Here is a 144,179-nt window from a genome sequence, read left to right on the forward strand (position 1 = left end):
CTTCGCCCTGAATACTCACTCAGTACAGTGCTCCCTCGCCCTGAATACTCACTCAGTACAGTGCTCCCTCGCCCTGAATACTCACTCAGTACAGTGCTCCCTCGCCCTGAACACTCACTCAGTACAGTGCTCCCTCCCTCTGAATAGTCACTCAGTATAGTGCTCTCTCACCCTAAATATTCAATCAGTACAGTGCTCCCTCGCCCTGAATACTCACAAGTACAGTGCTCCCTCGCTCTCAATACTCACTCCGTACAGTGCTCCCTCGCTCTCAATACTTACTCGGTACGGTTCTCGCTCGCCCTGAATACTCACTCAGTACAGTGCTTCCTCCCCCTGAATACTCACTCAGTACAGTGGTCCCTCGCCCTGAACACTCACTCAGTACAGTGCTCCCTCGCTCTGAATACTCACTCAGTACATTCTCCCTCCGCCTGAATACTCACTCAGTACAGTGCTCCCTCGCCCTGAATACTCACTCAGTACAGTGCTCCTTCGCCCTGAATACTCACTCGCTATAGTGCTCGCTCGCCCTCAATACTCACTCAGTACAGTGCTCCCTCGCCCTGAATACTCACTCGCTATAGTGCTCGCTCGCCTTAATACTCACTCAGTATAGTGCTCCCTTGCCCTGAATACTCTCTCAGTACAGTGCTACCTCGCCCTGAATACTTACTCATTCCAGTGCTCCCTCCCCCTGAATACTCACTCAGTAGTGCTCCCTCGCCCTGAATACTCACTCAGCAGTGCTCCCTTGCCCTGAATATTCACTCAGTAGTGCTCCCACGCCCTGAAACTCACTCAGTACATTCTCCCTCCACCTGAATACTCACTCAGTACATTCTCCCTCCACCTGAATACTCACTCAGTACATGCTCCCTCCCCCTGAATACTCACTTAGTACAGTGCTCCCTCACTCTGAATACTCACTCAGTACATTCTCCCTCGCCCTCAATACTCACTCAGTACAGTGCTCCCTCGCTCTGAATACTCACTCGGTACAGTGCTCCCTCGCCCTCAATACTTACTCGGTACAGTTCTCGCTCGCCCTGAATACTCACTCAGTACAGTGCTTCCTCCCCCTGAATACTCACTCAGCAGTGCTCCCTCGCCCTGAATATTCACTCAGTGGTGCTCCCTCGCCCTGAAACTCAATCTGTTCAGTGCCCCCTCGCCCTGAAACTCGCTCAGTACATTCTCCCTCCCCTTGAATGCTCACTCAGTACATTCTCCCTCCACCTGAATACTCACTCAGTACATGCTCCCTCCCCTTGAATACTCACTCAGCACAGTGCTCCCTCGCTCTGAATACTCACTCAGTACAGTGCCCCCTCGCACTGAAACTCACTCAGTTCATTCTCCCTCCACCTGAATACTCACTCAGTACATGCTCCCTCCCCCTGAATACTCACTCAGTACATGCTCCCTCTAACTGAATACTCACTTAGTACAGTGCTCCCTCGCTCTGAATACTCACTCAGTACATTCTCCCTCCGCCTGAATACTTACTCAGTACAGTTCTCGCTCGCCCTGAATACTCACTCAGTACAGTGCTTCCTCCCCCTGAATACTCACTCAGCAGTGCTCCCTCGCCCTGAATATTCACTCAGTAGTGCTCCCTCGCCCTGAAACTCACTCTGTTCTGTGCCCCCTCGCCCTGAAACTCACTCAGTACATTCTCCCTCCCCTTGAATGCTCACTCAGTACATTCTCCCTCCACCTGAATACTCACTCAATACATGCTCCCTCCCCCTGAATACTCACTCAGTACAGTGCTCCCTCGCTCTGAATACTCACTCAGTACATTCTCCCTCCGCCTGAATACTCATTCAGTACAGTGCTCCCTCGCTGTGAATACTCACTCAGCAGTGCTCCGTCGCCCTGAATATTCTCTCAGTAGTGCTCCCTCGCCCTGAAACGCACTCAGTACATTCTCCCACCACCTGAATACTCACTCAGTACATTCTCCCACCACCTGAATACTCACTCAGTACATTCTCCCTAGCCCTGAATACTGACTCAGTACAGTGCTCCCTCGCCCTCAATATTCACTCAGTACAGTGCTCCCTTGCCCTGAATACTCACTCAGTACAGTGCACCTTCGCCCTGAATACTCACTCAGTACAGTGCTCCCTCGCCCTGAATACTCACTCAGTACAGTGCTCCCTCGCCCTGAATACTCACTCAGTACAGTGCTCCCTCGCCCTGAACACTCACTCAGTACAGTGCTCCCTCCCTCTGAATAGTCACTCAGTATAGTGCTCTCTCACCCTAAATATTCAATCAGTACAGTGCTCCCTCGCCCTGAATACTCACAAGTACAGTGCTCCCTCGCTCTCAATACTCACTCCGTACAGTGCTCCCTCGCTCTCAATACTTACTCGGTACGGTTCTCGCTCGCCCTGAATACTCACTCAGTACAGTGCTTCCTCCCCCTGAATACTCACTCAGTACAGTGGTCCCTCGCCCTGAACACTCACTCAGTACAGTGCTCCCTCGCTCTGAATACTCACTCAGTACATTCTCCCTCCGCCTGAATACTCACTCAGTACAGTGCTCCCTCGCCCTGAATACTCACTCAGTACAGTGCTCCTTCGCCCTGAATACTCACTCGCTATAGTGCTCGCTCGCCCTCAATACTCACTCAGTACAGTGCTCCCTCGCCCTGAATACTCACTCGCTATAGTGCTCGCTCGCCTTAATACTCACTCAGTATAGTGCTCCCTTGCCCTGAATACTCTCTCAGTACAGTGCTACCTCGCCCTGAATACTTACTCATTCCAGTGCTCCCTCCCCCTGAATACTCACTCAGTAGTGCTCCCTCGCCCTGAATACTCACTCAGCAGTGCTCCCTTGCCCTGAATATTCACTCAGTAGTGCTCCCACGCCCTGAAACTCACTCAGTACATTCTCCCTCCACCTGAATACTCACTCAGTACATTCTCCCTCCACCTGAATACTCACTCAGTACATGCTCCCTCCCCCTGAATACTCACTTAGTACAGTGCTCCCTCACTCTGAATACTCACTCAGTACATTCTCCCTCGCCCTCAATACTCACTCAGTACAGTGCTCCCTCGCTCTGAATACTCACTCGGTACAGTGCTCCCTCGCCCTCAATACTTACTCGGTACAGTTCTCGCTCGCCCTGAATACTCACTCAGTACAGTGCTTCCTCCCCCTGAATACTCACTCAGCAGTGCTCCCTCGCCCTGAATATTCACTCAGTGGTGCTCCCTCGCCCTGAAACTCAATCTGTTCAGTGCCCCCTCGCCCTGAAACTCGCTCAGTACATTCTCCCTCCCCTTGAATGCTCACTCAGTACATTCTCCCTCCACCTGAATACTCACTCAGTACATGCTCCCTCCCCCTGAATACTCACTCAGCACAGTGCTCCCTCGCTCTGAATACTCACTCAGTACAGTGCCCCCTCGCACTGAAACTCACTCAGTTCATTCTCCCTCCACCTGAATACTCACTCAGTACATGCTCCCTCCCCCTGAATACTCACTCAGTACATGCTCCCTCTAACTGAATACTCACTCAGTACATTCTCCCTCCGCCTGAATACTCACTCAGTATAGAGCTCCCTCGCTCTGAATACTCACTCTGCAGTGCTCCCTCGCCCTGAATATTCTCTCAGTAGTGCTCCCTCGCACTGAAACTCACTCAGTACAGTGCTCCCTCGCCCTGAAAGGCACTCAGTACATTCTCCCTCCGCCTGAATGCTCACTCAGTACATGCTCCCTCCCCCCTGAATACTCACTCAATACATGCTCCCTCGCCCTGAATACTCATTCAGTATAGTGCTCCCTCGCCCTCAATACTCACTCAGTACAGTGCTCCCTTGCCCTGAATACTCTCTCAGTACAGTGCTCTCTTGCCCTGAATACTCAGTACAGTTCCCGCTCGCCCTGAATACTCACTCAGTAGTGCTCCCTCGCCCTGAATACTCACTCAGCAGTGCTCCCTTGCCCTGAATATTCACTCAGTAGTGCTCCCACGCCCTGAAACTCACTCAGTACATTCTCCCTCCACCTGAATACTCACTCAGTACATTCTCCCTCCACCTGAATACTCACTCAGTACATGCTCCCTCCCCCTGAATACTCACTTAGTACAGTGCTCCCTCGCTCTGAATACTCACTCAGTACATTCTCCCTCCGCCTGAATACTTACTCAGTACAGTTCTCGCTCGCCCTGAATACTCACTCAGTACAGTGCTTCCTCCCCCTGAATACTCACTCAGCAGTGCTCCCTCGCCCTGAATATTCACTCAGTAGTGCTCCCTCGCCCTGAAACTCACTCTGTTCTGTGCCCCCTCGCCCTGAAACTCACTCAGTACATTCTCCCTCCCCTTGAATGCTCACTCAGTACATTCTCCCTCCACCTGAATACTCACTCAATACATGCTCCCTCCCCCTGAATACTCACTCAGTACAGTGCTCCCTCGCTCTGAATACTCACTCAGTACATTCTCCCTCCGCCTGAATACTCATTCAGTACAGTGCTCCCTCGCTGTGAATACTCACTCAGCAGTGCTCCGTCGCCCTGAATATTCTCTCAGTAGTGCTCCCTCGCCCTGAAACGCACTCAGTACATTCTCCCACCACCTGAATACTCACTCAGTACATTCTCCCACCACCTGAATACTCACTCAGTACATTCTCCCTAGCCCTGAATACTGACTCAGTACAGTGCTCCCTCGCCCTCAATATTCACTCAGTACAGTGCTCCCTTGCCCTGAATACTCACTCAGTACAGTGCACCTTCGCCCTGAATACTCACTCAGTACAGTGCTCCCTCGCCCTGAATACTCACTCAGTACAGTGCTCCCTCGCCCTGAATACTCACTCAGTACAGTGCTCCCTCGCCCTGAACACTCACTCAGTACAGTGCTCCCTCCCTCTGAATAGTCACTCAGTATAGTGCTCTCTCACCCTAAATATTCAATCAGTACAGTGCTCCCTCGCCCTGAATACTCACAAGTACAGTGCTCCCTCGCTCTCAATACTCACTCCGTACAGTGCTCCCTCGCTCTCAATACTTACTCGGTACGGTTCTCGCTCGCCCTGAATACTCACTCAGTACAGTGCTTCCTCCCCCTGAATACTCACTCAGTACAGTGGTCCCTCGCCCTGAACACTCACTCAGTACAGTGCTCCCTCGCTCTGAATACTCACTCAGTACATTCTCCCTCCGCCTGAATACTCACTCAGTACAGTGCTCCCTCGCCCTGAATACTCACTCAGTACAGTGCTCCTTCGCCCTGAATACTCACTCGCTATAGTGCTCGCTCGCCCTCAATACTCACTCAGTACAGTGCTCCCTCGCCCTGAATACTCACTCGCTATAGTGCTCGCTCGCCTTAATACTCACTCAGTATAGTGCTACCTCGCCCTGAATACTTACTCATTCCAGTGCTCCCTCCCCCTGAATACTCACTCAGTAGTGCTCCCTCGCCCTGAATACTCACTCAGCAGTGCTCCCTTGCCCTGAATATTCACTCAGTAGTGCTCCCACGCCCTGAAACTCACTCAGTACATTCTCCCTCCACCTGAATACTCACTCAGTACATTCTCCCTCCACCTGAATACTCACTCAGTACATGCTCCCTCCCCCTGAATACTCACTTAGTACAGTGCTCCCTCACTCTGAATACTCACTCAGTACATTCTCCCTCGCCCTCAATACTCACTCAGTACAGTGCTCCCTCGCTCTGAATACTCACTCGGTACAGTGCTCCCTCGCCCTCAATACTTACTCGGTACAGTTCTCGCTCGCCCTGAATACTCACTCAGTACAGTGCTTCCTCCCCCTGAATACTCACTCAGCAGTGCTCCCTCGCCCTGAATATTCACTCAGTGGTGCTCCCTCGCCCTGAAACTCAATCTGTTCAGTGCCCCCTCGCCCTGAAACTCGCTCAGTACATTCTCCCTCCCCTTGAATGCTCACTCAGTACATTCTCCCTCCACCTGAATACTCACTCAGTACATGCTCCCTCCCCCTGAATACTCACTCAGCACAGTGCTCCCTCGCTCTGAATACTCACTCAGTACAGTGCTCCCTCGCCCTGAAACTCACTCAGTTCATTCTCCCTCCACCTAAATACTCACTCAGTACATGCTCTCTCCCCTGAATACTCACTCAGTACATTCTCCCTCCGCCTGAATACTCACTCAGTACAGTGCTCCCTCGCTGTGAATACTCACTCAGCAGTGCTCCCTCGCCCTGAATATTCTCTCAGTAGTGCTCCCTCGCACTGAAACTCACTCAGTACAGTGCTCCCTCGCCCTGAAACGCACTCAGTACATTCTCCCACCGCCTGAATACTCACTCAGTACATTCTCCCTCCCCCTGAATACTCACTCAGTACATGCTCCCTAGCCCTGAATACTGACTCAGTATAGTGCTCCCTCGCCCTCAATACTCACTCAGTACAGTGCTCCCTCCCCTGAATAGTCACTCAGTACAGTGCTCTCTCACCCTAAATATTCAATCAGTACAGTGCTCCCTCGCCCTGAATACTCACTCAGTACAGTGCTCCCTCGCCCTCAATACTCACTCCGTACAGTGATCCCTCGCTCTGAATACTCACTCGGTACAGCGCTCCCTCGCTCTCAATACTTACTCGGTACAGTTCTCGCTCTCCCTGAATACTCACTCAGTACAGTGCTTCCTCCCCCTGAATACTCACTCAGTACAGTGGTCCCTCGCCCTGAATACTCACTCAGTACAGTGCTCCCTCACCCTGAAACTCACTCAGTACAGTGCTCCCTCGCCCTGAAACTCACTCAGTACATTCTCCCTCTACCTGAATACTCACTCAGTACAGTGCTCCCTCGCCCTGAATACTCACTCAGTACAGTTCTCCCTCGCCCTGAATACGCACTCAGTACAGTGCTCCCTCGCCCTCAATACTCACTCAGTACAGTGCTCCCTCGCTTTGAATACTCACTCGGAACAGCGCTCCCTCGCCCTCAATACTTACTCGGTACAGTTCTTGCTCGCCCTGAATACTCACTCAGTACAGTGCTCCCTCCCCCTGAATACTCACTCAGCAGTGCTCCCTCGCCCTGAAACTCACTCAGTACATTCTCCCTCCACCTGAATACTCACTCAATACATTCTCCCTCCACCTGAATATTCACTCAGTACATGCTCCCTCGCTCTGAATACTCACTCAGTACATTCTCCCTCCACCTGAATACTCACTCAGTACAGTGCTCCCTCGCTCTGAATACTCACTCAGTATAGTGCTCCCTCGTCTGGAAACTCACTCAGTACATTCTCCCCTCCACCTGAATACTCACTCAGTACATGCTCCCTCCCCCTGAATACTCACTCAGTACATGCTCCCTCGCCCTGAATACTCAGTCAGTATAGTGCTACCTCGCCCTCAATACTCACTCAGTACAGTGCTCCCTCGCTCTGAATACTCACTCGGTACAGTGCTCCCTTGCCCTCAATACTTACTCGGTACAGTTCTCGCTCGCACTCAATACTCACTCAGTACAGTTCTTCCTCGCCCTGAATATTCACTCAGCAGTGCTCCCTCGCCCTGAATATTCACTTAGTGGTGCTCCCTCGCCCTGAAACTCACTCAGTACAGTGCTCCCTCACCCTGAAACTCACTCAGTACATTCTCCCTCTCCCTGAATGCTCACTCAGTACATGCTCCCTCCCTCTGAATACTCACTCAGTACATGCTCCCTCCCCCCGAATACTCACTCAGTACAGTGCTCCCTCGCCCTGAAACGCACTCAGTACATTCTCCCTCCGCCTGAATACTCACTCAGTACATGCTCCCTCCCCCTGAATACTCACTCAGTACATGCTCCCTCGCCCTGAATACTCACTCAGTACAGTTCTCCCTCGCCCTGAATACGCACTCATTACAGTGCTCCCTCGCCCTGAATACTCACTCAGTACAGTGCTCCTTCGCCCTGAATACTCACTCGCTATAGTGCTCGCTCGCCCTCAATACTCACTCAGTACAGTGCTCCCTCGCCCTGAATACTCACTCGCTATAGTGCTCGCTCGCCCTCAATACTCACTCAGTACAGTGCTCCCTCGCCCTCAATACTCACTCGGTACAGTGCTCCCTTGCCCTGAATACTCACTCAGTACAGTGCTCCCTCCACTGAATACTCACTCAGTACTGTGCTCGCTCGCCCTCAATACTCACTCGGTACAGTGCTCCCTTGCCCTGAATACTCACTCAGTACAGTGCTCCCTCCACTGAATACTCACTCAGTACTGTGCTTGCTCGCCCTCAATATTCACTCAGTACAGTTCTCCCTCGCCCTGAATACTCAGTCAGTACAGTGCTCCCTCATCCTGAATACTCACTCAGTACAGTGCTCCCTCGCCCTGAATACTCACTCATTCCAGTGCTCCCTCGCCCTGAATACTCAATCATTATAGTGCTAACTCACCCTGAATACTCACTCAGTACAGTGCTCCCTTGCCCTGAATACTCTCTCAGTACAGTGCTACCTCGCCCTGAATACTCACTCATTCCAGTGCTCCCTTGCCCTGAATACTCAATCATTACAGTGCTCGCGCGCCCTCAATAGTCACTCGGTACAGTGCTCCCTCGCCCTCAATAATCACTCAGTTCAGTGCTGCCCCCCACACCCAAAATACTCACTCAGTAGTGCTCTCACCCCCTGAATACTCACCACAACAACTTTTATTTATATAGCAGCTTTAACATTGTAAAACGTCCCAAGCCGCTTCACAGGAGACAAAACAAATAAATTTGACACCGAGCCACATAAGAAGAATTATGGCAGATAATCAAAATCTTGTTGAAAAAGGTTGGTTTAAAAGAATGTCTTAAAGGAGGAAAGAGAAGTAGAGAGGCGGAGAGGTTTAGGGAGGGAGTTCCAGAGCTTAGGGCCCAGGCATCTAAAGGCACGGCCACCAATGGTTGAGCAGTTACAATCAGAGTTGTTCAAGAGGGCAGAATTTGAAGAGCACAGACGTCAAGGGGAGTTCTGAGGCTGAAGGAGATTACAGAGATAGGGAGGGGCAAAGCCATGGAGTGTTTTGTAAACATAGATGATAATTTTGAAATCAAATCATTGCTTAACCAGGTGCCAATGGAGGTCAACGAGCACAGGGGTAATGGGTGAATGGGGCTTGGTGCGACTTAGAATACGGGCTGCCGAGTTTTGGATGACCTCAGGTTTACATTGAGTAGAATGTGGGAGGCCAGCCAGGAGTGTGTTGGAGGAGTCTAGAGGTAACAAAGGCATGGATGAGGGTTTCAGCAGCAGAAGAGCTGAGGCAGGGGCTGAGGCGGGCAATATTACAGAAGGTGGAAATAGGCGTTCTTAGATATGCCGCGGATAAGTGGCCAGAAGCTCATTTTGTAAATACGGATTCTTTTCCTTCCCTCAATCTGGTTCAGCGAATTCACTGAGTTGAACACCGTTGTCGCTTATAACAAAGCAGACTTTATTAATTGTTTCACCGGCCGGGACTTATCAGAAAGAAGGAATGCTCTCCCTATAGAGTGCACCCACTCCCTACGGACAAATCCTGTTCCAATGTAAGGGTGCAACGGTTATACATTTTCAGTACATGATACAATTAGAGTGACATTCAGTTCAGCCTATCCCCTTATGATCCCTCCCTCCCTTTGTCCACTCATGAGCCGACATCTGTATGGGCTGTTTTTATACAAAGAGCCTTTCAGAGCCTTTCTCACCCTTTATTGTTTCAAGTTTACTGGTGTGACTTAGCAAGTCCTTGGAGCCAGTCTGTTATTTGTGCCAATGTTGTAACATTTGCAGTCTGACATTCTTAAGACTATTCCTCCATGAATCCTTTGTTCAATTTCACTGTCTCTATACATTTTTCCCATATTCTCAACTTCAATGTCTGTATACATTCTCATTCCCCCCTTTTATCATTCCATGATGACCCTTAGGATTATTCTAGGAGTATAGCATTCAGCCGTTCACACTCTCTTTCCTGATCCTCCTTATCGAGTAGGTCTTTAGTTTGCTGGATCATAACCCGGGAGCCCGTAACTACAAGAGGGTTTGCTAACCTTGCCATCATTACTTTACAACAAAGGTTAAAGCAACCAACAATCAAGCAACACGTAATTATTACTACGATGAGAATAATTGCCCCATGCGTTAGATAGGATCCCCAGGATCCACCTAATAGCCAATCAAACCAGCTAGATCCTCCTGCTGGCGTGGATAACTTCTTCACCTCCCTTCTTATGTGATCAGCGAGATTGGTTATGTTTTCTGAACTATCGGGAATGTAAGTGCAACATTCAGATCCTATCAGGACACACGTTCCCCCTTTCTCAGCTAACAGATAATCGAGGACCATTCGGTTTTGTAATGCTACGGTCCGCATTGCTACCATTTTGGCCGTGATGTCCTCCAGAGCTTCAGCAGTATAGTTAGCTATCTGTTCCAATACCCCCCTCTAGGTTCTGTACTTCATCCATGGTGCGTCCTATCACGAATGGGGACATCATGACCCCAAAGAACCTTTCGGCGGGGGTGAGGGCTCGCCTGTGTCGGCTGGAGGCATGTGCTTCCGCCAGGGTACGTATTTGCCGCACAAATGACACCACATATCCCAGATAGCAGGACCCTGTCCATTGCCTAGGCAACCAGGGATATGCCCTATGCCCGCACACAAAATACGTGCCATTATACGCTGCCTTCTGATATATTGTGTTGGGGTCCCAAGACGGGGCTCACAGACCTCCACCTGTTTTATGCGTAAGGTGAGAGAGGATAGTGACTCGTGCACCTGTTGTGATGTTGAGGCTGTGTGGGCAATTGCTGTACCCTGTGATATGTCCCTTGCTACTGATGTCATTTCGGGTTGGACATATGTTCCCGGTTGGCCTCCCGATCCCCGAGGTATTGGTCAGGGCTAAGAATGGGGGTTCCTTTTCACGGTCGTAGGTTGGTTGGTACCATCCCTGGAACGTTTGCCTAATGGGGTCTCCAGCACTCTCCCACTTAGTGACCTCCCCGTGGTTGTCCACACGGTAACGGTATGATGCTCCTCCTGCCCTCCGTGATCCCTCTGACGATACGTGTTAGATTGCAATCTTTGAAAGCAAGAGGGATACGTGAGAAGCAAGTATCGTTATTATCTCTTTCACAGTTGGGGGAAAGCTCCGAAGGGCAGGCCGCCTCGCAGCTGAAATTCTGGTTGCTCCCAGACCAACATCTTGACCCGCCTTTCCTCTTTCGTATTGGCCCCCCTCCTCTCATGCTAGTCTGGCTCAGAAGCCACTTGACAGTCTCAGTTAGGGTCAGTGGAACGGGGCGCAAAGGAATTCCCCCTTTGGAATGTATAGGGATATGTAGGCACACCCAGCATCTAGAAAAGTTCCCATTTCGTGCATAAACATAAGACATGTACAAAAAGGTGTTTACATGGAGCTCTCACTTAAGTGTCCCCTCCCATGTGCCGCACCTGTCGTACACCAACGCTACTATACAGACTGTGGCACACAGACATAGTTTCATCTTATCGCTCTAGGTTAACAATTACTCGGGAACAAAATGTTTCTTGTAGCGTCTCTATGGACCAGGATAAATAGTCCGAATATTTTGCTGATTCAAAGAGTTCGGTTTTCTCGCCTCTCTTCTCAGTTCGCCGTAAGTGTAGCTGGTTGTCTATCACTACGGGTAGGAGTTCAAACTGTTCTCCTCGGAACCCACTCGGTTAGTCAGGACGCTCCTAGGAAGAACCTTATTCAGCTATGGGGAAGAGGAAGTCTGGAACAGAAGCAGGAGTTAGAATAACCAGTAAAATAGGTTCGTTTGAGGGTGGTGAGCTTGCAGTGGTGCAGGTGAACTCAGGCACTTCTCCCCTCAACCTTAGCTGCAGTGGGGGTAGTAAGTAACACCTGAAAGGGCCCCTCCCATCGTGGCTCTAATCCCTTCCGAATCCATAGGAAGGAGTTTGAGCCAATTGAGTCCGGTTGATGCTACCAGTTTTGCAAGCTTGGTTTTAAGAGTTTGATTAGCACGTTCAACTAGTCCCGCAGCTTGGGGTCGGTAGGCACAATGCAGCTGCTGGTTAATGCACATCTGGGAACAGAATTCTTTGTTAACTTGGCCAATAAAGTGAGGGCCATTATCGAAACTCAGTCAAGCTGGGATACCATATCTAGGAACAATTTCCCTCATTAACACCTTAACAACAGTTTGAGCTTTATTGTCCAGGGTAGGGTAGGCTTCGATCCATTTGCTAAACACATCTACTATTACTAACACATATTTGTAACACTGAACTCTTTGCAACTCAATGTAGTCCAACTGCAATGTCTCAAAGGGACCTTCTGGTGGGGGCGTCTTACCCCAATCACAGGGGACTCCCTTCCCTGGATTATGCTGTTGGCAAACAAGGCAGCGACTACTGATGTTCTGGGCCAGCACCTGGAGTCTAGGGTGCCACCAAGTGGCCAAAAGCGTGTCATTTGTTGTCCTTGCTCCACAATGAGTAGCAAAGTACATACATTCAATAACCCATAGGGCCAACTCGTCAGACATGCAAGTCTGTCCCGCAGGAGTGGTCCAGAGTTTAGAGACATTGTCATAAGTACATCCATAATCTTTCCACAATAGTTTTTCTTTTTCAGGAGCGTCCTCCTGTGCTTTAATGACATCTTGGATGGTTGGCATTGGTTTTTCCGAGGCTAACTTATCCTTTGCAGGATTTTTAATCTGACTTATCTTTTATCCATGCATGTCGAGGTCACTCCGTGAAATCGGAGGTCAGGGTTAGGTTGGGTTTGTGGATCTCTTTCAGCTTATTTATCTTAGCCTTTTAACTCTTCAATTTGTTTTGTTTGAGTATCTATTTCTTTATTGTATCAGGCAAGTATTATTACATAAGCTAGTTCTGTTTTTATTCTGACTATCCCACCATTTCCTTTATCTGTTAGGTGAGTCTTTATTCTATTAAGAAATCCAAATTAATAATGTTCAGTATAAAACAGCTGTCAATGGAAAGGGTTAACTCCTTTACAGGTTTATAAGAAGACCTGATGTCATTACGTGACTTCACGTAATCATCTGAAAAAAAAGTGGTTGTACCTTCAAAACTTGCTTAGAAATTAGGAATCCGTTAAACAGCAGAAATCATTAGTAAAGCCGTCATAATAAAAGTCTTCTCATCAGGAAAGGCAGCATAAAAGTCTTCTCATCATGAAAGGCAGCATTTAGATTAAACTCCAATTTTTTAACTTCTAATTCAAGTACTTGCCAAAGATTTTTTTTAAATTGATTTAAAACGAGACCACACATTTTTAATAGCTATTTTGTTTACTGAAATTCAATTTCGTCATCAGCCTCGGTCAATGCAAAGCCAACCATTTGACTATGTAGTCTATCGATACCTTTCTCAGAGGTCCCAGTGGAACTCTTAGTACGTTTCTCGTGCGCACACTCTTTCTTTAAGACGTCTACGGTTTTAACATGTCCTCCTTCCATTAATGAGAGCCCTAATTTAGTGGCGTTCTCCTGCCAACTCGACAGAAGTGATACATCTTTTCAAACTGCAGTGGACCTTTCTCATAATTTAAAATCTCCGAACATTTTTTTTCCTTTCAGCACCTATTTAGTGCATTACGTTTTTTTCTTTAAGATCTCCTTTCTTCAAATTAGGTTTTGTATTTTACACAAAGGGCTCGGGTCTCGGTAAATTTGTTCATTTAAAATCTCAGACAATCGAAGACACTTTTTCTTTCAAATTCGTTCAATGTGTTTTCTTTCAAGGTTGCGTCTTTTTTTTGTCTTTTCCATAACTAGAGGGAAGTCTGGCACGTAGGCTGAGGGCTGCTTTTCATTATCTCAATTGTTCCAGCCTCAAGGTCGTGTTACACTGTCTCTTCTAAACTGCAGATTTAGTATAATAATAATTTTTTTTTAATCCACCTCAGTATTTTGCTGTGCCTTCTCTGAATATCTCAAAATCCCAATTCAAACTTTGTAATTTCAATCTTTAGTTAAAACTTTTTTGAGCTTAGAAGCTTTTTTTAAAAGGCATTCTTTATCTCATTCCGAGAATAAATTTATGTCTTTCAACCCAATGTAATCAATCATTGCATTTTCTTTCGACAAGTAAATGAGCGTGTCAAATAAATTCTTTTTTTTTTAACCACTGGGACCATGTATTTTTTATCTTTTACTCAACAAACCTATCCTTTGTGCATTTCCTAGCTCCGTAACTTATCATCCTGTTGATTCCTGGATTCTTTTCCTTCTATCTGTTTCAGCGAATACACTGAGGCGAACACCAAAGAAGCTTAAAACAAAGTAGTCTTTAATTTTTTAAGATTGCCCGGCCGGGACTCATCAGACAGAAGGAATGCTTTCTCGATAGAGGGCACTCACTTCCTACGGACAAGTGAAGTTACATTGTGAAGGCACAACAGTTATACATTTTCGGTACAAGATAACAAGATACAATTAGAGTGACATCCTAGTTCAGCCTATCCCTTTTGATCCCTCCTTTCCTTTGTCCACTCATGAGCCGACATCTATATGAGCTGTTTTTCCCAAAGAACCTTCTCACAGTTTGCTCAAAGAACTTTCTCACACTTTGCTCAAAGAACTTTCTCAGGCATTGCTTCTAAATGTTACAATTTTACTGGCGTGACTAGTAACTGAGACTGTGAGAAAGTCTGTTAATGGTGCTGATGTTGTAATATTTGCAGTCTGACATTCTTTTCGTTATTTTCCATGATTTCTTTGTTCAATTTCACTTTCTTTATACATTTTCCCACATTCTCAACTTCAATGTCTCTATACATTTTCAAACATTCATATTCTATACATTTTCAAACATTCACATTCCCTCCTTTTATTATTTCATGATAACCCTGGTGACTATTCCAGGAGTATCACATTCAGCTGTTCGCACTCTTTTTCCTGATCCTATTCGTCGAATAGGTCTTTAGTTTGCTGGATCATAACCTGGGAGCCCCTGGTCACGAGGGTTTGCTAACCTTGCCATCATGACTTTACAACAAAGGTTGAAGCAACCAATAATCAAGCAACAGGTAATTATTACTACAATGAGAATAATCGCTCCATGCATTATATACGATCCCCAAGATCCACCTAACAGCCAATCAAACCAGCCTACTCCTCCTGCAGGGGTGGATAACTTCTTTACCTCCCTTCTTATGTGATCAGCGAGATTGGTTATGTTTTCTGAATTATCGGGGATGTAAGTGCAACATTCAGATCCTATCAGGGCACACGTTGCCCCTTTCTCAGCTAACAGGTAATCGAGGGCCATTCTGTTTTGTAATGCTACGGTCCGCATTGCTACCATTTCAGCCGTGATGCCCTCCAGAGCTTCAGCAGTATGGTTAGCAATTTGTTCTAATATCGTCTCTAGGTTCTGTACTTCATCCATGAGACGTCCTATCCCGATTGGGAACATCATGACCCCAAAGAACTTGTCAGCAGGGGTGAGGGCTCGCTGTGTCGGCTGGAGACATGTGCTTCCGCCAGGGTACATACTTGCTGCACAAATGGCACCACATATCCCAGATAGCAGGACCCTGTCCATCGCTTAGGCAACCAGGGATATGCTTTATGACCGAACACGATCAAAGCTGCTTTCTGATATATTGCTTCCGGGTCCCAAGACTGGGCCCACAGACATCCACCTGTTTTATTCGGAAGGTGAGAGAGGATGGTGACCCGTGCACCTGTGGTGAGGTTGAGACTGTGTGGGCAATTGCTGTACCCTATAATATGTCCCTTGTTACTGGTGTCATTTTGGGTTAGACATATGTCCCCGGTTGGCCTCCCAATCCCCAAGGTATTGGTCAGAGCTAAGAATGAGGGTTCCTTTTCACGGTCGTAGGTTGGTTGGTACCATCCCTGGAACATCTGACTAATGGGATCCCCAGCACTCTCCCACTTGGTGACCTCCCCGTGGTCGTTCACGTGGTAACGGTATAATACTCCTCCTGGTCTCCGTGATCCCTCTTTTGACCCGCCTTTCATCTCTCATATTTGCATTGGCCCCCCCTCCTCTCGTGATAGTTTGGCTCTGAATCCATCTGACAGCCTCAGTTAGGGTTAGTGGAACGGGGCGCAAATGGATCGAAGCCTACCCTACCCTGGACAATAAGGCTCAAACTGTTGTTAAGGTGTTAATGAGGGAAATTGTTCCTAGATATGGTATCCCAGCTCGACTGAGTTCCGATAATGGCGCAAAGGAATTCCACCTTTGGAATGTATAGGGATATGTGAGCACACCCAGCAACTAGAAAAGTTCCCGTTTTAAGCATAAACATAAGACATATATAGGAACATGTTTACATGGAGTTCCCTTCATTGTCTTGCCCCCTGTATGTTATAAGCTGCCAACGCCATTATACTAAAAAGAATCCACCATCCCATAGCTATGGGTTAAGTGGATATCATCCAACGTCCTCTGGGCCCGTCAGATTCCAAGAGTCTCAAGGACCTGCTTTGTCCAATGGGGAATTAGAGGTACACAACCTTCAGCAATTCGTCTTTGCTCGCCCGAATGTTCCACTTATTCAGCTATGGGATAGAGGAAGTCTGTAATATAAATAAAGGATAGTTAAGGAGTGATAAGCTTGCAATGATGCAGGTGAACCCAGGCACTTCTCCCTTCAACCTTAGCTGCAGTGAGGGTGGTGAGTAACACCTGAAAAGGCCCCTCCCATCGTGGCTCTAATCCTTTTCGAATCCATTTCTTAATCAGGACATACTTCCCTGGTGCCACGAGGGACAATTCGGACGAAACTGGGAGGTCGAGGTGAGCGTCTCGAACCTGGTTGTGGGCTATTTGCAGAGCCTGAGTCAGGGAAAGAACATAGGTGGTCATTTCCTAGTCATGTGGTGGAACTGGACAGTGGAGGGGACATTCTGATTCCATGGGGTCCTAAGGGGCCTACCATAAATGACCTCAGCGGGGGTCAGTCTAGCCTTACCAGTGGGAGTAGTTCGGATCTGGAATAGGGCTATGGGAAGGAGTATAAGCCAATTGAGTCCGGTTGATGCTACTAGTTTTGCAAGCTTGGTTTTAAGAGTTTGCTTAGCACGTTCAACTAGTCCCGCAGCTTGGGGTCGGTAGGCACAATGCAGCTGCTGGTTAATGCGCATCTGGGAACAGAATTCTTTGTTAACTTGGCCAATAAAGTGAGAGCCATTATCGGAACTCAGTCGAGCTGGGATACCATATTTAGGAACAATTTCCCTCATTAACACCTTAACAACAGTTTGAGCCTTATTGTCCAGAGTAGGGTAGGCTTCGATCCATTTGCTAAACACATCTTCTATTACTAACACATATTTGTAACACTGAACTCTTTGCAACTCAATGTAGTCCAACTGCAATGTCTCAAAGGGACCTTCTGGTAGGGGCGTCTTACCCCAATCATCACAGGGGACTCCCTTCCCTGGATTATGCTGTTGGCAAACAAGGCAGCGACTACTGATGTTCTGGGCCAGCACCTGGAGTCTAGGGTGCCACCAAGTGGCCAAAAGCGTGTCACTTATTGTCCTTGCTCCACAATGAGTAGCAAAGTGCATACTTTCAATAACCCATAGGGCCAACTCGTCAGACATGCAAGTCTGTCCCGCAGGAGTGGTCCAGAGTTTAGAGACATTGTCATAAGTACATCCATAATCTTTCCACAATAGTTTTTCTTTTTCAGGAGTGTCCTCCTGTGCTTTAATTACATTTTGAATGGTTGGCATTGGTTTTTCCGAGGCTAACTTATCCTTTGTAGGATTTTTAGTTTGACTCATCATTCTGGGCACTACCATCTGTTGTCCACGAGAGGCCTGTTTGGCCTCTTCGTCAGCACAGCGGTTTCCTATATCAACCGGAGACTTTCCGGTAGTGTGGGCGGTACACTTGACAATGGCAACACGCTTGGGGAGCATGAGGGCCTGCAATAAGTCAGATACTAGCTGCTTATGTGATATCTCATTTCCATTTGAGGATAGGAATCTCCTATTTTTCCATAATTGTCCGAAATCATAGGCTACCCCAAATTAATACCCAGAGTCGGTATAGATATTGACTTTGAGGTCTTTGGCCAAGATACAGGCTCGGGTGAGGGCAAATAGTTCAGCTTGTTGGGCGGAATAGGCGGTCTCAAAGGTGGCAGATTCCAAGACCTGATTCTCCTGGTTTACTATGGCGTATCCTGAAATTCGTGCACCTTCTGGATCAATAGAAGAGCTTCCGTCAACATACATAATACCGTCTGGGTCCTCCATTGGTACATCAACTAAATCCTCCCTGACCGAGGTGGCCTCTTGAATTAAAGATAAACAATCATGACTCAGTTCTTCCTCACCTTGGGGTGGCTCGGTAAGAAAACAGGCCGGATTAATGGCAGTACAGTGCCGAAAGGTCAGCCTAGGGTTATTTAGTAGGTAGATCTCATATCTACTCTGCCTGGCCATGGTAAGATGTTGAGTCTGCAGTTGACCCAAGAGGGCAGCTACGAGTGAGAGGTATATACAACAATATCCTGCTGGAGGGCTATTGTAGATGGCAGTTAATATTTGAGTACATACAGGGTGCCCCAAGGCAACGGGGCCTATTTTAGAAGAGTGTTTCTGAGTTAAAACAGCGGTAGCACAATCTTTCAGGATTGTACAATACAGTTGAAAGGGCCGGTCATAGAGGGGCCGGCCCAAAGCCGGAGCTTGCAGCAGGGCTGTTTTTAGTTCTTTAAAGGCTTGGACATCTGCGGTTTTTATTTCAAAGCTGCCTTCCTTGGTAGTGTATGGTGTGAGTTGCTTGGTCATCAGGGCAGCATTAGGGATCCAGGATCTACAGTAATTGATCATCCCCAACCACTGCCGCATTTGTTTAGCCGTGCTAGGGACTGGAAACTGGCAGATGGGTTCGACTCAGCTAGCCTCCAAGGCTCGGTGGGTGCCTGATAAAATTATCCCAAGGAACTTGACTTGAGACTGGCCAATTTTGACCTTTGATGCGGAAACTATGTATCCCAGGGAGGACAAGTAATTCAGTAACTGATTAGCATCCTCCCGATTACTTGGTTCATCTGCGCTGGCTACCAGTAAATCGTCCACATACTGAATCAAAGTGGATCCCTTAGTCAGGTATGAGGGACTGTAACTGTTTCTGCAGGCATCTCAAGAACAAGGTCGGGGAGTGGATGAATCCTTGGGGAAGTCTAGTCCATGTATATTGCTGTCCCTGGTGAGTGAAGGCGAACAGATACTGACTCACCTGGGCTAGCGGCAAGGCGAAGAAGGCGTGCTGGAGGACTATTATTGCGAAGATCTTGGCGTTTGCTGGGATTAATGACAGTATCTGTGCTGGGTTGGGAACCAGAGCGTGTAGGTGCTGGATGATAGCATTGATGGCTCGAAGGTCCTGGACCAAACGGAACTGATTTGTTTTGCCTGGCTTAGGGACTGCCAGTATTGGTGTATTACACGGGGACTGACATTGAACCAAAATCCCCTGTTCCACTAGTCCCTTGATCAATCGGTGGATACTTGGTATTGCCTGTGGTTTCAGTGGGTACTGACGGATGGAGGGCCAGTCCACATTGTCCTGTACTAGGATCTCAATCGGATCAATTGGAGTATAGCCCACTTGGGAGGGGTCCTCTGCCCATATGTGAGGATCCACGTAATCGGGTGTATTGGTACCGATATGGTGGCATAGTACCGTCGGGATCCCTGTGAAATTGGACCACCTGGCCATATCCCACAATCTGCAAATCCAGGCTGGTAGGGTCAGCCTCGTCTATAGCTTGGCGCACCATAATTCCCAAATCTCTGGCATGGTGGGTAGGTAATACTTTGCGAGCGACGTGGGGTGCCACTGTTGGGGGCTGCCGCCACAACTTTCTATTTATTTCCACGAAATCTGCTTTCCCCTCCGGTCCCGACACTCTGGCTCTTAGTAGGATTTCCCATTCCTCCCCCACGTGATCCTGGTAGAGATTCTGGAGATCCTGATTCTTACCACTAGGATCATAGGCTAGGGTCACATGATAGGGCGCTTGGGGCAAATCCAGGTAAACCACCATTGAGGGGTCCGGGTAGTGTAGCACTGCCATTTAAAGGCTTCTTGCTTTACAACAATTCCATCATCCCCGCATTCCAGATGCAACTGAAATTTACAGAGTAGATCCCTAGCCATCAAGTTACAGTCCAAATTGGTGGTAATAACAAACCGATGTTTCACAGATTCTTCCTTGTAATTTACTTTGACTGGTTCTGACACTGCAAATGTTGAGACTTGTCCCAGGAACCCTGACAGTCCCTGTGTCTCGGTGGAGGCGGGGAGTTTAAGCTTCGATTACACAGAGGACATGGAAGCTCCCGTACCTATTAAGAAGGGTTGCCACTCATTTTGAATTTTTAGCGATATCATTGATTCCTCATCCAAGGAAAGTCCTTGTACAGTCAAGCTGCGTAGTCAGTATTGATATTCAGATGACAGATGGGCAAAGGGGTTGTTCTGGGAGAAGTTAGTTTAAGATCCCCGTCCTCTCCCCCTTTGCCCCCCTTCTCTTCCTCCTCTCCCTTTTCTGTGCCGAAGGGAGGAGCATTGCTTGCTCCAATGTCCTTCCTGTCCACAATTAAAGCATCGTCCGCTCCTTCCCCAGCCCTGGCCACCTCCCGTACCCAATTGAGGGTCATAAGAGGGTCCATAGTTTGCGGGGCCGGGACCGTTGGGGTGTTGGGTATTCCCATATCCTTGGTTATCCTCCCATCCCCTTACACAGCGTTGTGGTTCCATTTGATATTCCCTTGGGGCAGGTTCCAGTCTTTCCCCTCGAGGAGGCTCTTCCTTTCTAGTCACGTATTCAGTCTTGACCTGGGTTGGGGGCGCACCTCCCCCCTCTCCTTTCTTTTCTTGCCAATAATATTTCACTGCTCTCTCCATCTGAGCCCGACTGTTATCTGCCTAATTCATGTTATTGGTCCAGATAGCGTGAGCAATCGAATGTGGTAGGCACTGAAGTAGAATAGCGCAGAATTGAGGTGAATTACCCCCCGCCTGGAAGGCATTATCTCCAGATTGACCCCCGTATATTTCAATGAATCTTTCCATGAATTCATCGGCATTTTCGTCTCGTTTGGGTTTAATTTCTAATACTGCGGCCATACTGATGGGCTTCTGAAGGGTCGTGCCGAGGGCGGTGAAGATAGCGTTTAGGCAGTCCTGGGCGTTATTAGGGTGTGCAGCCAATAATGCGTCATGGGTTGCATATCTTAAGTGAACTAGAAATCTGGAGTGCTCAGTTGGGCTCAGGGTCTGCTGTACCAGGGCCCACAGGTCCCTTGATTCTGCATTATAAACTGCAATGGTAGTCCGGAGATGATCTATAAACTTGACATGTTCCCTTTTTCGATCTGGTATGGTGGCCAGAATGGCCATAATTTCGCTCGGTTTCCAAGGCACATAGACATCCATGGTAGGGTGGTCTGCAGCTTATTGTGCGTCAGGGTTTGGCATTGGTCTAACCGGGAGCTGCCGCCGGGGCTTAGGGGTGGGAGTGTCAACCTCCAAAGATGTTTCTGGGTCGGAGGATAGCTCGGAGCCGTCTGACTGTACAGCACCTCCACGTCCCAATCGGCGGGAGGGTTTGTTTTGTCTTTCGCAACTGGCATTCTGACTAGCGGATTCACGGGACTGCTTATTCCTTTGAGATATAGATCTGCCCTTCCGGGTGTGAGATCTGGTCCTCTCGGCTACATGGCTCGTGAACTGGAGATTTGAGTCGCTATCAGAGGATGAAGGGTCCGTCTGGGCTTTTTGCTTCGTTGGTGTGGGGTTATGGTTATCCTTACCTCCTACCACCGGAGTGTAAGGTGGAGGTTGGAAAGGAGACTGTGGTAAGGGGCTAGGGGCTGCGGGAGGCACCGTTGGGCGCCGAGTCAGTGACCATTCATCAATTTCATCATCATCCTCGGTCAACGCAAAGCCAACCATTTGACTACGTAGTCGGTTAATATCTTTCTCAGAGGTCCCAGTGGATCTCTTAGTACGTTTTTCTTGCGCATATTCTTTTTTAAAGATGTCTACGGTTTTAACATGTCCTCCTTCTGTCAATGAGAATCCTAATTGAGTGGTGTTTTCCTGCCAACTTGACAGAAGTGATGCATCTTTTAATCTTTGACAATAATGTCGCCATGTGACAATTAAATTGTTGTCCCTTTTTCCTTGTCCCCTTTTCCAAATCAATCCCTGTGCCTTTTTTGCTATTTCTACGCTTCTAGTGCCACCTAGGGGCCATTGGTCATCTCCTAATAATTTGTTCAGGGCTCCAGATAATAGTCTAAATTGTTCAGCTCTTTCAGGGAATTCCTCACATAACTTTTGTAGCGGACCACCCGCATCCGTGGATTTATCTAACTGATTACCCATTCTCGCGTCGCCCCTCGTATCGTAACTGTTTCTAATTAGACCCGATTGTCCCCGCGTCGCCCCGCGGTGGTTTAGGTTAACTTATCCAGAGACTAGGTGGACCAAGTGATATACAAGATCGATGCCACACCTGGCATAAGTACAATTTTAAATTTACTCAGTCCCGTGGCTTAATCTTATGTAATTCTCTAACCTCCGCATCGCTGCGCACTTTTTTTCCCCGCGTCGTCCCTCGGTTTGCGTCATCGCGCGATTTTGCGTCGCCCCGCAGTTTGTGTCACTGCGCAATCCCGCATCGCCCCGCGGTTTGTGTCACCGTGCAATCCCGCATCGCCCCGCGGTTCGCGTCACTGCGCAATCCCGCGTTGCTCCGCAGTTCGCATCACCGCACGATTTTGCGTCACCGCGCAATCACACGTCGTCCCGCGGTTCACGTCACCGCGCAATCTTGCGTCACCCCGCGGTTTGCGTCACCGCGCAATCTTACGTCGCCCCGTGGTTTGCGTCACCACGCGATTTGATCTAACCCTATCTAACTCTAACTATCCCTACCTTCCGCGTCGCCGCACGGATTGCGTCGCCGCGCGATTCGATCTAACCCTATCTAACTCTAACTATCACTACCTTCTGCGTCGCCACGCAGATCGCGTCACCGCACGATTCGATCTATCCCTATCTAAATCTAACTATCCCTACCTTCGGCGTCGCCGCGTGGATCGCGTCGCCGCGCGATTCGATCTAACCCTATCTAACTCTAACTATCCCTACCTTCCACGTCGCCACGCGGATCGCGTCACCACGTGATTCGATCTATCCCTATTTAACTCCAACTATTTAATCTAGCCCTATCTAGCTCTAACTATTTAATCTAGCCCTATCTATCCCTATCTATCCCTACCTTCCGTGTCGCCGCGCGGTTTAAATCCAATCAGTGCCTAGACGGGCCAAGTGATATACAAGGTTGATGTCACACCTGACTTGGATGCTTATTTCCCAAAAGCCTTACTTAATTTGTTCTAGTTTCCAGATTTCCCTATAGTTTCCAGATTTCCCTATCCTTTCGCGAGCCGCGCGGTTTAAATCCAATCAGTGCCTAGACAGGCCAAGTGATATACAAGGTCGACATCACACCTGACTTGGACACTTATTTCCTAAGTTTAGAAGGTATTTGCCAGATTGACCTGGATCTCGTTCAGACACTACCTGAGAACCAGCGAGTGGCCAAACTTTTCTCAGACATTTGAAACTGAAGGAAACTGCAGTGGTATTTTAAAATATACTCACTACAGTGGCCACTTTCCTCCCGTCTCGTCCAAGGCTAGTCTGGCTCTTAGTTCACAAGTTTTCGGCAGTTGTCCGTTGAGATCCCACTTCTGACACCAAATGTTGTTTCCTGGATTCTTTTCCTTCAATCTGTTTCAGCGAATACACTGAGGCGAACACCAAAGAAGCTTAAAACAAAGCAGTCTTTAATTTTTTAAGATTTACCGGCCGGGACTCATCAGACAGAAGGAATGCTCTCTCGATAGTACGCACTCACTTCCTACGGACAAGTGAAGTTACATTGTGAAGGCACAACAGTTATACATTTTCGGTACAAGATAACAAGATACAATTAGAGTGACATCCTAGTTCAGCCTATCCCTTTTGATCCCTCCTTTCCTTTGTCCACTCATGAGCCGACATCTATATGAGCTATTTTTCCCAAAGAACTTTCTCACACTTTGCTCAAAGAACTTTCTCAGACATTGCTTCTGAATGTTACAATTTTACTGGCGTGACTAGTAACTTCGACTGTGAGAAAGTCTGTTAATGGTGCTGATGTTGTAATATTTGCAGTCTAACATTCTTTTCGTTATTTTCCATGATTTCTTTGTTCAATTTCACTTTCTTTATACATTTTCCCACATTCTCAACTTCAATGTCTCTATACATTTTCAAACATTCATATTCTAAACATTCACATTCCGAATATATGTAATTCAATAAGGTTCACACTCTTAAACTTCCCACATACAGGACAACACTACGAAGGGTTAAAAAAACGTTCACTCTGTTTGAAAAATTGGGTGGAGCTAAAACAAACCACAACTCCCCGGTTTCCCAAACAGGCTTTCTTATCCACAGTCAAAATCACACAAGCACTTCTCATTTAAAACAGATGTTCACAAAAGTCTCTCTTCTTTCCTATTAATCACACAAGTACTAAATCACACAAGTACTTCTCATTCAAAACAGACGTTCACAAAAGTCTCTCTTCTTTCCTATTAATCACACAAATACTAAATCACACAAGTACTTCTCATTCAAAACACACGTTCACAAAAGTCTCTCTTCTTTCCTATTAATTGTTTTGGCCGGCTCTATTTTTGGATCCATGACCTTTCAGGGAATTCGTAGTTTTATCTAAATTACCCATCCTCGTGTCGCCCCGCATAGGATCAGGGTCTTAATTAGTCCCGATTGTCCCTGCGTCGCCCCGCGGTGGTTTAAGTTATCTTATCCAGAGCCTAGGCGGACCAAGTGATATACAAGATCTATGCCGTACCTGGAATAAGTACAATTTTAAATTTACACAGTCCCGCGTCGCCCCGTGTCTTAATTTTACGTAATTCCCTAACCTCCGCGTCACCCCGCGGTTCGCGCGATTGTCTATCCCTCCGCGTCGCCCCGCGGTTCTCCTGTTCGCATCGCCACACGATTAGCCTTAATTAATTTGTTCTAGGTTCCAGATTTACCTATTCTAACCTATCCTTCCGAGTCGCCGCCCGGTTCACGTCGCCACGCGATTTCCCTATCCTTCCCTATTCTAAGTTTGGAAGGTATTCGCCAGATTGTCCTGGATCTCGTTCAGACGCTACCTGAGAACCAGCGAGTGGCCAAACTTTCCTCAGACTTTTGAAACCGAAGGAAACTGGAGTGGTATTTAAAGTATACCACTCGTCCAAGGCTAGTCTGGCTCTTAATTCGCAAGTTTTCAGCAGTCGTCTGTTGAGATCCCACTTCTGACACCAAATGTAAATACGGATTATTTGCCTTCCCTCAATCTGGTTCAGCGAATTCACTGAGTCGAATACCGTTGCCGCTTATAACAAAGCAGACTTTATTAATTGTTTCACCGGCCGGGTCTTATCAGAAAGAAGGAATGCTCTCCCTATAGAGTGCACCCACTCCCTACGGACAAGTCCTGTTACAATGTAAGGGTGCAACGGTTATACATTTTCAGTACATGATACAATTAGAGTGACATTCAGTTCAGCCTATCCCCTTATGATCCCTCCTTCCCTTTGTCCACTCATGAGCCGACAACTGTATTTGTTGTTTTTACACAAAGAGCCTTCCAGATATTCTCACCCTTTATTGTTTCAAGTTTACTGGTGTGACTTAGCAAGTCCTTGGAGCCAGTCTGTTATTTGTGCCAATGTTGTAACATTTGCAGTCTGACATTCTTAAGACTATTCCTCCATGAATCCTTTGTTCAATTTCACTGTCTCTATACATTTTTCCCACATTCTCAACTTCAATGTCTGCATACATTCTCATTCATTTGAGGGTCAAATATGACACCCAGGTTGTGAACAGTCTGGTTCAGCCTCAGACAGATGCAAGGAAGAGGGATTGAGTCGGTGGCTACAGAACGCAGTTTGTGGTGGGAACCAAAGACAAGGGTTTTAGCCTTCCCAATATTTAATTGGAGAAAATTTCTGTTCATCCAGTACTTTGTCGGACAAGCAGTCTGACAATTTAGAGACCATGGAGAGGTCGAGAAAAGTGGTGGTGAGGTAGAGCTGGGTGTCGTCAGCGTACATGTAGAAACGACGACGATTTTTCAGATGATGTCACGAAGGGGCAACATATAGCTGAGAAATAGGCGGGGGCCAAGGATAGATTCTTGGGGGATATTGGAGGTAATGATGCGGGGGCAAGAAAAGAAGCCATTGAAGATAATTTCTGGTTATACGATTAGATAGATAAGAATGGAACCAGGTGATTGCAGTTGCACCCAGCTAGATGATGGTGGAGAGGGGCTAGAAAAATAGAAACAGAGAAAATAGGTGCATGAGTAGGCCATTCGGCCCTTCGATCCTGCACCATCATTCAATAAGATCATGGCTGATCATTCACCTCAGCACCCCTTTATTGCTTTTGCTCCATATACCTTGATCCCTTTAGCCATAAGGGGCATATCTAACTCCCTCTTGAATGAATATATCCAATGAACTGGCATCAACAACTCTCTGCGGTAGGGAATTCCACAGGTTAACAACTCTCTGAGTGAAGAAGTTTCTCTTCATCTCAGTCCTAAATGGCTTACCCTTATCCTTAGACTGCATCCCCTGGTTCTGGACTTCCCCAACATCGGGAAGATTCTTTCTGCATCTAACCTGTCCAGTCCCGTCAGAATATTATATGTTTCTATGAGATCCCCTCTCATCCTTCTAAACTCCAGTGAATAATGGCCCAGTCAATCCAGTCTCTCTTCATATTTCAGTCCAGACATCCCAGGAATCAGTCTGGTGAACCTTCGCTGCACTCCCTCAATAGCAAGAACATCCTTCCTCAGATTAGGAGACCAAAACTGAACACAATATTCCAGTTGAGGCCTCACCAAGACCCTGTACAACTGCAGTAAGACCTCCCTGCTCCTATACTCAAAACCCCAAGCTATGAAGGCCAACATACCATTTGTCTTCTTCACCGCCTGCTGTACTTGCATGCCAACTTTCAATGACTGATGTACCATGACACCCAGGTCTCATTGCACCTCCCCTTTTCCTAATCTGCCACCATTCAGATAATATTCTGCCTTCGTGTTCTTGCCCCCAAAGTGGATAACCTCACATTTATCCACATTATACTGCATCTGCCATGTATTTGCCCACTCACCTAACCTGTCTAAGTCACTCTGCAGCCTCTTAGCGTCCTCCTCACAGCTCACACCGCCACCCAGTTTAGTGTCATCTGCAAACTTGGAGATATTACACTCAATTCTTTCATCCAAATCACTAACATATATTGTAAATAGCTGGGCTCCCAGCACTGAGCCCTGTGGTACTCCACTAGTCACTGCCTGCCATTCTGAAAAGGACCCGTTTATACCGACTCTCTGCTTCCTGTCTGCCAACCAGTTCTCCATCCACGTCAGTACATTACCCCCCATTACCATGTGCTTTGATTTTGCACACCAATCTCTTCTGTGGGATCTTGTGAAATCCTTCTGAAAGTCCAAATATACCACATCCACTAGTTCTCCCTTGTCCACTCTACTAGTTATATCCTCAAAAAGTTCCATAAGATTTGTCAAGCATGATTTCCCTTTCATAAATCCATGTTGACTTGGACCAATCCTGTCACTGCTTTCCAAATGCGCTGCTATTTCATCTTTAATAATTGATTGCAACATTTTCCCCACTACTGATGTCAGGCTAACCGGTCTATAATTATCTGTTTTCTCTCTCCCTCCTTTTTTAAAAAGTGGTGTTACATTAGCTACCCTCCAATCCATAGGAACTGATCCAGAGTCGATAGACTTTTGTAAAATGATCACCAATGCATCCACTATTTCTAGGGCCACTTCCTTAAGTATCCTGGATGCAGACTATCAGGCCCTGTGGATTTATTCGCCCTCAATCCCATCAATTTCCCGAACACAATTTCCCGCCTAATAAGGATATCCTTCAGTTCCTCCTTCTCGCTAGACCCTCGGTCCCCTAGTGATAAATGTGGATTCTTTTCTCTCAATCTGGTTCAGCGAAATTACTGAGTCGAATACCGTTTCTGCTTTAAACAAAGCAAGCTTTTATTTCAAAGCAAATCCCGATCGGGGACTTTATCAAACAGAAGGAATGCTCTCTGATAAATCGCACCCACTTCCTACAGACAAAGTGACGTTACATTGTAAAGGGACGACGGTTATACATTTTCGGTAAAAGATAACAAGATACAATTAGAGTGACATCCTAGTTCAGCCTATCCTCTTTGATCCCTCTTTCCCTTTGTCCACTCATAAGCCGATCTAAGAATGGTCTGATTTTACACAAAGGCCCATTATTCTCTTGCTGTTAATGTTTCAGGTTAGCAATGTGAGTAAATACGACCTTGAGGTTTTTTTTGCAAGCTGTGGGTTTTGTTTCAAACTGTGTTAGTATTGTAACATTTTGCAGTCTCGAGTCTGAGATGTCATGGCTATTCCTCCATGAATTCTTTGTTAGCTTATACTGTCCATATATAATTCCCACGTTCTAAACTTCTCGACTTAAATGTCTGTATATATTTAATATCCATGTTCAGTATGCATTCTCATTCCCCCCTTTTATCATTCCATGATAACACTTAGGATATTTTGCTGATTAAAAGAATTCAGTTTTCCCGTCTCTCTTCTCAGCTCACCATCGGTGTAGCTGGCTGTCTCGGGCTATGGGAAGGAGTTTAAGCCAATTGAGTCCAGTTGATGCTACTAGTTTTGCAAGCTTGGTTTTAAGAGTTGATTAGCACGTTCAACTCGTCCCGCAGCTTGGGGTCGGTAGGCACAATGCAGCTGCTGGTTAATGCGCATCTGGGAACAGAATTTTTTGTTAACTTGGCCAATAAAGTGAGGGCCATTATCGGAACTCAGTCGAGCTGGGATACCATATCTAGGAACAATTTCTCTCATTAGCACCTTGCCAACAGTTTGAGCCTTATTGTCCAGGGTAGGGTAGGCTTCGATCCATTTGCTAAACACATCCACTATTATTAACACATATTTGTAACACTGAACTCTTTGCAACTCAATGTAGTCCAACTGCAAGGTCTCAAAGGGACCTTCTGGTAGGGGCGTCTTACCCCAATCACAGGGGACTCCCTTCCCTGGATTATGTTGCTGGCAAACCAGGCAACGGCTACTGATGTTCTGGGCGAGCGCCTGGAGTCTAGGGTGCCACCAATTAGCCAACAGTGTGTCACTCGTGGTCCTTGCTCCACAATGAGTAGCAAAATGCATACATTCAATGACCTATAGAGCCAACTCGTCAGACATGCAAATCTGTTCCGCGGGAGTGGTCCAGAGTTTAGAAACATTGTCATAAGTACATCCATAGTTTGTCCACAACAGTTTTTCTTTTGCAGGAGCGTCCTCCTGTGCTTTAATAACATCTTGGATGGTTGGCATTGGTTTTTCCGAGGCTAACTTATCCTTCGCAGGATTTTTAGTCTGACTCATCATTTTGGGCACTACCATCTGTTGGTCACGAGAGGCCTGTTTAGCCTCTTCATCAGCACAATGGTTCCCTATATCAACCGGGGATTTTCCGGTGGTGTGGGCGGTACATTTAACAATGGCAATGTTCTTGGGGAGCATGAGGGCTTGCAACAAATCAGAATCTAGTTGCCAATGGGATATCTCATTCCCCTGTGAGGTTAGGAATCCCCTATTTTTCCATAATTGTCCGAAATCATGGGCCACCCCAAAGGCATACCTAGAGTCGGTATAGATATCGACTTTGAGGTCTTTGGCCAAGATACAGGCTCGGGTGAGGGCGAATAGTTCAGCTTGTTGGGCAGAATAGGCAGTTTCAAAGGCGGCAAATTCCAAGACCTGATTCTCCTGGTTTACTATGGCGTATCCTGAGATTCGTGTACCTTATGGATTAATAGAAGAACTTCCGTCAACATACATAATACAGTCTGGATCTTCCATTGGTACATCAACTAAATCTTCCCTGACAGATGAGGCCTCTTGAATTAAAGATAAACAATCATGACTGGGTTCTTCCTCCTCTTGGGGTGGCTCAGTAAGAAAACAGGCTGGATTAATGGCAGTACAGTGCCGAAAGGTCAGCTTAGGATTATTTAGTCAGTAGATCTCATATCTGCTTTGCCTGGCCATGGTAAGATGTTGAGTCTGCAGTTGGCCCAGGAGGGCAGCTACGGAGTGAGTGGTGTACACAATAATATCCTGCTGGAGGGTGATGTTGGCAGCGGATTGAAGGCTATTGTAGATGAGGTTTAATATTTGAGTGCATACAGGGTGTCCCAAGGCAACGGGGTCCATTTTGGAAGAGTAGTAGCCAACAGGCCTATGCTTATCCCCATGTTTCTGAGTTAAGACAGCAGTAGCACAGTCTTTCAGAAATGTACAGTACAGTTGAAAGGGCCGGTCATAGAGGGGCCGGCCCAAAGCCGGAGCTTGCAGCAGGGCTGTCTTTAGTTCCTCAAAGGCTTGGACGTCTGCGGTTTCTATTTCAAAGCTGCCTTCCTTATTTGTATATGGGGTGAGGTGCTTAGTCATCAGGGCAATATTAGGGATCCAGGATCTGCAGTAAATGATCATTAACAACCACTGTCGCATTTGTTTAGCCGTGCTAGGGACTGGAAACTGGCAAATTGGTTCGACTCGGCTAGCCTCCAAAGCTCGGTGGGTGCCTGATAAAATTATCCCAAGGAACTTGACTTGAGACTGGCCAATTTTGACCTTTGATGAGGAAACTATGTATCCCAGGGAGGACAAATAATTCAGTAACTGATTAGCATCCTCCCGATTACTTGGTTCATCTGCGCTGGCTACCAGTAAATCGTCCACATACTGAATCAAAGTGGATCCTTTAGTCAGCGTGAGAGGCTGTAACTGTCTCTGCAGGCTCCTTGAGAATAAGGTCGGGGAGTGGATGAACCCTTGGGGAAGTCTAGTCCAGGTATATTGCTGTCCCTGGTAAGTGAAGGCGAATAGGTACTGACTCGCCTGGGCTAGCGGCAAAGCGAAGAAGGCATGTTTAAGGTCTATTATAGCGAAGATCTTGGCGTTTGCTGGGATTAATGACAGTATCTGTGCTGGGTTGGGAACCAGAGCGTGCAGGGGCCGGACGATAGCATTGATAGCTCGAAGGTCTTGAACCAAACGGTATTCATTTGGCTTGCCTGGCTTAGGGACTGCCAGTATAGGAGTATTACACGGGGACTGGAATTGGACCAAAATCCCCTGTTCCACTAGCCCCTTAATCAGTCGGTGGATACTCGGTATTGCCTGTGATTTCAGTGGGTACTGTCGGATAGAGGGCCAGTCCACATTACCCTGCACTGGGATCTCAATCGGATCAATGGGAGTATAACCCACTTGGGAGGGGTCCTCTGCTCACACATGAGGATCCACATAGTCAGGTATGTCAGAGCCAGTATGATGCTGCAGAGTCGTTAAGACCTTCTCGGGGTCCCCGTGGAATTGGACTGTTCGGCCATGTTTTACAATTTGCACATCCCGGCTGGTAGGGTCAGCCTCGTCTATAGCCTGGTGCACCATAACTCCCAAATCTTTAGTGTAGTGGGGAGGTAATACTTCACGAGTAATATGTGGTGCCACCGTTGGGGGCTGTCTCCACAGATTCTTATCCATTTCCACAAAATCTGCCTTCCCTTCCGGTCCAGTCACTCTAGCCCTTAATATAATTTCCTTCACTTCCCCTTCGTGATCCTGATAAAAGTTCTGCAGGTCCTGATTCTTTCCACTGGGATCGTATGCTAGGGTCACGTGATAGAGTGCCTGCGGCAGGTCCAGAGACCACCACTGAGGGGTTCTAGTGGTATACTGCCGCCTAAGGGTTCCCTGTTTTAGAATAATCCCATCATCTCCACACTCCAAATGCAACTGGAATTTGCAGAGGAGGTCTCTAGCCATCAAGTTACAGTCCAGATTGGTTGTGATAACAAATCGATGTTCCACCGATTCTTCCTGGTAACCCACTTTAACCGGTTCTGACAACGGGAATGCAGAGACTTGTCCCAGGAATCCTGACAGTCCCTGTGTTTCAGTGGAGGCGGGGAGTTTAAGCTTTGATTGTACAGAAGACATGAAGGCTCCCGTATCTATCAAGAAGGGTTGCCACTCATTCCGAATTTTTAACAATATCATCGGTTCGTCATCCGGGGAGGGTCCCTGCACAATCAAGCTACCTAGTCAATACAAATAATCGGGGGACGATTGGCCAAAGGGCTTGTTCTGGGAAAAGTTAGTGTAAGATCCCCGTCTTCTCCCCCCTTGCCCCTCTCCTCATTCGTGCCGACGGGAGGGACACTCTCTGCTCCAATGTCCTTCTTGCCCACAATTAAAGCATCCATCTCGTCTTTCCTAGCCCCGACCTCTTCCCATACCAGGCCGGGGACAGTAGGGCGGTCTGTAATTAGCAGGGCCTGGGCCATTTGGGTGTTTGGTATAAGGGTACCCTGTTTATCCACCCAATCCTGCACGCAACACTACGGTTCCATTTGGTATCCCCTTGGGTCGGGTTTTGGTCCTTCCACCCGAGGCGGCTCTTCCTTTCTAGTCACGTATTCAGTCTTGACCCGGGTTGGGGGCGCACCTCCCCCTCTCCTTTCTTTTCCTGCCAATAATATTTAACCGCCCTTTCCATCTGGGCTTTACTGTTATCTGCCCAATTCATATTATTTGTCCGGATAGCGTGAGCAACCGAATAGGGCAGGTACTGAAGTAGGATAGCGCAGAATTGAGGAAAATCCTCGCCTACCCTGAAGGCATTGTCTCCTGATTGACTTCCGTATATTTCAATAAATCTTTCCATGAATTCATCGGCAGTTTCTTCTCGTTTGGGTTTAGTTTCTAATACTGCAGCCATACTGATGGGCTTCTGAAGGGTCGTGGTGAGAGCATTAAAGACAGCGTTTAGGCGATCCTGGACATCGTTAGGGTGAGCAACCAACAATGCATCATGAGTAGCACGTCCTAGGTGAGTTAGAAATCGGGCATGCTCAGTTGGGCTCAGGGTTTGCTTTACCAGGGCCCACAGGTCCCTTGATTCTGCATTATATCCATGCATGTCGAGGTCACTCCGTGAAATCGGAGGTCAGGGTTAAGTTGGGTTTGTGGATCTCTTTCAGCTTATTTATCTTAGCCTTTTAACTCTTCAATTTGTTTTGTTTGAGTATCTATTTCTTGTTGTATCAGGCAAGTATTATTACATAAGCTAGTTCTGTTTTTATTTTTATTCTGACTATCGCACCATTTCCTCTGTTAGGTGAGTCTTTTTTCTATTAAGAAATCCAAATTAATAATGTTCAGTATGAAATGGCTGTCAATGGAAAGGGTTAACTCCTTTACAGGTTTGTAAGAAAACCTGATGTCATTACGTGACTTCACGTAACCATCTGAAAAAAAAATCTTCTCATCAGGAAAGGCAGCATTTGATTAAACTCCAATATTTTTTAACTTCTTATTCAAGTACTTGCCAAAGATATTTTTTAAATTGATTTAAAACGAGACCACACATTTTTAATAGCTATTTGTTTACTGAAATTCAATTTCGTCATCAGTCTCGGTCAATGCAAAGCCAACCATTTAACTACGTAGTCTATCGATACCTTTCGCAGAGGTTCCAGTGGAACTCTTAGTACGTTTCTCATGCGTGCACTCTTTCTTTAAGACGTCTACGGTTTTTAATATGTCCTCCTTTTGTCAATGAAAGCCCTAATTTAATGGAGTTTTTCTGCCAACTCGACAGAAGTGATACATTTTTTCAGACTGCAGTGGAACTTTTCTCATAATTTAAAATCTCAGAACATTTTTTCTCTTTCAGCACCTATTTAGTACATTACGTTTTTTTTTTCGTCTTTTTCATAACTAGAGGGAAGTCTGGCACGTAGACTGAGGGCTGCTTTTCATTATCTCAATTGTTCCAGCCTCAAGGTCGTGTTATACTGTCTCTTCTAAATTGCAGATTTAATATAATAATAATTTTTTTGAATCCCTTTGAATCCATCTCAGTATTTTGCTGTGCCTTCTCTGAATATCTCAAAATCCCGATTCAAACTTTGTAATTTTAATCTTTATTTAAAACTTTTTTGAGCTTAGAAGCTTTCTTTAAGGCATTCTTTATCTCATTCCGAGACTAAATTTACGTCTTTCAACCCAATGTAATCAATCATTGCATGTTTTCTTTCGACAAGTAAGTGAGCATGTCAAATAAATTCTTTTTTAACCACCGGGACCATGTATTTTTTTTCTTTTTTACTCAACAAATCTATCCTTTGTGCATTTCCTGGCTCCGTAACTTATTATCCGAATATACGTAATTCAATAAGGTTCACGCTCTTAAACTTCCCACATACAGGACAACACTACAAAGGGTTAAAAAAACTTTCACTCTGTTTGAAAAAGTGGGTGGAGCTAAAACAAACCATAACTCCCCGGTTTCCCACACAGGCTTTCTTATCCACAGTAAAAATCACACAAGCATTTCTCATTTAAAACAGACGTTCATAGAGTCTCTCTTCTTTCCTATTAATTGTTTTGGCCGGCTCTATTTTTGGATCCATGACCTTTCAGGGAATTCGTAGTTTTATCTAAATTACCCATCCTCGTGTCGCCGCACGTTGGATCAGGGTCCTAATTAGTCCTGATTGTCCCCACGTCGCCCCGTGGTGGTTTCAGTTATCTCACCCAGAGCCTAGGCGGACCAAGTGATATACAAGATCGATGCCGTACCTGGCGTAAGTACAATTTAAAATTTACACAGTCCCGCGTAGTCCCGAGGCTTAATTTTACGTAATTCCCTAACCTCCGCGTTTCCCTACGCGGTTCGCGCGATTCTCTTTCTCTCTCCGCGCTGCCTCGAACCCAGCCAGACTTACCTATTCTAACCTATCTTTCTGAGTCGCCGCTCAGTTTGCGTCACTGCGCAATTTCCCTATCTCTATCCCTATTCTAAGTTTGAAAGGTATTCACCAGATTGTCCTGGATCTCGTTCAGACACTACCTGAGAACCAGCGAGTGGCTAAACTTTCCTCAGACTTTTGAAACCGGAGGAAACTGGAGCAGTATTGAAATCATACTCACTCCAGTGGCCACTTTCCTCTCGTCTCGTCCAAGGCTAGTCTGGCTTTTAATTCGCAAGTTTTCGGCAGTCGTCCATTGAGATCCCACTTCTGACACCAAATGATAAATGTGGATTCTTTTCCCTCAATCTGGTTCAGCGAAATTACTGAGTCGAATACCATTTCTGCCTTAAACAAAGCAAGCTTTTATTTCAAAGCAAATCCCGATCGGGGACTTTATCAGACAGAAGGAATGCTCTCTGATAGATCGCACCCACTTCCTACGGACAAAGTGACGTTACATTGTAAAGGGACGACGGTTATACATTTTCGGTAAAAGATAACACGATACAATTAGAGTGACATCCTAGTTCAGCCTATCCTCTTTGATCCCTCTTTCCCTTTGTCCACTCATAAGCCGATCTAAGAATGGTCTGATTTTACACAAAGGCCCATTATTCTCTTTCTGTTAATGTTTCAAGTTAGCAATGTGAGTAAATACGACCTTGAGGTTTTTTTTGCAAGCTGTGGGTTTTGTTTCAAACTGTGTTAGTATTGTAACATTTTGCAGTCTCGAGTCTGAGATATCATGGCTATTCCTCCATGAATTCCTTGTTAGCTTATACTGTCCATATATAATTCCCACGTTCTAAACTTCTTGACTTAAATGTCTGTATACATTTAATATCCATGTTCAGTGCATTCTCACTAGTACTTCTGGAAGGTTATTTGTGTCTTCCTTTGTGAAGACAGAACCAAAGCCACTTCTTTGTTCCCCATTATAAATTCATCTGAATCTGACTGCAAGGGTCCTACGTTTGTGCTCACTAATCTTTTTCTTTTCACATATTTATAGAAGCTTGTGCAGTCAGTTTTTATGTTCCCAGCATCTTCCTCTCATGCTCTATTTTTCCCCTCCTAATTACAACCTTTGTCCTCCCCTGTTGTGTTACAAAGTTCTCCCAGTCCTCAGGTTTGCTGCTTTTTCTGGCCAAATTATATGCCTCTTCCTTGGATTTAACACTATCCTTAATTTTCCTTATTAGCCACGGTTGAGCCACCTTCCCCGTTTTATTTTTACTCCAGACAGGGATGTACAATTGTTGAAGTTCATCCATGTGCTCTTTAAATGTTTGCCATTGCCTATCCACCGTCAACCCTTTAAGTATCATTTGCCAGTCTATTCTAGCCAATTCACGTCTCATACCATCGAAGTTACCTTTCCTTAAGTCTCTGGATTAACTGTATCATGCTCCATCTTAATAAAGAATTCTACCATATTATGGTCACTCTTCCCCTAGCGGCGTCGCACAACAAGATTGTTAATTAGTCCTTTCTCATTACACATCACCCAGTCTAGGATGGCCAGCCCTCTCGTTGGTTCCTCGACATATTGGGTCAGAAAACCATCACTAATACACTCCAGGAAATCCTCCTCCATCGTATTGCTACCAGTTTGGTTAGCCTAATCTATATGTAGATTAAAGTCACCCATGATAACTGCTGTACCTTTATTGCACACATCCCTAATTTCTTGTTTGATACTGTCCCCAACCTCACTACTACTGTTTGGTGGTCTGTACACAACTCAACTTGCGTTTTATGCCTTTTGGTATTCCACAGCTCCACCCATACATATTCCACATCATCCAAGCTAATGTCCTTCCTTACTATTGCGTTAATTTCCTCTTTAACCAGCAATGCTACCCCACCTCCTTTTTCTTTCTGTCTATCCTTCCTGAATGTTGAATACTCCTGGATGTTGAGTTCCCAGCCTTGGTCACCCTGGAGCCATGTCTTTGTGATGCTAATTATATCATATTCATTAATTGCTTCCTGTGCAGTTAATTCGTCCACCTTATTACGAATACTCCTCGCATTGAGGCACAGAGCCTTCAGGCTTGTCTTTTTAACACACTTTTCCCTTTTAGAATTTTGCTGCAATGTGGCCCTTTTTGATTTTTGCCTTGGGATTCTCTGCTATCCACTTTTACTTTTCTTCTTTCTATCTTTTGCTTCTGTCTCCATTTTGTTTCCCTCTGTCTCCCTGCATAGGTTCCCATCACCCTGCCATATTAGTTTAACTCCTCCCCAACAGCACTAGCAAACACTCCCCCTAGGACAGTGTTAGGGTCCGGCCCAGGTGCAGACCGTCCGGTTTGTACTGGTCCCAGCTCCCCCAGAACTGGTTCCAATGTGCCAAGAATTTGAATCCCTCCCCTCTGCACCACTCCTCATGCCACATATTCATCTGAGCTATCCTGTGATTCCTACTCTGACTAGCACAAGGCACTGGTAGCAATCCTGAGATTACTACCTTTGATGGCCTGCTTTTTAATTTGACTCCTAGCTCCCTAAATTCGTCTTGTAGGACCTCATCCTGTTTTTTACCTATATCATTGGTATCTATGTACACCACAGTTGGAGGAGGATCGAGGGAAAAAAAGTAGAAAGAAATTGAAAGGTGATGTCACAGCCAAGGGGGTAAGTGATTGGCTGGTGATTGGTGAGTAGTTTTTTCTTTTTCTTTTCTTTATCAGTAAGTAACCTTCAACATTACTATTGCCAAATTAAGTTAATCTAGGGGTTAAGTCATGGCAGGAGAGCTCAGACACGTGTTATGCACCTCCTGTACTATGTGGGAAGTCAGGGACGCTTCCACTGTCCCTGACGACTACATATGCGGGAAGTGTATCCGGCTGCAGCACCTGACAGACCACATTGTGGTACCGGAGCTGCTGGTGGATTCACTCTGGAGCATCCGCGATGCTGAGGATGCCATGAATAGCACGTTTAGTGAGTTGGTCTTACCGCAGGTAAAGATTACACAGCCAGATAGGGGATGGGTGACCAACAGGAAGAGCAGTGGAAGGAATGTAGTACAGGGGTCCCCTGCGGTCATCCCCCTGCAAAACAGATACACCGCTTTGGGTACTGTTGAGGGGGATGACTCATCAGGGGAAAGCAGCAGCAGCGAAGATATGGCACCGTGAGTGACTCTGCTGCACAAGAGGGCAGGAAAAACAGTGGGAGAGCTACTGTAAGGAGAATAGATAGACGTTTTTGCAGCCCCAACCGAGACTCCAGGATGGTATGTTGCCTCCCTGGTGCAAGGGTCAAGGATGTCTCGGAGCGGGTGCAGGACATTTTGAAGGGAGAGGGTAAACAGCCAGTTGTCGTGGTGCATATAGGTACCAACGACATAGGTAAAAAATGGGATGAGGTCCTACAAGACGAATTTAGGGAGCTAGGAGCTAAATTAAAAAGTAGGACCTCAGAAGTAGTAATCTCAGGATTGCTACCCGTGCCACGTGCTAGTCAGAGTAGGAATCGCAGGGTAGCTCAGGTTAATACATGGCTTGAGGAGTGGCGCAGAGGGGAGGGATTTAAATTCCTGGCACATTGGAACCGGTTCTGGGGGAGGTGGGACCAGTACAAACCGGATGTTCTGCACCTGGGCAGGACCGGAACGAAAGTCCAAGGGGGAGTGTTTGCTACTGCTGTTGGGAAAGTTAAAATGTGGATTCTTTTCCCTCAATCTGGTTCAGCGAAATTACTGAGTCGAATACCGTTTCTGCCTTAAACAAAGCAAGCTTTTATTTCAAAGCAAATCCCGATCGGGGACTTTATCAGACAGAAGGAATGCAACTCTGATAGATCGCACTCACTTCCTACGGACAAAGTGACGTTACATTGTAAAAGGATGACGGTTATTCATTTTCGGTAAAAGATAACAAGATACAATTAGAGTGACATCCTAGTTCAGCCTATCCTCTCTGATCCCTCTTTCCCTTGGTCCACTCATAAGCCGATCTAAGAATGGTCTGATTTTACACAAAGGCCCATTATTCCCTTACTGTTAATGTTTCAGGTTAGCAATGTGAGTTAATACGACCTTGAGGTTTTTTTTGCAAGCTGTGGGTTTTGTTTCAAACTGTGTTAGTGTTGTAACATTTTGCAGTCTCGAGTCTGAGATGTCATGGCTATTCCTCCATGAATTCTTTGTTAGCTTATACTGTCCATATATAATTCCCACGTTCTAAACTTCTCGACTTAAATGTCTGTATACATTTAATATCCATGTTCAGTATGCATTCTCATTCCCCCCTTTTATCATTCCATGATAACATTTAGGATCATTCTAGGAGTATCGCATTCATCCATTCACACTCTATTTCCTGAATCAATTGTTGTTATTGTCGAGTAGTTCTTTAGTTCGTTGGACCATAACTCGGGAGCCCTTGCCCACAAGAGGGTTTGCTAATCTTGCCATCATTACTTTACAACAAAGGTTAAGGCAACCAACAATCAAACAACAGGTAATTATTACTACGATGAGAATAATTGCCCATGGATTAGATAGGATCTCCAAGATCCATCTGATAGCCAATCAAACCAGCTAGATCCTTCTGCTGGTATGGATAACTTCTTCACCTCCCTTCTTATGTGATCAGCGAGATTGGTTATGTTTTCTGAACTATCATGAATGTAAGTGCAACATTCAGATACTATCAGGGCACACGTTCCCCCTTTCTCAGCTAACAGGTAATCGAGGGCCATTCGGTTTTGTAATGCTACGGTCCGCATTGCTACCATTTCAGCTGTGATGCCCTCCAGAGCTTCAGCAGTATTGTTAGCTATCTGTTCCAATATCGTCTCTAGGTTCTGTATTCATCCATGAGACGTCCTATCCCGATTGGGAACATCAAGACCCCAAAGAACTTGTCGGCGGGGGTGATGGCTCGCTTGTATCGGCTGGAGGCATGTGCTTCCGCCAGGGTACGTACTTGCCGCACAAATGGCACCACATATCCCAGATAACAGGACCCTGTCTATCGCCTAGGCAACCAAGGATATGCCTTATGACCGCACACGAAATACGTGCCGTTAAAAGCTGCTTTCTGATATATTGCTTCCGGGTCCCAAGACTGGGCCCACAAACCTCCACCTGTTTTATTCGGAAGGTGAGAGAGGATGGTGACTCGTGCACCTGTGGTGATGTTGACATTTGCTGTACCCCATGATATGTCCCTTGTTACTGGTGTCATTTCGGGTTAGACATATGTCCCCGGTTGGCCTCCCAATCCCCAAGGTATTGGTCAGGGCTAAGAATGGGGGTTCCTTTCCATGGTCGTAGGTTGGTTGGTACCATCCCTGGAACGTCTGACTAATGGGGTCTCCAGCACTCTCCCACTTGGTGACCTCCCCGTGGTCGTTCATGTGGTAACGGTATGATAATCCTCCTGATCTCCGTGATCCCTCTTTTGACCCGCCTTTCCTCTCTCGTATTTGTATTGGCCCCCGCTCCTCTCGTGATAGTTTGGCTCTGAATCCATCTGACAGTCTCAGTTAGGGTTAGTGGAACGGGGCGCAAAGGAATTCCCCCTTTGGAATGTATAGGGATATGTGAACACACCCAACATCTAGAAAAGTTCCCATTTTGCACATAAACATAAGACATGTACAAAAAGGTGTTTACATGGAGCTCTCGTCTCTGTCTCGCCTCCCATGCGCCGAAACTGTCATATATCAACACTATTATACAGACTGTGGCATACAGACAGTTTCATCTTATGGCTCAGGATTCAGATAAATAGTCCAATTATTTTGCTGATTAAAAGAGTTCAGTTTTCCCATCTCTCTTCTCAGGTCACCGTTGGTGTAGCTGGCTGTCTATCACTACGGGTAAAAGTTCAAACTGGTCCACGTTCCAATTAGGATTCCAATGGCCTTGTTCAGCTAAGGAGAAGAGGAAATCTGGAACAGAAACAGGAGTGAGAATAACCAGTAAAATAGGTTCGTTAGAGGGTGGTGAGCTTGCAGTGGTGCAGGTGAACCCAGGCACGTTTCCCCTCAACCTTGGCTGCAGTGGGGGTACTGAGTAACACCTGAAAAGGCCCCACCCATCGTGGCTCTAATCCCTTCCGAATCCATTTCTTAATCAGGACATACTTCCCTGGTACCACGAGGGATGATTTGGGTAAAACTGGGAGGTCGAAGTAAGCCTCTCGAACCTGGTTGTGAGCTAGTCGCAGAGCCTGAGTCAGAGAAAGAACATAGGTGGTCATCAGTCGAGCTGCGATACCACATCTAGGAACAATTTCCCTCATTAACACCTTAACAACAGTTTGAGCCTTATTGTCCAGGGTAGAGTAGGCTTCAATCCATCTGCTAAATACATCTACTATTACTAACACATATTTGTAACACTGAACTTTTTGCAACTCAATGTAGTCCAACTGCAATGTCTCAAAGGGACCTTCGGGTAGGGGCATTTTACCCCAATCACAGGGGACTCCCTTCCCTGGATAATGTTGCTGGCAAACCAGGCAACGGCTACTGATGTTCTGGGCGAGCGCCTGGAGTCTAGGGTGCCACCAAGTAGCCAACAGTGTGTCACTTGAGGTCCTTGCTCCACAATGAGTAGCAAAATGCATACATTCAATACCTATAGAGTCAACTCGTCAGACATGCAAGTCTGTTCCACGGGAGTGGTCCAGAGTTTAGAAACATTGTCATAAGTACATCCATAGTTTTTCCACAACAGTTTTTCTTTTTCAGGAGCGTCCTCCTGTGCTTTAATAACATCTTGGATGGTTGGCATTGGTTTGTCCGAGGCTAACTTATCCTTCGCAGGATTTTTAGTCTGACTCATCATTTTGGGCACTACCATTTGTTGGTCACGAGAGTCCTGTTTAGCCTCTTTGTCAGCACAGTGGTTCCCTATATCAACCGGGGATTTTCCGGTGGTGTGGGCGGTACATTTAACAATGGCAATGTGCTTGGGGAGCATGAGGGTTTGCAACAAATCAGATACTAGTTGCCAATGGGATATCTCATTCCCCTGTGAGGTTAGGAATCCCCTATTTTTCCATAATTGTCCGAAATCATGGGCCACCCCAAAGGCATACCTAGAGTCGGTATAGATATTGACTTTGAGGTCTTTGGCCAAGATACAGGCTCGGGTGAGGGCGAATAGTTCAGCTTGTTGGGCAGAATAGGCGGTTTCAAAGGCGGTAGATTCCAAGACCTGATTCTCCTGTTTTACTATGGCGTATCCTGAGATTCGTGTACCTTCTGGATTACTAGAAGAACTTCCGTCAACATACATAATACAGTCTGGGTCTTCCATTGGTACATCAACTAAATCTTCCCTGACTGATGAGGCCTCTTGAATTAAAGATAAACAATCATGACTGGGTTCTTTCTCATCTTGGGGTGGCTCAGTAAGAAAACAGGCCGGATTAATGGCAGTACAGTGCCGAAAGGTCAGCTTAGGATTGTTTCGTAAGTAGATCTCATATCTGCTTTGCCTGGCCATGGTAAGATGTTGAGTCTGCAGTTGGCCCAGGAGGGCAGCTACGGAGTGAGAGGTGTACACCACAATATCCTGCTGGAGGGTGATGTTGGCAGCGGATTGAAGGCGATTGTAGATGGCGGTTAATATTTGAGTGCATACAGGGTGTCCCAAGGCAACGGAGTCTATTTTGGAAGAGTAGTAGGCAACAGGTCTATGCTTATCCCCGTGTTTCTGAGTTAAGACAGCAGTAGCACAGTCTTTCAGGATTGTACAGTACAGTTGAAAGGGCCGGTCATAGAGAGGCCGGCCCAAAGCCGGAGCTTGCAGCAGGGCTGTCTTTAGTTCCTTAAAGGCTTGGACGTCTGCGGTTTCTATTTCAAAGCTGCCTTCCTTATTTGTATATGGGGTGAGGTGCTTAGTCATCAGGGCAACATTAGGGATCCAGGAGCTGCAGTAACTGATCATCCCCAACCACTGTCGCATTTGTTTAGCCGTGCTAGGGACTGGAAACTGGTTCGACTCGGCTAGCCTCCAAAGCTCGGTGGGTGCCTGATAAAATTATCCCAAGGAACTTGGCTTGAGACTGGCCAATTTTGACCTTTGATGAGGAAACTATGTATCCCAGGGAGGACAAATAATTCAGTAACTGATTAGCATCCTCCCAATTACTTGGTTCACCTGCGCTGGCTACCAGTAAATCGTCCACATACTGAATCAAAGTGGATCCTTTAGTCAGCGTGAGAGGCTGTAACTGTCTCTGCAGGCTCCTTCAGAATAAGGTCGGGGAGTGGATGAACCCTTGGGGAAGTCTAGTCCAGGTATATTGCTGTCCCTGGTAAGTGAAGACGAATAGGTACTGACTCGCCTGGGCTAGCGGCAAAGCGAAGAAGGCATGTTGAAGGTCTATTATAGCAAAGATCTTGGCATTTGCTGGGATTAATGACAGTATCTGTGCTGGGTTGGGAACCAGAGCGTGCAGGGGCCGGACGATAGCATTGATAGCTCGAAGGTCTTGAACTAAACGGTATTCGTTTGGCTTGCCTGGCTTAGGGACTGCCAGTATAGGAGTATTACACAGGGACTGGCATTGGACCAAAATCCCCTGTTCCACTAGCCCCTTAATCAGTCGGTGGATACTCGGTATTGCCTGTGATTTCAGTGGGTACTGTAGGATAGAGGGCCAGTCCATATTGCCCTGCACTGGGATCTCAATCGGATCAATGGGAGTATAACCCACTTGGGAGGGGTCCTCTGCCCACACATGAGGATCCACATAGTCAGGTATGTCAGAGCCAGTATGATGCTGCAGAGTCGTTAAGACCTTCTCGGGGTCCCCGTGAAATTGGACTGTTCGGCCATGTTTTACAATCTGCACATCCCGGCTGGTAGGGTCAGCCTCGTCTATAGCCTGGCGCACCATAACTCCCAAATCTTTAGCGTGGTGGAGAGGTAATACGTCACGAGTAACATGTGGTGCCACCGTTGGGGGCTGTCCATTTCCACAAAATCTGCCTTCCCTTCCGGTCCAGTCACTCTAGCCCTTAATATAATTTCCTTCACTTCCCCTTCACGATCCTGATAAAAGATCTGCAGGTCCTGATTCTTTCTACTGGGATCGTATGCTAGGGTCACATGATAGGGTGCCTGCGGCAGGTCCAGAGACCACCACTGAGGGGTTCTAGTGGTATACTGCCGCTTAAGGGTTCCCTGTTTTAGAATAATCCCATCATCTCCACACTCCAAATGCAACTGGAATTTGCAGAGGAGGTCTCTAGCCATCAAATTACAGTCCAGATTGGTTGTGATAACAAATCGATGTTCCACTGATTCTTCCTGGTAACCCATTTTAACTGGTTCTGACACCGGGAATGTAGAGACTTGTCCCAGGAATCCTGACAGTCCCTGTGTTTCAGTGGAGGCGGGGAGTTTAAGCTTTGATTGTACAGAAGACATGAAGGCTCCCGTATCTATCAAGAAGGGTTGCCAATCATTCCGAATATCATCGGTTCGTCATCCGGGGAGGGTCCATGCACAATCAAGCTACGTAGTCAATACGAATAATCGGGGGACGGTTGGCCAAAGGGGTTGTTCTGGGAGAAGTTAGTGTAAAATCCTCGTCCTCTCCCCCCTTGCCCCCCTCCCCTTCCTCCTTCGTGCCAACGGGAGGGACACTCTCTACTCCAATGTCCTTCTTGCCCACAATTAAAGCATCCATCTCGTCTTTCCCAGCCCCGACCTCTTCCCATATCAGGCCGGGGATAGTAGGGTGGTCTGTAATTAGCAGGGCCCGGGCCATTTGGGTGTTTAGTATAACCGTATCCCTGTTTATCCACCCAACCTTGCACGTAACATTGCGGTTCCATCTGGTGTCCCCTTGGGTCGGGTTTTGGTCCTTCCACCCGAGGCGGCTCTTCCTTTCTAGTCACGTATTCAGTCTGACCCGGGTGGGAGGGCACCTCCCCCCTCTCCTTTCTTTTCCTGCCAATAATATTTAACCGCCCTTTCCATCTGGGCTTTACTGTTATCTGCCCAATTCATATTATTTGTCCGGATAGCGTGAGCAACCGAATAGGGCAGGCACTGAAGTAGGATAGCGCAGAATTGAGGAGAATCCTCTCCTGCCCTGAAGGCATTGTCTCCTGATTGACTTCCGTATATTTCAATAAATCTTTCCATGAATTCATCGGCAGTTTCTTCTCGTTTGGGTTTAGTTTCTAATACTGCAGCCATACTGATGGGCTTCTGAAGGGTCGTGGTGAGAGCATTAAAGACAGCGTTTAGGCGATCCTGGACATCGTTAGGGTGAGCAACCAACAATGCATCATGAGTAGCACGTCCTAGGTGAGTTAGAAATCGGGCATGCTCAGTTGGGCTCAGGGTTTGCTTTACCAGGGCCCACAGGTCCCTTGATTCTGCATTATATCCATGCATGTCGAGGTCACTCCGTGAAATCGAAGGTCAGGGTTAAGTTGGGTTTGTGGATCTCTTTCAGCTTATTTATCTTAGCCTTTTAACTCTTCAATTTGTTTTGTTTGAGTATCTATTTCTTTATTGTATCAGGCAAGTATTATTACATAAGCTAGTTCTGTTTTTATTTTTATTCTGACTATCGCACCATTTCCTCTGTTAGGTGAGTCTTTTTTCTATTAAGAAATCCAAATTAATAATGTTCAGTATGAAACGGCTGTCAATGGAAAGGGTTAACTCCTTTACAGGTTTGTAAGAAGACCTGATGTCATTACGTGACTTCACGTAACCATCTGAAAAAAAAATCTTCTCATCAGGAAAGGCAGCATTTGATTAAACTCCAATATTTTTTAACTTCTTATTCAAGTACTTGCCAAAGATATTTTTTAAATTGATTTAAAACGAGACCACACATTTTTAATAGCTAATTGTTTACTGAAATTCAATTTCGTCATCAGCCTCGGTCAATGCAAAGCCAACCATTTAACTACGTAGTCTATCGATACCTTTCTCAGAGGTCCCAGTGGAACTCTTAGTACGTTTCTCGTGCGCGCACTCTTTCTTTAAGACGTCTACGGTTTTTAATATGTCCTCCTTTTGTCAATGAAAGTCCTAATTTAATGGAGTTTTTCTGCCAACTCGACAGAAGTGATGCATTTTTTCAGACTGCAGTGGAACTTTTCTCATAATTTAAAATCTCAGAACATTTTTTCTCTTTCAGCACCTATTTAGTACGTTACGTCTTTATTTTCGTCTTTTCCATAACTAGAGGGAAGTCTGGCACGTAAACTGAGTGCTGCTTTTCGTTATCTCAATTGTTCCAGCCTCAAGGTCGTGTTATACTGTCTCTTCTAAACTGCAGATTTAATATAATAATAATTTTTTTGAATCCCTTTGAATCCATCTCAGTATTTTGCTGTGCCTTCTCTGAATATCTCAAAATCCCAATTCAAACTTTGTAATTTCAATCTTTATTTAAAACTTTTTTGAGCTTAGAAGCTTTTTTTTTTAAGGCATTCTTTATCTCATTCCGAGACTAAATTTATGTCTTTCAACCCAATGTAATCAATCATTGCATGTTTTCTTTCGACAAGAAAGTGAGCATGTCAAATAAATTCTTTTTTAACCACCAGGACCATGTATTTTTTTTTTACTCAACAAACCTATCTTTTGTGCATTTCCTGGCTCCGTAACTTATTATCCGAATATATGTAATTCAATAAGGTTCACACTCTTAAACTTCCCACATACAGGACAACACTACGAAGGGTTAAAAAAACTTTCACTCTGTTTGAAAAAGTGGGTGGAGCTAAAACAAACCACAACTCCCCGGTTTCCCACACAGGCTTTCTTATCCACAGTAAAAATCACACAAGCATTTCTCATTTAAAACAGATGTTCACAAGAGTCTCTCTTCTTTCCTATTAATTGTTTTGGCCAGCTCTATTTTTGGATCCATGACCTTTCAGGGAATTCGTAGTTTTATCTAAATTACCTATCCTCGTGTCGCCGCACGTTGGATCAGGGTCCTAATTAGTCCTGATTGTCCCCACGTCGCCCCGTGGTGGTTTCAGTTATCTTACCCAGAGCCAAGTGATATACAAGATCGACGCCATACTTGGCGTAAGTACAATTTAAAATTTACACAGTCCCGCGGCTTAATTTTACGTAATTCCCTAACCTCCGCGGTTCGCGCGATTCTCTCTCTCACTCCGCGTTGCCGCGCGGTTTTACTTTGGCCTCGAACCCACACAGATACTGGCAGGCTCTGGGCCTCGAACCCAGGCAGACTTACCTATTCTAACCTATCTTTCCGAGTCGCCGCTTGGTTTGCGTCACCGCGCAATTTCCCTATCTCTATCCCTATTTTAAGTTTGAAAGGTATTCACCAGATTGTCCTGGATCTCGTTCAGACACTACCTGAGAACCAGCGAGTGGCTAAACTTTCCTCAGACTTTTGAAACCGGAGGAAACTGGAGCAGTATTGAAATCATACTCACTCCAGTGGCCACTTTCCTCTCGTCTCGTCCAAGGCTAGTCTGGCTCTTAATTCGCAAGTTTTCGGCAGTCGTCTGTTGAGATCCCACTTCTGACACCAAATGTTAAAATGTGAATTCTTTTCCCTCAATCTGGTTCAGCGAAATTACTGAGTCGAATACCGTTTCTGCCTTAAACAAAGCAAGCTTTTATTTCAAAGCAAATCCCGATCGGGGACTTTATCAGACAGAAGGAATGCAACTCTGATAGATCACACTCACTTCCTACGGACAAAGTGACGTTACATAGTAAAGGGACGACGGTTATACATTTTCGGTAAAAGATAACAAGATACAATTAGAGTGACATCCTAGTTCAGCCTGTCCTCTCTGATCCCTCTTTCCCTTTGTCCACTCATAAACTGATCTAAGAATGGTCTGATTTTACACAAAGGCCCATTATTCCCTTACTGTTAATGTTTCAGGTTAGCAATGTGAGTTAGTACGACCTTGAGGTTTTTTTTGCTAGCTGTGGGTTTTGTTTCAAACTGTGTTAGTGTTGTAACATTTTGCAGTCCCGAGTCTGAGATGTCATGGCTATTCCTCCACGAATTCTTTGTTAGCTTATACTGTCCATATATAATTCCCATGTTCTAAACTTCTCGACTTAAATGTCTGTATACATTTAATATCCATGTTCAGTCTGCATTCTCAGGGAGGGGTTAAACTAATATGGCTGGGGGATGGGAACCTATGCAGGGAGACAGAGCGAAGTAGAATGGGGGCAGAGGCAAAAGATAGAACGCGGAAAAGTAAAAGTGGAGGGCAGAAAAACCCAAGGCAAAAAGCAAAAAGGGCCACATGACAGCAAAATCCTAAAGGAGCAAAGGGTGTTAAAAAGACAAGCCTGAAGGCTCTGTGCCTCAATGTGAGGAGTATTCGGAATAAGGTGGACGAATTAACTGCGCTGATAGCAGTTAACGGATATGATATAATTGGCATCACGGAGACATGGCTCCATGGTGACCAAGACTGGGAACTCAACATCCAGGGGTATTCAGCATTTAGGAAGGATAGACAGAAAGGAAAAGGAGGTAGGGTGGCGTTGCTGGTTAAAGAGGAAATTAATGCAATTGTAAGGAAGGACATTAGCTTGGATGATGTGGAATCTGTATGGGTGGAGCTACAGAATACCAAAGGGCAGAAAACGCTAGTGGGAGTTGTGTACAGACCACCACAGTAGTACTGAGGATGGGGACAGCATCAAACAAGAAATTAGGGATGCATGCAATAAAGGTACAGCAGTTATCATGGGTGACTTTAATCTGCATATTGACTGGGCTAACCAAACTGGTAGCAATGCGGTGGAGGAGGATTTCCTGGAGTGTATTAGGGATGGTTTTCGAGACCAATATGTCGAGGAACCAACTAGAGGGCTGGCCATCCTAGACTGGGTGATGTGTAATGAGAAAGGACTAATTAACAATCTTGTTGTGCGAGGCCCCTTGGGGCAGAGTCACCATAATATGGTAGAATTCTTCATTAAGTTGGAGAGTGACACAGTTAATTCAGAGACTATGGTCCTGAACTTAGGGAAAGGTAACTTCGATGGTATGAGATGTGACTTGGCTAGAAAAGACTGGCAAGTGATACTTAAAGTGTTAACGGTGGATAGGCAATGGCAAACATTTAAAGATTACATGGATGAACTTCAACAATTGTACATCCCTGTCTGGAGTAAAAATAAAACGGGGAAAGTGGCTCAACCGTGGCTAACAAGGGAAATTAAGGATAGTGTTAAATCCAAGGAAGAGGCATATAAATTGGCCAGAAAAAGCAGCAAACCTGACGACTGGGAAAATTTTGTTATGCAGCAGAGGAGGACAAATGGTTTAATTAGGTGGGGGAAAACAGAGTATGAGAGGAAGCTTGCTGGGAACATAAAAACTTACTGCAAAAGCTTCTATTGATGTGTGAAGAGAAAAGGATTTGTGAAAACAAAAGTAGGTCCCTTGTAGTCAGATTCAAGTGAATTTATAATGGGGATCAAAGAAATGGCAGACCAGTTAAACAAATACTTTGGTTCTGTTTTCATGAAGGAAGACACACATAACCTTCTGGAAATACTAGGGGACCGAGGGTCTAGTGAGATGAAGGAACTGAAGGATATCCTTGTAAAGTGGGAAATTGTGTTAGAGAAATTGATAGGATTGAAGGCTGATAAATTCCCGGGGCCTGATAGTCTGCATCCCAGAGTACTTAAGGAAGTGGCCATAGAAATAGTTGCTGCTTTGGTGATCATTTTCCAACAGTCTATTGACTGTGGATCAGTTCCTATGGACTGAAGGGTAGCTAATGTAACACCACTGTTTAAAAAAGGGGGGAAGAGAGAAAACGGGTAATTCTAGACCAGTTAGCCTGGCATCAGTAGTGGGGAAAATGTTGGAGTCAATTATTAAAGATGAAATAGCAGCGCATTTGGAAAGCAGTGACAGGATCGGTCCAAGTCAGCATGGGGAAATCATGCTTGACAAATCTTCTGGAATTTTTTGAGGATGTACCTAGTAGAGTGGACAAAGGAGAACCAGTGGATGTGGATTATTTGGACTTTCAAAAGGCTTTTGACAAGATCCCACAGAAGAGATTGGTGTGCAAAATCAAAGCACATGGTATTGGGGGTAATGTTCTGACGTGGATAGAGAACTGGTTGGCAGATAGGAAGCAGAGAGTCGGGATAAACGGGTCCTTTTCAGAATGGCAGGCAGTTACTAGTGGAGTACCGCAGGGCTCAGTGCTGGGACCCCAGCTCTTTACAATATACATCAATGATTTTGATGAAGGAATTGAGTATAATATCTCCAAGTTTGCAGATGACACTAAACTGGGTGGCGGTGTGAGCTGTGAGGAGGATGCTAAAAGGCTGCAGAGTGACTTGGACAGGTAAGGTGAATGGGCAAATGCATGGCAGATGCAGTATAATGTGGATAAATGTGAGGTTATCCACTTTGGGGGCAAAAACACGAAGGCAGAATATTATCTGAATGGCGGCAGATTAGGAAAGGGGGAGGTGCAACGAGACCTGGGTGTCATGGTTCATCAGTCATTGAAAGTTGGCATGCAGGTACAGCAGGCAGTGAAGAAGGCAAATGGTATGTTGGCCTTCATAGCTAGGGGATTTGAGTATCGGAGCAGGGAGGTCTTACTGCAGTTGTACAGGGCCTTGGTGAGGCCTCACCTGGAATATTGTGTTCAGTTTTGGTCTCCTAATCTGAGGAAGGACGTTCTTGCTATTGAGGGAGTGCAGCGAAGGTTCACCAGATTGATTCCTGGGATGGCCGGACTGACATATGAGGAGAAACTGGATCAACTGGGCCTTTATTCACTGAAGTTTAGAAGGAAGAGAGGGGATCTCATAGAAACTTACTGGCGGGACTGGAAAGGTTAGATGCGGGAAGAATGTTCTCAATGTTGGGGAAGTCCAGAACCAGGGAACACAGTCTTAGGATAAGGGGTAGGCCATTTAGGACTGAGATGAGGAGAAACTTCTTCACTCAGAGAGTTGTTAACCTGTGGAATTCCCTACTGCAGAGTGTTGTTGATGCCAGTTCATTGGATATATTCAAGAGGGAGTTAGATATGGCTCTTACGGCTAAGGGATCAAGGGGTATGGAGAGAAAGCAGGAAAGGGGTACTGAGGGAATGATCAGCCATGATCTTATTGAATGTTGGAGCAGGCTCGAAGGGCCAAATGGCCTATTCCTGCACCTATTTTCTATTTTTCTATGAGTGATCAACCATATCAAAGGCTGCAGACAGGTCGAGAAGGACGAGGAGGGATAGTTTTCCTTTGTCACAGTCACAAAGGATGTCATTGTGACTTTGATGAGAGCCGTTTCGGTTCTGTGGCAGGGGCGGAAACCAGATTGAAGGGATTGAAACATGGAGTTCCGGAAAAGATGGGCACGGATTTGGGAGGCTACAACATGTTAAAGGACTTTGGAGAAGAAAGGGAGGTTGGAGATGGGGCTGTAGCTTGCAAGCACAGTGGGGTCAAGGGTTGTTTTTTTGAGAGGGGTAATCACGGCAGATTTGAAGGAGAGGAGAATACCTGGAGAGAGAGAACCGTTAACAATGTCAGCTAACATGGGAGCCAGAAAAGGAAGTTGGGTGGTCAGCAGTTTAGTGGGAATAAGGTCAAGGGATCAGGAAGTGGGTGTCATGGATAAGATGAGCGTGGAGAAGTCAAGAGGGGAGATCGGAGAGAAACTGGAGAAAGATGCGAGTTCAGGGCTAGGGAAGGTGGGAGCATCAGAGGAAGTTTGGCCCGGTGGGCTAGGGGAAGGGTAGCAGCTGATCGGATGGCCTGAATCTTTGAGACAACGAAGTCCAGGAGTTCCTCACACTTGGTGTTGTAGGAGAGTGTGGTGGAGATAGTGGATAGGGGTTTAAGAAGACAGTTAGCAGTAAAGAATAGTAGCCTGCAACAGTGAGCAGTTTTGGTAGACAAGAGTCGGACCCGATAATGCTTTATATGGTCCAGCCAGATCTGGCGGTGAATGGCTAAACCAGTTGTCCGCTACACCCTTTCAAGTCTGCGCCCCTTGGACTTGAGGGATCGAAGATGAGGGCTGTACCAGGGGAAGGGCCAGGGTGAGAGAGAGTAATGGTTTTAATAGGGACTAGGGCATCAAAGATGGTGGTGAGGGTGTGGTTGAGCAGATCGGTGGCTGCAGAAATGTCATGGTGAATGGAGGGCCAAAGGCTGGACAGTTGGGAGTTCATAAGTGCAGTTATCAGAGAGTTTGGAGAGTTTTTTCCAGGGGCGGATACAGAAGGAAGTATGATTGGGTGGGGGAAGGGGGTTGTGGTTGTAGTGCGATACAAGGAAGTGGTCAAAATATGGCCTTATCTGCAATTGACACAGTAGGAATAGTGAGGTCACAAGAGATAACAACGTCAAGGAGCTGGCAATGAATATGGGTTGGGGAGTTCACATGGAGGGAGAGATTAGGGGAGGATAGGAGGATAGTAAACTCAGAGGAGAGAGACCATGATGAATTGAGATGGAGGTTGAAATCACTGAGGATGAGAAGTTGCTTGGTGCAGACGCTGAGGGAGGAAAGCAGTGAAGATATCTCGGTGATAACATTTTGAGGGTACTAGGGTGGGCGGTCGAGAACGAGAATTTTAAATGAGAGGTGAGAGGAGTGGAATAAGGTGAGATGTTCAAAGGAGGAGAAAGTGCTGGAGAAAGGTGGACAGACCAAGATATGATTTGGTGGAGAGGCACACTGCCACCACGGTGGTCTGGGCGGGCCAAGTGGTGGAAGATATAACCGGGCAAGAGGCTTCATTTAAAGGTTAGGTATCATCACCCCTCAGCCAAGTTTCCATCAGGGTCATGATATCGATGCGATCATCCACGATAAGCTCCTGGATGGCAAGGGCCTTTTTCGCAAGCGAACGGACACTCTGCAAGATGCAGAGAGGAGCGGTGATGGCTGATCCATCTCCAGCATCTGCAGGGTCAGCGCTTGGAGGGATGTGTTGGACGGGGAGGAGATTGGCAAGGCTAGCCCCCCACGGGCAAGCTGGGCGGCAAGGTCGGGTGATACAGTAGGATGGGATAGTTGGGGTTGCTACTCGTGAGGAGACATCGATGAGTGCAATGATGGGCCCCATGGATGATGCCAAGAGAGGTGGAGAGGGAAGCGCTCCCTCCCCCTGAATACTCTCACAGTAGTGCTCCCTCCCCCTGAATACTCTCACAGTACAGTGCTCCCTCCCCCTGAATACTCACTCAGTACAGTGCTCCCTCCCCCGAATACTCTCACAGTACAGTGCTCCCTCCTCCTGAATACTCACTCAGTACATGCTCCCTCCCCTTGAATACTCACTCAGTACATGCTCCCTCCCCTTGAATACTCACTCAGTACATGCTCCCTCCCCTGAATACTCTCACAGTAGTGCTCTAACCCCCAACTTTGTGTCGTCAGCAAACTTGGCTACATTACACTCAGTCCCTTCTTCCAAGCCACTAATATAGATTGTAAACATTTGGGGTCCCAGCACTGATCCCTGCGGCACCCCAATAGCTATTGCCAACCAGAGAATAAACCATTTATCCCAACTCTTTTAGCCAATTAGTTAGCCAATCCTCTATCCATGCTGATATATTACCCCCAACCCCGTGAGCTTTAATCTTGTGCAGTAACCTCTTATCTGGCACCTTATCAAATGCCTTCTGGAAATCTAAATACACCATATCCACTGGTTCCCCTTATCCACCCTGCTCCTTACATCCTCAAAGAATTTTAACAAATTTGTCAAACATGATTTCCCCAGTCTCTCTCCCTTTCCGCCCCCCCCCCCCCCCCCCCCACCACCACCATCCCCCGCCCGCCGTCTCTCTCTTTTCTCTCCCCGCCGCCGCTCTCGGCCACCCGCAGTCCCTGTTTGGACCAGATGGATCGGAGGCTCGCCACTGCAGTGGAGGCAATGTGGTGTTGCAGGGTTGCTCAGTGCTTGGGGGGCTGCTCGGCACAGTGAAGGCAACGTGGTCAACAGATCGGTGCTGCGGCTAGGCGCATGCATAGAAAAGGGCTAGGATAAATTGCGCTGGGGGTGGCGGAGTCGGTGATATTTGTCCTAAATCTCGCTTCTGCCTACGTGTCGGGAGACTTTGTACAAATAGTTACTGTTTTTTTTTTAACCCCCCCCCCCCCCCGCCCCGCCCCGCATTTCTTTTCTCTTTCCCATGGCAGCTAGTGATGATTCCGCCATTCACACCCCATCTAGACTTATTGTTTGTTTCTTAACATGTTCCACTACCGTCTCATTTGTGCCCATCGTCCCCCTTCTGCCTCTTCGTCTCTCCTACCTTCCACCCCATCAGACCTTCCCTTTTGTTCTTTCCTCCCCAGCCCTTCCCTCCGAACCCGTTACATCTCGAACTTTTCCAGCTGACCTCAGAGGGGACATTTGTTCACCCAGAGGGTGGTGGGGGTCTGGAACTCACGGCATGGAAGGGTGGTAGCGGCAGGAACCCTCCGCAGATGCTGCCTGACCTGCTGAGATTTCCAGCATTTTGTTTTTATTGCGATGCTCCAGTTGGCCTCAGGGTGTGCACACAGGCTGCCCTGGAGAAAGTCCAGCCTGCGGCAGTGCCGGAACCAACACCACGCTATCCCCCTCCCTCCCCTCACTGAACCAGCCCGGCCAGCGACCGCTCTTTGCCAGTAGTAGTTGTTGTTGTTATTCTGATGTGCTGCTGGCGGTTGGCAGTTTAAATTTAAAAGCCGCTCCAAACATCGTCACTTCCCGTTTGAGAGGAGAGTTCCGGTTGGTTTCCCTGACAACCGTCGTTTTGGGCCCGGTGTGAGTGAGCGGTGGCCGGTGCCCGGGAGTTGCCGGCGCCATGTCGGGAGGCAGGATCCCCGGCAGCCGCTATTTCTGCACCGCCAGCAAAGGGCTGGAGCGCTTCCTGCGGGAAGAGGTGTGCCTCAAACTGGCCGCCCACCATGTGAGTACAGCTCCGGCTCGCACCGGGAAGCTCTTACTGCGCTCAAGTTTAGATGAATACAGTTTTTAGGCCTTTTCTGTGTTAAAGTGGCGAGAAAATATTTGTAGATTGGTCGGTGTGTGTTGTGTATGTGGATTAGTCGGTGTGTGTGTGTGTGTGTGTAGATTGGTCGGTGTGTGTGTGTGTGTGTAGATTGGTCGATGTGTGTGTGTGTAGATTGGTCGATGTGTGTGTAGATTGGTCGATGTGTGTGTGTGTAGATTGGTCGGTGTGTGTGTAGATTGGTCGGTGTGTGTGTAGATTGGTCGGTGTGTGTGTTGTGTGTGTGTGGATTGGTCGGTGTGTGTTGTGTGTGTGGATTGGTCGGTATGTGTGTGTGGATTGGTCGGTGTGTGTTGTGTGTAGATTGGTCTGTGTGTGTGTGTGTAGATTGGTCTGTGTGTGTGTGTGTAGATTGGTCTGTGTGTGTGTGTGTAGATTGGTCTGTGTGTGTGTGTGTAGATTGGTCTGTGTGTGTGTGTGTAGATTGGTCTGTGTGTGTGTGTGTAGATTGGTCTGTGTGTGTGTGTGTAGATTGGTCTGTGTGTGTGTGTGTAGATTGGTCGGTGTGTGTGTGTAGATTGGTCGGTGTGTGTGTGTGTTGTGTAGATTGGTCGGGGTGTGTGGTGTGTGTGTATTGGTTGTTCTGTGTGTGTAGTGTGTGTGTGTATTGGTTGTTCTGTGTGTGTAGTGTGTGTGTGTATTGGTTGTTCTGTGTGTATAGTGTGTGTGTGTGTAGAGATTGGTCTGTGTGTATAGTGTGTGTGTGTGTATAGATTGGTCTGTGTGTATAGTGTGTGTGTGTGTATAGATTGGTCTGTGTGTAGTGTGTGTGTGTGTAGATTGGTCTGTGTAGTGTGTGTGTGTAGATTGGTCTGTGTAGTGTGTGTGTATAGATTAGTCTGTGTTTGTGTGTGTGTGTATAGATCTGTGTGTGTGTGTATAGATTGATCTGTGTGTGTGTATAGATTGATCTGTGTGTGTGTATAGATTGGTTTGTGTGTCTGTGTGTGTGTCTAGATTGGTCTGTGTGTGTGTCTAGATTGGTTGTGTGTGTGTGTATAGATTGGTCTGTGTGTGTGTGTGTGTGTATAGATTGGTCTGTGTGTGTGTGTGTGTGTCTAGATTGGTCTGTGTGTGTGTCTAGATTGGTTGTGTGTGTGTGTATAGATTGGTTACTGTGTGTGTGTGTATAGATTGGTCTGTGTGTGTGTGTGTGTGTGTGTGTGTGTGTATGTATGTGTATAGATTGGTATGTGTGTGTGTGTATAGATTGGTCTGTGTGTGTGTGTGTGTGTGCATAGATTGGTCTGTGTGTGTGAATAGATTGGTGTGGGTATGTGTGTGTGTGTGTATAGATTGGTCTGTGTGTGTAGATTGAGCTGTGTTTGTGTGTCGATGGTGGGCAGCGGAAACATTACAAGGACTCCCTCAAAGCCATCACCACTGACACCTGGGAGTCCCTGGCCATCAACCGCCCTAGGTGGAGAAAGTACATCCAGGAGGGTGTTGAGCTCTTTGAATCTCAACGCCGAGAGCATGAAGATGTCAAGTGCAGGCAGCGGAAGGAGCACGAATGTCTGTCCCACCTGTGACAAGGTCTGTGGCTCTTGTATTGGTCTGTTCACAGCCACCAAAGAACTCACTTCAGGAGCGGAAGCAGGTCTTCCTCGATTCTGAGGGACTGCCTATGATGAGGCTGATGGATTGGTCTGTGTGTGTATAGATTGATCTGTGTATGTGGATGTAGATTGGCGTCTACTGTACATGGTCCATGTATCTGAGCCATACAGGAGGGTGGGTATTACTACAACTATGGCGCATCCTCCTCCATTTCGGCTGCCCCCAAAAATTTGTCACCATCCTCCGCCTGCTCCAAGATGACATGCAAGCTGTGATCCTGACCCAACAGATCCATCATAGACCCAATCCATATCTGAACCGGGGTCAAGCAGGGCTGCGTCATCCCGCCAACCCGCTTAGAAACATAGAAAATAGGTGCGGGAATAGTCCATTCGGCCCTTCAAGCCTGCACCACCATGGCTGATAATGCAACTTCAGTACTCCTTTCTTGCTTTCTCTCCATACCCCTTGATCCCTTTAGCCTTAAGGGCCACATTTAACTCCCTTTTGAATATATCTAATGAACTGGCCTCAACAACTTTGTGGTAGAGAATTCCACAGGTTCACAATTCTCTGAGTGAAGAAGTTTCTCCTCATCTCGGTCCTAAATGGCTTACCTCTTAACCTTAGACTGTGACCCCTGGTTCTGGACTTCCCCAACATTGGGAACATTCTTCCTGCATCTAACCTGTCCAATCCCGTCAGAATTTTATATGTTTCTATGAGATCCCCTCTCATTCTTCTAAATTCCAGTGAATATAAGCCGATGCCAATCCAGTCTTTCTTCATATGTCAGTCCTGCCATCCTGGGAATCAGTCTGGTGAACCTTCGCTGCACTCCCTCAATAGCAAGAATGTCCTTCCTCAGATTAGGAGACCAAAACTGTACACAATATTCAAGGTGTGGCCTCACCAAGGCCCTGTACAACTGCAGTAAGACCTCCCTGCTCCTATACTCATACTCTCGTTCTGAAGGCCAACATGCCATTTGCCGCCTTCACCTGCTGTACCTGCATGCCAACTTTCAGTGACTGATGTACCATGACACCCAGGTCTCATTGCACCTCTCCTTTTTCTAATCTATCACCATTCAGATAATATTCTGCCTTCCTGTTTTAGCCACCAAAGTGGATAACCTCACATTTATCTACATTATACTGCATCTGCCATGCATTTGCCCACTCACCGAACCTGTCCAAGTCACCCTGCAGCCTCTTAGCATCCTCCTCACAGCTCACACTGCCACCCAGCTTAGTGTCAACTGAAAACTTGGAGATATTACATTCAATTCCGTTGCCTAAATCATTAATGTATATTGTAAATAGCTGGGGTCCCAGCACTAAACCTTCCGGTACCCCACTAGTCACTGCCTGCCATTCTGAAAAGGACCCGTTTATTCCTACTCTTTGCTTCCTGTCTGCTCGATCTCTTCTCGATCTTCCTCGCTGCAATGCTCCATCTCACGCACTCAACAAGCTCCCCGCTGGAGTGGAACTAAACTACAGAAGCAGTGGGAACCTGTTCAACCTTTGTCGTCTCCAGGTCAGATCCAAGACCGTCCCAATCTCTGTTGTTGAGCTACAGTACACCAACGACGCTTGCGTCTGCGCACATTCAGCGACTGAACTCCAAATCATAGTCAACATCTTCACTGAGGCAGCATAGGCCTTACACTAAACATCCGTAAGACAAAGGTCCTCCACTAACCTGACCCCACAACACAGCACTGCCCCCACACCAGTCATCAAGATCCACGGCGTGGCCCTGGACAACGTGGACCACTTTCCATACCTCAGGAGCCTATTATCAGCAAGGGTAGACATTGACGACGAGGTTCAACACTGCCTCCAGTGCACTAGCGTAGCCTTCGGCCAACTGATGAAGAGAGTGTTCAAAGATCAGGCCCTCAAATCTGGCAGCAAGCTCATGGTCTACAGGGCTGTAGTGATACCCGCCCTCCTGTATGGCTCAGAGGCGTGGACCATATACAGTAGACACCTCAAATCGCTGGAGAAATACCACCAACGATGTCTCCACAAGATCCTGCAAATCCCCTGGGAGGGCAGACGCACCAACATTAGCGTCCTCGATCAGGCCAACATCCCCAGCATCGAAGCACTGACCAACTCGACCAGCTCCGTTGGGCGGGCCACATTGTTCACATGCCTGACACAAGACTCCCAAAGCAAGTGCTCTACTCTGAACTCCTACACGGCAAGCGAGCCCTAGGTGGGCAGAGGAAACATTTTGGGGTCACCCTCGGAGCCTCCTTGATAAAGTGCGGCATCCCCACCGACACCTGGGAGTCCCTGGCCAAAGACTGCTCTGGGTGGGGTGGGGGGGAGCATCCGGGAAGGCGCTGAGCACCTCGAGTCTCGTCGCCGAGAGCATACAGAAAGCAAGAGCAGGCAGCGAAGGAGCATGCGGCAAACCAGTCCCACCCACCCTTTCCTTCAACGACTGTCTGTCCCACCTGTGACAGAGACTGTAATTCCCATATTGGACTGTTCATTCACCTAAGAACTCACTTTTAGAGTGGAAGCAAGTCTTCCTCGATTTCGAGGGACTGCCTATGATGGGTGTGTGTGTGTGTAGATTGGTCTGTGTGTGAACATAAGAATATAAGAAATAGGAGCAGGAGTAGGCCATTTGGCCCCTCGTGCCTGCTCCGCCATTCAATAAGATCATGGCTGATCTGATCATGAACTCCGCTCCACTTTCCTGCCCACTTCCCATAACCTTTTATTCACTTATCGCTCAAAAATCTGTCTATCTCCACCTTAATATATTCAATGATCCAGCCTCCACAGCTCTCTGGGGCAGAGAATTCCATAGATTTACAACCCTCTAAGAGAAGAAATTCATCCTCATCTCAATTTTAAATGTGCAGCCCCTTATTCTGACACTCTGTCCCCTAATTTTAGTTTCCCCTATGAGTGAAAATATCCTCTCCTCATCCACCTTGTCGAGCCCCCTCATTATCTTATGTTTCAAAGATCACCTCTCATTCTTCTGAACTCCAATGTGTATAGACCCAACCTACTCAACCTATCTTCATAAGTCAACCCCTCAACCCCAGAATCAACCTACTCAACCTTCTCCGGACAGCCTCCTATGTAAGTATGTCATCTTGGGTAATCCTTGCCACTGGACCAAGACTTAGCTCTGTCAAGCCCGTGTGGTGGCTGGTGTGCAATGGCCACCAGACGTTTTTTTGAAAAAATCCACTCTTCAGGATGTAGTTCAGGACCTGTAATTTTAGGTCTTTCATTGGAACACCTGTGAAAACGACCAGCAATGCTACCCCACCTCCTTTTCCTTTTATTCTATCCTTCCTGAATGTTGAATACCCCTGGATGTTGAGTTCCCAGCCCTGATCATCCTGGAGCCACGTCTCCGTAATCCCAATCACATCATATTTGTTAACATCTATTTGCACAGTTAATTCATCCACCTTATTGCGGATACTCCTTGCATTAAGACACAAAGCCTTCAGGCTTGCTTTTTTAACACCCTTTGTCCTTTTAGAATTTTGCTGTACAGTGGCCCTTTTTGTTCTTTGCCTTGGGTTTCTCTGCCCTCCACTTTTCCTCATCTCCTTTCTGTCTTTTGCTTTTGTCTCCCTCTGTCTCCCTGCATAGGTTCCCATCCCCCTGCAATATTAGTTTAACTCCTCCCCAACAGCACTAGCAAGCACTCCCCTTAGGACATTGGTTCCGGTCCTGCCCAGGTGCAGACTGTCCGGTTTGTACTGGTCCCACCTCCCCCAGAACCGGTTCCAATGCCCCAAGAATTTGAATCCCTCCCTGCTGCACCACTGCTCAAGCCATGTATTCATCTGCGCTATCCTGCGATTCCTACTCTGACTAGCACGTGGCACTGGTAGCAATCCCGAGATTACTACTTTTGAGGTCCTACTTTTTAATTTAGCTCCTAGCTCCTTAAATTCTTTTCGTAGGACCTCATCCCTTTTTTTACCTATGTCGTTGGTACCAATGTGCACCACGACAACTGGCTGTTCTCCCTCCCATTTCAGAATGTCCTGCACCCAATGGTATGAGACGTGAATTGGCTAGAATAGACTGGCAAATGATACTTAAAGGGTTGACGGTGGATAGGCAATGGCAAACATTTAAAAATCACATGCATGAACTTCAACAATTATGCATCCCTGTCTGGAGTAAAAATAAAACGGGGAAGATGGCTCAACCATGGCTAACAAGGGAAATTAAGGATAGTGTTAAAGCCAAGGCATATCGCTCTCCTGCTCTTTTTCCTGCCCTTCTGTGCAGCAGAGCCAGCCACTGTGCCATGAACTTGGCTGCTGCTGCTCTCCCCTGATGAGTCATCCCCCTCAACAGTACTCAAAGCAGTGTATCTGTTTTGCAGGGGGATGACCGCAGGGGACCTGACATCAGTAGTGGGGAAAATATTGGAATCAATTATTAAAGATGAAATAACAGCGCATTTGGAAATCAGTGATAGGATCGGTCCAAGTCAACATGGATTTATGACAAATCTTCTGGAATTTTTTGAGGATGTAACTAGTAGAGTGGACAAGGGAGAACCAATGGAACCAATCCCTCACAAGAGATTGGTGTGCAAAATTAAAGCACATGGCATTGGGGATAATGTACTGACGTGGATAGAGAACTGGCTGGCAGACAGGAAGCAGAGAGTCGGGATAAACGGGTCCTTTTCAGAATGGCAGGCAGTGACTACTGGGGTGCTGCAGGGCTCAGTGCTGGGACCCCAGCTATTTACAATATACATTAATGATTTAGATGAAGGAATTGAGTGTAATATCTCCAAGTTTGCAGATAACACTAAACTGGGTGGCAGTGTGAGCTGTGAGGAGGACGCTAAGGGCTGCAGGGTGACTTGGACAGGTTAGGTGAGTAGGCAAATGCATGGCAGATGCAGTATAATGTGGATAAATGTGAGGTGATCCACTTTGGGGGCAAAAACACGAAGGCAGAATATTCTCTGAATGGTGGCAGATTAGGAAAAGGGGAGGTGCAACGAAACCTGGGTGTCATGATACATCGGTCATTGAAAGTTGGCATGCAGGTACAGCAGGCGGTGAAGAAGGCAAATGGTATGTTGGCCTTCATAGCTAGGTGTTTGGAGTATAGGAGCAGGGAGGTCTTACTGCAGTTGTACAGGGCCTTGGTGAGGCCTCACTTGGAATATTGTGTTCAGTTTCGGTCTCCTAATCTGAGGAAGGATATTCTTGCTATTGAGGAAGTACAGCGAAGGTTCACCAGACTGTTTCCCGGGATGGCTGGACTGACATATGAGGAGAAACTGGATCGACTGGTCCTTTATACACTGGAGTTTAGAAGAATGAGAGGGGATCTCATAGGAACATATAAAATTCTGATGGGACTGGACAGGTTAGATGCAGGAAGAATGTTCCCGATATTGGGGAAGTCCAGAACCAGGGGACACAGTCTTAGGATAAGGGGTAGGCCATTTAGGACTGAGATGAGGAGAAACTTCTTCACTCAGAGTTGTTAACCTGTGGAATTCCCTACTGCAGAGAGTTGTTGAGGCCAGTTCATTGGAAATATTGAAGAGGGAGTTAGATTTGGCCCTTACGGCTAAAGGGATTAAGGGGTATGGAGAGAAAGCAGGAAAGGGGTACTGAGGTGAATGATCAGCCATGATCTTATTGAATGGTGGTGCAGGTTCGAAGGGCTGAATGGCCTACTCCTGCACCTAATTTCTATGTTTCTATGACAGTGAATCTGAGTGGTGAGAAATAAATCAAATGTTTTATAGAATTTAAACCATTTAACAAAAAAAGGAAGCTGACGGCATTGTTTGAGATAAGTCTATTTTGTTGCTGAAGAGGACTGAACTCTGCACTTGGACTGAGCTGGTAGGTTTGAGATGTAGAGCTCTGTCATTGCAGTCGCAGGCAGCCAAGTCCACACCTTTTCAACTTCGAAGTTTAGAGATTGAACTATGGCAAAATTAATTGCAAGATCTATAACACATTCACCATGAAAATGGGGAAAGAAAAATAACTTGTTTGAATAACCTGAGGAAAAAGAGATTTGGGAAATAATGAATGAATCATCAATGACGACAAGAAGCATTGATAACAGTGCTTTTAACATAGTAACACTTCCCAAGGCACGTCACAGGAGCGGCATCAAACAAAATTGGACACTGAGCTATGAGCTATATAAGGAGATTATAGGACAGATGACCCAAAGCTTGATCGAAAGGGTAACTCTTTAGGAACGTCTTAAAGGAGGAGAGAGAGGTCGAGAGGTGGAGAGGTTTAGGGAGGGAATTCCAGGGCCTTGGCAGCTGAAGGCATGGCCGCCAATGGTGGAGCGATTATACTTGGGGATATTCAAAACGACAGAATAGGTGGAGCGCAAAGATCTCGGAGGATTGTAGGGATGGACGAGGTTACAGAGACATGGAGGGGTGAGGCCATGGGGGGATTTGAAATCAAAGCCTACCCAGCGTTCGGGAAACTGAGATAAAAAATGGTAATCCGGTCTTGTCATTAATTTTAGCAGGTACTGAGGAAAGCTGGCTCTTCGCAGAATTGCACTCCCCACTCCCTCTATACTCTGAGATAAGATCGGGGCTTATTTGAGCAAGTCTGAAGCTAGTAATTTGGTAAAATTGTGAGAGCCTACTTTTTTATGCAGTCTGAAAACCTGAGCATAATTGTGAGTGTTACCAATTTGCAAATGATGTGGTAAAACTGCAGAACAGAACATTACAGCTAACTACTGTTGATTTTCCATGTCATTACTTGTGAAACCTATTTCCTTCAAAAAGTACGAGTGTTTATAATCAAATATCAAGTAGTTTGGCATTGTGAAGTAAGTGGGATATGTGTTACCTAGTCTCGAGAAACTGATTTAATGGAATATATGTTCGTGTTTCAAAGTCAATTTGAAACACCCTTCATTCTGTACTTAACCTACTCTTACAGATACAAAAGATCAGATTTTAAAATTGTTCTGCAGGTGTGAAACAGTTACATTTACACACACCTGCAAATTCTATCATAACAGTTTGTTGCACTGATGAATCATATTTAGTTTTGAGGAGTTCCCACTACCTTTGGAAACATTTTTATTTAAAATTCTCCTCAAGCAGGCTTTTGTGTCTCTGATTGTTTTAACTGCTAGTTACTATTACTAGTTTGACTTGCTCATCAGTTGTGTGAGGCGGACTGGTTGGGCTGGGTGCTCTTTGCCTTTCCGTCATTGTTCATCAGTTTATATGTAACCTTCAGGGCTGCTGACCAAGGGCGTGCAGCTCTTTGTCGACCAGCGTGGACACGATGGGCCGAAATGGCCTCCTTCTGCGCTGTAAATTTCTACATTTCTATGTTTGATGTGTACAAATATATTTTTCTTGCAAAATCTTCAATCATTGCCTTCAAACTAAGTAGACATCATAGAGGTGAACTGCTCGATACTAACCTTTGACCTCCCTTGTTGTAGGTGGAGCAGGTATCGGGAAAAGTGTTCTTTACAACTGAGGCAGATTTGAAAAAGCTAAAGAGTCTGAAATGTGCAGAGCGACTATTTTTACTTGTGAAAAAGCTACCCCCTATCGAGATGCCAAGACATAAAGGTGCTATGCTTTGTCTTCTGACTTTCATTTTTAATGACTAACATTAACGGTAGCTTTGAGATAGTAAATAGGTATGTTTATTCAGCTTTCTCAGAATTCATCTTTTTTGCTGCCGTATAACTATGATACTGGCATCTACTTGACAGTGTGGAACATTACCCAGATACGTCCTACCCTAAAAAAAACCAGGACAAATCTAATCTGGCCAATTACTGCTCTGTCAGCTTCCTCCCAAGTTGAAGTGATGGAAGGAGTCATCAATAGTGCCAACACGTGAGACCTACTCACCAATAACCACACCGATGTTCAGTTCCAGACCTCGTCACGCAGCCTTGATCCAGACATGGACACGAGAGCTGAATTTCAGAGGAGAGGCGAGTAGCTGCCCTCAACATCAAGGCAGCAGTTGATCAAGTAAGACATTAAGAACCCCGAGGAAAAACAGCGGTCAATGGATGTCAAAGGAAAAAACATCCAGTGGCTGCAGTCTACAAAGAAAGATGGTTGCGTGTTAAAAGCCAATCGTCACAGCCCCAGAACATTGCCGTTTCTCAGGATCTTCAACCCAACCATCAGCTGCTTCAGTAATGATTTTCCCTCCATTAGAAGGTCAGCAGTAGAACTATTTATTGACAAATGTCAGCATCATTTGCAACTTCTCCAATAATGAAGCAGCCCATTCCAGCCTCCAGCAAGTAAGATTTAAGCCACATTAGTCCAGAAGAAAAAGCCAACCACCTTTCCCTGTCCTTTAGTGCCACCATCGGAGTCAGTCGTCTTCAATATCAATGCACTGGAAGGGATAGACATTTAGTCAAGTGAACTGCTCTGCCCTGAAAAGCATTGTTCTGGCTGCACCCATCCAGGTGAGTGGGGATTATTTCATCACGCTCCATATAGGTAATGCAGAGTCTTTGAGGGATGTGAACCACTCACTGTAGATTACCAGCCTCTGCCCTGTTTGAGTAGCCATGGTGTTGACATGGCTGGTCCAGTAAAGCTGGTCAATGGTGACCTCCAAGATGCTGCAGGTGGGTAACTCGGTCATGGTGATGCCAGTGAAGGTCAGGGGGAAATGGCTGCAATATATACAAGATCTACAGGTTGCACTGCATCAACTAACTAAGGCTACTTCAATGGTACCTCCCTCCCCAGCGACCTCTACTATTTGGTGCAATGCTGTGGGAACATCATCACTTCCAAGTTTCTCTCCCAAGTGGCACACAATGCTGACTTGGAAAATATCATCATTTCTATATCATCGCTGGGTCAACGTGCTGGAGTTTTGCACTGAATATCAGAATGGGAGTAGCATTACCGCAAGGAGAAGGGCCGCCACCACCAACACCACGTCAGGTGACAGGCGATAGGCTAAAAAAAACGGCCTTGCCAGCTTTGTCCACATCTTGCGAACACGTTGGCCTGAAATTTGCAACAATAGTTACATTGGCGACGAACGCCGTAAATAATTAGAATACATCAGCGATGCAGCCAATGACTAACGTAAAATCCATTTGATGCGATATGATGCCACTCGGGCATTGAATTGTTTGAAGGTTGAACTGATGGGCAGAAACAAGCACCAATTCGAATTATAGAAAGATTATTTGCCTTGTGGTCTCTCTTTATATCGGTCTGGTTAGTTCATTACATGGAATAGTGACCCCCGCCCCGGATACCATTGAGGTTGTACAAACACTGAAACCAGAAACATTTAGACTTCAGTTGCTTAAGCAGTCTGCAATCCCAGTGTGATTTCTAATCTATTACTTACATTTTAATAAGTTGTAAATAGGCACCTTTAGATCAATTATGAGCACCTTCATAAAACGTAGGATTAAACATCCGAATTATATATTAAATAAAGTCACAATATTCACTGGAGTTCAGAAGAATAAGAGGGGATCTCATAGAAACGTTTAAAATTCTGACGGGTTTTGACAGGTTAGATGCAGGAAGAATGTTCCCAATGTTGGGGAAGTCCAGAACCAGGTGTCACAGTCTAAGGATAAGAGGTAAGCCATTTAGGACGGAGATGAGGAGAAACTTCTTCACCCAGAGAGTGGTGAACCTGTGGAATTATCTACCACAGAAAGTTGTTGAGGCCAATTCACTAAATATATTCAAAAAGGAGTTAGATGTAGTCCTTACTACTAGGGGGATCAAGGGGTATGGCGAGAAAGCAGGAATGGGGTACTGAAGTTGCATGTTCAGCCATGAACTCATTGAATGGCGGTGCAGGCTTGAAGGGCTGAATGGCCTATTCCTGCACCTATTTTCTATGTTTCTACAATCAGATGGTAGTTTAAGACAACCCACACGTGCCAGATGTGTGTAATTTCTGTTACTTTGCACCAATGACCTTAACTAGACACTGTCAGAACTATACATTTGAATTATGAAAGAAAAAGCTGCTAATGAGAACAACACAGTTATAAATGATTGCTGTGATAGCACGAAACATATTGAGCTCACCAACTCCATTCTGCAATGGACTAAGTGGCTGTGGCAATCACAAGTGGCGTTAATTCAGCATACTCGATCATTCCATTGGTTTTCTTGGGTGGGAAGGGGGTCGGGTGGCAGTGCTGTTCAACTTTTTCAGCGAAGGTCTCTGTGAAGCAACACACAAGTCCCAGGAAATGATGGTGTGATGTGTAATGGCATAAATCACCCCCGGCCATGGTTTACTGGAATGTTATGCCATAATAATGGTGTTTGCACAACGTTTCAGCAAATTGCAGCCAAAAAGGAAACTTGGAAGCCCCATCATCTAGTGCTACAGGTAGTTCTTCACATTCATAAAATATCAAGCCTATGTCTGTGTGGGTTTATACAATTACGGCAAGTATTAGTAATATTGAATTAACAATTTAAATTTAGTTCACAATATTCCTTAAATGGTACAAGAAAAAAATTCTAAAGCTTCTATTCACAATATTATAAACTACTGCTCATTTTAATTAGAGAAGTGTATTAAATCTAAGTACCTATACGCTTCCTAGTATTTCCCACTTGCCTGATCTTCTTGTACTTGAAGACCGCTATTTAGAGACAGCCTAAGACTGGATATTTTGTGGAGAATTTAAACTTGTGTGGGATGAATGAAGAGTGCTGCCCCTACAACACTGTCCCCGTTCGAGGCCCCTCCTGCCCTCTCAGATGAACTTAAAAGATCTCTCGGCCACTATTTGAAGAGCAAGGGAGTTCTCCCTGGTGTCTGGCCAATATTTATCCCTCAACCAACATCACTTTAAAAAAAAAAATTATCTGCTCATTACCTCATTGTTTGTGGTAACTTGCTGAGTGCAAATTGGTTGCCGTGTTTCCTACATTGCAACAGGGACGACACTTCAAAAGTATTGCTGTAAAGTGCTTTGGGACGTCCTGAGGTCGTAAAAGGCATTCTATGAATACAAGTTTTTCTTTCTGATTGATCTCTGTGCAAAGGGGAGTTCTACATGTAGGTTGCCTCTAAAGCATAAAATGGACAGCAGAGAAACACTCGTAAATGTACAACTATTTTTATATTTAGGATTATGGGGGAGTTTCAGTAGACTATATTTCCCCTTTTAAATAGACTAGAACAATATTTAAATGATGCCATAAGATGGGCTCTTGTGTATGAATTTTCATGACTTGACCATCTCTATGAGACAGTTGTAAAAACACATTCAACCACGTCACTTGGAAGAGAATGGATTTTCGGCACTGAAGTTCCCAGCAACCATCCCAAGCAGAGCAAATAGTGAGCAAGGCCCTCCTTTTTGTTGATTTTAACCAAAAAAACAAAAACAAAATTACAGCATATAACCAATAACCACTTAAATTGCTTTAATTGCATTATTTCCTTACAAGTTTAATTACTGTTACATGATGAATGTTCAGGAATCACAATGTAGTTATCTTCTGTTCTGCACTGTGTACTCCAGTAATGTGTATTATGTATTACTTCTCATCTAGGGCATATATAACTGCTTCAATACGATGTTGACAGCTGGTTACAAACGTGATTTATATTTTTTGTTGTAAAAACCACCCTTGTCAAATTGCATTATATATGCTGTTACATGGTTAATATCACGGACCGAACCTAATGGTATGACTATAGTCGATTAATTTTGTTATGTAAATTGCCAGGGAAACTGAAATTCAAAGTTGCTGGGCTCAATTGTTAGCATTCATGCATATTAATAAATATTTTGTTTTCAAAAATAAAACAAAGAGATGCAAATAGAGTTAAATACAAATAAGAACTTAAGAAATAGGAGCAGAAGTAAGCCATACGGCCCCTCGAGCCTGCTCTGCCATTTAATACTATCATGACTAACTCGGGTCCACTTCCCTGCCCGCTCCCCATAGCCCCTTAATCCCTTATTGATTAAGAAACTGTCTATTTCTGAATAAATTTAAGACAGTGTCCTGATTTCCACAGCTCTCTGAGGCAGCAAATTCCACAGATTTATAACCCTCAGAGAGGAAATTCCTCCTCATCTCAGTTTTAAATGGGCGGCCCCTTATTCTAAGATTATGCCCCTAGTTCTAGTCTCCTCTATCAGTGGAAACATCCTCTCTGCATCCATCTTGTCAAGCCCCCTCATAATCTTAAACGTTTCGATAAGATCACCTCTCATTCTTCTGAATTCCAATGAGTAGAGGCTGAACCTCCTCAACCTTTCCTCATAAGTCAACCCCCTCATCTCCTGAATCAACCTAGTGAACCTTCTCTGAACTGCCTCCAAAGCAAGTATATCCTTTCGTAAATATGGAAACCAAAACTGTACGCAGTATTCCAGGTGTGGCCTCACCAATACCCTTTCTAACTGTAGCAAGACTTCCCTGCTTTTATACTCCATCCCCTTTACAATAAAGGCCAAGATGCCATTGGCCTTCCTGATAACTTGCTACACCTGCATACTAACCTTTTGTGTTTCATGCACAAGTCCCCAGGTCCCGCTGTACTTCAGCACTTTGCAATCTTTTTCTATTTGAATAATAACTTGCTCTTGGATTTTTTTCTGCCAAAGTGCATGACCTCACACTTTCCAACATTATACTCCATCTGCCAAATTTTTGCCCACTCATTTAGCCTGTCTATGTCCTTTTGCAGATATTTTGGGCCCAAGTTTCCACACGCGGCAAAACAGGCGCCCCTCCGAGCTGGGCGCCCGTTTTTCGCGCCTAAAACGGCGCCTAAAAAAAAAACGCGCTATTCTCGAGCGCCTTGCAGCTCCATGTCTGCCTGGCGCGGCGTGCAGGGGGCGGAGCCTACCACTCGCGCCGATTTTGTAAGTGGGAGGGGGCGGGTACCATTTAAATGAGTTTTTTTCGTGCCGGCAACGCTGCGCGTGCGCGTTGGCGCGTTCGCGCACGCTCATTATGAAGGAAACATTGGCACTCAGCCATTTTTGTAGCTCTTTGTAGCTGTTCATTTTTTATAATTTTTTAATAAAAGCACATTGCCCTTCCATGATCAGCACTGAGGCTTCTTGCAGCAGTGAGAAGGCTGCAGGAAGCCTCAGAAGTTGAGGCACCCGTTTCGCGACGGGCCCGGCCGACGGCAGGGGGGCCTCGGGAATGGCTGCCTCAACTTCTGAGGCTTCCTGCAGCCTTCTCACTGCTTCCTCCCCGCCGTCGGGAACGGCTGCTGCCGTCGGTCGGTCAGGCCCTCACTGCGTTTCTCCCCCCCCCCCCCCCCCCGGTGGGAACAGCTGCTGCCGTCGGTCGGTCAGGCCCTCACTGCGTTTCTCCCCCCCCCCCCCCCCCCCCACGGGAACGGCTGCTGCCGTCGGTCGGTCAGGCCCTCACTGCGTTTCTCCCCCCCCCCCCCCCCCCCCCCACGGGAACGGCTGCTGCCGTCGGTCGGTCAGGCCCTCACTGCGTTTCTCCCCCCCCCACCCCCGGTGGGAACGGCTGTTGCCATCGGTCGGTCGGGCCCTCACTGCGTTTCCCACCCCCCCGCGGGAACGGCTGTTGCCATCGGTCGGTCGGGCGGCCCCTCACTGCCTTCTCTCCCCCCCCCCCGGGAACAGCTGCCTCAACTTGTGAGGCTTCCTGCAGCATTCTCCGTGCCTGAAGCACTTCCACACAGGTAGGAACATGGTTTATTTAATCTTTTCTTTGCTTATAAATTTTTATTCAGGTTGGAATTATTTGTATAATATTTGTATAAATATAACTAAGGATTTATTGTAGAATTTAATGACTTCCCTTCCCCCCCCACCTCGTTCCGGACGCCTAATTTGTAACCTGCACCTGATTTTTTAATGTGTAGACAAGGTTTTTTCAGGCCTACAAAAATCTTCACTTGCTCCATTCTAAGTTAGTTTGGAGTACGTTTTCACTGTGGAAACTTTCAAATTGGGCGTCAGTGGCCGCTCACGCCCCCTTTTGAAAAAAAAATTCTGTTCAAAAGTGAAACTGTTCTAAATGACTAGAACTGCAGAAAACTTAAATGTGGAGAATTGCGATTTCTAAGATACTCCGTTCTCCATCAGTTGCTCCTAAAAATCAGGAGCAAATCATGTGGAAACTTGGGCCCTTTGTGTCCTCCTCACACATTGCTTTTCCTTCCATCTTTGTATCATCAGCAAACTTGGCTACGTTACACTCGGTCCCTTCTTCCAAGTCGTTAATATAGATTGTAAATAGTTGGGGTCCCAGCACCGATGACTGTGGCACCCCACTAGTTACTGATTGCCAACCCAAGAATGAACCATTTATCCTGACTCTCTGTTTTCTGTTAGTTAGCCAATCCTCTATCCATGCTAATATATTATCCCCAACCTCGTGAACTTTAATCTTGTGAAGTAACCTTTTATGTGGCACCTTGTCAAATGTCTTCTGGAAGTGCAAATACACCACATCCACTGGTTCCCCTGTATCCACCCTACTCGTTACATCCTCAAAGAATTCCAGCAAATTTGTCAAATATTCATAAATCCATGCTGACACTGCCTGATCGAATTTTGCTTTTCCAAATGTCCCTCTACTACTTCTTTAATATTTTCCCAACATTTTCCCAACCGCAGATGTTAGGCTAACTGGTCTATAGTTTCCTGCTTTTTGTCCGCCTCCTTTTTTAAATAGGGGTGTTAGATTTGCAGTTTTCCAATCTGCTGGGACCTCCCCAGAATCCAGAGAGTTTTGGTAAATTACAACCAATGCATCCACTATCACTGCCACTGTTTCTCTTAAGATCCTAGGATGCAAGCCATCAGGTCCAGGGGATTTATCTGCCTTTACTCCTATTATCTTACTGAGTACTCATCATCATCATTATCATCATAGGCAGTCCCTCGGAATCGAAGAAGACTTGCTTCCACTCTTAGCATGAGTTCTTAGGTGGCTGAACAGTCCAATATGAGAACCACAGTCTCTGTCACAGGTGGGACAGACACTGATTGCGGGGAAGAGGTGGGTGGGACACGTTTGCCACCTGCTCCTTCCGCTGCCTAAGCTTGATTTCTGCATGTTCTCGGCAACAATACTTAATGAGTTCAGCGCTCTCCCGGATGCACTTCCTCCACTTAGGGCAGTCTTTGGCCAGGGACTCCCAGATGTCAGTGGAGATGTCGCACTTTATCAGGGAGGCTTTGAGGGTGTCTTTGTAACGTTTCCTTTGCCCACCTTTGGCTCATTTGCCGTCGACGAGTTCCGAGTAGAAACATAAAAACATAGAAAATAGGTGCAGGAGTAGGCCATTCAGCCCTTCGAGCCTGCACCACCATTCAATAAGATCATGGCTGATCATTCCCCCAGTACCCCTTTCCTGCTTTCTCTCCATACCCTTGATCCCCTAAGCCATAAGGGCCATATCTAACTCCCTCTTGAATATATCGAATGAACTGGCATCAACAACTCTGTGCGGCAGGGAATTCCACAGGTTAACAATTCTCTGAGTAAAGAAGTTTCTCCTCATCTCAGTCCTAAATGGCCTACCACTTATTCTAAGACTGTGACCCCTGTTTCTGGACTTCCCCAACATCAGGAACATTCTACCCGCATCTAACCTGTCCAGTCCCGTCAGAATCTTGTATGTTTCTATGAGATCCCCTCTCACCCTCCTAAACTCCAATGTATAAAGTCACAGTTGATCCAGTCTCTCCTCATATGTCAGTCCAGCCATCCCAGGAATCAGTCTGGTGAACCTTCGCTGCACTCCCTCAATAGCAAGAACGTCCTTCCTCAGATTAGGAGACCAAAACTGAACACACTATTCCAGGTGAGGCCTCACCAAGGCCCTGTACAACTGCAGTAAGACCTCCCTGCTCCTATACTCAAATCCCCTAGCTATGAAGGCCAACATACCATTTGTCGCCTTCACTGCCTGCTGTACCTGCATGCCAACTTTCAATGACTGATGTACCATGACACCCAGGTCTCGTTGCATCTCCCCTTTTCCTAAGTGGATAACTTCACACTTATCCACATTATACTGCATCTGCCATGCATTTGCCCACTCACCTAACCTGTCCAAGTCACCCTGCAGCCTCTTAGTGACCCCTTCACAGCTCACACCGCCACCCAGTTTAGTGTCATCTGCAAACTTGGAGATATTACACTCAATTCCTTCATCTAAATCATTGAAGTATATTGTAAAGAGCTGGGGTCCCAGCACTGAGCCCTGCGGCACCCCACTAGTCACTGCCTGCCATTCTGAAAAGGACCCATTTATCCCGCCTCTTTGCTTCCTGTCTGCCAGCCAGTTCTCTATCCATGTCAGTATATTACCCCCAATACCATGTGCTTTGATTTTGCACACCAATCTCTTGTGTGGGATCTTGTCAAAAGCGTTTTGAAAGTCCAAATACACCACATCCACTCGTTCTCCCTTGTCCATTCTACTAGTTACATCCTCAAAAAATTCGAAGATTTGTCAAACTTTTTCACCCAGAGAGTGGTGAACCTGTAGAATTCTCTACCACAGAAAGTAGTTGAGGCCAATTCACTAAATATATTCAAAAGGGAGTTAGATGAAGTCCTTACTACTCGGGGGATCAAGGGGTATGGCGAGAAAGCAGGAAGGGGGTACTAAAGTTTCATGTTCAGCCATGAACTCATTGAATGGCGGTGCAGGCTAGAAGGGCTGAATGGCCTGCTCCTGCACCTATTTTCTATGTTTCTATGTCAAGTATGATTTCTCCTTCATAAATCCATGCTGACTTAGACCTATCCTGTCGCTGCTTTCCAAATGCGCTGCTCTTTTATCCTTAATAATTGATTGCAACATTTTCCCCACCACTGATGTCAGGCTAACCGGTCTATAATTACCCGCTTTCTCTCTCCCTCCCTTTTTAAAAAATGGTGTTACATTAGCTACCCTCCATAGGAACTGATCCAGAGTCGAAAGACTATTGAAAAATGATCACCAATGCATCCACTATTTCTCAGGCCACTTCCTTAAGTACTCTGGGATGCAGACTATCAAGCCCCGGGGATGTATCGCCTTCAACCCCATCAATTTCCCGAACACAATTTCCCGCCGAATAAGGATATCCTTCTGTTCCTCCTTCTCACTGAACCCTCGGTCCCCTAGTACTTCCGGAAGTTAATTTGTATCTTCCTTCGTGAAGACAGAACCAAAGTATTTGTTCAATTGGTCTGCCATTTCTTTGTTCCCCATTATAAATTCACCTGAATCTGACTGCAAGGGACCTACGTTTGTCTTCACTAATCTTTTTCTCTTCACATATCTATAGAAGCTTTTGCAGTCAGTTTTTATGTTCCCGGCAAGCTTCTTCTCGTACTCTATTTTCCCCCTCTTAATTGAACCCTTTGTCCTCCTCTGCTGAATTCTAAATTTCTCCCAGTCCTCAGGTTTGCTGCTTTTTCTGGCCAATTTATATGCCTCTTCCTTGGATTTAACACGATCCTTAATTTCCCTTGTTAGCCACGGTTGAGCCACCGTCCCCATTTTATTTTTACTCCAGACAGGGATGTACAATTGCTGAAGTTCATCCATGTGATCGTTAAATGTTTGCCATTGCCTATCCACCGTCAACCATTTAAGTATCATTTGCCAGTCTATTCTAGCCAATTCACGCCTCAAATTGAAGTTACCTTTCCTTAAGTTCAGGACCCTAGTTTCTGAATTAACGGTGTCACTCTCAATCGTAATAAAGAATTCTACCATATTATGGTCACTCTTCTCCAAGGGGCCTCGCACAACAAGATTGCTAATTAGTCCTTTCTCATTACACATCACCCAGTTTAGGGTGGCCAGCTCCCTGGTTGGTTCCTCGACATATCGGTCTAGAAAACCATCCCTAATACACTCCAGGAAATCCTCCTCCACCGCATTGCTACCAGTTTGGTTAGCCCAATCAATATGTAGATTAAAGTCACCTATGATAATTGCTGTACCTTTATTGCATACAACCCTAATTTCTTGTTTGATGCTGTCCGCAACCTTACTACTACTGTTAGGTGGTCTGTACACAACTCCAACCAGCGTTTTCAACCTCTTCGTATTCCGTAGCTCCACCCATACCAATTCCACATCATCCAAGCTAATGTCCTTTCTTACTATTGCATTAATTTCCTCTTTAACCAACAATGCCACCCTGCCTCCTTTTCCTTTCTGTCTATCCTTCCTAAATGTTGAATACCCTTGGATGTTGAGTTCCCAGCCTTGGTCACCCTGGAGCCATGTCTCCGTGATGCCAATTACATCATACCTGTTAACTGCTATCTGCGCAGCTAATTCGTCCACCTTATTCCGACTACTCCTCGCATTGAGGCACAGAGCCTTCAGGCTTGTCTGTCTAACACACTTTGCCCCTTTAGAATTTTGCTGTAATGTGGCCCTTTTTGTATTTTGCCTTTGGTTTCTCTGCCCTCCACTTTTACTTTTCTTCTTTCTATCTTTTGCTTCTGCCCCCATTCTACTTCCCTCTGTCTCCCTGCATAGGTTCCCATTCCCCTGCCATATTAATTTAACTCCTCTCCAACAGCACTAGCAAACACTCCCCCTAGGACATTGGTTCTGGTCCTGCCCAGATGCAGACTGTCCGGTTTGTACTGGTCCCACCTCCCTCAGAAATGGTTCCAATGTCCCAGAAATTTGAATCCCTCCCTTCTGCACCACTCCTCAAGCCATGTATTCATCTGAGCTATCCTGCGATTCCTACTCTGACTAGCACGTGGCATTGGTAGCAATCCTGAGATTACTACTTCTGAGGTCCTACTTGTTAATTTTGTTAATTGTTGTTACCAATTTAAGGGTATCTAAGGGTTAAGGCATGGCAGGAGCGCTCGGTCACGTGATATGCTCCTACTGTACCATGTGGGAACTCAGGGACACTTCCGGTGTCCCTGACGACTACGTGTGTGAAAAGTGTATCCGCCTCCATCTCCTGACGGACCGCGTTGCGGAATTGGAGCTGAAGGTGGATTCACTCTGGAGCATTCACGATGCTGAGAATGACATAAGTGGCACGTGTAGTGAGTTGGTCTTACCGCATGAGAAGGATCCACAGCCAGCTAGGGAATGGAAGACCAGCAGGAAGAGTAGTACAAGGAAGGTAGTGCAGGGGTCCCATCTGGTCATCCCTCTGCAAACCAGATACACTGCTTTGAGTGCTGTTGAGGGAGATGACTCATCAGGGAAGAGCAGCAGCAACCAAGTTCATGGCACCGTGGCTGGCTCTGTTGTACAGGAGGGCATGAAAAAGAGTGGGAAAGCGATAGTGATAGGGGATTCAATCATAAGGGGAATAGATAGGCGTTTCTGCGGCCGCAATCGAGACTCCAGGATGGTATGTTGCCTCCCTGGTGCAAGGGTCAAGGATGTCTCCGAGCGAGTGCAGGACATTCTAAAAAGGGAGGGAGAACAGCCAGTTGTCGTGGTGCACATTGGTACCAACGACATCGGTAAAAAAAAAAGGGATGAGGTCCTACGAGACGAATTTAAGGAGCTAGGAGCTAAATTAAAAAGTAGGACCTCAAAAGTAGTAATCTCGGGATTGCTACCAGTGCCATGTGCTAGTCAGAGTAGGAATTGCAGGATAGCACAGATGAATACGTGGCTTGAGCAGTGGTGCAGCAGGGAGGGATTCAAATTCGTGGGGCATTGGAACAGGTTCTGGGGGAGGTGGGACCAGTACAAACTGGACGGTCTGCACTTGGGCAGGACCGGAACCAATGTCCTAGGGGGAGTGTTTGCTAGTGCTGTTGGTGAGGAGTTAAACTAATATGGCAGGGGGATGGGAACCAATACAGGGAGACAGAGGGAAACAAAAAGGAGACAAAAACAAAAGACAGAAAAGAGATGAGTAAAAGTGGAGGGCAGAGAAACCAAAGGCAAGAAACAAAAAGGGCCACTGAATATAAAAGGGCTGCAGGAGGGGTCAAAACTAACAATCATGGTTTAAAAACTAGGATGAAAACACTCGACCTAAATGCACGCAGCATTCGAAATAAAGTAAATGAGTTGACGGCACAAATCATTACAAATGGGTATGATTTGGTGGCCATTACAGAAACATAGTTGCAAGATGGCCAAGACTGGGAATTAAACATACAGGGGTATCTGACGATTCAGAAAGATAGATAAGAAGGGAAAGGAGGTGGGGTAGCTCTGTTAATAAAAGATGATATCAGGGCAGTTGTGAGGGATGATATTGGCTCCATTGAACAAAATGTTGAATCATTGTGGGTGGAGATTAGAGATAGTAAGGGGAAAAAGTCACTGGTCGGCGTAGTTTATAGGCCCCCAAATAATAATTTCACGGTGGGGCGAGCAATAATCAAGGGAATAATGGAGGCATGTGAAAAAGGAACGTCAGTAATCATGGGGGATTTTAACCTACATATCGATTGGTCAAATCAAATCGCACGGGGTAGCCTGGAGGAGGAATTCATAGAATGCATACGAGATTGTTTCTTAGAACAGTATGTAACAGAGCCTACAAGGGAGCAAGCCATCTTAGATCTGGTCCTGTGCAATGAGACAGGAAAAATAAACGATCTCCTCGTAAAAGATCCTCTCAGAATGAGTGATCACAATATGGTTGAATTTGTAATACAGATTGAGGATGAGGAAGTTGTGTCAGAAACGAGCGTACTATGCTTAAACAAAGGGGACTACAATGGGATGAGGACAGAGTTGGCTAAAGTAGACTGGAAACAAGGACTAAACGGTGGCACAATTGAGGATCAGTGGAGGACTTTTAAGGAGCTCTTTCATTGTGCGCAACAAAAATATATTCCAGTGAAAAAGAAGGGCGGCAAGAGAAGGAATAACAACCGTGGCTAACCAAGGAAATAAAGGAAAGTATCAAATCAAAGACCAATGCATATAATGTGGCCAAGGTTAGTGGGAAACTAGAGGATTGGGAAAATTTTAAGCAACAGCAAAGAATGACTAAAAAAGCAATAAAGAAAGGGAAGATAGATTACGAAGGTAAACTTGCGCAAAACATAAAAACAGATAGTAAAAGCTTTTACATATATATAAAATGGAAAAGAGTGACTAAAGTAAATGTTGGTCCCTTAGAAGATGAAAAGGGGGATTTAATAATGGGAAATGTGGAAATGGCTGAGACCTTAAACAATTATTTTGCTTCCGTCTTCACAGTGGAAGACACAAAAACCATGCCAAAATTTGCAGGCCACAGGAATATGGGAAGGGAGGACCTTGAGATAATCACTATCACTAGGGGGGTAGTGCTGGACAGGCTAATGGGACTGAAGGTAGACAAGTCCCCTGGTCCTGATGAAATGCATCCCAGGGTATTAAAAGAGATGGCGGAAGTTATAGCAGATGCATTCGTTATAATTTACCAAAATTCTCTGGATTCTGGGGAGGTACCAGCGGATTGGAAAGCAGCTAATGTAACGCCTCTGTTTAAAAAAGGGGGCAGGCAAAAGGCAGGTAACTATAGGCCGGTTAGTTTAACATCTGTAGTGGGGAAAATGCTTGAAACTATCATTAAGGAAGAAATAGCGGGACATCTAGATAGGAATAGTGCAATCAAGCAGACGCAGCATGGATTCGTGAAAGGGAAATCATGTTTAACTAACTTACTGGAATTCTTTGAGGATATAACGAGCATGGTGGATAGAGGTGTACCGATGGATATGGTGTATTTAGATTTCCAAAAGGCATTCGATAAGGTGCCACACAAAAGGTTACTGCAGAAGATAAAGGTACGCGGAGTCAGAGGAAATGTATTAGCATGGATAGAGAATTGGCTGGCGAACAGAAAGCAGAGAGTCGGGACAAATGGGTCCTTTTCCGGTTGGAAATCGATGGTTAGTGGTGTGCCACAGGGATCAGTGCTGGGACCACAACTGTTTACAATATACATAGATGACCTAGAAGAGGGGACAGAGTGTAGTGCAACAAAATTTGTAGATGACACTAAGATTAGTGGGAAAGCGGGTTGTGTAGAGGACACAGAGAGGCTGCAAGGAGATTTGGATAGGTTAAGCGAATGGGCTAAGATTTGGCAGATGGAATACAATGTCGGAAAGTGTGAGGTCATCCACCTTGGGGGAAAAAAAACAGTAAAAGGGAATATTATTTGAATGGGGAGAAATTACAACATGCTGTGGTGCAGAGGGACCTGGGGGTCCTTGTGCATGAATCCCAAAAGGTTAGTTTGCAGGTGCAGCAGGTAATCAGGAAGGCAAATGGAATGTTGGCCTTCATTGCGAGATGGATGGAGTACAAAAGCAGGGAGGTGTTGCTGCAACTGTATAAGGTATTGGTAAGGCCGCACCTGGAGTACTGCGTGCAGTTTTGGTCACCTTACTTAAGGAAGGATATACTAGCTTTGGAAGGGGTACAGAGACGATTCACTAGGCTGATTCCAGAAATGAGGGGGTTACCTTATGATGATAGATTGAGTAGACTGGGTCTTTACTCCTTGGAATTCAGAAGGATGAGGAGTGATCTTATAGAAACATTTAACATCATGAAAGGGATAGACAAGATAGAGGCAGAGAGGTTGTTTCCATTGGTAGGGGAGACTAGAACTAGGGGGCACAGCCTCAAAATATGGAGGAGCCAATTTAAAACCGAGTTGAGAAAGAATTTCTTCTCCCAGAGGGTTGTGAATCTGTGGAATTCTCTGCCCAAGGAAGCAGTTGAGGCTAGCTCATTGAATGTTTTCAAGTCACAGATAGATAGATTTTTAACCAATAAGGGAATTAAGGGTTACGGGGAGCGGGCGGGTAAGTGGAGCTGAATCCACGACCAGATCAGCCATGATCTTATTGAATGGCGGAACAGGCTCGAGGGGCTAGATGGCCTACTCCTGTTCCTAATTCTTATGTTCTTATGTTCTTTTTAAATTTAGCTCCGAGCTCCCTTGTAGTACCTCATCCCATTTTTTACCTATATACACCACGGCAACTGACTGTTCACCCTTCCTTTTCAAAATGCCCTGCACCCGCTGCAAGAGAGTAGAGCGCTTGCTTTGGGAGTCTCGTGTCTGGCATGCAAACTATGTGGCCTGCCCAGCGGAGCTGATCAAATGTGGTCAGTGCTTCAATGCTGGAGATGTTGTCCTGGACGTGGACGCTAATGTTGGTGCGTCTGTCTTCCCAGGGGATTTGTAGGATCTTGCGAAGACTACCTCCTTAGTGATTGCGATTGTGCTAAGTTGAACAAGCAATTGTTAAACTAAATTGTGATTCCATGAAGGTTTGTTTTAACTAGGAGGGGCAGTGACAATATATTATTAAATGCATGTATATGCTCATGGACATTGATAGTGAAGCAAGGATTTTTTTTAATGTATTCATTCATGGACTGTGAACATCGCTGGCACGGCCAGCATTTATTGCCCATCCCGAATTGCCCTTCAGAAGGTGGTGGTGAGCCACTGCCTTGAACCGCTGCAGTCCATGTGAAGGTACTCCCACAGTGCTGACTGTTCAAGGTGGTAAGCTTGAGGAACTGAAAACACATCTCCTGGGATGGATGAATTATACCCATGGATACCTGGAGATTCAAGAGATTTGCGAACCACCTATAATTTTTACAGAATCATCTCAGGATTCAACAAACAGGAAACAGGCAAATATAGTTCTCGTGTTCAAAAAGAGCAGCAGACCAAACATGGCAAGTACAGCCTCAACTCAATAATTGTAAAACTAATAGGATCAATAATCAGGAACAAAATGTAGAAGTACTAGTAATAGCTTAACAAATGGCAAGCACAGTTGTAGAAGGGGTAGATCTTTCTTGATCAAACTCAGGAGGAGGCCATTCAGCCCATCGACCCTCTTTAAAAAGAGCTGTCAAATTTAGTCCCCAGCTTATTCCCTATGACCCTGAAAATTAGATTCTCTTCAAATACTTGTCCAATTGCCTTTTAAAAGTTCCGATGGAATCTAATTCCATCACCCTTTCAGTTACCAGATCATAACAACCCTGTGTGTGAAATAATTTCTCCTCACTTCCCCTCTAGTTCTTTTGGCAATTATTTTAAACCTGTGACCTCTGGTTACTGACCCACTTGCCAGAGGAAACCGTTTCTCCCTACTTGCACTTCCAAAATCCTTCATAATTTTGAATACCTCTTATGTCTCCCCTTAACTTTCTCTGCTCTAAGGAGAACAATCTCTCCACATAACTGAAGTACCTCATCCCTGATCTTATCCTGGTAAACCTCCTCTGCACCCTCTCCAAGGCTTGATATCCTTCCTAAAGTGTGGTGCCCAGAATTGTGTACACTACTCCAGCTGAGGCCTCACCAGTGTTTTATAAAGGTTTAGCAAAACTTCCTTGGTCAACAGAATTTGCACCTGGGTTTATCAGTGACAGATGAAGTACAATACAGACAACTGCAACAACACAAAACCAAAATACTGCGGATGCTAGAATCTGGAATAAAAACAGAAAATGCTAGAAATCTCAGCAGGTCAGGCAGCATCTGTGGAGGGGAAGTAAGAATAGGAGGCATGTGTACTAGTGGTGTTGTTAGCTCATTGCTCACCATGTTTAAACAGTATGAATTGGCAGTAAACTGTTATATTGTCATCAATTTTCAAATCTTCAGAGGTCACGCTGAAGCTGTACTGAAATTCTGGCCACTGACTTAAGGGGGCATCAAGGCCACAGAGGAGAGCAAAAAGGTTGATCTCTGCTGCCAAAGGGAAGAAATATAAGGAATGATTTCATAATCTAGGGCTCTTCAGGTTAGAAAGGGATGTTTGAGAAGGGACCTCAACATTAGTTAACAAAATAGAGGAAGTAAACTGAGTGCATACTTTGGTATGCAGTGGCAGCAGGCAAGAGGGTACAGGTTCAGAGTTTAAAAAAAAATTTGTTCATGGGATCTGGGCATCGCTGGCAAGGCCAGCATTTATTATCCATCCCTAATTGCCTTTGAGAAGATGGTGGTCAGACGTCTTCTTGAACTGCTGCAGTCCGTGTGGTGAAGGTACTCCCACAGTGCTGATAGGGAGGGAGTTCCAGGATTTTGACCCAGCGATGATGAAAGAACAGTGATATACTTCCAAGTCAGGATGGCAGAAAAAATAGAAGAGCAAATTATTATTTAAATGGAGAAAAATTGCAAAGTGCTGCAGTACAGAGGGACCTGGGGGTCCTTGTGCATGAAACACACTAAGTTAGTATGCAGGTACAGCAAGTAATCAGGACGGCAAATGGAATATTGGCCATTATTGCAAGGGGGATAGAGTATGTAAGCAGAGAAGTCCTGCTACAACTGTACAAGGTATTGGTGAGGCCACACCTAGAGTACTGCATTCAGTTTTGGTCTCCGTATTTAAGGAAGGATATACTAGACCCGTTTGAGAAAGAACAAGATGCTGTAATGGGGAGATGATGAGATTGGTACTTGGGAAGGATGAAATCTTTATTTGAACCTAACTTATTAAAGTTTTCAAATGCAACAGCAAACTAGATTGCCATTATTGTTTTGGGGAAATGCTGAGTTGGCTGTTGTAACTGGAAAATGGATAACCTTGGTAAACAGTCACGCCACCTGGGACTGTATAATTGAGTACTGCTCCGTGAATTAGGTTGGAATAACCAAGGGTTGATTTATAATAGCAATTACCATCCCACCGACTCCAATCCAGAATTGCTGTAATGAAAATTGTAACGATGTATTTTCTTCACAGGATGCCTGATTGTAGATTCCAAAGCTCAGATCTGTATTATCTTAATCTATGGAATCTGATTCTGAATTAACTTTTGATCATTCATTTAAGTAAATGGTGTGATATGATTTTGTCTTTTAAATGCTACAATAGTGACCTTGAAAGAAACTAATTTTTTTTCCAAGTTGATTTATCCCATTAATCGAAAGTAACTGGCTGAACCATATGGACTCAGTGGCATATTTGATCCCTGATAGGTGCTGAGTTAGCTGATCTCCACCTGAATACTGCTGGTACTACAATTAGCTTCGACAACCTTGAGTTAACAGAAGGAATAAATCATCCAAGTTTCCTGATTTTTTTTTTTAATCTAGCAACCTTTGATGGAAGTCCGCATGTGAGGATGCTGGACGAGAACAGGATCAGACTATTAGCTATACTGGAGAAAATAACCTTTGATAATCATTATCCTCAGATGTTTGAGTCTTATTGCAACTGTCTGGGAATGAGAATCAGACTAAGTGTGCAAAAAGGCACAAAAGGTGGACATATTAACTGCGCGGATAGCAGTTCATGGATACGATGTAATTGGCATCACAGAGACATGGCTCCAGGGCGACCAAGGCTGGGAACTCAACATCCAGGGGTATTCAGCATTTAGGAAAGATAGAGAGGAAAAGGAGGCGGGGTAGCGTTGCTGGTCAAAGAAGAAATTAATGCAATAGCAAGGAAGGATATTAGCTTGGATGATGTGGAATCAGTATGGGTGGAGCTGTGGAATATCAAAGGGCAGAAAACGCTGGTGGGAGTTGTGTACAGGCCACCAAACAGTAGTAGTGAGGTTGGGGAAAGCATGAAACAAGAAATAAGGGATGTGTGCAATAAAGGTACAGCAGTTATCATGGGCGACTTTAATCCACATATAGATTCGGTGAATCAAACTGGTAGCAATGCGGTAGCGGAGGATTTCCTGGAGTGTATTAGGGATGGTTTTCTTGATCAATAGGTGGAGGAACCGACTAGAGAGCTGGCCATCCTAGACTGGGTGATGTGCAATGAGAAGGGACTAATTAGCAATCTTGTTGTGCGAGGCCCCTTGGGGAAGAGTGACCATAATATGGTAGAATTCTTTATTAAGATTGAGAGTGACACAGTTAATTCAAAAACTAGGGTCCTAAACTTAAGGAAAGCTAACTTCGATGGTATGAGGCGTGAATTGGCTAGAATAGACTGATAAATGATACTTAAAGGGTTGACGATGGATAGGCAATGGCAAACATTTATAGATCACATGGAAGAACTTCAACAGTTGTACATCCCTGTCTGGAGTAAAAATAAATAGGGAAGGTGGCTCAACCGTGGCTAACAAGGGAAATTAAGGATAGTGTTAGATCCGAGGAAGAGGCACATAAATTGGGCAGAAAAAGCAGCAAATCTAAGGACTGTGAGAAATTTAGAATTCAGCAGAGGAGGACAAAGGGTTTAATTAGGAGGGGGAAAATAGAGTACGAGAGGAAGCTTGCCGGGAACATAAAAACTGACTGCAAAAGCTTCTATAGATATGTGAAGAGAAAAAGATTAGTGAAAACAAACGTAGGTTGGACTCGGGTGAATTAATAATGGGGAACAAAGAAATGGCCGACCAATTGAACAAATACTTTGGTTCTGTCTTCATGAAGGAAGACACAAACGACCTTCCGGATGTACTAGGGGACCGAGGGTCTAGTGAGCAGGAGGAACTGAAGGATATCCTTATTAGGCGGGAAATTGTGTTGGGGAAATTGATGGGATTGAAGGCCGATAAATCCCCGGGGCCTGATTGTCTGCATCCCAGAGTACTTAAGGAGGTGGCCCAAGAAATAGTAGATGCATTGGTGATCGTTTTTCAACAGTCTATCGACTCTGGATCAGTTCCTATGGACTGGAGGATAGCTAATGTAACATCACTTTTTAAAAAAGGAGGGAGCGAGAAAACGGGTAATTATAGACCGGTTAGCCTGACGTCAGTAGTAGGGAGAATATTGGAATCTATTATTAAGGATAAAATAGCAGTGCATTTGGAAAGTGGTGACAGGATCGGTCCAAGTCAGTATGGATTTATGAAAGGGAAATCATGCTTGACCAATCTTCTAGAATTTTTTGAGGATGTAACTAGTAGAGTGGACGAGGGAGAATCAGTGGATGTGGTGTATTTGGACTTTCAAAAGGCCTTTGACAAGGTCCCACATAAGAGATTGGTGTACAAGATCAAGGCACATGATATTGGGGGTAATGTACTGGCGTGGATAGAGAATTGGTTGGCAGGCAGGAAGCAGGGAGTCGGGATAAACTGGTCCTTTTCGGAATGGGAGGCAGTGACTAGTGGAGTACCGAAGGGCTCAGTGCTGGGACCCCAGCTCTTCACAATATACATTAATGATTTGGATGAAGGAATTGAGTGTAATATCTCCAAGTTTGCAGATGACACTAAGCTGGGTGGCGGTGTGAGCCGTGAGGAGGATGCTGCTAAGAGGCTGCAGGGTGACTTTGACAGGTTAGGTGAGTGAACAAATGCATGGCAGATGCAGTATAATGTGGATAAATGTGAGGTTATCCACTTTGGTGGCAAAAACACAAGGGCAGAATATTATCTGAATGGCGGCAGATTAGGGAAAGGGGAGGTGCAACTAGACCTGGGTGTCATGGTTCATCAGTCATTGAAAGTTGGCATGCAGGTACAGCAGGTGGTGAAGAAGGCAAATGGCATGTTGGCCTTCATAGCTAGGGGATTTGAGTATAGGAGCAGGGAGGTCTTACTGCAATTGTACAGGGCCTTGGTGAGGCCTCACCTGGAATATTGTGTTCAGTTTTGGTCTCCTAATCTGAGGAAGGACATTCTTGCTATTGAGAGAGTGCAGCGAAGGTTCACCAGACTGATTCCAGGGATGGCTGGACGGACATATGAGGAGAGACTGGATCAAGTGGGCCTTTATACATTGGAGTTTAGAAGGATGAGAGGGGATCTCATAGAAACGCATAAGATTCTGACGGGACGGGACAGGTTCGATGCGGGAAGAATGTTCCCGATGTTGGGGAAGTCCAGAACCAGGGGACATAGTCTTAGGATAAGGGGTAGGCCATTTAGGACTGAGGTGAGGAGAAACTTCTTCACTCAGAGTTGTTAACCTGTGGAATTCCCTGCCGCAGAGAGTCGTTGATGCCAGTTCATTGGATATATTCAAGAGGGAGTTAGATATGGCCCTTACGGGATCAAGGGGTATGGAGAGAAAGTGGGAAAGGGTACTGAGGTGAATAATCAGCCATGATCATATTGAATGGTGGTGCAGGCTCGAAGGGCCGTATGGCCTACTCCTGCACCTATTTTCTATGTTACCCAGAGCTGGAGCGCTCAAGTGTTTGACTGGTGGAATGTGTAGTAATTCTAGCATTAACGATATGGAAACAAAGTGATCTTTAAATGTTTATAGCAAGGCTTATTGACAAAGGTATTAAAGCTACATTATATCATGAAATGGATTACTTTAACAGTATCACTTTTGATTTGCTAGTTGTAAAATATGTGTTTCAGGAGTTCTGATTATTTCAGATAATGAATGTTTTTATTGGATTTGAAATGTGCTGCATATAGGCTTAACTATATATTCCACAACAAAGTTCAAACAAGTTTTTTTGTTCTTTTAAATTCCAAGGAAAAGGAGTTCACGTTCTTCAGAAGTATGTGATTGGAGAATCTAGTAAATGGCTGGAAGTTGTTTACAAATGGCAGTCTCTTCAAGATCTTAGCAAAGAACAAGAATGTACTTCAGATGTTACTGAAACTGGGATAAAACGGCCAACACAGCAGGAGAGCAGTGAAACAAGAAAAAGGCCAAAGTTAGAGCTGGATAAACCTCAAGCGACAGTCTTTGATGGAAGTCCAATGGGACAATGTGATCTTCATTCAATAATTGAAGGAAGCTGCCAGAATAATGCACCAATACAGAGCCCACCTTCACCTGATGAGCTGCTTAACCCCAAGGGTCGAGGTGCTGCATCCTCTATACATTTTAGAGTATCTTGTCGCTGCAGTGGGAACATTGCTAAAAGCTTTACGTCGCAGGTATTTGCATTGCTTTCAAATCATTTGTGTAATTTAAGGCACAGGGAATTAAAATGTGTTTTGAGCAAAGCTTCAGAGGGAAATTACTCATTTATAGCAACGTTTGCAAAACGACGGTAACTTTTTATAATTTGGCTGTTTATGCTATTTGTGTTTAAATCTATTACCAGCACAAATGTGTGTTTGCATTTGAACAGATGTCCTGTGATGACATTTAGATATTTCTTCTTGCACTGCTGTTCATTACTAAAATAACAAAACAGTTTAAAACTGGGGAATTATCGGAATTAAACAGATGCAGTTTTTTAACTTGCTGATTTTTCTCCCCTCCTCTCTGAACGTGTTGCCGTTTTGCTGGTTTACAGGTACCAACACCATCCAACATCGCACCCAGTTGCACATTATTCATTATGAATCTTGAAAGTGAGTGTCAACAGGCTATTTGATTACTAGGGGTGATGCCCTCTTCCACTGTCCACACATCATGCAGGCAGCAAAAGCACAGCATCGTTAAAAGCACAGCTAAAGTTATTAATGGAAGAACTGCTTTTGGTGAGCATAATTAAGCAGTGAAAGTAATTACAGCCCCAGTGAAATCATTCTAACAGATATACAACTTGATGATCAGCAAGATTTTCAGTGATTCCCATGGTCATTCCAGACAGCTTGCTAATATTAAGATGCTATTTCTGTTATGAATGATTTGATTGGATGCTGTAAATCACCAACTGTACCAATAGAGTTTAATAAATTCACTCATCCATAATTCTTCCATTATATCGTTTGACCTTGCTGTTAATGGTGCTGTGCACACAGCTGCATTGCAGTATAAGAAAACCTATTGCATATGTACTGGAAGTAATTAGTAGATTATGGAACTAACATGATTGGTTATTGACTGAGCATTAATCCCATTTGAAATCCTGCAAAGGAATACCAGGGAGAGAAGTGGAGCTAAGTCCAGGATTAGATCAGCCAGGATCTTATTAAACGGCGAAGCAGGCTCGAGGGGCCAAATAGTCTGCTCCTGCTTCTATTTCTTATGTTCTTAGGGGTTTTTAAAGGAGAACTAGATCTACTACTTTCTATAGTGTAGAAATGTGCAGGCTAAAGCATACTGTAACCACCTTGTGTGTAAATAAATTTCTTCTAACCACCCTTTTAAGCTTTGATTTTTTTTTAATTGTGTTCCCTTGTTACAGTTTCATGGACCAGTTGAAACAATATCAGTAGTTACCTCATCATAACCCTGAATAATCTTACAAGATTAAAGGGTGACTTCACAGCTCTTGTGCAAAAATCTCTAAATGTTAAGTCTCACTTCATAACTATAACTACTTGTCTTAATTAACATCTTAGTGAATCTACACTTCACCTTTTCCATTGTTTTTATAGTCTCCCTCAACCAATGACACCAAAAGCAGATGAATTGGTTAATCATTTCATTGCTGAGTGAAAGATCTTGCTCTGCACAATATAGCTATAACATTTGCCTATAAATCAATAGTAATTTCACTTCAGAATAATATATCAAGTGTGAAGCGCTTTTAAATTTTGTTTTAGAGATGTGATGGGGCACTATATAAATGCAAGTTTTTAAGTCTATTCCTTTTCTGTCAAAAGAGAAAACGCTTATCTTAGCAAGATAATCCTGAAATTAATTCACAATAGCAAATATGGAATTCCATGACCACATCCTACAGCATAATTCACAGTGAGACTAACACTCTTGTGGGGGGGGGGAAATCCTGAAAAACATCCACATTCCATTGTCAGTATTTTAAATATTTTTATTTAAACTTTAGCTAAACCATTCATGAACTGTATGACAATATATTATGCTGCTCATCCCATTGAGTTATCACATTTCAGGTAAGTAACTAAAATAAGTCAGATTTAAATTTTAAATGAGAGCTATATTGTTTCATTGAATGTGTAATAGTTCCAGTGTTTCCATGGTGCCATCTGTTCTGACTTGTGACATTCTGTCTGAGATTCCAAACATATTTCATGGAAATTATGTTATGATATTAAACAAGAACATTTTAGAAGTGGAATGAGAGTGTGCAATTTCTGGAGTCCATGAACACTTTGCCCCAACAAGGATTGCATCCAATTTACTTAATCCCCTAAGGGGAAACTTCAATAAAGTTGACTTCATTCTGTTCAGAAAATATGATTTGACAGATTTTCACTGTAGTAGAAGGTGCAGCTTATAAAAGCTGAGAACTTAGGGGGTTCATGGCAACTTGTCTCATTTGTAAATGCACAAGTTCTAGGAAAATAAATGAGTAATTTTTGTGGCTAATTGTTTTTTCACAGGAGCTAGGAAGAGCAATTGGTGTTGCACTTGGCAGAGAAATGGGCTGGAAAGCAGAATTGAGAAACCCCATGCTGGAGGTAAGAACTGTAGTTTTTCATCTGTCATTAGGAAAATGCTGGAGTCCATTATTAAGGAAGTAGGAGCAGGACATTTGGAAAAGCATAATTCAATCAAGCAGAGTCAGCATGGTTTTATGAAAGAAATCATGTTTGACAAATTTGCTGGAATTCTTTGAGGATGTAATGAGCAGGGTGAATAAGGGGAACCAATGGATGTGGTGTATTTGGATTTCCAGAAGGCATTCGATAAGGTGCCAGATAAAAGGTTACTGCACAAGATAAAAGCTCACGGGGTTGGGGGTAATATATTGGCATGGATAGAGGATTGGCTAACTAACAGAAAACAGGGAGTAGGGATAAATGGTTCATTTTCCGGTTGGCAAATGGTAACTAGTGGGGTGCCGCAGGGATCAGTGCTGGGGCCTCAACTATTTACAATTTATATTGGATGAAGGGACTGAGTGTAACATAGTCAAGTTTCCTGATGATACAAAGATGGGTGGGAGGAGGACACACAAAATCTGCAAGGCGATTTAGACAGGCTAAAAGCGTGGCCAAACATTTGGCAGATGGAGTATAATGTGGGAAACTGTGAGGTTATCCACTTTGGCAGGAAAAATAAAAAAAGCAAATTATTATTTAAATGAAGAGAAATTACAAAATGCTGCAGTACAGAGGGACCTGGAGTTCCTTGTGCATGAAACACAAAGGGCCCAAGTTTCCACACGAAAAAAAACGGGCACCCCTCCGAGCTGGGCGCCCGTTTTTCGCGCCTAAAACGGCGCCTAAAAAAAAACACGCTATTCTCGAGCGCCCTGCAGCTCCTTGTCTGCCTGACGTGGCGTGCAGGGGGGGCGGAGCCTACACTCGCGCCGATTTTGTAAGTGGGAGGGGGCGGGTACTATTTAAATTAGTTTTTTCCCTGCCGGCAACGCTGTGCGTGCGCATTGGAGCGTTCGCGCACGCGCAGTGTGAAGGAAACATTGGCACTCGGCCATTTTTGTAGTTCTTTGTAGCTGTTTAATTTTTGAAAATTTTTAAATAAAAGCACATTGCCATCAGCACTGAGGCTTCTTGTAACCTTCTCACTGTCTCCTCCTCCCCCCCCCCCCCGGGAATGAACGGCTGTCTCCTCCTCCTCCCCCTCCCCCCCCCCCCCCCCCCCCCCCAGCTCAGCGGCAATGAACGGCTTTCTCCCCCCCCCCCCCCCCCCGCTCAGCAGCAACGAACGGCTGTCTCCTCCTCCTCCCCCCCCCCCCCCCCCCCCTCTCCCGCTCAGCGGCATCAAACAGCTTTCTCCCCCACCCCCCTGCTCAGCGGCAACGAACGGCTGTCTCCTCCCCCCCTTCCCTCCCACCTCGTTCTGGACGCCTAATTTGTAACCTGCGCCTGATTTTTTAATGTGTAGAACAGGTTTTTTCAGTTCTACAAAAATCTTCACTTGCTCCATTCTACTTTAGTTTGGAGTACATTTTCACTGTGGAAACTTTGAAATCAGGTGTCAGTGGCCGGACACGCCCCCTTTTGAAGAAAAAATTCTGTTCCAAAGTAGAACTGTTCTACCTGACTAGAACTGCAGAAAAAAAAATGTGGAGAATTGCGATTTCTAAGATAGTCCGTTCTCCACCAGTTGCTCCTAAAAATCAGGCGTAAATCATGTGGAAACTTGGGTCCAAAATGTTAGTATGCAGGTACAGCAAGTAATCAGGAAGACAAATGGAATGTTGGCCTTTATTGCAAAGGGGATGGAGTATAAAAGCAGAGAAGTTCTCCTATAACTGTACAGGGTATTGGTGAGGACACACCTAGGGCTAGACTTTACACTTTTGTGCTTATCGCCAAAAATGGGCGTTATTTCCAGTGTGGGCGGCAAAAAAGGGTTTTCAGATTGCCAGCTTCTCGCCCATTCTCAAAGTACCTAGTCTCCATTTTTTAAAATGAGCGTTACGGCGAGCAATATGAAATGGGCGATAGTGTTACATTTCTTTGACCTTCTGCCGTAAAGTGTCGCTGTCCTTAGCAACGGCATGGCAACGCTCGATTCCCACGATTCAGAAGGTCATGGGTCATCATGACATGCGCAGAAGAGGAGACAGAGAGAGAGGGAGCTCAAAGGGACTAAAGGCGTGTCTGGGTGTGGTGTGGCTACTTTGGGAGGAAGGAGGGAGACTTTAGAACTTTGTAGCAAGTAGGGAAACAAAAATTAGCTGTTACCAGCTACATATTTGCTCGAATTTGGCCTATAATGGAGAGAGAGGAGGAGGCATCACAGCACACTGTGCAGACTGAGGCTGGAGAGAGCAGTGAGGTGGGAGAGGAGCACATTGGAGGGCGCAAAAGAGCGAGGAGGTTCTCGGACGAGGCAAATACCTCCCTCCTGTAGGAGGTCAAGTTATGCTGGGGTGATTTGACACCGGGAGGGTGTGGGAAGCCCACCCCAAAGGCCTACCAGAGGATATGGACCGAGATAGCAGAGGTGGTCTCATCGGCGACCAACGGGGTTCACGAAGGCAACCAATGCTGCAAACGATGGAACTTGTGGGACCCGCAAGAGTAAGTATTACGTTGATTTGCATGTACTTATTTATTTATATAATTTGATTTGTAACAGTCATGAGCGACTATCAGCAGATGTGAGGTCTTTTACTTTTACCAGGAATTTTTACTCAAAGCCTGCGGTCACGATGCACGTCTTTAGGTAAAGAATGATAATTTTCATAACCGACAGATGTAATCATGATTGTTATGTGTTGCATCAGTGTCTGTGACAGTACCTAACAATTATATCACGCAATGATCTCATGCCATGTCGTCCTGTCACCTTTTACAGAAGAAGCTATCGACAATGAGGTCCATGCAGAGGCGAACGGATGGGGGGGGGCCACCAGTCCCCAGCGACATCACTGAGATGGAGAAGCGTTGCTCGCACTCGTGGGGAAGCACACCCGGACAGCCACGGATGCACCTGCAGACTCTGAAGTGATGCCACGTGAGTAAAGCTTACACCATTGCGTGATGTAAAGTCAATAGATGCCACACCCACTCATATCCGACCAATCATATATGATAGATGATTTCTAAAATTGTCATAGAAATGATGATGGCCTGATGAAAATCATTGCAATGTGAATGTGTTGATGGTCATGAAATGTGATGGCTGTGATGATTTTGAGAGCGGTGGTGCTTTTGTCGTGCATATGGTGTGCGTAGCACTGGACTCGCCTTGTGACCTTAGCACCCCCTTCTCCTCTACCCTTCTCCTCTAATAATCTCATTTGTGTTTTGCAGCTCAGCGCGTCCCAAGGCAAGACCACAGAGACCAGAAGGTGGGGGCGCGGGGCCCGACTCTCCGGACGATCCAACATCTGGTGCTGAGGAGCTTCGATTCTCACCCGTCAATCCGCGGGTCTGTTCTCCACGGATGAGAGCGCAGACTTCGAGGAACCTGCATCGCCACGTTCCAGAAGCCATTCCACCCCAAGGCCATCTAGTGGTCCTCCGGTCATTCCCGCCTCCACTCTGGAGGTACTGGCCCCAAGCACCTTGCCACAGGGCACCCCATTTGTCCCCAGGATGTCACCGACCCTGCGGAGGTCTCGTGGACGCGACAGGTCTGTTCCATGAGCGCCACATGAGAGCGGAGGATGATACAGCTGTCTAGGAGGACTGAAGACTTGGTGACCAGCTCATCGAAGCATTGGGGGGGGGCATATCCTGACAGCTGGTCACCATGACCGAGTACATTCCGCGGATGGCGGAGGTCCTGGAGGCGATAGCCAGGAACACTGCTGGCATATGCCTCCCAATGGTCCCCGAGCACGGCACTCCACCCCTAGGTTCCGCACCATCACTGCGAACGACAGATGAGAGAAAGAACCAAGATCCTGCTTCTGCATCTGAGAATGTTGCCCCCTCGGCACCCCCCACTCCCGTACCCGTGCAACCACCACATCTGCCTTCATCCCCCCCAATGAGGCATCGCCTGAGGAGCTCCTCGTCCAGGCACGAGGAAGAGAAGGGGTAGAGGTGGGGAGAAGAAGGGGAGGGGGGAAGGAAAGTGAGGTGCATGTCTGCCGGTGATGGCTGTGTTACCAATTGTATGCAATTTGTTGTAATGTATGGGGGCTGGGGACCACCCTCCTGCTTTGCCTTTGTATTCTGTGTTGCTGGACATGTTGAACATTTGATTGATGTCAATGGTGGAAAAAGTGGGGTGTGGGCGCGGGTTGGGTGTTATTGCCTGTGATACGTATGATTTCAGACCGATGTTGGCATAATTTTATTTTTATTGAACATAACCTTCTTGCGCATTGATTCAGATAGCTGGACCATTACACACTGGTGATTCCTTAACATGAAAGGGTTAACTTAACAAACTTTAACTAGCACCAAGGTGATGGGCGCCATCGATGTCTGAGCTGCACACACACAGCAGTGTGTCAGCGTTGTCACTCACATCAACGCTCTTTCAGGCAAATCATTCAGACATCAACCCCTCATGTAAGAGTCTTGCAGCTATGTATCCACCCAGGGCCCTTTACTGCAGTCTGGAGGGAGTTGGCATGGTTGCATAGCCAGCCTGATTGTCTGGCCCTAGGTCCGTGTCCAGCCCCTTGTCGTTCTCTTACTCCACCTCAGGAGAGAGAGAGGATCAGTGCCTTCTGGCAATTCTTGGCCCCTCCTGATAGCCAGGTTGTGCAGCATCGAGCACACGACCACGAATTTGCCGACTTGCTCATGGTTGTATTGTAGCTCCCCTCCTGAGTGGTCAAGACATCTGAAGCGCTGCTTCAGCACAGTTATTGTTTGCTGGCCCCATTGCATTGAAAGTATAACAGCGATTGATCAAAAGCAATGATTTCCTAACTAAACTACACTTAGAGCAAACCCCCAATAGTCCACAGTCTTAAAATATGTCTGTTGAGATGTTCACTTCACTTGAGAAGAATTCCAGAGTCAATGCAAACTCCTCCGAAGTTGAAGCAGCCTTTTGAATGAAGCTACCTGCAAGTTTAAAAATGGCAGCCACACCGCTGGCGTTCATTCAGAACAGTTCCACTTTTTCTGGGTGGTTTTGTGGGTGAGCGATATTGTGGCCGATAAGTGTGCGAGGTGGTGAAAGTGACGGTGGACGATCTCTTGGGCGTTAGTTTCGCCAAATGTGCTCTTTACAACAACAAAAAGTGGGCGGGTGGTATTATTGAATCTCGGCTTTAATTCCGTGCGGAAAGTTACGCTGGGCGATATTATGGGCTTTGATTTCACCTATTCTGATGATTCCGCCCCGAAAAAGCGGCCGGGCAGTAATATTTTTTTCCCGGCGTTAAGCACATGGGGAAAGTAACGCTCAGCGATAAGTTTCCTAAAAATGCCCATCAGTTTCCATTTTGTGCTAAAATTGGCGATATATGGGCGTTAGATGTCATTTCAGTGGTAAAATGGGCGTTAAGTGGGCATTAAGAATGCAAAAAAAGTGGAGGTTCTAGCCCCTAGAATATTGCGTACAGTTTTGGTCTCCATATGTAAGGAAGGATATAATTGCTTTGGAGGCTGTTCAGAGAAGATTCACTTGGTTGATTCCAGAGACGAGGAGGTTGACTTATGAAGATAGGTTGGGCCTATACTCTTTGGAATTCAGAAGAATGAGAGGTGATCTTATTGAAACATAAGATAACAATGGGGCTCGAAAAGGTGGATGCAGAAAGGATATTTCCACTCATAGGGGAAATTAAAATTATGGGACATAGTCTTTGAATAAGGGGCCGCCCATTTAAAATTGAGATGAGGAGAAATTTCAGGCTCGAGGCCTACTCCTGCTCCTATTTCTTTTGATAGATGTGCAGTAATGACTGGGATGTTTCAAAGTTTAGACTTCAAAGAAAACTTTTTCCTGAGGCAGTGTTACACCGTTTGCATTTTTCTTTATTTTATGACCAATTTTGTATTTACTCTGTTCTTTTTGACAAATCGGGAGCAGCAACAGCAACAACCTGTATTTATATAGCGCCTTTAACGTCCCAAGGTGCTTCACAGGAGCATTGAGATAAAAATTTGACACCAAGCCGCATAAGTAGAAATTAGCGCAGGTGACCAAAAGCTTGGTCAAAGAATTAGGTTTTAAGCAGCGTCTTTAAGGAGGAAAGAGAGGTGGAGACGCTTAGGCAGAGAGTTCCAGAGCTTAGGGCCTAGGCAACAGAAGGCACGGGCACCAATAGTTGAATGATTATAATCAGGGAGGCTCAAGAGGGCAGAATTAGAGAAGCGCAGACGTCTTGGGGGGGGGGGGGGGGGGGGGGTTGTGGGGCTGGGGGAGATTACAGAGATAGGGAGAGGCAAGGCCATGGACAGATTTGAAAATAAGGATGAACATAAGAAATAGGAACAAGATTAGGCCATTTGGCCCCTCGAGCCTGCGCCGCCATTCAATAAGATCATGGTTGATCTGATCATGGACTCTGCTCCAATTACCTGCCCGCTCACCATAACCCTTTATTCCCTTATCGCTCAAAAATCTGCCTATCTCCGCCTTAAATATATTCAATGACCCAGCCTCCACAGCTCTCTGGGGCAGAAAATTCCATATATTTACAGCCCTCTGAGAGGAAATTCCTCCTCATCTCAGTTTTAAATGGGCGGCCCCTTATTCTGAGACTATGTCCCTTAATTTTAGTTTCCCTCTGAGTGGAAATGTCCTCTCTGCATCCATCTTGTCGAGCCCCCTCATTATCTTATCTGTTTCAATAAGATCACCTCTCATTCTTCTGAACTCCAGTGAGTATAGGCCCAACCTCCTCAGCCTATTTTGATAAGTCATCTCCGGAATCAACCTAGTGAACCTTCTCTGAACAGCCTCCAATGCAAGTATATCCTTCCTTAAATACGGACACCAAAACTGTGCCAAGTACACTAGGTGTGGCCTCACCAATACCCTGTACAGTTGTAGCAGGACTTTCCTGCTTTAATACTCTATCCCCCTTGCAATAAAGGCCAACATTCCATTTGCCTTCCTGATTACTTACTGTACCTGCATACTAACTTCATGCACAAGGACCCCCAGGTCCCTCTGTATTGCAGCACTTTGCAATTTTTCTCCATTTAAATTATAATTTGCTTTTCAATTTTTTCTGCCAAAGTGGATAACCTCACATTTTCCCACGTTATACTCCATCAGCCAATTTTTTGCCCACTCACTTAACCTGTCTATGTCCCTTTGTAGATTGTTTGTGTCCTCCTCACAATTTGCTTTCCCACCCATCTTTGTATCATCAGCAAACTTGGCTACATTGCACTCGGTCCCTTCATCCAAGTCATTAATATAGATTGTAAATAGTTGAGGCCCCAACACCGATCCCTGCGGCACCCCACTAGTTACTGTTTGCCATCCGGAAAATGACTCATTTATCCCAACTCTCTGTTTTCTGTTAGTTCGCCAATCCTCTATCCATGCTAATATATTACTCCCAACCCCGTGAGTTTTTATCTTGTGCAGTAACCTTTTATGTGGCACCTTATCGAATGACTTCTGGAAATCCAAATACACCACATCCATTGGTTCCCCCTTATCCACCCTGCTCATTACATCCTCAAAGAACGCTAGCAAATTTGGCAAACATGAATTCCCTTTCATAAAACCATGCTGACTCTGCTTGATTGAATTATCCTTTTCCAAATGTCCCGCTACTGCTTCCTTAATAATGGACTCCAGCATTTTTCCAACGACAGATGTTAGGCTAACTGGTCTATAGTTTCCTGCTTTTTGTCTGCCTCCTTTTTTAAATAGGGTCATTACATTTGCGGTTTTCCAATCCGCTGGGACCGCCCCAGAATCCAGTGAATTTTGGTAGATTACAACTAATGCATCCACTATCTCTGCAACCACTTCTTAAAAGACCCTAGGATGTAAGCCATCAGGTCCAGGGCACTTGTCCATCTTTAGTCCTAATATTTTTGAAATCGAGCCGTTACTGAACCAGAAGTCAGCAAGCACAGGGATGATGGGTGGGATTCAAATTCTCTTTCAGTACTTGGGGATACAATTTGATTATGGCTGTCAAATTACTGATGAAATTTATTGGCCTAAGAATCGGTAGTGCTTCAGCAAAAATGTCATTTAAAACAGAATTGGTTTAAGAATGTTCCTACTTTTTCTTAATTGGACAGTTTTTATTTACAGATAGTCATGTACCTGTCAAATATGAGAATTTGTGATGCAGAGTGAAAGCCATCTCCAAAAGTAGAATATATTATTTAGGATTTTGACGTCTTAATTTCTGCTGAATAAATCTAAAAATTTTAAATTTTAAATAAATGTTAAACATACAGTTGCAGAATGTCTATACTTTACTTTTCTTATACATTAACAAAGCCTCCCTAGTCGGGATATAAAGCACTTGAGTTGCAAATATTCAGCTCACTGGCTCGGTAACAAAATCTGATGAAGTTAATAGGAAATTTACTGGATATCTTAAATAACAGAAAATGCTGGAAGTACACAGGCCTATCAGCATGTGTAAAGAAAAAAAGATTGATTGTTTCAGGAGTAACGTCTCTTGGATATTTCCAATTTTATGGAAAAATGATTTGCCTCTATTTATCACTGTCGGCAGCTTATGTTTTGCAAAGCTTGTAACTTTTTAACTGATGAGAGAATGTTGTATTTCTGTTTGCGACACAATGCACTATAGTCCAAAGCTAGTCCACCAAATTTCACCAGGAACACAAAAGCTGCAACAAATATACCTAAATATTCTGTATCAATCGAAAAAGTCTATACCTAATATACCAGTGGTCTGATTTAATTTTCTTTGTTTCTCTCGCTTTCTCTGCCCTCTCCCTTATTCCCTTATTCCCTAACTTGGGTGCTTTGCGCTTGATCCCATCCCAAATCTAAAATGCTGTCCCCCATTGGAGTTAAATGGAGCCACTTAAGATTGTCAGGTTATCCCCATAACTTGCCTCACTGGAGTAGCTGGGGAGAGAAGTGGGTATACAAAATGTCAGTTTCATTTTGACTAAAATTGACCTGTAACGTTAACAATGTTTAATCGAGAAAATTCTGTCCATTGTCTACGGTCCCCGCCACTAACTCTATTCCCTAGCACTGATTCCTTCCCTCACCCTAGCATCTGTCTGAGGCTGAACCAGACTGTCCGCAACCTTGGTGTCATATTTGACCCTAAAATGAGCTTCCGACCACATATCCGTACCATAACTAAGACCGCCTTTTTTCACCTCCGTAACATTGCCTGTCTCTGCCCTGCCTCAGCTCATCATCTGGTGAAACCCTCATCCATGCCTTTGTCACCTCTAAACTTGATTATTCCAATATACTCCTGGTTGGCCTCCCACGTTCTAACCTATGTAAACTTGAGGTCATCCAAACATCGGCTGCCTTTGTCCTAACTCGCACCAAGTCCCATTTACCCATCACCCCTTTGCTCATGTTTTGTGTCATCTACATTGGCTCCCGGTTAACCATCGCCTCGATTTTAAAATTCTCATCCTTGTTTTCAAATCCCACCATGGCCTTGCCCCTCCCTATCTCTATAATCTCCTCCAGCCCCACATCCACCCCGCGATATCTGCACTCCTCTAATTCTGGTCTCTTGAGCATCCCTGATTTTAATCGTTCAACCACTGGTGGCCTTCACCTGCCAAGGCCCTAAGCTCTGGAATTCCCTGCCTAAGCCTCTCTACCTCTCTTTCCTCCTTTAAGACGCTCCTTAAAACTGACTTCTTTGACCAAACTTTTTCCTAATTTTTCCTTATGTGGCTCGGCATCAAATTTTGTTTTATAACACTCCTGCGAAGCACCTTGGGAAGTTTTACTGCATTAAAGGTGTTATATAAAATAAGTTGTTGTTGAATTAAACCTTGCATAGATGCTTATTTCCTAAATGTGAAACTATATATATATATATATATATATATAAAACATGTATTTATTTATTTATTATAGATTTCTTCTAAACCCCTCTCCTGCTGAGTGACTTTCCCTGCCTTTGCACTTCCCATCCTCAAACCCTAGCATCCCATCCTCCCCTTCGCACCTCCCCCCTCCCCCCTCAGCCTCCTCCACCCCTGCATGCCAGCTCTCTAACCTTGCTGGACCTGAAGACTGCACTTAATCATGACATCTCATATGCAACACTACATGATGCTGACTAGAAGAAGTATACAAATAATGACAATTTATGTCTTTAAAATGGGACTGAATTACATCTGTGTGCCCTGATCCAATTATCTCTTGCCCCCTAACCCTGCTTCACCTGAACCCTACACTTGGTATTGACTCCCTAAGTGCAACACCCTAAAAAATCGACGTGTTTAATATATAATTGTGGGGTCAGCAACTCTGGATCCATTTTTTTGGACAAAATTTTAAATAGTTGAGACTTTATGGCTTATAAAATAACAAATGAGGCGGAGCATGTTTTTGCACCAGCTAAGTTTTTAATTTGATAAATTATCTTTGCAGGTCTATGTTCATTTAAGTGACATTCATTGTGTAGTCGGGATTCCTATTGTAAGGTAGGATTTTTTGGTACGAGAATACTTGCTTTAAAATGTTAGTAAATTCTTCAAGATTTAACATGTGCCACCGGAGCAAATCTGCAGTGTTCTCTTATTAAGGACTTATGAAAGCTCTGAAAATATTGAACATTTTTTGTAAATACATTTAAGCTGCTTGCTTTTTTTTAACAGACTAATTGCTCACCGATTCTAACTAAAGTATCTTGTACATTTCTAGACTTCCTTTAGCCAGCAGGGATTATATTAAAAGTGCAGGATTGAGATCTACAGTAGCTTGGGCTATGGCGTATCTTGCTGACATCAAGGTATGTAACACAAAGAATAATTGGGATTTCTATTTATATGGTGGATGATCGGCAAGTGGAAGCAAGAGCAATAAAGGGTCCATGAAGTTATAAAATCTCCTCCTCACCCCTTTGGTTCTTTTGCCAATTACCTTAAATCTGTGTCTCTGCCACTGAAAACAGTATCTCCTTACTCTATCAAAACCATTCATAATTTTCAGCACCTCTATTAAATCTCCCCTTAACCTTTTTTGCTCTAAGAAAAACAAACCTAGCTTCTCTAGTCTCTCCACATTACTGAAGTCCCTCAGCCCTGGTATAATTTTGGTAAATATCTGCCACAACCTCTCCAAGACCTTGATATCCTTCTAAAATATCATACTCAGTGTTAGATCTCTTAATTTCCAATGAAATACGAACTCCGATGGTAGTTTTAACTTTTTAATCTCGGCAGAGAGTAACAAACTGCTGGCTGATTGCCAGTTTCTTTGTCTTACTGAGACACATGGTCAAAATGGCTGTACTTTATACCTGGATCAATTTACAGAAAAGAACTCGCCTTCTTTGACCTTATTGGCTCAATTGAAAGTCTTTTAACGTTTTATTGGCTCGCTACCCAAGGTCCAAAAATGTCAAGGTGATTGATGAGTTAATGCAACATGCTGAGCAGCACGTAGCAGCCTTGACTTGGGGGTCTGTGAATTTTCACAGTCTGTCTAAATGAGCCTGTTTGAATTCTCTATCAATCCCCCCTTTGATTCTTTCACAAACTGAATCATAAAACATCAGGTATCACTGGTTAAACATTCTACAAAATAATTTCATACATGTTAATAGAGTTTCCTTCTAAAATTTGTGGTTGTGTTTCGCCACATGTCCGGACTAGTAGCTTCCACACAAATTTACACCAACCCGAGTTCCATCGTGGCCACAATGGAAGTCTGGTTTTAGTAGGTTAATTAACCTTATTCCAATTTAATCCAAATCAATATATTAATTCAACCAGTAAACCACCTTTCCTTAAGCATAACATAAACAAGCAATATAAAAGTAAAAGGTATTTACATGTAATTCCCTTGCTACCCTACTATCCCTTTGGTGCAGAGGGTCGGCTAGTAAGAAGTAGGCCTATGCCTAGAATACCTGCAATCAATACTACAGTAAATTTATACATTTTCGCAAAATGTAATTGTCCTTATTAGATTTCAGCTTCAGTTACGGGTGCTCATTTAACGTGTGAAGCGTGGATCCAGGCTTTCTTTCCTTGGACTTTAACAGCTGCCTGGGTGGTCAATAACACTTGATAAGGTCCCTCCCACTTGGCACCCAAAGGTTCTTTATGCAACTTTTTCACATAGACCCAGACTCCCGGGATGATGTCGTGTCCTCCTTCGGGTGGATTACCCCAAGCTGCCGATACCTGTCGGGAAACAGAACTAATAGCATTGGTTAAGTTCTGACAGTATGATAACAGAGTGTCACTCATTAAGTGAACATCAGCTTTCCGTAAATCGATAGTTCCTGGCAGCGACATGGGTCTTCCTGTTATAATTTCAAATGGGCTTAGACCTGTAGTTCTGTTCGGGGTTGCCCTGATGCTACATTGGTAGTGCCTGGGGCCATGGTGTTCCTTCTTGGTGATATTTGGCAAGCCGTTGTTTCAGAGTTCGATTCATTCGCTCTACTTGTCCTGATGATTGTGGATGATAAGGACAGTGTAAATCCCACGTAATGTTCAGTAACCTACAGACTTCTTGGCAGACAGCACCTGTGAAGTGTGTTCCCTGATCTGAGTCAATGCTACTCGGAACTCCCCATTGGGGGATGTAATCCTTCTTTCTCATGAACAAACAGGGTAAATGGCTTACCACTGTCGGGGATTCCCAGAGCCGGTGCCGAATACAAAGCCTTTTTCAAACTCAGGAAGGCCTCTTGCTGTTCTTTAGTGAGGGTGATGGCTTCTTTAGAGGCACGTTTCCCCTTTAAAATATCATTCAGTGGCTGAGCAAGCTGTGCGAAGGAGTCAATCCAATTTCTGTTAAAGTTACACAATCCCAAAAAAGACCTTAGTTCCTGAATAGTGGTGGGTTTTTTAGCACCCGAATGGCTGCAGTTCTATCCTGGGTAAGTTCTCTCTTTCCTTGTGAAATCTTTTGTCCCAGGTATACAACCTCTTCTTGGGATATTTGTGCTTTGTCGATGCTGGCTTTATGTCCTTTCAGCCGAAGGTGATCCAGCAAAGCTCGTAAATCATGTTCATGCTGTTCTTCCGTGTTTGAAGCTAGCAGAATATCGTCTACATATTGGATGACTGTGGATGACAGGGGAGGTAATTCTCGCAAATGGCTTTGTAAAGCCATGTGGAATACCGTCGGGCTGTTGTGGAAACCCTGCGGTAACCGGGTCCAAGTATACTGTTGTCCTTGGACCGTGAAAGCAAACCACTGTCGAACCTCCGGTGCCAGAGGCACCGACCAAAATCCGTTGGCCATATCTATAACCGAGAAATATTTATGTTCCAGTTTGAGGGCATTAAAAATGGTGCAGGGATCTGCGACCAAAGGAGCTTTTTGATCAATACACTGGTTAGCTTTCCTATAATCGACAGTCAAACGCCAAGTCTCATTAGATTTCTGTACCGGCCACACGGGGCTATTGGAGGAGCTATGCGTTTTAATAAGCACCCCTTGTTTCTCCAATTGCTGAATAACCGGTAAGATTCCCGCGATGGCAGTTGGACTGATGGGATACTGTTTAGTGCATGGAGGCTTGGTCCCTGTAAATGACGCAGGCTCCATCTGGAGTAGGCCACAATCGTTCTTATCTTTAGCCTATATCGGGTGTTCCTTCAATTCTTCTTTCTTCAAAGTTCTAATTGACCATGTCACCCGATCATCCTCGAAATGCAACGATGAATCTATTTGGATTAGAACGTCCATTCCCAAAAGGGATTGATTTACTGGGCCTATCCAGACCGGCGTGATTAGTTCATGAGGACCCAGCCCTGTAAGTACTGGTGTTGTCCTTTTAATTTTCATTTTATGGCCCCCAACTCCATAGACTGTACGTGCTCTACCATCCAACGGCAAAAAGTCTCCATATTGTAGGGGTAAGCATGTTAATTCCGCCCCTGTGTCTAAAAGACAGTCCACATCCTTATCGCCCACCCTCACAGTTATATATAACCTATCTCCCCTTGTATTAGTGCGAGGAGGGGGGCCAGGGTGGGCTCTAATCGTTTTTTGCTATCCCAAGTAACTCCTTCTGTTGTTGTATTGTCAGTCGCTTAAATGCTTCTATGAATTCGTTATCTTGTGACAAGCCTGGCTTGTTGGCTGAATTGTATCCCTGGCTGCGTCCTCTTCCCCAGCCACGACCTTTCTGTTTCTTGGCCCAGTGACCTTCTTTCCCACAATAATGACATTTTCCGAATGACTGTACAGCTCAGACTTTAGCTCCCATATCCCGATCTAATTGGTTACATCGATCCACCAATGCTGCAAAGGTAGTTCCTCTACCTTCCCAGTCCGGTAACACTACCTTAAGCATTTTGGACAGTTCTGGCTTTAGACCTGCCACGAAAGCTGCTTTCAGGAGTCCAAACACTTGTTCATCCATTTCCTCATCCGTATTATTCATACCCGAATGTTCTAGCCATGTGCATCTAAACCGCTCGTCATACTCCAGGACCTCCTCTGTTCCTTTCTGTTGGCAGGCTGCAATTTTTCCCCAGTCTGTCTTAGCTGGACTGAAGGCTTGCAGCCAGTGTTTAATCCCTTCCCATCCTGCGTCTAATTCTTGCTCATTCTACCCCAAAGCTTCATCTACCTTGTCGTGCAATTTTCTTCCGTGTTTTTGGCACCATTATGGTCAAAATTTGCACTCCGTCCCAGGGATGAAGTTGATATATATTTCTTAAGCGGTCCAATTGGTCCCACGTTTTTACTCCCCCTTTCTTTGGATTGGGCAATTCCTTGGACCATTTATCAATTTTCTCTGGGTCTGCCGGATCATGAACTAAATATTCTGCATACACCCTTTTCCTCGTTTTTTTTTGGTTCCGCCCTCATCCACAGTCTCTTCTGATTTGAGTACAACTCGTCTTTTTTTAAACGGGGCAAAGCGCACCCCTAATCTTTCATCATCCTCCGACACTGTATTGTCGGAGGATTCAGAAACCATATCTATTCCTCGGTCGTGTCTTCGGGTTTGCGCTTTTAATTTATCCAAACATGGGTACCCTGGGAATTGATCAATACATTTTCCTTTTCCTATTACTGTCTCTTGACCTAATGATTTTTTCCATTCTTTAATTTCACCTTTAAGATCTTTAACTTCCGCTTCCAGCTTTTCAAGTTCAAGCTTTTTCTGTCGCAGCTGTGCACAAACAGCTTGCAATTGATCCTTTGTACTGGTCAATTCTCGATCATGTTGGGAACGCATTATAATTTCATTCCGGTTTCGAATCTGGCCCATAACCGCTCGGGACCATCTAGTTCGCTCTTTATTTTTCATACGGGTCGTTTTTCCCCAGACCCTTTTAATCTCGTCCAAGGACCATTGTCCTTTGGAGGTTCCGTACTTTTGTTCGATCTTAATACAGGTTTTAGATAAGTTGAATTGTTGCTCTATGTATTCTTTCAACTGTTCGAGAATTAAATCTAAAGAAACTTGAGGTGGTGCCTGCCCACCTTTAACAGTTGTAGGCAATTCTTTGTTGTTATCTCCTGCTGCCATTATATTGAGTTCTTTACTGGGGTCTCAAGTCGTAAGCTTTCTAGCTGATCAATAGGTCGGTGATTAATTAACTAACACACCGCCGAAGTTTAGACGTCTATGGGACCTCGAGCCGACTACCAACCGGAGGGTTCGCAAACCGGAGGCTTTCGGAATCGGGTAGAAGGAAGGCGAATTTAGACTTTTGACCGAGGACTTTTTTTTTTAAAAAGAGGAGTCCTTACCTCTAAATGTAGATCTGATGTCCAAAATTCAGTTTCTTTCCTCAGCGATCCTGTTCGCAGCGCCAAAATTGTTAGATCTCTTAATTTCCAATGAAATATGAACTCCGATGGTAGTTTTCACTTTTTAATCTCGGCAGAGAGTAACAAACTGCTGGCTGATTGCCAGTTTCTTTGTCTTACTGAGACACATGGTCAAAATGGTTGTACTTTATACCTGGATCAATTTACAGAAAAGAACTCTCCTTCTTTGACCTTATTGGCTCAATTGAAAGTCTTTTAACGTTTTATTGGCTCGCTACCCAAGATCCGAAAATGTCAAGGTGATTGATGAGTTAATGCAACATGCTGAGCAGCACGTAGCAGCCTTGACTTGGGGGTCTGTGAATTTTCACAGCCTGTCTAAATGAGCCTGTTTGAATTCTCTATCACTCAGCTAAGACCTTATAGAGGTTTAGCATATCTTCCTTGCCTTTGTACTCTATGCCTCTGATTATAACCCCCAGGTCGCTCTCTTCCTACACCCCCAATAAAATTGTATCATGTAGTTTATCCTTCTCCTCATTTTTCCTTCCAAAATGCAACACACACTTCTCTGTATTAAATGTCATCTGCCATGTGTCGGCCCATTTTGTCCTCTTGAAGTCTGCTACTGTCCTCCTCATTGTTTACTACATTTCCAAGTTTTGTGTTCTCTGCAATCTTTGAAATTATACCCTGTATACCCAAGGCCAAGTCATTATTATATATCAAAAAGGGTCCTAATGATGAACCCTGGGCGGGACACACCACTGTATACTTTCCTCCAGACTGGAAAAAAAGCAGTTCACTTTCTGTTTTCTGTCTCCGCCAATTTCAGATCCACGTTGGCAGTGCCCCTTCAATCTCAAGGGCCTCCATTTTTCAAGCAAGTCTATTATGTGGTACTTTATCAAATGCCTTTTGAAAGTCCATATACACGACATCAACCGCACTACTTTTAAAATCTTGAATTGTGCCAATGTATCCATTATGTTCCATGATCGTATACGGGATGTTTTTAAACTCTGCTTTGACTTTTTGTCCAGCTGCAAATGGATGTTGTGTCAGATGTGACCATATATGCTCTCATGTTATGACATCCAATCTGAAGAATGAACAATTTGATAAATTTGCTGTATGAGTGACTAATTGATGAATGGAAGTAGTATATTATGAAATGTTTCTTTCTCCTTTCTGGTCCAATGTATGTACTCTAGGCTAAACTGAGAATTGATATGTAACCAACCAGGCAAGTGAGTAATGGGTAGACTGGGCCTGAAAGTGGTAGTTTGGGATTCAAGTGTGCAATCACGCGAGCAAAGAGGTTAATCTTGTGTGCATTGAGTCATTCTGTGCTCCAAACAGGTGTGAAATTCCTTTTCAACGTTGAAGGAAAATTATTTCCATGGATGTCGCATGCTAGAAAATGAGTAGATTTTTAAAGTTAATGGAAATGAGAGTTGAATGGCATTCCAGCACATTTCTCCTCTGCAGGTATCCACAGTGCTGCATTTATGAAAGTGTGAAACATTCAAGCCAGCTGCATCTAATGTGTAATTGCTGAACTGCAGAATTGGATTTTGCTGGGTACTGTGCATCACAATGTAAGATTTGGAAGCTACTTCATGCAGAGAATGAACACAAAAATAGTTTTTCCTTGTTTCTAGGCTGGTTCACTTGTACTCGATCCAATGTGTGGATTAGGAACCATTTTGCTGGAAGCTGCCAAAGAATGGCCTGTAAGTAATTTCCTGACTCCAGCTTGGTAACAGTTTGTAAACATAACAGTGTAGTCATTGTAGAAAAGGCAGGACTTAACCCTTTCTTCTCAGAATATTGAAAATGGAGCTTTGTTTCAAGTGCTTCATTCACATGTCCTTTTAAATTATACAGGTACTTCACAATAATTAAAGATTGCTAACCATGGATGAAACAATGTAGCTATAGTTCAAAAATTACTGAGGGGGGTCTAAAGAAAGTCAATTTCAATGAAGTTAAAAGCTAGAGGAAATGTAAAACAAATTGCTGGATGCACTGGTCATGCATTTTTTTTTAAATACCATGGTGAAAATTACTTCAATTTTCTAGTTGTTAGAAGAAAAAGAATATCAAAGTCTTATGTGTTGACACTGTTGTGTTTGTAGAACTAGGAGCCTGTGGTAGGGGCCCTGAAATTGAGCACTTAACGTTTTTTAAAAATCATTCAGGTGGGAGGGAGGTGAGATTGGGCATTGTGAGTGAGCACGTTCTCTTAAAAGGGAGGGTTGCTGCGAACTCTGCAGCCACTTCCATGGCGCCCAGGGAGGGTTTTGGCCAGAACAGTGACTCGGCACCCAAGAGGGGGTGTCGGGCTGCCTGTTGGCAGTCCGGCCGAACCGGCGGTCCGGCCGAACCAGCGTCCGCCATTGTCGTACCAACTGCAAAGTCGGCCGACAAAAAAAATGCCGGCCGCAGCGCAAGGCCCTCCCCTTTAAGTGGGGGGGGGGGCGGTGCGCACCAGCCACCACAGTTTTGCGACCTGCAAAGCTGTCAGTGGCATCTCCCAGAACCAACCTCGCCCCCCGCGAGCTAATTTCCCTCGTGGGGCAATAAGAGGTCAGCGCGCACAGCGATGACGTCATCGCCGTGTGCGCCGCTGTCCTGGGCACAAAGTAAAGGGCACAGCGCAATCCAGTTTTTGCCACCGCCATTTGGGGACAATTCCGTCTGGGTCACTTCCGCCGCCTGCCTCCGGGCAAAAAGTCCTTATTGCCTCATTAGCGCTAACAAGCCTTTCGGAAAGGTGCAATTTTGGCCTCCCAGTCTTACTGAATAGCCCATTTCTGCATTCACAGCACAGCCAATCTTTCTCATTCTTGACTGCCATTATAGTGAGGTGCTAATCATAGGCTAGATGTTTTCCCCACCTGGAGAGAAAATCTTTGGACAAATGACTTGTGCATTGTGAAATAGCTGGCTTGAGTTATGTTGGCAGAGGCATGAAAGCATGTTTCTTGCTTGCCTTGGCCAGTAAATAATGTTTGGCTTTGGACCTAAAAGGAAAGGAAGAAGACAAGTTTTTGCCTTTTTAGAAATCACAATGAAAACCTGTCCTGATTACTTATGAGCTTTTCCCTCTTGATGGAGTTACCTTATTTTTGTTTTGTTTCTCCAGAACGCATATTATCATGGAATAGACAATACAGACTCTCAGTTGCAGATGGCATCTGCCAATGTGTGTTTTGCAAAGCTGTCCAATAATATTGATTTAATGAGAGCTTCTGTCACAGGTAATAAGGACCTAACCTATGAGGAAAGCATGAGTTCTGCAGGTCTTTGATACAAAGAGAAATTCCTTATCCAGCTCTGGAATATTTGCTACCTATTTATGCTGCATTAACTTATGAATGTGAATGGTTGCTTGAGGAAGCATGTCTGTGGAGCAATCTCTTTGTGTTGTGATAGGCTCTTTTCTGAGAGGGATGGATGCTGCTTCCTGTCTTTTATAAGGTGTAAGGATCTTGTTTGCATTTATAATGCAACCTGATGGAGTTCCAATTTAGGTCTACATGAGAATTGCACGTATGAAAGGATCTTTCACTTTTCTCAAATTACCAGTTAAGATTTAGGTATATTGGACAACCAGGTTGGGCCCTTTGTTTCTAATGTTGTTTTACGTGTAAAAACATTTTCCCAAGGAGTTGCTGTACTTCCAGCACAAACTTGTAGAGGCAATCCCCATAGTAGTGAAATGATGCAGTGTGTAATAAATTCAATATCGTCATTTCAAATGAATAGGCTGCAGCCTTACTTAAGAGCATTTGTTTAGTGTTGGCTCAGGTAGGATAAATGAGTTCTGCATCCTCTTCTATGACCTCGCCTAGATAAGGAAGCTTAAATAATACATATAAATGATCCTTGAGTTACATCCTTGGGATAAGAGTGCATCTCTCAAGATAATTTGCCTCCCTCACACGTACTCTTAGTAATGCTCAAACATGTCATTCTTTAAAGAAAATGTATTCAGAATTGATGAGGGTAGAATACAAAGTTGATCCTTATGCTTTGTATCTATTTGATTTATCTTTTAAAATGAACCTTGATGTTGACACTCCCTTCAAACTACTAAAGCAAACGTACTAGAGTCGCTAGCTTTCAGTGGACTTTCACTGTAAAGTAGTCTATTTAACTTTTACTTGCATTGCTTCTAAAGAAGGGTTTGTGCTCTCAATAAAATCTTGTTTCACTTTAAAATGTATAACTTTGATTATTGATTTGTGTGTTGCAGAATTACCTCTACTTACAGAAAGCATCGATGTAGTTATCTCTGACATTCCATTTGGAAAAAAGTTTAAAATTTCCCAGGATACAAAGACAATAATGCCATACATCCTCAAAGAGATGGTGAGGTAGGTTCTATCAAGTATGAGTACTGCATCTCTTTTTGCATCAGTTTTTTTTAAGCTAGTTAGTTAAAATTTGAAATGGGGTAAAGGAAATGAGGAAAATTAATTCTCCAAACTTTTGGATGCCGAAACACTTTTTAAAGTCACTTCTAGTTTGCGTGTTTTCATTTAAGGGACATCTGCAGAACTAAGCTCTAGCAAATGTTTAAAATTGTATTGAAAATGGAAATATGTTTTTCAACTATTTCCAGTTTCCTATGCAGTATTCTCTGTTACGTGGTATTGAAAGGTATTAAAATAGAGATTGCAAACAGAGGAATCCTGGTTCAGGCTTCAAGTGATCAAATAAAATCAATCTCTATGAAGACTACAGAATGCACTTGCAAACTCCTTGGGATTCGACTTTAAGCAGAGGTCCTTATCAAAGTTTGAATTTCACATTATAATGGTATTCCCACAGCATCCGGGAATGTTTAATACTTGTTATTCCAGTCTGTGATAGAGGTGGGAAAACAAGAACATACATTCTGATTGGAGGCTTAGTGAAATGAAATGCAGTTCTTATCGCACCATGTTACATTTTTTCACCTTCACTGGGAGATGTTTCTGTTGAGATTAAATTAATTTGTGATGTCCTAGGAGTTTGTCTGATTTATATCTGTGAATGGGATTATTTTATTCCAATAAAGCACAAACGAGACTCTGAAATATGTAGTTTTAGACCTGAATCTGAATGGTGGTCTAGACTTTCAGATTCTGCCATTCCCTAGGGGACAAGTGTTGCTCTTTATTTGTTGACTTGTTTATGTGTATTGAATCACTAGTACTTCCTCCCCGAAGGGGCTATATAGACACTAATAATAGCCCACACCACTTCTGCCTTGTGATCAATGAGGATAACCTGAGGGATGGTAACTTGGCAGTTGTTAACTAATTCTTCTTCATTCATGCCACCTTCACATACAGCTAAGGTATTTCTGTCACCTCCATGGAGGAAATCACCTGGAAACACTGTCCCTTTAAGAAATGTTGTATGCTGAGCAGTCAACTGAGTTTCCCTCCACTCACTCACCATTCCTCCGATGTTTACAAGGCATTGTTTGGGTCAGTTTTTTGTCCTGCCATTTAACCCTGATGCTTTGTAGCGTGAAGGTTATCTACCAAATCTGAATCTTACACCTTGTCCTTTCAACTGAAGGAGACATTCAAGCTGGTCATTCTCTTTCCCCGCCCCGCCCCCCTCCTCCCAATTATATAGATGGTTAGACCAGGAGACTGGTTGGGAAAAATGTGTTCTTTCGCATGGTGATCAAGGAAGCACCTCAAAACCGATGTTATCAGGATGTTTTTGGCCTGATGTCAGCCTGCAGGATCTTCTACCAAGTACCTGTCAGTTGAGGCAGCAAGAGGTACATATCTGCCTTTATCTGGGCAGCTCATTTATAAGGATGACCTCTGCAGCAAGTTCAGCTGGTCCGAGTGCCATTGTAGTGTCTGAAATTTGTGATAAATTAAGCACCGTGTCTGACACAAAACTTGTCTTTATAGAAGGTCATTTCTACAGGGAAGATGGTGTAATCCATTCTCCACCAGATAGGTTCACCACCTATCTACCAGAAACTTAACTGGACCAGACACATAAATACTGTGGCAACAAGAGCAGGTCAGAGGCTGGGTATTCTGCAGCGAGTGTCTCGCCTCCTGACTCCCCAAAGCCTTTCCAGCATCAACAAGGCACAAGTCAGGAATGTGATGGGATACTCTCCACTTGCAGCTCCAACAACACTCAAAAAGCTCGACATCATCCAGGACAAAGCAGCCCGCTTGATTGGCACCCCATCCACCACCTTAAACATTCACTCCCTCCATCACCGACGTATCGTGTCTGCAGTGTGTACCATCTATAAGATGCACTGCAGCAACTCGCCAAGGTTTCTTCAGCAGCATCTCCCAAACCTGCGACCTTCGGAGCAGACTCGAGGGGCCAAATGGCCTACTCCTGCTCCTATTTATTATGTTCTTATGACCTCTACCACCTGGAAGATCAAGGGCAGCAGGCGCATGGGAACATCACCACCACCACGTTCCCCTCCAAGTTACACACTATCCTGACTTGGAAGTATATTGTCATTCATCGTCGCTGGGTCAAAATCCTGGAACTCTCTCCCTAACAGCACTGTGGGAGAACCTTCACCACACGGACTGCAGCGGTTCAAGAAGGCAGCTCACCACCATCTTCTCAAGGGCAATTAGGGATGGGCAATAAATGCTGGCCTAGGAACAAATTTAAAAAAATAAATAAATAAAACCATTTAATTAGAATGTTCCACAATTCAGGTGAGATCCAGGATACATGGAGAATATTTCCTGCATATCCTAGGACTAATGACAAGTTTATTCATGCGACCCTTACAACTGAATGTTCTTGCAATGGTCACCTGAGCACTTTTCACTGCTCATAAGAGGTTATCGTAGTTCAAAGAGAATTGCTCCTTTTTAGTAGTGGTCACAGAACTCTCAACAGGTTGATTAGACTCTGTACAGCCTACTCTAGTAAAACTGAGTGGCCGTAAAAGGCTTCGAGGACTGAACACATCTATCTGAATTGTGAACATGTAGACTGATTGCATTGTTAGCAGTATAATCAGTATAACTTCTGATCTCTATGGTCATTGGTCAGTAACTTTTCTGTGTATTATCCTGGAATTTTTTACGGGCCAATAAATTAAAAAAATATTCCAATTATTAAAGCAATGTAATCAGATATTGTGTAGATTTCTTTTAAAATAGATGATCTGTGGACCTCATGCACAAAAATAAAATCTGTGTTTCAACAACAATATAAACGTCCTGGTTTAACCAGCTCATTTAGAATTCTAATTCTATAATACCACACTTTTTTTATTTGAAAATCACTATAATGACACATCTGCTAGCAGTTAGCCTGTACTTTGTATTTGTTATCTGGTCCTGGGTGATGCGGCTAAACTCACATTTTCTGCCCTTCGCTCGTTGGTGACTTGGTGGTGGCGCCTTCTCCTTGAACTCCTGCAGTCCTTGTGGTGATGGTGCTCCCACAATGGTGCCAGTTACATCCTAGTCAGGATGGTGTGTGGCTTAGTGGGGAACTTGGAGCTGATAATGTCTGCATGGCATTGTTGCTCTTATTCTTCGGGGTGATAGAGGTCACAAGGGGATGGAGGGGCTGTCAAAGTAACCTTGGTGAGTTTGTGTAGTGCATCCTGTAGCTCGTACATATTGCAACCACAGTGCACTGGTGGTAGAGGGGGTGGATATAGAGTCCAGTGCTGGGTGCCAATCAAAAAAACTGCTCTGTCGTTGATGATCGAGCTTCATGAGTGTTGCTATAGGTGGGCCTTTTTCTGATTTGAGTTCAATTAGCCAGGAGGTGAAATTCACACCAGAATATTGATCAAATACTGTTATGAACATACTGCAAATGTTACCGTATGATCCTCAAATATCTTATTTAATTCTAAATCTCTCCTTAAAGCTGCTGCTAGGATTCAATATGGCTATAGAGTAAATTATCTAAAACCTATGGTCACTTATTTTAAATAGGGTGCTTAGCGCAGATGGAACCCTTGTGCTACTACTTAGCCAAGAACTGTCGTTGGATATACAGCAATGGCAGAAGCCAAAGAGCCATCAGAGTAACAAAGAGAAACTTACTGCCCCACAAGACACGGATACAACACCAACAGAGCCAAGTTCAGATCCAATTGAAAAAGTTGATGTGGAGGACACGTCAGCAGCTGAAAAAGAACAGTCTGAAGTTAAAGCAAAGATTTTGGCCTCCCTAGTGCCAATGGGTATCTTCCAAGTGAGCCTTGGTGTAACAGAAGCTTCTATACACAGATACAAGAAAATTCCTAGAACATGAGTGAATGTGTTGCCATTCATGCAGGTGGTGTTCAATTTGTCATGGACTACATAAGAATTCAAAGGAGAGCACATTTTTAAAATGATAAAATTCATAAATGATTGATAATCACTTCAGTCTTTTATCCTGATTTTAACTCTGGCCAAACGACAAGCCTGGGGCCAGCGGGGCGAGCTCGCTGCCGTGAGACCCGGGTCATAACAGTTCCCAGGCCTCGCTTAAATACAGCAGGACCCCCTACCTCCCGAGCCCAGCATCAGTGTCTTGAGGCCGTCAGGCGAGTGCAGCAAGAGGCCACAGCCGGGGACCCGCGGGAACGGTCCCTGACAGCTGGGTAAATGGATCGGGAGGAGGTGGGTTGGCGATCACAATCGGGGGAGGGAAGCCCTAGGTTTCTGGTGTGGTCTGGAAGAGGACGCCCTGCTGCTCCTCTTGGCACCTTAAAAAAAAAACATCATTCACCTCCTTGGTCCTCTTCTGGGCCTGGTGCTATTTACCGCTGGGTTTCCCTGGCGAGGCTAAAATCAGGCACCAACCTCTCTGCACTGAGTTAGAATAGCGTTGGGCTCTGATTGACGTCATCAGACCCTGACTTTTGAATCTCAGTGAGGCCCTCACCTGCCGGGGGCCAGGGCACAATGCCAATGCAAAATAGCGCATGGCACAAGGTCAACGGGAAGACAGTGAGTGGTGCGCTGCCGCCACCTTAACCTCACAGTCAGGACTTATTTTCATCAGCCATGCTTGAAAAACCTACCAATGAATGGGTTTTGGCTAATCACAGGTCTGTTTTTTTGGCTATTGCTCTTGCCTCCAAAATGAGCAATGAGACCAGATGAAAAACAGCAATAGTGCAGTTCCAGTTTTTTTTGAGTAAAATAAGTTACGGAATAGCACATCTTGTATAAGAAGTAAAGTTAAAATAGAAGTAGAATGGGGTAAGGGAAGGCTTGACAAACAAATTAAAGTGTTAATGTGGTTTATTTAAATTTGTATTTTTAGTTTTGTATGATATAATACTACTTTTCTCCATATCATGGTGTTTAAGCTGAAGATCTATGTCCAGTGAGTCTGAAATTGTCCTTGATCTGCTGGCAGTCTAAGGGGTAAAATATTGTAGAATATTGACAGAGGCTGGTCTGGAGTTTGAGTGACATAGAAAAATAGTGACAAGCTGAAAATTATGAAAAAACTGAATAAGTGAAAACTGTATTGAACTCTTTGAATTCCTATTTGAATTATGTGAAAATGTATTGAAACAACACGTGGAACTTTTTAACCATCCATGCTTATGGTTGGCTGGGCCATGTTATCACAGTTGTATAATTTGTGTTTTCAGCATGTCCAAGACAAATGTGTACAGCTTAACACACACTTTCATTGTTTTTAAACAATTTTACTTTTTTTAAGTTGATATTTTATGAATGAAGGTATAAAGACGTTACAAATAGTATGTTACTTGCTCTCTCATTTACAAATAAGTTACAAGTAGCATCCAATAACTCATCATCTGTAACCTCTATATTATGGTAAACCTTTATAAAACATTAGTTTGGTGCCAGTTGGAGTATTGTGTCCAATTCTGGGCACCACACTTTAGGAAGACTTTGGAGAGGGTACAGGTTTACTAGAATGGTTCCAGGGTTGAGGAATTGCAGTTATGTGAATAGACTGGAGAAGCTGAAGTTGTTCTCCTTGGAAAAGAGAAGGTTAAGAGGAGATTGGATAGAGGTGTTTAAAATCATGAAAAGTTTAGATCAGAGTAAATAAACAACACAACAACTTGTATTTATATAGCGCCTTTAACGTAGTGAAACATCCCAATAAAAATTTGACACCAAGCCGCATAAGTAGGAATTAGCGAAACTGTTAGCGAAATAAAGAGAAACTGTTTCCAATGGCTGAAGGGTTGATAATGAGAGAGGGCACTGATTTAACGTGATTGGCAAAAGAACTAGCAGTGACATGAGAAAAAACTTTTTACGCAACGAGTGGTTAGGATTTGGAATGCACCGCCTGAGAGTGGTGGATGCAGATTCAATAGTAACCTTCAAAAGGGAATTGGATAAATATTTGAAGGAGAAAAAATTTCAAGGATATGGGGAGAGAGCAGGGGAGTGGGACTGACTGGACTGCTCTTTGGAGGAGCCAGTGCAGAATGGCCGCCTCCTGTACTATTCTGCATTTCTATGGTCTGTCCCTTTGGCTGAGTGCAGATGTACTGCTGTCTTATCATTAAAGAAGAAAAGTCAAATTAATATGTTCTGATACTGTGCATATGGTGGAGAGCATACTGTACATTGAATTAATTTTTGTGCTAGCAGCACTGTCAGTACAGTGTGCAAACTGGTAAAAGCACTCTTCATGGAAGTACATTAATAGTTTCAATGTTATTGTTACAGGTTTATTGAGAAATATGTTGCAGTTTACCACCAGGAAATGTTGTATTCTATCAGTACATCGTCGGGTCAGTTATTTAACTGATTTTCTGTACCTACACCATCAGTTAGTGCACATAGCAAAAGGGAAATGCTAGTGTCCTTGTACATCCGGCTTGTGTACCGAACACGTATCGAAATCAATGCAGCATCTTCCACTGACCAGAACAGGCTTCCTAAGGCTTGAATACAGCTTCTTCCAACATTACTGTCTCTTGTGTCACTGCTACACTGGCTCATCCATGGTGACAGCTCTACAATTGCATAGATAACATATTCTGTGTACAGAGGAGTTGACACTAATGCGTGCAGTAACTACAGTATCGGGCCTGCATGATTTATTATCTTTCACCTGGTATCTGTTGGGAAATTTCATCTTTTGCATAGTAGTCCAGATGAGAATTGAGGAAACAGATCAAGGCTGTAAGTCTAGGGTGGCAGGGTTTCCTTGAGTGTTGGGCATGGCAGACGGCCACCAGGTGGACATCAAAGCTCTCAACCCTGTGGTCTGAAAAGATCTGCACTTAATTACTGTTCAGATGGTATCTGACCACAGGAATATTATCATGCACGTCAATGATCATTATCCAGGAAACTGCCATGGTGCCTTTATTGTGTGCCTCCATTCTTTGAGTGAGAAAAAACACTGGGTCGATGGCTTTTAGGAAAACAAGGCCATTCTCGGTAGACCCCACTGAGAAACCCACTAAAAGCAGAGAAGCTCCTCGGCCTGGATGCCTCCGCAGCTTTATGGTGTTTCATGGCTGCCACCTCTACTTTCCAGGAAAAGTGTGCCATCCAGCTTTGGCACAATGAAAGGGTGTGTGCAAAAAGTTGGGAACCGCCAAACCCTCTGAGTTATCATCTCAAGCGCCAAATACAACCAATGTCGCAACTAGACTAGAATGGGATTATTGATTTATAAACCATTTTACAAGTGATCCAGTCTCCGATTAGCAGATGGAATTATACAGTGCTTTAGATGGTACCTCACAGAGGGTTTGGCATTTCCCAACTTCCGCCATGGTTGATGGGTCCCATGAGAAATGTGAGCAAAACTGAGGTGCACAGTTTCCTTCATACCAGCAACTTTCTTATTTCCAACCAGTTATGAGAGGTTAATTAAACAAGGTGTGATTTTTATCATTCCATTCAATTTGTCCATTTGTAGTAAAATTATGAAAAGCAATATTTTGTAAACGGTCTATAATTGGAACTTTTTAATTAAATATTACAAGAAAATGATGTAACACTGTTTATTTCACTGTGCAAAGCTAATTTCCTCATAAGATGCTTTCCAACTGTTACTTGTGCCTCATTCCCATGCAATGAACTGAATAATACACTAGAGGTCACCAGACACTGATCTTCTCCACGATACATGATCCATTCACTTGAAATCCAGGCCAGAGTGAATCACAGGTCAAAACATGAATACAAACTTTCACTGATTCTACAGCCTGAATCCTCTCCTACACCAAGTCCCACACTCCATCAAACCCCATTTTTTCTTCACTCTGCTTCCTGTAATGTAAATCAATTTCAGCATTCTTGTCCTCATTTTAGAACTATTTGTGGTTCTATCTCGGTATATCTCGCTCTCCATTTGGGCAATCCTCTCTAGACATAACAATGGAGCCCATATCATCTATTCCTCTGATTCCAGAATAGTACTTGTGCTCTGTTCCCCCTCTCCCAGCTCTCAGTTTTTTTCAGTGCCAGTCTTTGAGCCATTATGGGCTGTCCCTCTGGAGCTCTCCTCTAAAACCAGTTTGCTTTGCTACCTGTCTACAAGAACTCCTAAAAACCTACCCCAATTTGCCCTCTGGCCTCCCTTCCATCACCTCCATCCAACCCCGCTCCACTGGTTACGTCCTACTTATTGTTCACCTTTTCCCCATTTTGAAATGTTCTTTAATAGGAGAAGCATAGGGATGGGTTAGGGTTATCATAGAAACAGAGAAAATAGGTGCAGGAGTAGGTCATTCGGCTCTTTGAGCCTGCACCACCATTCAATAAGATCATGGCTGATCATTCACTCAGTACCCCTTTCCTGCTTTCTCTCCATACCCCTTGATCCCTTTAGCCTTAAGGGCTAAATATTGGTGTTATGTTCGCTATCTGCCAGTCCTCTGGCACTACATCTTTTTCGAACGAATTATTAAATATGTGCAGTAATGCCTCTGCTATCTCTTCCCTAGATTCTTGTAAACTGGGTGGATGCAATCCATCCGGACCAGGGGTTTTATCCTCTTTTTGAGTTTGATTAGTTTATTTAATATATCCCTTTTTATCTTAAATGCAGTTATCTCATTACTAATCTCATCATCCAATGTCATGTCTAGAGTGCAGAGGGGATTTACGAGAATGGTTCCAGGGATGAGGGACTTCAGTTACGTGGATAGACTGGAAAAGCTGGGCTTGTTCTCCTTGGGGCAGAGAAGGTTGAGAGGAGATTTGATTGAGGTGTTCAAAATCATGAGGGGTATTGGTAGAGTAAATCAGGAGAGACTGTTTCCAGTGGCAGGAGGGTCGGTAACCAGAGGCAATCGGCAAAAGAATCAGAGGGAGATGAGATTTTTTGTACGCAGCGAGTTGTTGTGATCTGGAACACGCTGCCTGAAAGGGCGGAAACAGATTGTTCCCAGTGGATGAGGAGTCTAGAATGAGGGGGCAGAACCCATTCCAAACAACAATTTTTTGTCAAATGGAGGAGGTAATGAAATGTTTATATTTACTCTGCACAGTTGGTTCAACTATTACCGGATAGGAAGTTATTCAAAATTTACACAGGCATAGAATTTCGTTCATTATAATTCGGGTGTTGTAAAAAAACAGAATTACCACTCATTTTACAAAGTCACTCAAATACCTTCTGCGAATGAAATGCTGAATGCTCCTTCCATCTGCTAATCTGAGATTGGATCACTTGTAAAGCTGCCTATAAATCAGGAACCCCATTCTAAACTGGAGCTAATTGACAGGTTTTATTAGGGTGAGGGTAATGAATTGTTGCCTGAAAAGATCTTCCATTAAATTAAGGGTAATCTGTTAGTTGCCTTGTACTGACCAACCAGAAGAAAATAAATCTACCACCAGCTAAGGGGATGATTTTTATATAAACTGGTAATTCCACAACATTAGCACATTGTTTACAGTTGGGGGAAGACCTATAAATTATTTGTTGGATGTCTTGAGCTGCTGTCTGAGAAATGTCTAAACATTTCATCTCCAGTTATTTGAAATGTTAATCACAAATGTAACTACTTTCCACTGAATTCATTTCTAAATCTGTTAAGGAGAAGGTCAGCTGACGACACCAAAGGACCTAAGAGTCAGCATGGATTTATGAAGGGGAAGTTATGTTTGATAAATTTGCTGGAATTCTTTGAGGATGTAACGAGCAGGGTGGATAAAGGGGAACTAGTGGATGTGGTGTATTTGGACTTTCAGAAGGCATTTGACAAGGTGCCACATAAAAGGTTACTGCACAAGATAAAAGTTCACTGGGTTGGGGGTAATATATTAGCATGGATAGAAGATTGGCTAATGAAGAGAAAACAGGCGGGATAAATGGTTCATTCTTGGGTTGACAATCGGTAACTAGTGGGGTGCTGCAGGGATCAGTGCTGGGAACCCCAACTATTTACAATCTATATTAACGACTTGGAAGAAGGGACTGAGTGTAACGTAGCCAAGTTTGCTGACGATACAAAGATGGGAAGAAAAGCAATGTGTGAGGAGGACACAAAAAATCTGCAAAAGGACATAGACAGGCTGAGTGGGCCAAAATTTGGCAGATGGTATATAATGTTGGAAAGTGTGAGGTCATGCACTTTGGCAGAAAAAAAATCAAAGAGCAAGTTATTATTTAAATGGAGAAAGATTGCAAAGTGCTGCAGTCCAGTGGGACCTGTGCATGAAACACACAAGGTTAGTATACAGGTACAGCAAGTGATCAGGAATCTTGGCCTTTATTGCAAAGGGAATGGAGTATAAAAGCAGGGAAGTCTTGCTACAGTTATACAGGGTATTGGTGAGGCCACACCTGGAATACTGCGAGCAGTTTTGGTTTCCATATTTACAGAAGGATATACTTGCTTTGGAGGCAGTTCAGAGAAGGTTCATTAGGTTGATTCCGGAGATGAGGGTGTTGACTTATGAGGAAAGGTTGAGTAGATTGGGCTTCTACTCATTGGAATTCAGAAGAGTGAGAGGTGATCTTATCGAAATGTATTAGATTATGAGGGGGCTTGACAACGTCGATGCAGAGAGGATGTTTCCACTGATGGGGGAGACTAGAACTAGGGGGGCATGATCTTAGAATAAGGGGCCGCCCATTTAAAACTGAGATGAGAAATTTATTTTCTCAGAGGGTTGTGGATCTGGAATCCACTGAGAGAGCTGTGGAAGCTGGGGCATTTAATAAATTTAAGACAGATAGTTTCTTAACCGATAAGGGAATAAGGGGTTATGGGAGCGGGCAAGGAAGTGGACCTGAATCCATGATCGGATCAGCCATGATCATATTAAATGGCGGAGCAGGTTCGAAGGGCCGTATGGCCTACTCCTGCTCTTATTTCTTATGTTCTTATTATAATTAGCCCAGGAAATAATCCTGAATCTTACATTTATCTTGCAGTTCTTGTATTAGTGGAGCCCTGACATCAGTGGCAATGTCGGGAGGTAAATGGTGGTACTGCCTCCATAGAAATCTAAACTCACTTGAAGAAATGGCACCCATTTGCTCCTGTGTTGTGGGTGGCACCAAAGTAGTTGTGCTAATAGCTGTTACCAGCAGCCACTAATGTGAACACACTGTCCTTGGCTGTAACTATCTTTATACCAGCTGATGGGGTGGCTAGTCCTGTATAGCAGGAGGGTTTTATTAGCTCCCACAACCCATACAATCAGGTGGAGCCACCGGACAAGAATATCCCACTAGATGTCCAGGTATGTCCTGTCCACAAAAAGCAGGACAAATCCAATCCGGCCAATTATCACCCCTTCAGTCTACTCTTAGTCATCAGCAAATTATGGAAGGTATCGTTAACAGTGCAATCAAGTGGCATTTACTCACCAATATCAAGCTCAATTTGGGCCCTTCCAAGACCACTCGGCTCCAGACCTCATTACAGCCTTGGTCCAAACATGGACAAAAGAGCTGAATTCCAAAGGTGAGGTGAGAGTGACTGCCCTTGACATCAAGGCAGCATTTGACCAAGTGTGGCATCAAGGAGCCCTAGTAAAACTGAAGTCGATGGGAATTGGGGAAAACTCTCCACTGGCTGGAGAATTACCTAGCACAAAGGAAGGTGGTTGTTAGAGGTCAATAATCACAGCCCCTGGATATCGCTGCAGGAGTTCCTCAGGGCAGTGTCCTAGGCACAACCATCTTCAGCTGCTTCATCAATGACATTCCCTCCATCATAAGGTCAGAAGTGGGGATGTTCACTGATGACTGCACAGTGTTCAGTTCCATTCGCAACTCCTCAGATAATGAAGCAGTCCATGCCTGCATGCAGCAAGACCTGGACGACATTCAGGCTTAGGCCGCAAAGTTGCAAGTAACATTCGCACCACACAAGTGCCAGGCAATGACTATCTCCAAAAAGCGAGAGTCTAACCACCACCTTTTGACATTCAACGCAATACCATTGCCAAATCCCCCACCATCAACAACCTGGGGGTCACCATTGACCAGAAACTTAACTGGACCAGCCACATAAATACTGTGGTCACAAGAGCAGGTCAGAGGCTGAGTATTCTGTGGCAAGTGTCTCACCGCCTGACTCCCCAAAGCCTTTCCACCATCTACAAGGCACAAGTCAGGAGTGTGATCGAATACTGTCCACTTGCCTGGATGAGTGCAGCTCGACACCATCCAGGACAAAGCAGCCCACTTGATTGGCACCCCATCCACCACCATAAACATTCACTCCCTCCACCACTGGCGTACCATGGCTGCAGTGTGTACCATCTACAAGATGCACTGCAGCAACTTACCACGGCTTCTTCGGCAGTACCTTCGAAACCCGCGATCTCTACCACCAAGGGGGACAAGGGCAGCAGGAGCATGGGAACATCACCACCTGAAAGTTCCCCTGCAAGTCACACACCATCCTGACTCGCTGTTCCTTCATTGTCGCTGGGTCAAAATGCTGGAACACCCTCCCAGCAGCACTGTGGGAGTACCTTCACCCACACAGACTGCAGTGGTTTAAGAAGGCGGCTCACCACCACAAGGGCAATTAGTGATGGGCAATAAATTCTGGCCTTGCCAGCGACACCCACATCTCAGGGATGAAGAGAACAAAAGTGAGGCTCAAAACCACCAGGTCACCCATGAGGGAATCTCTCTCAGCACCTAAGCCAACCTGACTGGCATTGTCATTCTGTCTTTCACCTTCCCCCATGTCATGATCAGCCACTTCCTGCACACCACTTTTTTTTCTTTGACTTGTTACTCGCATTTCCTGTATACATGTAGTGCAAAAGCACCAAGAAAAAAAGCATTTATATAAAGACAATAAAACCTCACATCTGTACATCTTGGACCCAAAGTTGTGTTATATTCGTCACTGTTTGTCTGATTACGTCCTGTGAAGTGTTTTACTACGTTAAATCGCTATATAAATCCAAGTTACTGTTGTTGCGACAGTACAGTATCTGTACACTTATATTGTAATATTTCTCGCTAACGTTGCTGGACAGGGTCATTCCATTTCTCTTTATCACCTTGTTTCTGGTCATTTCTCTCATTCTGCACTGGATACTCACTATTGCGAATTTTCCAGTTTTAATATTAGTAAATATGTTACAATGGGGCTGGCTTGATTCGCCCGTCGGTATCTCTCTTCCCTCCCTTCAAATGTCTGAGACCAGAAAGCATACAAATTGTAGTTTTAAAGCTACAAAGGAGCAGCAAGAAGCTTTCGTAAACACATTCCGCTTCTCACACCCAACTGTACATTCCACCAAGCTTCTATTGGGGCACTTAAAATACATGCATTCCACCTTATGTCCTTATAATGGAAAGTGATCCAGCAAATCAAAGCCCACATTTCATGGTTGAGTTAATGACAGGTACAGTACGTTCCAATTAATGAGCACCCTGTTAATAGAATTGTTTGCTTAAAGAGAACATTTACTAAAGAATCAATTAATCTCCCTCTTCCCCTTTTTCTTAACAGGATTGATTGGAAAAAAATAAGGGTTGCTATGTGCAGCATTCTTATTAACGAGGCTTGTTTTGGATAAATTAACAATTTCCACTCACGTTGGTCCTACCTGTTCAAGACTGATGTTCTTTATACAAACAGTAATGGTCTTCTGGGTAGATTGGAAGAGGCAAAACTACTAAAATCGTTCAAGATGCTTGCAGATGTTATGATGGGGGGACCATAGGTTACTGTGGAAGGATGAGTTTGATGGGCCAAATGGCCTCCCTCAGCTTGTGTTTGCAATCATCTCACCTGACTAATCTCTCAGCAGTAATGCAACAGGAATTGGTGATAGAAAAGCACGTCTTTATTCTGATGTTTGTTGATGTGAGATGCAAAAATAAGTGGCCAGCAAGGGCCATTTTCTCTTTCCCAAACTTCTCAAGGTAGAAACAGAAAGATAGAAAGTAGGTGCAGGAGTAGGCCATTCGGCCCTTTGAGCCTGCACCACCATTCAATATGATCGTGGCTGATGATACAACTTCAGTACCCCACTCCTGCCTTCTCTCCATACCCCCTGATCCCTTTAGCCGAAAGGGCCACATCTAACTCTCTTTTGAATATATCCAACGAACTGGACTTAACAACTTTCTGTGGTAGCGAGTTCCATAGGTTCACAATTCTCTGGGTGAAAAAGTTTCTCCTCATCTCGGTCCTATATGGCTTACCCCTTATTCTTAAACTGTGACCCCTGGTTCTGGACTTCCCCAACATCGAGAACATTCTTCTTGCATCTAACCTGTCCAATCCCGTCAGAATTTTACATGCTTCTATGAGATCCCCTCTCATTCTTCTAAATTCCAGTGACTATGAGCCTAGTCAATCCAGTCTTTCAACCCTGTTATCCCAGGAATCAGTCTGGTGAACCTTTGCTGCACTCCCTCAATAGCAAGAATGTCCTTCATTAGATTAGGAGACCAAAACTGCACACAATAGTCAAGATGTGGTCTCACCAAGGACCTGTACAACTACAACAATACCTCCCTGCTCCTATACTCAAATCTTCTTGCTATGAAGGCTAATATGCCATTTGCCTGCTGTACCTGCATGCCTACTTCAATGACTGATGTACCATGACACCCAGGTCTCGTTCCACCTCCCCTTTTACTAATCTGTCACCATTCAGATAATAATCTGCCTTCCTGTTTTTCCACCAAAGTGGATAACTTCACACTTATCCACATTATACTGCATCTGCCATGCATTTTCCCACTCACCTAACCTGTCCAAGTCACGCTGCAACCTCTTAGCATCCTCCTCACAGCTCTCACTGCCACCAAGCTTTGTGTCATCTGCAAACTTGGAGATATTACATTCAATTCCTTCATCTAAATCATTAATATATATTGTAAATAGCTGGGGTCCCAGCACTGAACCTTGCGGTACCCCAATGGTCACAGCCTGCCATTCTGAAAAGGACCTGTATATTCCCACTCTTTGCTTCCTGTTTGCTAACCAGTTCTCTATCCACGTCAATACATTACCCCCAATCCCATGTGGATTTGCCTTAATTTTGCACACTAATCTCTTGTATGGGACCTTGTCAAAAGCCTTTTGAAAGTCCAAATACACATATCCACTGGTTCTCCCTTATCCACTCTACTAGTTATATCCTCAAAAAATTCTATAAGAATTAGGAACAGGAGTAGGCCATCTAGCCCCTCGAGCCTGCTCCGCCATTCAATAAGATCATGGCTGATCGAGCTGTGGACTCAGCTCCACTTACCCGCCCACTCCCCATAACCCTTAATTCCCTTATTGGTTAAAAATCTATCTATCTGTGATTTGAATACATTCAATGAGCTAGCCTCGACTGCTTCCTTGGGCAGAGAATTCCACAGATTCACAACCCATTGGGAGAAGAAATTCCTTCTCAACTCGGTTTTAAATTGGTTACCTCGTATTTTGAGGCTGTGCCCCCTAGTTCTAGTCTCCCCGACCAGTGGTCAGATTTGTCAAGCATGATTTCCCTTTCATAAATCCATGCTGACTTGGACCGATCCTGTCACTGATTTCCAAATGCACTGCTATTACATCTTTAATAATTGATTCCAGTATTTTCCCCACTATCGATGTCAGACTAACCGGTCTATAATTCCTTGTTTTCTCTCTCCCTTTTTTAAAAAGTGGGGTTACATTACCTACCCTTCAATCCATAGGAACTGATCCAGAGTCCATGGAATGTTGGAAAATGACCACCAATGCATCTACTATTTCTAGGGCCACTTCCTGGGATGCAGACTATCAGGCCCTGGGGATTTCCCATCAATCCCATCAATTTCCCTAACATCATTTCCTGACTGATAAGGATTTCCCTCAGTTCCTCCTTTCTCGCTAGACCCTCAGTCCCCTCGTATTTTCGGGAGGTTATTTGTGTCTTCCTTAGTGAAGACAGAACCAAAGTATTTGTTCAGTTGGCCTACCATTTCCTTGTTCCCCATTTTGAATTCACCTGATTCTGACTGCAAATCTTCACTAATCTTTTTCTCTTCACATATCTATAGAAGCTTTTGCAGTCAGTTTTTATGTTCCCGGCAAGCTTACTCTCATACTCTCTTTTCCCCCCCTCCTAATTAAACCCTTTGTCCTCCTCTGCTGAATTCTAAATTTCTCCCAGTCCTCAGGTTTGCTGCTTTTTCTGGCCAATTTATATGCCTCTTCCTTGGATTTAACCCTATCCCTAATTTGCTTTGTTAGTCACGGTTGAGCCACCTTCCCAGTTTTAATTTTACGCCAGACAGGGATGTACAATTGTTGTAGTTCATCCATTTGATCCTCAAATGTCTGCCATTGCCTATCTACTGTCAACCCTTTAAGTATCATTCGCCAGTCTATCTTAGCCAATTCACGTCTCATACCATCGAAGTTACCTTTCTTTAAGTTCAGGACCCTAGTCTCTGAATTAACTGTGTCACTCTCCATCTTAATGAAGAATTCTACCATATTATGGTCACTCTTCCCCAAAGGACCTCGCATGACAAGATATGTTGTCTACAGTCACTGCATTTCAGAAACAATTCACTGCGTGAAGTGCTCGGAGATAGTTCAACGCGAAAACGTGCTACATAAGTGCACCTGTTAGTTACTGTGTTGGTTTTCTCCTTTCAACTAAACCTGTGCGTTTCAAGTGAACAGAATTACTTTTTGTGGTTTAATCTTGTTGGTATGATTGAAGTTCCAAGCCAAAGATGAACTCAATAGAAAGAAGAGACCATTAAGTAGAGGTAGAAAACAAGCATAACTGGGGAGTTATGTTCACGCCATTCTTGATGACTTAACATGCCTTTAAGGTCTGGTTTAAGGTGCTTAACTATTCCATTTGCAGCACTAATATTGGGAACATATAATCGAAACATTTGCCTGAACTAAGTTATGATGGATTGGAGTCGATATAGAAATAAGAGTAGCAATGAAACAAACCTGCCCCTACGCTCCCCGAGTCTGTCCCCCTCCACCCAGCTCTGCCAACACTGGGGAATAGTCGTGGATTCTGGAAACACTGAGGAATGAGTCTGGACTCTGCCAACACTGGGGAATAGTCGTGGATTCTGGAAACACTGAGGAATGAGTCTGGGCTCTGCCAACATTGGGGAATAGTCGTGGATTCTGGAAACACTGAGGAATGAGTCTGAGCTCTGCCAACACTGGGGAATAGTCGTGGATTCTGGAAACACTGAGGAATGAGTCTGGGCTCTGCCAACACTGGGGAATAGTCGTGGATTCTGGAAACACTGAGGAATGAGTCTGGACTCTGCCAACACTGGAGAATAGTCGTGAATTCTGGAAACACAGGAATGAATCTGGGCTCTGCCAACACTGGAGAATAGTCATGGATTCTGGAAACACTGGGGAATGATTTTTGGCTAACTAGCAGAAGATAGAAACCGTGAGGAAGGCAACAGGAAACCACCTCAACTACTCTTTCCTAGTAAGTGGCTCAAGAAGCTTGTGTGTGAGATACGAGTTAGCACCTGCCCTTGGGCAGAACACAGTCTCCAGATGTACATCACTTTCCAAAGTGACATTTGGTGAAAACCCCTCTCAGGTAAATAGGGGCAGCAGCCCTGAGACATCACTGCTGATCTCATACTACATGGACCAATCAGATCACTCAGTCATACCCACTCAAAGCTCCTTATTTACATGGGATTACATAGGATGTACAGCACAGAAATAGTACATTCGGCCCAACCAGTCCACGTTTATGCTCCACTCGAGCACCCTCATGTCATTCCTCATCTAACTCTATCAGCATAACCCTCTTTTACCTTCTCATATCTAGCCTTCCCTTAAATACATCGATACTATTCGCTTCAACCACTCCCTGTGGAGCGAGTTCCACATTCTCACCACTCTGGGTAAAGAAGTTTCTGCTGAATTCCCTATTTGATCTCTTAGTGACTATCTTATATGGATAACCTCTAGTTTTGCTCTTCCCCACAAGTGGTAACACTCTCTTATCTACTCTATCAAAACCTTTCATAATTTTAAAGATTTCTATTAGATCACCCCTCAGCCTTCTTTTCTCAAAAGAAGAGTCCCAGCCTGTTCATCCTTTGCTGATAGGATACCCTCGCATTTCTGGTATCATCCTTGTAAATTTTTTTGCATCCTCTCCTATATCCTTTTTATAATATGGCGACCAGAATTGTACGCATTACTCCAAGTATGGTGTAACCAAGGTTCGGTACAAGTTTAGCATCAATTCAATCCCTTTAAAAATAAATCCTTGTGCTTGGTTTGTGGTTTTAATGGCCTTGATAACCTGTGTTGCTACATTAGTGATTTGTGTATTTGTACTCAGAGATCCCTTTGCTCTTCTACCCCACTTAGATTCGTATTTTCCAATATGTCACCGTCCTATTTTTCTTACCAAAATGTAATACCTCGCATTTATCTGTGTTGAAAAATATCGACTATTTACGTGAGTTGACCAGATGAAAGTTTGAATTGAATACATCGAACAACAAGTAGGTAAATACAATTTTTTAATTGTTACATGAAACAGATTTTTACAGTGAAGTATTTCTCAAGTTCGCAATCTGTACATGAAGTATGAAATGTAACGTTAAAAGATGTTTCAAATCCCATATTGTTATTTGTTTTCATGGAGTGGGAAGTATAGTGAATGTCCTCATATTTTAACACCTGTAATAAGAGAGCATCTAAAATGGGGAGAGGGACAGGGTGGAGGGACCACGGGAGGAGGAAGAGACCTTGGGTTCACTATCCCTTTGAAAGCAGTGTCCCACAGGAGCTGCCTGGGTCACATGCCATTGCCTCCCTCCCATACAGGTCTCATCCTGAAAGTATCACTAACTCTTTGTTTCTAATCAGCAGCAGTCTGTTCCACTAGCCTCTGGCAGCGTTTTGCTTGTCCATTAACAAAATTTGGTATGTTTTTAGATTGTGTTGCGCTTTCCCCCTCCTCATTTCCCTCTTTCACAAACGTCTTCAGGCAAAAGTGCCGAGTGGATCCACCCACTCCTGAGGTCCACATCATCACAGATGCCAGTCCTCAGCCAATTTGGTTCACTCAACTTGATATCAAGAAACGTCTGAGCGCGCTGGATACTGCAAAGGCTATGGGACCCAACTACATCACATCTGAAACATTCTCTCTCTCCACCACCGGTGCACTGTGGCTGCTAGTGCATGGAATGTACTCTGGGTGGGCTCTTCCACATCCATAAGAAATAGGAGCAGGAGTAGGCCATACAGCTCCTTGAGCTTGCTCCGCCATTAAATAAGATCATGACTGATCGGATCATGGACTCAGGTCCACTTCCCTGCCTGCTCCCTATAACCCCTTATTCCCTTATCAGTTAAGAAACTGTCTATCTCTGTCTTAAATATATTTCAATGACCCAGCTTCCACAGCTCTCTGAGACAGCCAATTCCACAGATTTACAACCCTCTGAGAGAAGAAATTCCTCCTCATCTCAGTTTTAAATGGGCGGCCCCTTATTCTAAGATTATACCCTCTAGTTCTAGTCTCCCCTATCAGTGGAAACATCCTCTCTGCATCCAACTTGTCAAGCCCCCTCACAATCTTATATGTTTCGATAAGATCCATCACTAAGAGTGGCTCGGTAGTACCACCATTCACGGAGCTAGCTGAATCCTGGAGGAGATAGCTGCCAGACTGGGTTTGTGAAGGTGGTGAGAGAACAAACAGGAGGGAAAAACCAACTTGATCTAGTCTTCACCAATCTCCCTGTCGCAGATGCATCTGTCAATGACAGTACGGGTAGCAGTGACCATCGCACAGTCCATGTGGAGATGAAGTCCTGTCTTCACACTGAGGACACCCCCTCCATCGTGTTGTTTGGCACTACCACTGTGAAAAATGGGATAGATTAAGAACACATCTAGCAGCTCAAAACTGAGCATCCACTCGGCACTGTAGGCTATCAGCACCAGGAGAATTGTATTCCTTCACAATCTGTAACCTCATGGGCTGGGATATCCCTCACTCTACTATTACCATCAAACCGACCCTGGTTCAATGAAGAGTGTTGAAGAGCATGCCAGGAGCTGCACCAGGTGTACCTGAAAATCAGGTACCAAATTGGTGAAACTACAGGACTACAAGCATTGCTAAACAGCGGAGATATGTTATAGACAGAGCTAAGCGATCCCACAGCCAATGGATCAGATCAAAGCTCTGCCGTCCTGCCACACCCAGTCGTGAATGATGATGGACAATAAAATAACTAATGGGAAGAGGAGGCTCCATGAACACCCACCCCATCCTCAACGATGGCGGAGCACAGCCCGTGAGTACAAAAGACAAGGCTGAAGCATTCGCAACCATCTTCAGCCAGAAGTGCCGAGTGGATGATCCATCCCAGCCTGCTCCTGAGCTTCCCCACCATCATAGAAGCCAGTCTTCAGCAAATTTGATCCATGCTATCAACAAACATCAGAGCGCATTAAATATAGCAAAGGATATGGGTCCCAACATCCCGGCTGTAGAGTTGATGACCTGTACTCCAGAATTAGCTGCACCTCTAGCCAAGCTTTTCCTGTACTGGCATCTACCTGACAACGCGGAAAATTACCCAGGTATGTCCTGTCTGCAAAAGGCAGGAAAAATCCAATCTGGCCAATGACTGCCCCATCAGTCAACTTTCAATCATCAGCAAAGTAACATAAGAAATAGGAGTAGGCCATGTGGCCCCTCAAGCCTGCTCTGCCATTCAATACAATCATGGCTGATCCGATCATGGACTCGGGTCCACTTTCCTGTCCGGCCGGTCCCCATAACCCCTTATTTCCTTATCGGTTAAGAAACTGTCTATCTCTGCCTTATTCAATCTCTTTATTCAATGACCCAGCTTCCACAGCTCTCTGAGCAGCAAATTTCATAGATTTACAACCCAGTGAGAGAAGAAATTCATCCTCATCTCAGTTTTAAATGGGCGGCGGCCCCTTATTATAAGATTATGCCCCCTATTTCTAGTCTCCTCTATCATTGAATTCCAATGAGTAGAGACCCAACCTATTCAACCTTTCCTCATAAGTCAACCCCCTTATCTCCGGAATCAACCTTGTGAACTTTCTCTGAACTGCCTCCAAAGCAAATATATCCTTTTTTAAATATGGAAACCAAAACTGTACGCAGTATTCCAGGTGCGGCCTCACCAATACCCTCTATAACTGTAGCAAGACTTCCCTGCTTTTATACTCCATCCCTTTTGCAATAAAGGCCAAGATTCCATTGGCTTTCCTGATCACTTGCTGTACGCATACTAACCTTTTGTGTTTCATGCACCAGGACCCCCAGGTCCCGCTATACTGCAGCACTCTGCAATTTTTCTCCATTTAATTAATAACTTGCTCTTCGATTTTTTTTTTTTCTGCCGAAGTGCATAACCTCACACTTTTCAACATTATATTCCATTTGCCAAATTTTTGTCCACTCACTTAACCTGTCTATGTCCTTTTGCAGGTTTTTTGTGTCCTCCTCACACATTGCTTTTCCTCCCATCTTTGCATCATCAACAAACTTGCTTACGTTACACTCGGTCCCTTCATCCAAGTTGTTAATATAGATTGTAATTGTAGAATGAACCATTTATCCTGACTCTCTGTTTTCTGTTAGTTAGCTAATTCTCTATCCATGCTAATATATTGCCCCCAACCCCATGAACTTTTATCTTGTGCAGTAACCTTTTATGTGGCACTTTGTCAAATACCTTCTGGAAGTCCAAATACACCACATCCACTGGTTCCCCTTTATCCACCCTGTTCGTTACATCCTCAAAGAATTCCATCAAATTTGTCAAACATGACTTTCGCTTCATAAATCCATGCTGACTCTGCCTAACCAAATTATGCTTTTCCAAATGTCCTGCTACTGCTTCTTTAATAATGGACTCCAACATTTTCCCAACCACAGACGTTAGGCTAACTCGACTATAGTTCCCTGCTTTTTGTCTGCCTCCTTTTTTAAATAGGGCCATTACATTTGCAGTTTTCCAATCTGCTGGGATCTCCGCAGAATCCAGGGAATTTTGGTAAATTACAACCAAACTGATTAACATAGAATGGAAATAGTTGAGGACCCAGCACCAATCCCTGTGGTACCGCACTAGTCAATGTTTGCCAACCGGAAAATGCCGAATTTATCCCGATTCTCTGTTTCTGTTAGTTAGCCAATCCTCTATCCATGCAAATATATTACCCCCAACCCTGTGAGCTTTTACCTAGTGCAGTAGCCTCTTGTGGCACCTTATCGAATGCCTTCTAGAAATCCAAAAACACCACAACCACTGGTTCTCCCTTATCCACCCTGCTCATTACATCCTCAAAGAACTGCAGCAAATTTGTCAAACATGATTTCCCTTTCATAAAACCATGCTGACTATGCTTGATTGAATCATGCTTTTCCAAATGTCCCACTACTGCTTCCTTAATAACGGACTCCAGTAGATGTTAGGCTAACTGGTCTATAGTTTCCTGCTTTTTGTCTGCCTCTTTTTTTAAATAAATAGGGGCGTTACATTTGCGGTTTTCCTCTGGCTGAGGAGTCTAGAACCAGGGGTCACATTCTCAGAATAAGGGGTTGGCCATTTAGGACTGAGATGAAGAGAAACTCCTTCACTCAGAGGGTTGTGAATCTTTGGATTTCTCTTCCCCAGAGGGCTGTGGAGGCTCAGTCTTTGAGTATATTCAAGACAGAAATCGACAGATTTTTCGATATTAAGGGAATGAAGGAAGGTGGGGGTAGTGCAGGAAAGTGGAGTTGAGGTAGAAGATCAGCCATGGTATCGAATGGCAGAGCAGACTCGAGGGGCCAAATGGCCTGCTTCTGCTCCTAATTCTTATGTTCTTATTTACTGCATTGTAAGAGTACAGAATAAAAATATGTAAGTGTCAAGCACTTCCAGGTGAGGTATTGGCATGTTAAATTAAGGTCAACTTATCACATCAAAGGCCGAGCCTTATGGCAGCTGTCAGACAGCTCCCAGTAGCTGGTTTGACTCTCAAACTGGCAAAATCCTGGACTGATGGGATCCTCAGTAAAGTTGCTCACCTTTACAATCATTGCTGAAGCTTCTTATTTTATCAAACTGGATCAACTGGGCCTTTATTCACTGGTGTTTAGAAGGATGATAGGGATCTCATAGAAACACATAAGATTCTGACGGGAGTGGACAGGTTAGATGCAGAAGAATGTTCTCGATGTTGGCATGTTGGCCTTCATAGCGAGGGGATTTGAATACAGGGGCAGGGAGGTGTTGCTACAGTTATACAGGGCCTTGGTGAGGCCACACCTGGAGTATTGTGTACAGTTTTGGTCTCCTAACCTGAGGAAGGACATTCTTGCTATTGAGGGAGTGCAGCGAAGGTTCACCAGACTGATTCCCGGGATGGCGGGACTGACCTATCAAGAAAGACTGGATCAACTGGGCTTGTATTCACTGGAGTTCAGAAGAATGAGAGGGGACCTCATAGAAACGTTTAAAATTCTGACGGGGTTAGACAGGTTAGATGCAGGAAGAATGTTCCCAATGTTGGGGAAGTCCAGAACCAGGGGACCTAGTCTTAGGATAAGGGATAGGCCATTTAGGACTGAGATGAGGAGAAACTTCTTCACCCAGAGAGTTGTTGACCTGTGGAATTCTCTGCCGCAGAGAGTTGTTGATGCCAGTTCATTGGATATATTCAAGAGGGAGTTAGATATGGCCCTTACGGCTAAAGGGATCAAGGGGTATGGAGAAAAAGCAGGAAAGGGGTACTTGAAGGAATGATCAGCCATGATCTTATTGAATGGCCGTGCAGGCTCGAAGGGCCGAATGGCCTACTGTACCTATTTTCTATGCTTTCTATGAGCCCTACGGAACCCCATTGGAAACAGCCTTCCAGTCACAAAAGCACCAACCATTACCCTTTGCTTCCTGCCTCTGAGCCAATTTTGGATCCAACTTGCCACTTTGTCTTGAATCCCATGGGCTTTTACTTTCGTGACCAGTCTGCCATGTGGGCCATTATCAAAGGTCCACTTGGTGGACAAGGGGATTGGAGAGATGAGGCAGAAGCAGCTGAACGGATGATCTCAACCTTAGTGACAAAGAAGTCCATCAGCTCCTTGTACTTGTTGGTAGTGAGGGTGGAGGGGAAAAGAGAGAGGCGTTTAAAGAGTGAATTTGTATTGCAGAAAAGAACCTGGGGATTCGTATTACAGTATGATCATGGAGTAGTGAGCGGTTTTGTTAAGGCTTCGGTAAAGTCTTTGCTGAATTCCTAACCTTAAGATTACCTCCTGGTGCGAGTGTTTGGCTGCTTTTCAATCTTGACACGGAGCTGCTTTCATACATACCGGAACATGCCGGAGCTGCTTTCATACATTGCTGGTTAAAGGGAAGATTAATGCAATAGTTAGGAAGGACATTAGCTTGGATGATGTGGAATCTATATGGGTAGAGCTGCAGAACACCAAAGGGCAAAAAACGTTAGTGGGAGTTGTGTACAGACCTCCAAACAGTAGTAGTGCTGTTGGGGAGGGCATCAAACAGGAAATTAGGGGTGCGTGCAAAAAAGGTGCAGCAGTTATAATGGGTGACTTTAATATGCAGATCGATTGGGCTAAATAAACTGGAAGTAATATGGTGGAGGAGGATTTCCTGGAGTGCATAAGGGATGGTTTTCTAGACCAATATGTCGAGGAACCAACTAGGGGGGGGAGGCCATCTTAGACTGGGTGTTGTGTAATGAGAGAGGATTAATTAGCGATCTCATTGTGCGAGGCCCCTTGGGGAAGAGTGACCATAATATGGTGGAATTCTGCATTAGGATGGAGAATGAAACAGTTAATTCAGAGACCATGCTCCAGAACTTAAAGAGGGGTAACTTTGAAGATATGAGGCGTGAATTGGCTAGGATAGATTGGCGAATGGTACTTAAGGGGTTGACTGTGGATGGGCAATGGCAGACATTTAGAGACTACATGGATGAACTACAACAATTGTACATCCCTGTCTGGCGTAAAAATAAAAAAGGGAAGGTGGCTCAACCGAGGCTATCAAGGGAAATCAGGGATAATATTAAAGCCAAGGAAGTGGCATACAAATTGGCCAGAAATAGCAGTGAACCTGGGGACTGGGAGAAATTTAGAACTCAGCAGAGGAGGACAAAGGGTTTGATTAGGGCAGGGAAAATAGAGTACGAGAGGAAGCTTGCAGGGAACATTAAGACGGACTGCAAAAGTGTCTCTAGATATGTAAAGAGAAAAAAGTTAGTAAAGACAAACGTAGGTCCCCTGCAGTCAGAATCAGGGGAAGTCATAACGGGGAACAAAGAAATGGCGGACCAATTGAACAAGTACTTTGGTTCGGTATTCACTAAGGAGGACACAAACAACCTTCCGGATATAAAAGGGGTCAGAGGGTCTAGTAAGGAGGGGGAACTGAGGGAAATCTTTATTAGTTGGGAAATTGTGTTGGGTAAATTGATGGGATTGAAGGCCAATAAATCCCCAGGGCCTGATGGACTGCATCCCAGAGTACTTAAGGAGGTGGCCTTGGAAATAGCGGATGCATTGACAGTCATTTTCCAACATTCCATAGACTCTGGATCAGTTCCTATTGAGTGGAGGGTAGCCAATGTAACCCCACTTTTTAAAAAAGGAGGGAGAGAGAAAACAGGGAATTATAGACCGGTCAGCCTGACATCAGTAGTGGGTAAAATGATGGAATCAATCATAGCAGTGCATTTGGAAAGAGGTGACATGATAGGTCCAAGTCAGCATGGATTTGTGAAAGGGAAATCATGGTTGAGAAATCTTCTGAAATTTTTTGAGGATGTTTCCAGGAGAGTGGACAAGGGGGAACCAGTTGATGTGGTATATTTGGACGTTCAGAAGGCTTTCGACAAGGTCCCACACAAGAGATTAATGTGCAAAGTTAAAGCACATGGGATTGGGGTAGTGTGCTGACATGGATTGAGAACTGGTTGTCAGACAGGAAGCAAAGAGTATGAGTAAATGGATACTTTTCAGAATGGCAGGCAGTGACTAGTGGGATACCGCAGGGTTCTGTGCTGGGGCCCCAGCTGTTTACATTGTACATTAATGATTTAGACAAGGGGATTAAATGTAGTATCTCCAAATTTGCGGATGACACTAAGTTGGGTGGCAATGTGAGCTGCGAGGAGGATGCTATGAGGCTGCAGAGTGACTTGGATAGGTTAGGTGAGTGGGCAAATGCATGGCAGATGAAGTATAATGTGGATAAATGTGAGGTTATCCACTTTGGTGGTAAAAACAGAGAGACATACTATTATCTGAATGGTGACAGATTAGGAAAAGGGGAGGTGCAATGAGACATGGATGTCATGGTACATCAGTCATTGAAGGTTGGCATGCAGGTACAGCAGGCGGTTAAGAAAGCAAATGGCATGTTGGACTTCATAGCGAGGGGATTTGAGTACAGGGGCAGGGAGGTGTTGCTACAGTTGTACAGGGCCTTGGTGAGGCCACACCTGGAGTATTGTGTACAGTTTTGGTCTCCTAACTTGAGGAAGGACATTCTTGCTATTGAGGGAGTGCAGCGAAGGTTCACCAGACTGATTCCCGGGATGGCGGGACTGACATATCAAGAAAGATTGGATCAACTGGGCTTGTATTCACTGGAGTTCAGAAGAATGAGGGGGTATCTCATAGAAACATTTAAAATTCTGACGGGTTTAGACAGGTTAGATGCAGGAAGAATGATCCCAATGTTGGGGAAGTCCAGAACCAGGTGTCACAGTCTGAGGATAAGGGGTAAGCCATTTAGGACCGAGATGAGGAGAAACTTCTTCACCCAGAGAGTCGTGAACCTGTGGAATTCTCTACCACAGAAAGTTGTTGAGGCCAATTCACTAAATATATTCAAAAAGGAGTTCGATGTAGTCCTTACTACTCGGGAGATCAAGGGGTATGGCGAGAAAGCAGGAATGGGGTACTGAAGTTGCATGTTCAGCCATGAACTCATTGAATGGCGGTGCAGGCTCGAAGGGCCGAATGGTCTACTCCTGCACCTATTTTCTCTGTTTCTATGTTTCTAACAGATTTTGTCGTCCTTGTGCCACAATTCTGGGCAGGAACTGGGTGGTGGAGCCCAGCACATAATTTCTGCTGGATTCCTGCTAGTTTTGGGCCCCATTGTATCTTCCAGTCAGGCCTGGGACGAAGCGTGCAGGAGCTTTGTCCGTTTATATAAAAGGGCACCACACCGTATTCCTCTCCACAAAGGTGCTGAGCACTGGCTCCTCGGCACTCCCATGGAAAACTGATGGGGGGAAAAGCCATGGGCAGACCTACAGGCAGGAGGGCCCTTTGAATGGTACGCAGATTTCAAAACTAAGCAGTTTAAGCCTTTTAAAGGCCCTTCATGTAATTTTACTTTACTCTTTTTTTCATGCTGGCACTGTGAGTTGAGAACAATTATTGAAGTTAGTTCAGACCAGAGAATTGAATGCTATTTAGACAGAGATTCAGGTGGGACTAAAAGCAGTTCTAAACCATTCAGACTTGTGGTTTAAGGCAATATTCACCCCCAGCTATCCCAGGCAGTGCTTAGCTTGAATATACCAGCTGTGACTCCCATGAGTTTCTCACCAGCTTGGAGCAGCTATAAAAGTCATGGCTGTTACTCACTAACTCAGTTCATATTTGCACAAGATTGGGGTTGCCAAGGTTTGAAAACCAAAAAAAAGCTTGCTGCAGTATTAGCACCTCAATTCTAGTCCCTCTCTCTCCACTCCCTCTCCACTCCCTCTCTCTCCCACTCCCTCTCTCTCCCACTCCCTCTCTCTCCCACTCCCTCTCTCTCCCATTCCCTCTCTCCCGGTCCCTCTCTCCCAGTCCTTCTCTCTGAAATGACTCAAGAGTCTGGTTACTGTAAACTCACCTCAGGTGCAACCTGATCCATCTTTATTCCAGCCCAAGAATGCCAGCTTGACAGACACCCAGCTTCTATACAAGTGACCAAGCACACATGCCACATGTGTACGGCCCGATGGTGTCTGGTGACCCCCAAGCATTAATACATAACAACAACATCCCCCTTTTAAAATCTTAACAACAGTCTTTTTACAAAGTAAGATGGTCTGGGGCTTTCCTCTCATGAGTTGATCGTCTCAGTTCAACTTTGGCTCTGGACGAGCGTTCTGAGTCCATTCAGACTGAGGGCTGATTAGCCGATCTGATGGGAGTGGTCATGACTGTTATATATGTAAACCTGTAAATACTTTGTGCAACCACCAGAGGGGTCATCTCCTGGAGTCAAGGGATCCCACAATCCCTTGAGAGCACCTGTACTTAAGGAGGCCTCACAGACCAGAGAGGCACTCTGGAGACCTGCAATAAAAGACTACGGTCACACTTTACTTTGAGCTCACAGTATCAGACTGTTTATTCATACATAATAACTGGCGATGAGATACAGATGATGAACCCAACAATGCAGAGAACAGTGGGCATCCTGGAGAAATTTTTGGAGGGAGATGATTGGGAAACCTTCGTGGAGCGACTCGACCAATACTTCGTGGCCAACGAGCTGGAAGGAGAAGCAAACATTGCCAAACGAAGGGCGATTCTTCTCACCGTTTGCGGGGCACCAACGTATGGCCTCATGAAAAATCTGCTTGCTCCAGCGAAACCCACAAAGAAATCATATGATAATTTGTGCACACTGGTCCGGGAGCATCTGAACCTGAAGGAAAGCGTTCTGATGGTGAGGTACTGGTTCTACACCTACAAAAGGTCTGAAGGCCAGAAAGTGGTGAGCTATGTCACCGAGCTAAGACACCTTGCAAGACATTGCGAATTTGAAGGACATTTGGAGCACATGCTCAGGGACTTCTTTGTACTTGGCATTGGCCATGAAGTGATACTTCGCAAACTTTTGGCTGTAGAGACCCCAACCTTGAATAAAGCCATAGCGATAGCCCAGGCGTTCATTGCCACCAGTGACAATACCAAGCAAATCTCTACTGCTACAAGTACTGTGAACAAAGTAATGTTGTTTTCGAATCACAACGTACAGGGCAGGCCTCACATGCCTGCAGCTGCACATCCACAGATGTCTCAGATTCCACCATCAAGGATGATGAATGCTAGGCCATTAACACCTTGTTGGCGCTGCGGGGGTGATCACCGTTTCCATTCATGCCGCGTCAAAGGATACGTTGCAAGGGCTGTGGAACAATGGGACACCTCCAATGAGTGTGCAGGCGAACTGCAAACCCTGCTAATCCTGCAAACCACCATGTTGCAGAGGAAGACAGATCCACGACGAACCAGACCCTCAGACCGAGGAGACAGAGGTACATGGGGTGCACACATTTACCACAAAGTGTCCCCTGATAATGCTGAAGGTTGAATTAAATAGACTCCTGGTGTCAACACGGGCGCGAGCCAGTCCATTATGAGCAAAAAGACTTTTGATAAATTGTGGTGCAGCAAGGCCTCAAGGCCAGTCCTGACTCTCGTTCGCACTAAATTGAGAACTTGCACAAAGGAACTGATTCCCGTAATCGGCAGTGCTACTGTCCTATGATGGAGCGGTGCGCAAGTTACCACTCTGAGTGGTACCGGGCGATGGTCCCACGCTGCTCAGCAGGAGCTGGTTGGGGAAGATATGCTGGAACTGGGATGACGTCCGAGCGCTCTCGTCCGTCGAAGACACTTCGTGTGCCCAGGTCTTAAACAAGTTCCCCTCGCTGTTCGAACCAGGTATCTGGAAGTTCCAAGGAGCAAAAGTGCAGATCCACCTAAATCTGGGGGCGCAACCCATCCATCACAAGGCGAAAGCAGTACGGTACATGATGAGAGAAAGGGTAGAGATCAAGCTCGACTGGTTACAATGAGAGGGCATCATTTCGCTGATCGAATTCAACGAGTGGGTCAATCTGATTGTTCCAGTCCTCAAGGGAGATGGCACCATCGGAATCTGTGGTGATTACAAAGTAACTATCAATCGTTTCTCCCTGCAGGATCAATACCCACTACCAAAGGCAGACGAACGTTTTGCGACGCTGGTGGGAGGAAAGACATTCATGAAGCTAGACTTGACCTTGGCCTACATGACGCAGGAGATGGAGGAATCATCAAAGGGCCTCACCTGCATCAACACGCACAAAGGTCTCTTCATTTACAACAGATGCCCGTTTGGGATTCGATCAGCCGTGGTGATATTCCAGAGAAACATGGAAAGCTTACTGAAGTCGGTCCCATGCACAGTGGTCTTCCAGGACGACATCTTGGTTACAGGTCGGGACACAGTCGAGAGCATCTGCAAAACCTGGAGGAGGTTCTTCGTTGGCTCAACCGCGTGGGGCTCAGGTTAAAATGCTCGAAGTGCATTTTCCTGCTGCCTGAAGTGGAGTTCCTGGGGAGAAGAATCACGGCGGACGGCATCAGCCCCGTCGATTCGAAGACTGAGGCAATCGAGAACACACCGAGTCCACAGAACGTGAAGGAGCGGTGGTCGTTTCTAGGACTCCTGAACTACTTTAGTAACTTCTTACTGGGTCTCAGACACTGTTAGAACCACTGCACGCCTTTCTGTATTAAGGAGACGAATGGGTATGGGGTAAAAGTCAAGAAAATGCCTTTGTAAAAGCTCGAAAACTGTTATGCTCAAACAAATTGCTTGTGTTGTATGATCCATGTAAGCGTTTGGTACTAGCATGTGATGCGTCGTCATACGGTGTCAGGTGTGTATTGCAACAAGCTAATGATTTCGGGAAATTGCAACCGGTTGCTTATGCATCCAGAAGTCCGTGATGGAAAAAGAAGTGTTAGCCTGTGTTTATGGAGTAAAGAAAATGCATCAATATCTGTTTGGGCTCAAATTTGAATTGGAAACTGACCATAAGCCACTGATATCCCTCTTTTCTGAAAGTAAGGGGATAAATACGAATGCATTGGCTCTATCCAGAGATGGGCGCTCACGTTGTCCGCATACAACTACGCCATCCGCCACAGGCCAGGTACAGAAAACTCTGCCGGTGCTCTCAGCAGGCTGCCATTGCCCACCATGCGGGTGGAAATGGCACAGCCGCAGATTTAGTCATGGTAATGGAAGCATTCGAGAGTGAGCAATCACCCGTCACAGCCCAACAGATTAGAACCTGGACGAGGCAGGACCCCTTACTGTCCTTAGTAAAAAAACTGTGTGCTTCATGGGAGCTGGTCCAGTGTCCCATTAGAAATGCAGGAAGAGATAAAGCCGTACCAGCGGCGCAAAGATGAAACGTCTATACAGGCAGACTGCCTTCTGTGGGGTAATCGGGTAGTGGTACCCAAAAAGGGCAGAGACACCTTCATTAGTGATCTCCACAGTACTCACCTAGGCATTGTAATGATGAAAGCGATAGCCAGATCTCACGTGTGGTGGCCCAGTCCTGCATGCACAAATGTAACACATGTTCACAGTTAAGCAATGCACCCAGGGAGGCGCCACTAAGTTTGTGGTCTTGGCCCTCCAAACCTTGGTCTAGGGTCCATGTCGACTATGCAGGCCCGTTCTTGGGTAAAATGTTCCTAGTGGTTGTAGAGGCGTACTCCAAATGAATTAAATGTGAAATAATGTCAGCAAGCACGTCCGCTGCCACCACTGAAAGCCTGCGGGCCATGTTTTCCATGCACGGCCTGCCTGATGTCCTTGTGAGCGACAACGGGCCGTGTTTCACCAGTGCCGAGTTCAAAGAGTTCATGACCTGCAATAGGATCAAACATGTTACATCTGCCCCATTCAAACCAGCATCCAATGGTCAGGCAGAGAGAGCAGTGCAAACAATCAAGCAGAGCTTGAAGAGGGTAACTGAAGGCTCACTGCAGGCTCGCCTATCCCGAGTCCTGCTTAGTTACCGCACGAGACCCCACTGGCTCACTGGGATTCCACCCGCTGAACTGCTCATGAAAAGGGTACTTAAGACAAGGCTCTCGTTAGTCCACCCTGATCTACACAAACAGGTAGAGAGCAGGCGGCTTCAACAAAGTACATATCATCATAGTGCAAATGTGCCACGTGAAATTGAAATGAATGAGCCTGTATTTGTGTTGAACTATGGACAAGGTCCCAAGTGGCTTCCCGGCACTGTTGTGGCCAAGAGGGGAGTAGAGTATTTCGGGTCAAACTTTCAAATGGACTCATCTACAGGAAAAACTTGGACCAAACCAAACTCAGATTTACGGATTATCCAGAGCAACCCACAATAGACTCCACCTTTTTTGACCCCCCAACACACACACCAGTGGCAACCGACACAGCGGTTGACCATGAAGCAGAACCCATCACCCGCAGCAGCCCAGCAGGACTCACCACACCAGGCAGCCCAGCAAGGGCCCAACAAATGACTCACCAAAACCAGCATTTGCACCGCGACGATCAACCAGGGAAAGAAAGGCCTCAGATCGACTCACCTTGTAAATAGTTATACTGTTGACTTTGGGGTGGGGGGGGGGGGGTGGGGCAGGGGGCGGAGTGTTGTTATATATGTAAACCTGTAAATACCTTGTGTAACCACCAGAGGGCTCATCCCAAAGAGTCCCACAAGGGATCCCACAATCTCTTGGGAGCACCTGTACTTAAGGAGGCCTCACAGGCTGGAGAGGCACTCTGGAGACCTGTAATAAAAGACTAAGGTCAAACTTTATTTGAGCTCACAGACTCTGGTCAGACTCTATTCATACATAATAATGACCACATCAGAGACTGAAGGTTCAGAGTCAGTAATGTCAGCAGAGTCCTCTGATGAGTAAACAATGGTTGGTTGGTCACTGACTGCATCTTCCTCACTCAGTTCCAGTTCATCCATGTGCCGTAGTTTAGCCTGGTCAAGGTGTTTCCTGCATGTTTGCCCATTCTTGAGCACAAAAATAAACACTCTGTTACCCTCCTTGGCTGTAACAGTGCCGGCGATCCACTTTGGACCTTGACCAAAGTTCAGTACATAAACCGGATCGTTGACAGAACATGTGCCCTTAAAGAAAAAAGCTGGGAAAAATAATTCTAGAGCCCCCTGCATGTTTAGGGACTTACAGGGAAGGATTAAGAAAAAAAGGGACGCTTATGTCACATATCAACGGCTTAATACTTTAGAATCTTTAGAGGAATATAGAAAGTTAAGAGGCAAAATTAAAAAAGATATTAGGAATTGGCTATGTGGTTGATAATGAAGAGGAACGTCATGGGCTGCAGGAGGATGTCAATCTACTGGTCAGGTGAACAGAACAGTAGCAAATGGAATTTAATTCAGACAATTGTGAGATGATGCTAATAAGGAAAGGGTATACATATTAAGCGGTAGGCCACTTAATAGTGCAGATGAGCAAAGGGACCTTGGAGTGCTTGTCCACAGATCCCTGAAAGTAGCAGGTCAGGTGGATAAGGTGGTTAAGAAGGCATACGGAATGCTTGCCTTTATCGGCCGAGGTATAGAATATAACAGCAGGGAGGTTATGTTTAAATTGTATAATACTTTGGTTAGGCCACAGCTGGAGTACTGCGTGCAGTTCTGGTCACCGTATTATAGGAAGGACGTGATTGCACTAGAGAGGTAGCAGAGGAGATTTACTAGGATGCTGCCTGGAATGGAGAATCTTAGTTATGAGGACAGATTGGATAGGCTGGGTTTGTTCTCATTGGAGCAGAGGAGGTTGAAAGGAAACCTCATCGAGGTGTACAACATATTGAGGGGCCTGGACAAAGTGGATAGTAAGGGTCTATTTCCATTGGTGGAGGGGGCTATTACGAGGGGGCATAGTTTTAGGGTGGTTGTTGGAAGGTTTAGAGGGGATTTGAGGGGTAGGCTTCTTTACACAGAGGGTTGTGGGGATCTGGAACTCGCTGCCTGGAAGAGTGGTGTATGCAGAAACCCTCACCATTTTTAAGAGATGGTTGGATGGACACTTAAAGCGCTGTAACCTGCAGGTTATGGACCAAGAGCTGGTAATTGGAATTAGACTGGATGACCTTTTTTTGGACGGCGCAGATATAATGGTAAGTACTGCAGGGAATAGAATACGGCCAGGGTGATCTCCTGGACTAGTTTTGATTGCCTGGATGGGTCGGAAAGGAATTTTCCCAGATTTTTTTTTTCTCCCTAAATTGGCCTGGGTTTTTTATCTGGTTTTTGCCTCTCCCAGGAGATCACATGGCTCCAGTTGGGGTGGAGCGGAAATGTTTTTAGTATAAGGGATGTTGTAGTTTTGTGAGGCGGACTGGTTGGGCTGGGTGCTCTTTGCCTTTCCGTCATTGTTCATAAGTTTATATGTAACATCCCTCTCTCCCAGTTCCCCTCTCTCCAGTCCCTCTCTCCAATCTCTCCCAGTCCCTCTCTCCAATCCCTCTCTCCAGTCCCACTCTCCCAGTCCCTCTCTCCAATCCCTCTCTCTCCAATCCCTCTCTCTCCAATCTCCCTCTCTCCCAGTCCCTCTCTCCCAGTCCCTCTCTCCCAGTCCCTCTCTCCCAGTCCCTCTCTCCCAGCCCCTCTCTCCCAATCCCTCTCTCCCAGTCCCTCTCTCCAATCCCTTTCTCCAGTCTCTCTCTTCCAGTACCTCTCTCCAATCTCTCTCTCTCTCCAATCCCTCTCTCCCAGTACCTCTCGCCAATCTCTCTCTCCTAGACCCTCTCTCCAATCCCTCCCAGTACCTCTCTCCAATCACTCTCTCCAATCCCTCTCTCTCAGTCCCTCTCTCCCAGTACACCTCACCAATCCCCCTCTCCATCCCTCTCTCCCAATCCCTCTCTCCCAGTACCTCTCTCCAATCCCTCTCTCCCTCTCTCCCTCTCTCCAATCCCTCTCTCCCTTTCTTCCAGTCCCTCTCTTCCAGTCCCTCTCTTTAATCCATCTCTTCAATCCCTCTCTCTCCAAACCCTCTTTCCCAGTCCCCCTCTTCAATCCGTCCATTCAATCCCTCTCTCCAGTCCCTCTCTCCCAGTCCCTCTCTCCAATCATTCTCTCTCCCAGTCCCTCTCTCCCAGTCCCTCTCTCCAGTCCCTCTCTCCAGTCCCTCTCTCCAGTCCCTCTCTCCAATCCCTCTCTCCCAGTCTGTCTATCCAATCCCTCTCTCCAATCCCTCTCTCCAATCCCTCTCTCCAATCCC

The 144,179-nt window shown here is 45.0% G+C and overlaps 1 protein-coding gene across 1 annotated transcript; it reads left to right on the forward strand.

The window, feature by feature from the left end:
- The first annotated feature begins 54,846 nt into the window (after positions 1–54,846).
- On the forward strand, positions 54,847–116,580 carry thumpd2 (THUMP domain containing 2). The gene is made up of 10 exons (XM_070885779.1): positions 54,847–54,991; positions 64,135–64,267; positions 86,038–86,447; positions 88,770–88,847; positions 99,307–99,359; positions 99,580–99,667; positions 106,293–106,364; positions 107,780–107,894; positions 108,893–109,013; positions 112,593–116,580. Exons 1-10 carry the CDS (start codon positions 54,887–54,889, stop codon positions 112,912–112,914), a joined length of 1,497 nt encoding a protein of 498 aa, XP_070741880.1. The 5' UTR covers positions 54,847–54,886; the 3' UTR covers positions 112,915–116,580.
- The last annotated feature ends 27,599 nt before the right edge of the window (positions 116,581–144,179 follow it).

This window comes from Pristiophorus japonicus, chromosome 7 (genome assembly GCF_044704955.1).
Source record: "Pristiophorus japonicus isolate sPriJap1 chromosome 7, sPriJap1.hap1, whole genome shotgun sequence".
Taxonomy (NCBI): domain Eukaryota; kingdom Metazoa; phylum Chordata; class Chondrichthyes; family Pristiophoridae; genus Pristiophorus; species Pristiophorus japonicus.

Bases quoted from the DNA above. Each gene is read 5' to 3' on its own strand.
- thumpd2 (XM_070885779.1), top strand. From the start codon at position 54,887: ATGTCGGGAGGCAGGATCCCCGGCAGCCGCTATTTCTGCACCGCCAGC. The intron at 54,992-64,134 runs GTGAGTACAGCT...CCCTTGTTGTAG, and splicing joins TCAAACTGGCCGCCCACCAT to GTGGAGCAGGTATCGGGAAA. The intron at 86,448-88,769 runs GTATTTGCATTG...GTTTTTTCACAG, and splicing joins CTAAAAGCTTTACGTCGCAG to GAGCTAGGAAGAGCAATTGG.